Source organism: Triticum aestivum, chromosome 4A (genome assembly GCF_018294505.1).
Source record: "Triticum aestivum cultivar Chinese Spring chromosome 4A, IWGSC CS RefSeq v2.1, whole genome shotgun sequence".
In the NCBI taxonomy this organism is placed as follows: Eukaryota; Viridiplantae; Streptophyta; class Magnoliopsida; order Poales; family Poaceae; genus Triticum; species Triticum aestivum.
In genome coordinates, this window is record NC_057803.1 from 621,757,179 (window position 1) to 621,901,357 (window position 144,179).

General features: G+C 45.3%; 28 non-coding genes across 28 annotated transcripts; all 28 read left to right on the forward strand.

The window, feature by feature from the left end:
* The first annotated feature begins 54,208 nt into the window (after positions 1-54,208).
* On the forward strand, positions 54,209-54,311 carry LOC123088772 (U6 spliceosomal RNA). Its single transcript, XR_006442080.1, has one exon. It is a non-coding gene; the product is annotated as a U6 spliceosomal RNA (small nuclear RNA).
* A 6,360-nt stretch (positions 54,312-60,671) lies between these two features.
* On the forward strand, positions 60,672-60,774 carry LOC123088765 (U6 spliceosomal RNA). Its single transcript, XR_006442074.1, has one exon. It is a non-coding gene; the product is annotated as a U6 spliceosomal RNA (small nuclear RNA).
* A 2,189-nt stretch (positions 60,775-62,963) lies between these two features.
* LOC123088802 (U6 spliceosomal RNA) lies at positions 62,964-63,066 on the forward strand. The gene has a single exon (XR_006442109.1). It is a non-coding gene; the product is annotated as a U6 spliceosomal RNA (small nuclear RNA).
* A 1,032-nt stretch (positions 63,067-64,098) lies between these two features.
* Positions 64,099-64,201, forward strand: LOC123088746 (U6 spliceosomal RNA). The gene has a single exon (XR_006442056.1). It is a non-coding gene; the product is annotated as a U6 spliceosomal RNA (small nuclear RNA).
* Positions 64,202-65,246: 1,045 nt separating this feature from the next.
* Positions 65,247-65,349, forward strand: LOC123088798 (U6 spliceosomal RNA). The gene has a single exon (XR_006442105.1). It is a non-coding gene; the product is annotated as a U6 spliceosomal RNA (small nuclear RNA).
* A 1,044-nt stretch (positions 65,350-66,393) lies between these two features.
* Positions 66,394-66,496, forward strand: LOC123088742 (U6 spliceosomal RNA). The gene has a single exon (XR_006442052.1). It is a non-coding gene; the product is annotated as a U6 spliceosomal RNA (small nuclear RNA).
* A 1,063-nt stretch (positions 66,497-67,559) lies between these two features.
* LOC123088763 (U6 spliceosomal RNA) lies at positions 67,560-67,662 on the forward strand. Its single transcript, XR_006442072.1, has one exon. It is a non-coding gene; the product is annotated as a U6 spliceosomal RNA (small nuclear RNA).
* Positions 67,663-68,920: 1,258 nt separating this feature from the next.
* On the forward strand, positions 68,921-69,023 carry LOC123088782 (U6 spliceosomal RNA). Its single transcript, XR_006442089.1, has one exon. It is a non-coding gene; the product is annotated as a U6 spliceosomal RNA (small nuclear RNA).
* Positions 69,024-70,068: 1,045 nt separating this feature from the next.
* Positions 70,069-70,171, forward strand: LOC123088793 (U6 spliceosomal RNA). The gene has a single exon (XR_006442100.1). It is a non-coding gene; the product is annotated as a U6 spliceosomal RNA (small nuclear RNA).
* Positions 70,172-71,215: 1,044 nt separating this feature from the next.
* On the forward strand, positions 71,216-71,318 carry LOC123088738 (U6 spliceosomal RNA). Its single transcript, XR_006442048.1, has one exon. It is a non-coding gene; the product is annotated as a U6 spliceosomal RNA (small nuclear RNA).
* A 1,060-nt stretch (positions 71,319-72,378) lies between these two features.
* LOC123088795 (U6 spliceosomal RNA) lies at positions 72,379-72,481 on the forward strand. The gene has a single exon (XR_006442102.1). It is a non-coding gene; the product is annotated as a U6 spliceosomal RNA (small nuclear RNA).
* Positions 72,482-73,739: 1,258 nt separating this feature from the next.
* On the forward strand, positions 73,740-73,841 carry LOC123088803 (U6 spliceosomal RNA). The gene has a single exon (XR_006442110.1). It is a non-coding gene; the product is annotated as a U6 spliceosomal RNA (small nuclear RNA).
* Positions 73,842-74,897: 1,056 nt separating this feature from the next.
* Positions 74,898-75,000, forward strand: LOC123088759 (U6 spliceosomal RNA). The gene has a single exon (XR_006442068.1). It is a non-coding gene; the product is annotated as a U6 spliceosomal RNA (small nuclear RNA).
* Positions 75,001-76,270: 1,270 nt separating this feature from the next.
* On the forward strand, positions 76,271-76,373 carry LOC123088799 (U6 spliceosomal RNA). Its single transcript, XR_006442106.1, has one exon. It is a non-coding gene; the product is annotated as a U6 spliceosomal RNA (small nuclear RNA).
* A 1,055-nt stretch (positions 76,374-77,428) lies between these two features.
* Positions 77,429-77,531, forward strand: LOC123088768 (U6 spliceosomal RNA). Its single transcript, XR_006442077.1, has one exon. It is a non-coding gene; the product is annotated as a U6 spliceosomal RNA (small nuclear RNA).
* Positions 77,532-78,789: 1,258 nt separating this feature from the next.
* Positions 78,790-78,892, forward strand: LOC123088789 (U6 spliceosomal RNA). Its single transcript, XR_006442097.1, has one exon. It is a non-coding gene; the product is annotated as a U6 spliceosomal RNA (small nuclear RNA).
* Positions 78,893-79,947: 1,055 nt separating this feature from the next.
* LOC123088773 (U6 spliceosomal RNA) lies at positions 79,948-80,050 on the forward strand. Its single transcript, XR_006442081.1, has one exon. It is a non-coding gene; the product is annotated as a U6 spliceosomal RNA (small nuclear RNA).
* Positions 80,051-81,308: 1,258 nt separating this feature from the next.
* LOC123088800 (U6 spliceosomal RNA) lies at positions 81,309-81,411 on the forward strand. The gene has a single exon (XR_006442107.1). It is a non-coding gene; the product is annotated as a U6 spliceosomal RNA (small nuclear RNA).
* Positions 81,412-82,467: 1,056 nt separating this feature from the next.
* LOC123088790 (U6 spliceosomal RNA) lies at positions 82,468-82,570 on the forward strand. Its single transcript, XR_006442098.1, has one exon. It is a non-coding gene; the product is annotated as a U6 spliceosomal RNA (small nuclear RNA).
* Positions 82,571-83,827: 1,257 nt separating this feature from the next.
* Positions 83,828-83,930, forward strand: LOC123088781 (U6 spliceosomal RNA). The gene has a single exon (XR_006442088.1). It is a non-coding gene; the product is annotated as a U6 spliceosomal RNA (small nuclear RNA).
* A 1,618-nt stretch (positions 83,931-85,548) lies between these two features.
* Positions 85,549-85,651, forward strand: LOC123088807 (U6 spliceosomal RNA). The gene has a single exon (XR_006442114.1). It is a non-coding gene; the product is annotated as a U6 spliceosomal RNA (small nuclear RNA).
* Positions 85,652-123,846: 38,195 nt separating this feature from the next.
* LOC123088770 (U6 spliceosomal RNA) lies at positions 123,847-123,948 on the forward strand. Its single transcript, XR_006442078.1, has one exon. It is a non-coding gene; the product is annotated as a U6 spliceosomal RNA (small nuclear RNA).
* Positions 123,949-124,836: 888 nt separating this feature from the next.
* On the forward strand, positions 124,837-124,939 carry LOC123088771 (U6 spliceosomal RNA). Its single transcript, XR_006442079.1, has one exon. It is a non-coding gene; the product is annotated as a U6 spliceosomal RNA (small nuclear RNA).
* A 1,054-nt stretch (positions 124,940-125,993) lies between these two features.
* LOC123088794 (U6 spliceosomal RNA) lies at positions 125,994-126,096 on the forward strand. The gene has a single exon (XR_006442101.1). It is a non-coding gene; the product is annotated as a U6 spliceosomal RNA (small nuclear RNA).
* Positions 126,097-127,141: 1,045 nt separating this feature from the next.
* LOC123088750 (U6 spliceosomal RNA) lies at positions 127,142-127,244 on the forward strand. Its single transcript, XR_006442059.1, has one exon. It is a non-coding gene; the product is annotated as a U6 spliceosomal RNA (small nuclear RNA).
* Positions 127,245-128,299: 1,055 nt separating this feature from the next.
* On the forward strand, positions 128,300-128,402 carry LOC123088766 (U6 spliceosomal RNA). The gene has a single exon (XR_006442075.1). It is a non-coding gene; the product is annotated as a U6 spliceosomal RNA (small nuclear RNA).
* Positions 128,403-142,898: 14,496 nt separating this feature from the next.
* On the forward strand, positions 142,899-143,001 carry LOC123088716 (U6 spliceosomal RNA). The gene has a single exon (XR_006442027.1). It is a non-coding gene; the product is annotated as a U6 spliceosomal RNA (small nuclear RNA).
* Positions 143,002-143,373: 372 nt separating this feature from the next.
* Positions 143,374-143,477, forward strand: LOC123088850 (U6 spliceosomal RNA). The gene has a single exon (XR_006442128.1). It is a non-coding gene; the product is annotated as a U6 spliceosomal RNA (small nuclear RNA).
* Positions 143,478-144,179: the final 702 nt, after the last annotated feature.

Sequence of the window (144,179 nt, forward strand, 5' to 3'; positions counted from 1 at the left end):
TCACGTTGCGGAATACGTCAGCAGATTAGATTTGTGTTAATATTATTCTCTCTATGGCAATACGTGGAAGCTTATTTTGCAGAGCCGGACACTACTCTTGGTGTTTACAAACTTTTATGAAGAATTTGGAGGAGGAACCCGCCTTGCAATGCCGAAGACAATCTGCGCACCGGACTCGTCGTCATTGAAGCCTGGTTCAGGGGCTACTGAGGGAGTCCTGGATTAGGGGGTGTTCGGGTAGCCGGACTATACGTTCAGCCGAACTCCAGGACTATGAAGATACAAGATTGAAGACTCCGTCACGTGTCCGGATGGGACTTTCCTTGGCGTGGAAGGCAAGCTTGGCGATGCGGATATTCAAGATCTCCTACCATTGTAACCGACTTTGTGTAACCCTAACCCTCTCCGGTGTCTATATAAACCGGAGGGTTTTAGTCCGTAGGACAACTTCATCATACAACAATCATACCATAGGCTAGCTTCTAGGGTTTAGTCTCCTTGATCTCGTGGTAGATCTACTCTTGTACTACCCATGTCATCAATATTAATCAAGCAGGACGTAGGGTTTTACCTCCATCAAGAGGGCCCGAACCTGGGTAAAACATTATGTCCCTTGTCTCCTGTTACCATCCGGCCTAGACGCACAGTTCGGGACGCCCTACCTGAGATCCGCCGGTTTTGACACCGACAGTGATATTAGAGTCATTATAGTTGAGTAGTTGTGAGTTTGAGAAATACTTGTGTTGAAGTTTGTGATTCCCGTAGCATGCACGTATGGTGAACCGTTATGTGATGAAGTCAGAGCATGATTTATTTATTGATTTCCTTCCTTATGAGTGGCGGCCGGGGACGAGCGATGGTCTTTTCCTACCAATCTATCCCCCTACGAGCATGCGCGTAGTACTTTGTTTCGATAACTAATAATTTTTTTCAATAAGTATGTGAGTTCTTTATGACTAATGTTGAGTCCATGGATTATACGCACCCTCACCTTTCCACATTTGCTAGCCTCTCTAGTACCACACAACTTTCGCCGGTACCATAAACCCACCATATACCTTCCTCAAAACAGCCACCATACCTACCTATTATGGTATTTCCATAGCCATTCTGACATATACTGCCATGCAACTTTCCACCGTTCCATTTGCTATGACACGCTTCATCATTGTCATATTGCCATGCATGATCATGTAGTTGACATCGTATTTGTGGCAAAGCCACCGTTCATAATTTTTCATACATGTCACTCTTGATTCATTGCATATCCCGGTACACCGCCGAAGGCATTCACATAGAGTCATATTTTGTTCTAAGTATTGAGTTGTAATTCTTGAGTTGTAAGTAAAAAAGAAGTGTGATGATCATCATTATTAGAGCATAGTCCCAGTGAGGAAAGGATGATGGAGACTATGATTCCCCACAAGTTGGGATGAGACTCCGGACGAAAAAAGGGGCCAAAAGAAAAAAAAGAAGGCCCAAATAAAAAATGAGAGAAAAGAGAGAAGGGACAATGTTACTATCCTTTTTCCACACTTGTGCTTCAAAGTAGCACCATGATCTTCATGATAGAGAGTCTCCTATGTTCTCACTTTCATAAACTAGTGGGAATTTTACATTATAGAACTTGGCTTGTATATTCCAATGATGGGCTCCACCAAATTGCCCTACGTCTTCGTGAGCAAGCAAGTTGGATGCACACCCACTTAGTTTCTTTTGTTGAGATTTCATACACTTAATTATAGATCTAGTGCATCCGTTGCATGGCAATCCCTACTGTCGGTGTCAAAACCGGCGGATCTCGGGTAGGAGGTCCCGAACTGTCCGTCTAGGCCGGATGGTAATAGGAGACAAGGACACAATGTTTTACCTAGGTTCGGGCCCTCTTGATGGAGGTAGAACCCTACGTCCTGCTTGATTAATATTGATGATATGGGTAGTACAAGAGTAGATCTACCACGATATCAAGGAGGCTAAACCCTAAAAGCTAGCCTATGGTATGATTGTTGTATGATGAAGTTGTTCTATGGAGTAAAACCCTCCGGTTTATATAGACACCGGAGAGGGTTAGGGTTACACAAAGTCGGTTAGAATGGTAGGAGATCTTGAATATCCGCACCGCCAAGCTTGCCTTCCACGCCAAGGAAAGTCCCCTCCGGACACGGGACAAAGTCTTCAATCATGTATCTTCATAGTCCTGGAGTTCGACTGAAGGTATAGTCTGTCTACTCGAACACCCCCTAATCCAGTTATCCCTCTGTGGCCCCTGAACCAGGCTTCAAGGACGATGAGTCCGACACGCAGATTGTCTTCGGCATTGCAAGGTGGGTTCCTCCTCCAAATTCTTCATAAATTTTTTGTAAACACCAAGAGTAGTGTCCGGCTCTGCAAAATAAGCTTCCACGTATTGCCATAGAGAGAATAATATTAACACCAATCTAATCTGCTGACGTATTCCGCAGCGTGACATCACACTGCGGCCAAGCCCTTATTCGAATCGTTTTTACTTCTCCACCTCAGCGTGTTTTGTGAGGCGGTTTCCTTGGCACATCTTGTCAAACAGAGATCGTGTCCCCTTTGTTTACAGGATCCTCGTTAATACGGACGTGGGTAACCCAATCGTGCCCGTTAGCATGTTTTCTCGATTAGAGGCGAGTCCCAAACGGTTAAGGGGAGGGCTCCTAGTATTCAACCTCTTATAAAGAGACCAAGGGCTTACTCCTTTTCTCCAATCTCAAAACAAGTTCGCCTGTCGTCTCGAGTTCCAACACCCTAGGCTCCAGATTCCAGGTGCTTCGGACCTTCGACAATGTCCGGTTCCGACCATCGAGGCCGATGGATGCCCTCCTCCGTCACGGAGGAGGACGTGCTAAGGTTGAGAGAGGCTAAGTTTTTGATCGCCGAAATTTCGCATAGGTTGCCTGCTCAAAGGTAGGCTATTCCCAGTCCCAGCCTGGTGAGAGCGTAGTGTTCATGTCTCACTTCCTTCGGGGTTTAGGCTTCCCAATAGATCCCTTCATGAGGGGGGTGATGTTCTATTATGGGCTGGAATTTCGCGACCTAGCTCCGGAGTCCATCCTCCACATTTCCTCATTCATCGTTGTGTGCGAAGCATTCCTCCGTGTTACTCCTCACTTCGGATTATGGCTCAAGACTTTTGGAGTGGAGCCGAAGATGATCGAGGGATGGCACGCAGAGTGAAGAGGTGCTGTCATAAGTAAGAATGCCGATGCTCCATGGCCCGAGGGCTCCTTTCAAGAGGAGCTCGGCTTGTGGCAACGAGAGTGGTTCTATATCACCGCTCTCAGCAGCGCCAAGTGGGTTGCGCCTCCTGCCTTTCACACGGGTCCCCCACCACGGCTAGCGTCATTGGGTCAACAAAGGATTAGATTGGGGGTTATCCAAAGACGTGCCCTTGTTGCAGGGCCGCATTAGGGATCTCTTAGAAAGAGACCTCAACCTGGTCAAGGTGACGCAGGTCATGCTGATTCGCCGAAGATTGCCCGGCAAACGTCGCTCCCTTCGTCTGTGGGAGTTTAATCCGGAGGGACCACGAGCTCTCCAGCATTTTATGGGCGCAACGCCCGTGGAGACTTATAAAATGTTCTTCGGATCACAAGCAATGTGTCCGGATCTGACCAAGGACGCAGGTTTAAGCTGCAATCGCCCGGATACTCAAGTAAGTAACCTTGTGCCCGGACACGCTATCCGTAAAATTGTCATAAACTCGCCCCTAAAAGAGTTGTCCTGTTAAATAGGAGTGGGCAGCGAAGGCGAAGCTGATCAGGTGTCCGGCTCCCCTTCCTGAGACCAGGCCAGATCCCGTGCTAGTTAGGATGTTGAAGATCGTGCCTTTGGAGGGAAGTGAGGGGGAGGACAAGGAAACTATGGCCTCCTCGAAGGAGGCTGCTCTGAAGGGAGGAACCGACAATTCCTCTCCTAGGGGGAAAAAGAGGGCCGCCTCTGATGACCCGAAGACCATGGCTTCAAAGTGGGGGAAGAAGTCCTCGTCAGAGTGTCCGGCGCCGGGGAGATTCTTGGCCGAACTATGCCCCCAAAGGGATCAGCCCTCCAGCGAGCCGTAAGTAGAGAAAGATTTTCCTTTAGAGGGATGAGAGAAATCCTTACTTTTTATCTGAGAAGATTAACCGAAATTTTACCTTGCAGCTCGGACCTCAGCCCTTGTCAGCAGAGCTCATCTTCGGGGGATCTTCTTCCGGAGATGATGGAGAGTGGAATGCCTCCCCCTGCCGTACCGCCTAGCAAGGCGGGCGACCCTGAGGTGTCGTCGCGGAGGGTTTCTCCGAATCCGGCAGGGGTGGAAGGTAGCCATATGGCCCCCCAAGGTTCTCTGCGTCCTGCCTTCGATGGAGGTCATAGGACGAGTCCGGCACCATCTGGTGCGCGGTCGGAGGAGCTGATGATTCTGCTGGGTCGAGCTTCTATCTCAGAGGAGCACCGTGCATTGATGGGTACGGTGATTGGAAGGATTTCGTCCGCGGAAAGTAGATTGCACGAGGCCGTCAGAAGTTGTCTGACGGGTTTTGAGGTACGTTTGATAATGTACTTCTTTGTCAGTTGCGCATAAACAAGACGCGCCCTGTGTAGATAGTAGCCCCTGAGACTCTGTGCGTTGTCAAAATTGACGGCGCGAAGAGGATCATAATCACAGGTCTAATTTTCGCCTTTGTATATAGGTGGCGAAGTGTCCGAAATCGAGCCAAACTTATGATTTTGCCGAGATAAAGCGGCAACTTGACGTGGCAGATGCCGACATCGCGCTCGTCAACGAGCGACTTGATGATGCTCAAGGTATGCAATTCCTCGGGCGGCATCTGGTAAGAGGAGCTTTTATGCTAGTATCTTACAATGTGTGTGCTTGACGCAAATGGTGCGTCCGCCATGGAGAGTCTCCGGGCGGAACTTGCCCGAGCTAAGGAACAAGCTAGGACAAGTGATGCGGCTGCCGAGAAGGCACTTGAAGAGCTGAGAGCCAAACAGGCTACTCACTGCCGAAGCAAGAAGGAGATGACCGAGATGTCCATGAAGTTAAAAAGCGATGTTGACCATTGCAAGTCTCTTGAGAAAGAAGACCGGGTGAGACAAACGGACTTAGAGAAGGCCGTTGTTGATGCCAATGATGCTCACTCTGCGATGAGAGCTGCGAAGGAGGAGCTGCGTCAGGCCGGACAGATTGCAGCTGGAAAGGCCTTTATGCTGCGGAGGAAGTTTGGCGATCCGAAGTTTGCTCTGCTGGACCGGATGTGGAGTGCGAAGGACACCTATCTGGATTTGGCAGCGAGTGCTCTGATGCGACCGAACACTTTCGAGATCAAGAAGATCACGAAGTGGAAAGGCTTTTCTGGTCACGGTACCACAATCCAGAGCGTCCACTGGCAGTGGACGATCGTCTGGCTCAATGGGCCGAACTGAATAGATTGTCTGGACTCCCCATGAAGTACGTCATGGGTCATCTGTGGCTGGGGAGATCGGAGCCGAAGATTTATTTCGGCTTGGTGTAGCAATTCCTTGGCGCGGTGCCACGTATCGATGCGATGAAGAGGTCAGCATGCATAGAGGGCGCACGGATGGCTCTTGCCCGTGTCAAGACATACTGGGCAGGGATGGAGACCATCGTTGTTGCATCCCGAGATTCGGACCAAAGCCGAGTACCCTCCGAGCACTATTTTCAGGAAGTCCTTGAAGGCGCTCATGTAATAGAGACGCAGTGCTCGAAGGATGCTATGTTCTGATAGCATATGTAATTATGAAGCAATATTTTGATGAATTGTAGTAGACTTTTATACTTGTGCCTGCAAGTATGTGGAACACCTCCTGTGCGGCTGTTTTAAGATATACATACAAAATCTGAAAGATGGCAGTTGTTGGCTTCAGCCCCCACGCACATAGTGCGGGGGTGCTCGTAGAAGGCGCATTTTCACACTTAATCCAACGTCTTGGTCCTGCAAAGGAGGTGATAGCGCAGCGAGCTAGGCAACCGAACTATAATGCTATAACACTTTCACTTAGCCATAGGAGCTTGACAATGGGACTATTTAGGTAGCCCCTGGTGGCGACTGCGCTCGCCCAAATTCGGGGCGCGTATGTGCCTGGCCAGGAAACGGCCCTTCGTTAATGCGGGGGAATCCTATAGGTTCCGGAGAGTCATCGAGTGGTTGACCAGTCTCACGCCATATCATGACAGTCGGTTTTCGGCTTTCTCTACTGAGGTGCTCGCCTGGCCGAACCAGGGCACAATCGCAGTAGTTCTCCTGGTGCCGCCTTAGCCGATAGAGCGGAACGTAAGGCGTCCGAACACAGGAGCCAGGCAACCCAACATTTGACCAAAATCATGACTCGGAGCTGATGCATATAAGGCCAAACTCGCGACGCTGAACACTCCCTAAGGTATTCGGTCTTTATGAGAGCGGGCTAAGTAACTCTCTAAGGTATAAGCCCCTAGTGTCCAGGTACACGCAAGAATTCTGACGTGGCCACATGCCAAGATGCCAGCCTCCTCCTTGGTCATAGAACCAGGGGATGTGTATCAAAAAAAGACAGTAAAAAAAGGTTTATGCAGGGTCTTAATCTGAAAAGAATCCTTGGAACGGGTCCCTACTGCACGTCTGCGCCTGTGTCTCCGTTGTGCGGTATCCTAGACGGGCGCAGCACGACGTTCATCTGTAAAAAAGAGAGCAACTAAGTTCAAAAAGGGGCGTGCCGAAAAGTTATATGAAATAAACAAAGTGTAAAGCAAAATATGGAAAATTGAGCTTTATTGTCTCTTATTTTATACGTGTGAAGCCCCTAGTGCAGGGGTATATGGCCACTAAGCCTTTATCAATGATACTTTTGTGCCGGACTCGTCTATCCGTGTCCGTGGTCTTAATGGCCTGTTCCGATGTTCTGGCTGGTGAAGCCATTGTATTGTGGGGCTGTTAAAGCAGCGCACGATCCTCCGCTTGGGGGAGGCGCCCTTACTGCTTCCCCGTTAAGGAGATGATGCCGCATGGACCGGGCATCTTAAGCGTAAGAGATGCATAATGCGGTATTGCATTAAAGCGGGCAAAAGCTTCGCGTTCGAGCAGTGCTTGATAGCGACTTGAGAATGGGGCGATGTGGAAATTCAGCTTTTCACGACAGAAGTTATCGGCAGAGCCAAAAATAACCTCGAGCCGGAGAAAACGCATGCAATGGGTGTCCGGGCCTGGCGTTACTCCTTGAAAGGAGGTTTTGCTGTGCCAAATTCTTTTTGGGTCGATCCCCATGTGGCAGATTGGGTCCTGATATATATCAGGTTGAGTCCGCTGCCATCGTCCATCAGGACATTTGAAAACTGGAGTCTGCCAATTATTGGATCGAGTACCAGGGTAGTCTAGCCTGGGTTCCTGATACTTCTAGAATAATCCAGATGATCGAAGATGATTGGTTTTGACAACCAGTGGCGGGATTCCTTTGGGTTAGACCGTGGGGCGCGTACCTTTATGGGCGCCGCACGTTTTGTTATGTGGAGTAAGTTTACTATTTTTACTTCTTGTGGGAAATTCTTTTGTTTCCCGGTACTCTGCTTTTGGGGTTCGTCCTCGTCTTCGCTTGGTGTGTCGAGCCCCTTGTGTTCGGCGTTGAGTCTGCCGGATTGTTTGAAAACCCAACAATCTCTGTGGGTATGGTTAGCAGGCTTTCCGGGAGTACTGTGTATTTGACATATCCTATCCAGGATTTTGTTTAGGTTGGATAGGTCGTCCCTATTATCTTGGAGGGGTGGCTTTTTCTGATTCGGTCGTGAGCTTGTGAATCCGGCATTGACTGCCGTGCTCTTCGGACTTTTTTCCATAGTCCAGTGATGGTCCTTATTGCGTCGTGGTTTTCCGATTCCATCCCTAGTTTCGGATGTACTTGGGTCGCTGGTCGTCCCTATTATCTTGATGCTTGTTAGTGCGGCCATTGTTCTTGGCTTTTCTTGGCCGAGGTGTCTGGCGAGCCATTCGTCTCGGACATTATGCCTGAAAGCTGCTAAGGCTTCAGCGTCTGGACCGTCGACTATATGATTCTTTTTAGTAAGAAATCTATTCCAGAATTGCCGAGCTAACTCTCCGGGCTGTTGAGTTATGTGACTAAGATCGTCTGCATCCGAAGGGCAGACATAGGTCCCTTGAAAATTTGCTCAGAAAGCATCCTCGAGCTCTTCCCAACTTCCGATTGTGTTTTCAGGAAGGCTTTTAAGCCAATGCTGGGCTGGCCCTTTAAGCTTGAGGGGTAAGTATTTTATGGCGTGGAGGTCATCTCCTCGAGCCATATGTATGTGGAGGATATAATCCTCGATCCAGACTCCAGGGTCTGTTGTTCCATCATATGCCTCTATGTTTACGGGTTTGAATCCCGCTGGAAATTCATAATCGAGGACCTCATCGGTGAAACATAGGGGGTGTGCGTCACCCCTGTATTTGGGTGTGCCGGATTCTGATAATGGCTTTATTGCATTGCTTACGAGAGCTTGCTTTCTTGGCCCGTAAATGGACCTGGCTGGGCCGTGATACGAATCCTTAAGTGGGTCGCATGCCGGCTTAAGTGCGGCACTGCTTGCCGCTTTATGCTGGCCCTGGGGTCGTCTATCCGACCGTGTGGCTTTCTTACTTTTTGAATGCGAGGGCTCTAAGGCCTCCTCGTCAAATTCAGGCAGTAGTTTTCTCCTTGGATAGCCTTTAGTGCGGCGACTGCCGCCGTATTTGTCTCTGGTATTGATTACTTTACTCCATCTGATCCTGAGTGCATCTTCCGGAGTCTTTAGCTTCCGCTTCTGCTTTTTCAGGCTGCGTGTGGTTGCAACGGGCCGTTTGTGGAGGTTCTTCTGCTTCGTGGGCTTGTCCGGCGTAGGGTCGTCCGGAATGCCATTTTCGCCGGGGGAGGAATGTTCGGTTTCTCTATCCGGGTTGTCTTGTTGGGACGGTTGCTCTGAGGCATGCTCGTCGTCTACCGGCTCATCCTGCTCTATGGCTGGGTCTTTATCGAGGTGGGGCTTAGGTTGGCGTTTACCCCGACGCTTTGATTGTTTTTCGAGAGATCGATCCCCTTCCCCGTTTTCCTCATTGTTGCTTCTTTTAGGGGTATCCACCATATACACATCGTGAGATGAGGTGGCTGTCCAATTCCCTATAGGCGTTGGTTCTTGGTTGTCTCGTGCATCGTCGTCCATACCGTCGATGTCTTCGGAGTCGAAGTCGAGCATGTCAGTTAAGTCATCGAAAGTGGCTACAAAGTGGGTGGTGGGTGGGTATTGAATTTCTTCACCGTCCATATCCCAACCTTGCTGACCGTAGTCCAGCCAGGGCTCTCTTGATAAAGAGAGAGACTTTAGAGAATTCAGGATGTCGCCGAAGGGCGAGTGCTGAAAGATGTCTGTGGCGGTGAACTCCATTATCGGCGCCCAATCGGATTCGATCGGCGGGGGCGCGGGGGGCACGGAGTTCAGAGAGGAATCCGGCACCTCGAAGTCACGGGCCATGCGGAGTGCGGGGCTGGAGTTCGGCTCGATCGCCTCTGAGATCGCAGCCCCTGAGGCAGCGTCCAACCGCTGATCCTCGATTGGCGCAGTGGGCTCCGAATCAATGGTCGGAACCGATGTGTGCGTGGCCTCCAAGGCACTGTTCGGTGGCAGAGCTATATCATGCCCATCGAGACAGTGCGGCACGCTTGGCTGTGGCTCGAATCCGTCGAAGATCAAGTCCCCGCGGATGTTAGCCATGTAGTTTAGGCTTCCAAACCTGACCTGATGGCCAGGGGCGTAACTTTCGATCTGCTCATGGTGACCAAGCGAGTTGGCCCGCAGTGCGAAGCCGCCGAAGATAAAGATCTATTCGGGGAAAAAAGTCTCATCCTGGACTGCATCATGGTTGATGATCGAAAAAGCCATCGGGCCTAAAAGCGACGACACAAAGGAACTCTCAATGAAAGCACCAATGTCTGTGTCAAAACCGGTGGATCTCGGGTAGGGGGTCCCGAACTGTGCGTCTAGGCCGGATGGTAACAGGAGACAAGGGACACAATGTTTTACCTAGGTTCGGGCCCTCTTGATGGAGATTAAACCCTACGTCCTGCTTGATTAATATTGATGATATGGGTAGTACAAGAGTAGATCTACCACGAGATCAAGGAGGCTAAACCCTAAAATCTAGCCTATGGTATGATTGTTGTATGATGAAGTTGTTCTATGGACTAAAACCCTTCGGTTTATATAGACACCGGAGAGGGGTAGGGTTACACAAAGTCGGTTACAATGGTAGGAGATCTTGAATATCCGCACCGCCAAGCTTGCCTTCCACGCTAAAGAAAGTCCCCTCCGGACACGGGACGAAGTCTTCAATTTTGTATCTGCATAGTCCTAGAGTTCGGCTGAAGGTATAGTCCGGCTACCCGAACACCCCCTAATCCAGGACTCCATCACCTACTCACTCACATTGATATCTGATGGGCATCTCCATAGCCCATTGATACGCCTAGTTGATGTGATACTATCTTCTCCTTTTTGTCTTCTCCACAACCACCATTCTATTCCACCATAGTGCTATATCCATGGCTCACGCTCATATATTTCTTGAAGATTGAAAAAGTTTGAGAACATCAAAAGTATGAAACAATTGCTTGCTTGCATCGTGTTGTGCATGATTTAATATTTTGTGTGATGAAGATAGAGCATAGCCAGACTATATGATTTTGTAGGGATAACTTTCTTTGGCCATGTTATTTTGAGAAGACATGATTGCTTAGTTAGTATGCTTGAAGTATTATTATTTCTATGTCAATATTAAACTTTTATCTTGAATCCTTCGGATCTGAACATTCATGCCACAATAAAAAAATTACATTGAAAAACATGTTAGGAAGCATTCCACATCAATAATTATGTTTTTATCATTTACCTACTCGAGGACGAGCATGAATTATACTTGGGGATGATTGATACGTCTCCAACGTATCTATAATTTTTGATTGCTCCATGCTATTATATTATCTATTTGGATGTTAATAGGCTTATTTTTACACTTTTATATTATTTTTGGGACTAACCTATTAACCGGAGGCCCAGCTCAAATTGCTGTTTTTTGACTATTTTAGAGTTTCACCGAAAAGGAATATCAAACGGAGTCCAAACGGAATGAAACCTCCGGGAGCGTTATTTTTGGAACAAAAATGATCCAGGAGACTTGGAGTGGATGTCAAGAAACAATCGAGGAGGCCATGAGGCAGGGGGCGCGCCCACCCCCCTAGGCGCGCCCTCCACCCTCGTGGGCCCCTCGTTGCTCCACCAACCTACTTCTTCCTCCTATTTATATCCATATACCCCGCAAACATCCAGGAGCACCACGAAACCCTATTTCCACCGCTGCAACCTTTTGTACCCAAGAGATCCCATCTTGGGGCCTTTTCCGGAGCTCCGCCGGAGGGGGCATTGATCACGGAGGGCCTCTACATCAACTCCATGGCCCCTCCGATGATGTGTGAGTAGTTTACCTTAGACCTTCGGGTCCATAGCTAGTAGCTAGATGGCTTGTTCTCTCTCTTTGAATCTCAATACAAAGTTCTCCTTGATTCTCTTGGAGATCTATTCGATGTAATCTTCTTTCGCGCTGTGTTTGTCGAGATCCGATGAATTGTGGGTTTATGATCAAGTTTATCTATGAACAATATCTGAATCTTCACTGAATTCTTTTATGTATGATTGGTTTATCTTTGCAAGTCTCTTCGAATTATCAGTTTGGTTTGGCCTACTAGATTGATCTTTCTTGCAATGGGCGAAGTTCTTAGCTTTGGGTTCAATCTTGCGGTGCTCGATCCCAGTGACAAAAAGGGAGACGACATGTACTGTATTGTTGCCATCGAGGATAAAAAGATGGGATTTATATCATATTGCATTAGTTTATCCCTCTACATCATGTCATCTTGCTTAAGGCGTTACTCTGTTCTTATGAACTTAATACTCTACATGCATGTTGGATAGCGGTCGATGTGTGTAGTAATAGAAGTAGATGCGGAATAGTTTCGGTCTGCTTATCTCGGACGTGATGCCTATATACATGATCATGCCTAGATATTCTCATAATTATTCGCTTTTCTATCGATTGCTTGACTGTAATTTGTTCACCCACCGTAATACTTATGCTATCTTGAGAGAAGGCACTAGTGAAACCTATGGCCCCTGTGTCTATTCTCCATCATACAAGTTTCCAATCTATTTTATTTTGCAATCTTTACTTTCAGTCTATATCATAAAAATACCAAAAATATTTATCTTATTATTATCATCTCTATCAGATCTCACTCTTGCAAGTGGCCATGAAGGGATTGACAACCCCTTTATCGCGTTGGTTGCGAGGTTTTTATTTGTGACCGTAGGTACGAGGTGACTCGCGCGTTGTCTCCTACTGGATTGATACCTTGGTTCTCAAAAACTAAGGGAAATAATTACGCTGCTTTACCGCATCACCCTTTCCTCTTCAAGGGGAAACCAACGCAGTGCTCAAGAGGTAGCAGGCGCGAGACCCTAAGTTTGCATGTGTTCAAATGCCGATGGTTCGATCCGCGGGGGGGGGGGGGGGGGGGGGGGTAAAACATACGCCTTCCATTGGTTTGTTCGAAGTTAAACCATCAACCGTCTATGCCGGAGCCGATATCTTCATTGAGGCTACCCAAGCTACACAAGTATATTATCTGCCTTACCCATGCCAGAAAGAGTACCTAAAGGGTTGGGAAGTTGTGCTCAAGGTGTCGCCACATGGTAAGCTACCGGACCCGAATGAAGACGACTACTACAACATTAACCCCATGACATACGAGGGAGTGTTCTATCAAGAGCAACTTGATGATGATGATGTGGTTAGAAACATTGACGCTAGACCATTGTCAGGACCCTGATTCCACGTCACATCGATCTAGCCGGTAACACCTCATATCACCTTGCGGCCTCACGCACGGTATTCCCACGGGTGTCGCCTTACCATGGCCCGGGACCGTTTGCGCCTTTTGGCTCACGGATATGATAGTGTCGCTAGCATCCATATGACGGAGAACCCGGGCCGACATGGTTAGTCGTGAACCCAAAGCGGCACCAACCTATGGGAACAGGCATACATGAATCACATCGAGCATGTCGATCAGCAGCGTGTGAATCCGGGCTGTAGCACTAGGGTAACAGGACTCCGGGAACCCGGGCTGGCAGGCTAGGCAGGACTCCGGATGTCACGGCGTGACATTTCCCCGAAGGGACAAACACAGGAACGAGGTGAAACCCATGCCGGCCAGTCAAGTGTCCTGAGCAGTAGTGCTGGGCTAGCAGGACTCTGGTGAACCGGGCTGTAGCGGACTACTATCGCTCATGGAAGCACTAGACTACATTTTCCCATAAGAGAGGCTGCCAAGGATAAACAAGTAGATTGTCGGATCCCACACATACCAAGCATTTCAATCATACACACAATATGCTCGATATGTGTAGATACAACATGGCATCACAACATAACTCTACGACTCAAGTATTTATTCATTAGGCTCCAAGGAGAGAGATATTACAAACATGGGTCTCATGACCCAACAATCATACTATACAAATCAAGCACATGCGGAAGCTTAACATGTCTGAGTACAGACGTCTACAAATGGAAAAGGTTAAGAAACCTGACTATCTACCAGATCCTGCCGAGGGCACAAGATCGTAGCTGAGGTATCAAGTTAAACATCGAAGTCCACGCGAAACTAATAGCGAGACTGAAGTCTCTCTGCAAAACATAAATTAAGCAAATGTGAGTACAAAAGTACTCAGCAAGACTAACATCAGAACTAGCTACATATGCATCGGTATCAACAAAGAGGGGTGGAGGAGTTTAACTATAGCAAGCCAGCTTTGACTTAGTGGCTAACCTGAACTACGACTGCAAGCAACTCTTTTGAGGTGGCGCACACGAGTCCACATATTCACCATTCAATACACCACTATGGATCCTCTCCCGTCTCCCCACGAGAAGGCCATCCATAGCACTCACACTTATCTTGCGAGTTTTAGAGTATCCACTTTCACTTGTCTATGAACTATGCAAGGGGTCCAAGTTTCCATATCCGAGGAATCCGGCTATTCGAATAGATAATGATAACCCTACAGGGGTGTACTTCTTCACACACGCTCCCACCACTTACCGTCGTTTACACGACATGTACTCGGCAACCTTCAAGCGGAAGCCCAACATGGGTGTCGGCCACGGCCTACCTAAACACTCAAGTCTCTAGCTAGGTTTATGGCCTATCCAGGTTCCATCCGCAGGGAGTCCGGCCGAGATTTCCGCATACGGCCCCGAACGATGTGAACAGGGTTCCCGAGACACCAAACGGGCGCCCGGTACACCGTGCCATGGTGTATCTACCGCATCATAGCCCACCCCTAGGGTCAGCGCTACGCACGGCCGCCAACACATAACCTACAAACACCAGAAACTAGTTGCAACTCCTGGACAGAGTACTAGGGTGATTAAGAAGCCGAGAGGGTAAATTAAGGATCCCAATGAGTGGTAGTAGCTGTTCATGGATCACAGACACAGAACTCAGTTCCTGAGGACGGCTACAATGAGACAACCCACCATGTACTCCTACATGGTCTCTCACCACTACCTTTACAAAATTGTGTTCACACACTTAGCTCTCAACAGTAGGACATGTTCACCACATTCCAATTCATCCCCGATGAATCAGACCTGACTTAACTCTAAGCAGTAGCAGGCATGACAAACAAACATGAATGAGTAGGCACATCAGGGCTCAAACAACTCCTACTCATGCTAGTGGGTTTCATCTATTTACTGTGGCAATGGAAGGTCATGCAGAGGAAAGGGGTTCAGCTACCGTAGCATGTAACAGTTGTAACGTTGTTGTCCTAATGCAGTAAAAGAGCGCAGGAGCGAGAGAGTAGGATTGTATCGGAATGAACAAGGGGTTTTTGCTTGCCTGGCACTTCTGAAGATGATATAGCTCTTCATCGGTGTCATTGAACTCATCGTCGGAACGGACGTCTACCGAGAGGGAACAACCACTAGCAAACACAAAATGAACAGCAATCAATGCAATGCACATACATATGAATGATATGTCATCTTAAGGTACTGAATTGACCTACTGCAACAGTTAGTCATATTCATTGAAGTGGAATTCAAACCTATAGCAAATGCCAACTCCAAAACCAATTACCATTTATTCCATAATCATGAATTGTCCTATTCAGTGAGGTTAACTTGTTCAAACATGCATGAAAATGGTACAGATGGATTCCTTGAATTTTTCTGATAATTTTTCATATATAAATTATTTCATTTGGAGTTACGGTTGATTTGGAGTTATGGATTCCTTGAGTTATGGATTCCTTGAGGCTAATAGGGGTTTACCCCGCAGTTAACTAGGGGGGTGGGGCCGGTCTGTCAGTGGCACAAGGCGAGATTATCGCGCTAATTAGCCTCAAGCTAATGACGGCCACATCAGCTGCTGGCGTTTAGCCACCGGTGACCAAATCCGCGGCGGAGGAAGTCGAGATTTCACTGCAGAGCCCTATTTGGCGTGCGGGGAGCATCTACAGGAAGCTGGGGGGCTGCCGCGTTGAGTGGTGGCGGTGTTTGGGCTCGGGATGGTCGGAATAGACGCCGGCGACGATGTTGGCCGCTGCCGGAGCTCGGGCGAGATAGGGATCGTCGCTAGGAGGCACGACAGGACGTGCGGAACGGTGCTGCGGGCTCCTGGGTACGCGGCGAGTGCGGTGAAGCGCTCGGTTGCGAGCTTGCGCAGCTGTGGCCACGGCCACGCCATGGCCGGCAGCGAGATGCTTCGATCACGGTTGGGGATCGGGGCTAGAGAACGTGCAGAGGTGAGGGGACAGGGGAAAAAGAAAGACGAGCTCACGACGGATCCGTAGGGATGGTTAGCGGGCTCGGGGATGCACCGGACCGAGCGCAGCGGTGAGGGGGATCTCCGGCGGCCGGCGACGAAGATGATGAAGATGACGACGATGCAGGGCTTCCGGCGAGGCGCGGCTCGGTGGGGAGGAATACGGAGTCGAGGCGAAGCTCGTGGGCACATCGAAGAAGCGAGGGGAAGGCGGTGGCTGCGGCAGCAGCAAGCAGCGGCGGCGGGCGCGCTCGGCAAATGGGAGAGGGAGCACCAGGGGAGAGGAGAGAGCTCGAGGGAAAGTGAGAGAGGGTCCAGGGTCGCGTGGCGTCGAGGAGGGGCTTCGAGGCGTCCGGTGAGGCAGGCGAAAAGGGAGGAGGCGTGGCGCCTCGCGCGTGCGTGCGCTGTCTCCCTCCTCTGCCTACTGGCAGAGGTAGGTGATGACTGGCACGGCCAGATGGGCCGGCCCAGTCCAGGTAAGTGGCCTCTGGCCATTCTCTCTCTCCCTCTTCTATTTTGTTTCTGTTTTCTATTCCTTTTGCTCTGTTTTGATTTAGTAATAAAACTAAACCTTTTTTGTTGCTTCTGAAACTATTTTTGGATGCAATATGGACTAGCCCAAAGCCCCACAAAAAGTTTCAGAATTATGGAGCAATAAAAATATTTATAGGATTTATTTTCTCCAACTCAAATACATTAGTGGATTAATTCAAAGCCCAAATAATTCCCTAAAAATGTTCACTATTTTTGGCTTGGGTCAAACCCCTTGCCAATATTATCAACATTAATTAAGGCATTTTTGGGTTCATTGAAAAATATTCTTTTGGTTGATCCTAGTTTTCAAAGGAGTGCTAGGGTTTGTTAATCCACATTTCAGGTTTAAGGAAAGATTTCCATGAATGCATGGATGCAAATGCAACTATTGCACACAATTAATCTAGGGCTGTGACAACCATTGGGTGATGATGATGTGGATCCAAACGACGATGATGCACAGAATGATGGTGACACCATTGTCAATGAAAATGACATACTTATGCTAGAAAAGTTAAACGAAGACGCTGACGACGAGGAAGAGCCTCCAGCTCCGTCAGACAATGAAGATGATATGATTGATAGTGATGATGAGACGGAACGAGAAAGCGGTTACAACAGTGATGATTCGTATGGGTTCTAGCAGATGTTCGTTTCAAGGCTTTTATATAGTTCAGGAATATGCCTTTTTATGCGTTTTTATTAATGTGTTTATTATTCATTATTATCATGCCTTTTCCTTCATTTCATTAATTTACTAATTTCTTATTCTCCTTTCAATGCAGGTTCGTGGAACATGGGCAAGGGGAAGGCCGACGGCATGGGTTTCCTACGCAAGGTCGTCAGCCTGCCTAGTCGGAGTGGTCGAGCACGTAATCCTCCCCCCCCCCGGCTACTTGACGATGACTCCTCACAGGGAGGTCGAGGGAGAGGTGCCCCTAAAGGAGGAGGGGGTGGGGGAGAGCCCCAAGAGTGCGAGGTGGTGGGGGGAGAGCCACTACAAGGGGTCGTGGCCAGAAAGAGCGCACCCTCACCGACTTAGGGGTGTTGTCTTCGAGGCCCTCCTCTAGTGAGGTACCCTCTGGCGAGGAGGAGGAGGAGGAGGACGAGGACGAGGACGAGGAGGAGGTTCGGGATGGGACCAAGGAGGAGGTGGAGGAGGAGGCAGGCGAGGAGGAGGACGACGAGGAGGAGGAGGTTGGGGAGGGGGACGCATGCGAGGAGGAGGGTGGTGGCGGGAAGGGGGTTGACAACAAGGGATGGCTGCGTGGTAACGTAAAGCTACCAAAGCAGGTTCCTGCTACTGAGGAGCAGAAGTGGCTCATTGAGCCCACGGGGAAAGAGTAAGTGCCACTTTATAATAATTTCATTATTTTGCTTGTCACATACTCATTCTGGTTGTTATTTATTTTGCTTGTCACATGCTAATAGTTCATTCTTTTGCAGCAACTGGATATATTATGAAGGGGTCCGTATTTCCAACGGCCTCATCACCGTCTTGCTGAAGTTATACTGGCCGGGGTTGTACTGTCCGGATCCAGTCAGGCACCCGAACCGTCGGGTTTTGGCCATGAGCTGGGACCAGTGGGAAGCGGCCCTCCACGCGAACCATGAGACCCGTGCCAAGGCCGTGATCACTACTTTCTGGGTGAGTTCACTTCAGAAGCACAAGTCCATTCTAGTTTCGTGAATGATTTAACTCATTGCTTCTTCCATTCTTGTTTCATGCATGATTGTAGAAATTCTATCGAGTTCTTCTGGAGCACAAGGCCAGAGCCGACCAGATCGTGTTGTGCCAATGCATGAAGAAGGCCCGCCAGATGCTGTATGAGGTGCGCTATGTGGCCATCTCGACATACTATCACGACGCTCTTGGTGTGAAGATGACCAAGGAAGAAGCGCGGAGGATGGGCATTACCTTGGAGAGGCACGAGTACTTGGCGGTATGTATAAAAGATTTTTCATTCCGATGTTTGTGGTACATTTCACCGTTTCGTGTTGACATGCCATTATGCTTTCATTATGTAGGTGTGTCCAAATTGGTGTTATGGAAAAGACAAGTCTTGGGCGGCATTGGTGGATGTTTGGTGTGATACGGATGGAGCCTGGGCGGCTACGAGCATAAAAAACAAGGCTAACCGAGGGAAGGAGGGAGTACATGCTCAGGGAAACCGAAACCACTTTCTCCACAAGACACTTAATGTATGACTAACCCCATTAAACATTCTTCTTCTTCTATTTACCGTCACTTTCTTATGTATGACTAACCTCTGTTTGGTGGTACAGGAGGAGCAACTGAAGCGGCTGCTCTCACACATGGAGGCGTGGGAGATCGCCCATACGCGGAAGGACTCCAAGCCAGGCGAGCCCAAGTACTACGACAAGAAGACCACGCAGAGGAGGAAGACCTACTCCAATGGGTATCTGAGGTTACATCCTGACACACCTGACACCATTGCGGCGGATCTGGACGGGAGGGTGGTGGTGGGCATGGGGCCTAAGGAGCACGGTCGGGATGCGGTTCTTGATGTTGTGATCACTCCTAGTATCTCCTACACATAGCTCTGTCGGATCGACCCGAGTCTGAGCCAGCGACGAGCACGCCCATGACCAGTGTATAGTCAAAATCCCTCTTTCAGGAGCAGCAATCTGTAAGTATTTTCCCTCTAATCTTCATTGCTCACATTATTTTCCGCATTACTAGTTTTATGAGTTCCATCATGTCATACCGTAGGCCTACATAGAGTACACATGCCAGGAGACCATGGCGTAGCACGAAAGCCTTTATGCATACCATGAGCATAGGGATCGCCAGATGCAGCACGCCTTTCAGGAAATGGCGGCCGGCAGGTTTCCTCAATTGTAACCAGCACAATGTCCTCCACCACAACCAAGGTTGCTTACCTTTGAGGAGTTTGTGGCACAGAACGCTGGCCCCTCGCCCGTTAGTTCATCCCAATCTATTCACCCAAAGCATATCATGCCTTCAACATAGTCATATATCCCGTTAATATGTCTTTTCAACATGCAGGGAACCGGTGGATAAACAGTTGGCGGTGGTCTTCGCAGCACTCCCGAATCACGGAGCCCGACCACTCCGATCCACGGAGGCGGAGGCGGAGGCGGTCTTGGCGGTAGCATTACCACTAGCAGTGACTACCTGGGCTTCGGCGGTCTTGGAGGTGACGACCTCCGCGGTGCTCGACGTCCTAGCGCTTAAGCCTTTAGGTTACTTGTGTGCTTATGCTTATGTTTCTTTAGATGACTTGTGTGTGGTGATGATGATGATAAACTTGTGGTCTTTGATGGTCCTTTAGATCACTTGTGTGCTTCTTTATATACTTATGCTTATGTTTATGTTGATTGTGATGATGCTTATGCATATATTGTTGTGACGGTGTCAGATGATACTTAGATGTGTTCTATATGTCTATTTCCATCATATATATTTGCTGTATATTTGAATTGAATGGATTTGAAAACAAACAGAAAAAAGAAAAAAATCAAATACAATAGCCGTCGGCATAGTGCTGACGTGAGCACCCAGTTGCTGACACGTGGCAGTTATGCCGACGGCCTAGCTGTCGGCATAGTTTGAAGCTAAGCCGACAGCTAGGCCGTTGGCATAACTGCCACATGTCAGCAACTGGGCACTCCTGGGGCAGGCTATGACGACGGCCTAGCCGTCGGCGTTGATTCAAACTTTGCCGACGGCTAGGCCGTCGGCATAGCTCTGCCCCAGGAGTGCCCAGTTGCTGACACGTGGCAGGGCTATGCCGACGGTCTGGCCGTCGGCTTAGCTTCAAACTACGCCGACGGCCAGGCCGTCGGCATAGCCCTGCCCCAGGAGTGACGACTGCTCGCCACGTGGCACATCTATGCCGACGGGCTAGCCGTCGACTTAGTTTGATTCTATGCCGACGGTTAGGCCGTCGGCATAGATGTGCCATGTGGCGAGCAGCCGTTGGTTAGCACTTGACGGCGGCCGTCGTTAGGCGGGAACGTTGTCGATGGCCCAGGCCATCGGCATAGATGTACAGACACCGTCGGGATAGGACCTATGCCGAAGGCCCCCTGGGCTACGCCGACGGATATGTTGCCGACGGCCCTATGCCGACGGGGACCGTCGGCATAGGCCTGTCCCGACAGGAATCAAGGCTATGCCAACGGCCGTCGGCATAGGGTACGATTCTGGTACTTACTGCTGCCGCTCGCCGATGCGAAGTCCGAAAGTGGATGCCACCTCATCGGCATCGACGTGGGCAGTAGCAGTGAGCCGCGAGTCCTGCCGCCCCGACGCTTACCTGAGATTCCGTGCCTCCATCTTTCAGCCATCGCGTTCTCTTGGTTCCCAAAGTAGGAAGAAACTGCTGTCCAGCTAGAGGATCATAGCATCGTTGGTTCCCAAGATATATGACATTTCACTGGAATCAGTACATAATGAATATCCTATATATTGGCAGTTAATGCAAAATCAAAATTATATGTGATCCGTCATACCACTAGTATTTATGCAATCATTCTGCATACCATACAGTTCCATGATTTAACTTAATTACCTTGTTTTCCCCATTACATACATGAAGCATAAAAATGATTGAATCCACGGACGCTAGCCCTTCCACGACTCGGAAGAGACCACACACTGCTAAACCCCCATGCACAAAACCTTAGTGATGCAAGACGCATCAGCTAATCATCAAGCATCGGGGACATTCCTAGCACACCTCACTAGTGCGCCAACGGCAACATTTAAACCGTCAGCAACCCATATCCAAACAAGGAAGGTGGCACGTTTCGCCACAACAAGCTTAACAATCGTGTCCTCATCAGTTGACGCATCATGTTGGTCGTGCTTCAGTTTATACAATATCAGTCGGAATTGAGAACTCATGGTCTATGACTAAGTGGAAGCTTCAATTTATACAATACTTAATGTTTACAACTAAATGTTGAAGCCCCTTGATATGCATAGGTAAATCTACCGACATGCAGGGGCCAGGGAGCGTCGGGCAAGTCTTGTTTGTCCTTCTCTCGGGATTAGAGCAACACATGTCTGCCTCCCTTTGGATATGTCTTTCTCTCTTGCAGTGTAATTGTTGTTGCAGTGAAGTTGGATTCACCGGGCCGCGACTGCGATTGGTGATGTACGATGACACAGCCCTAGGGCGGCGTTGTGCCCTGCTCTGTCATGTTTAGTTTTTCCGGCATCTTTATATGTCTTGTGGTGTTGTTGAACTGTATAGCTAGGTGTTGTTGCCTTTGTACAGGTTTTCACCCGATTTTTCTCTAATAAACCGAGCAGTTCTCACCGATGACGTTCGTCTTCTGAATGGAACCTTAGAGCATCTTCAATAGATGGTGTAAAATACATCATCAAAAAAGTGCTAGATGTAAAATTTACATCACCAAAAAGTGATTTTTACATCATAAAAAAACTCAACTCCAACAGATCATGTAAAAACAGCAACCGCGTGATGCCACTTCAACAGGTGTGTAAAAATAGACCAGCCGCACAAATTTGTTCTTCGCAATTGCATATGTATTGAACAAAACTTGAACGCTGCTGCTGCCACTCTAAGAAAAACCTGACCCAGCCACTCCTCGCCTCCTCTGCGGATGCCACCAGCCACTCCTCATCGATGCAGCCCGCTCCTTCATGTCGCGCCGCTACGCTGCCTGCCTGCTCGCACGCCTCGGCGGCGACATTACAAACCTAAACCACAAGAGCGATTGAGTCCACAAACGCTATAGCTTCTCCAGTTCAGAAGAGGCAACAATGCCGCTAAAACCCCATGTGCAAACCCCTCCGTGGAGTAACATGCATCAGCTAAGTAGTCGATCCCTAGCACACCTCCTAGTGGGCCATCAATAAGAAGTTCCTCACACTTCATGTGCTTGAATTGGAAAACCATCAGTAACCCATATCCAAAGTCCAAACAAGGAGGTGGCACATCTTGCTGCAACAACGTTAACAATCGTTTCACCATCAATTGGCACATCATCTTGGCGGTGCTTAAGTTTATACAATATCAGTCGGCATGGAGAATTCACAGTCAATGACTAAGTGACCTAACAAGTAACACATATATTGCCTTGCAAAAAAAAATGCATCATATTGAATATTTCCAGCTAAATGTGGAAGCCACTTGTCATTCTTAGGCAAGTCTACTGATAGATCACATTCTCCTTCCACTGCTACATTAAAATGGATGTTATAAAATATAGGTTACTTCCAAAGAAAAATTGGACCAATGAATGCAACTAATATTTTTCCAAACAAGATCCTGTTATGATTTTTTTTCATCAAACATTGAGCCCATTGTACCTGTTTCTTGGGTGGAGACAACCGATGAGTGCGGCCAAAAGTCGCGCTGTAAGTGTGGCCATTGGGTGATGCTTCAGGTTGTGACAAGTTTGTTCTACTCCTGAGGTGCTCATGATTGATTGATTGATAGATAGATAGATAGATAGATAGATAGATAAATATGGTAGTTTTAAATGCCACGTGAAGCAACATGAAGTAAAAGAAACTAATACAGTACACTGACTTAGCGTTGAAAGCAACTATGAACAGACCAGGGGACATAAAAAGGAGACAAAAACCAACTAAAACTTCGGAAATCCCACTTTTCAAGTTTCAAAAAATTCTGAAAAACATCCACACGTACAAGCATATTCATGGTGGAAACGATTAAAGATGTGAGCTACACAAGACACAAATTCTGAAGAAAAAATCATTTTGGAGCTCGGGATGCATTCTACATGTGTATAAATATTCATTATGAAAATGATTTAAGATGTCAGCTACACAAGACACAAATTCTTGGGGTTTTGCACACACACACACACACACACACACAGTTCAATTCTTAGATTACTAGCGGCATACACATACATGAGTAGTTATTAGTTAAAAGGTTATACTCGAAGCCATGCGGTTAAAGAAGGAACATATTAATGGGAACCACGCCACTATATTCAGCGGATAGAATCACTATCAACCAAAACCAAAACCAACATAGATCAACACAAGACAAGAACGAACATATAGGAGAGCTACAAGTTTTCATTCAATCCAACATATACAATGACACCTTTCGCAAAACAAATGCATTTACAATGACACCAAGAATACATGTTGAAACCGAAAAGGGATTTGCACAAAAAACAGTAAGCTAAAACCCCATTCCTAGACCACGCGCGACCTTCATCTCCTGGATTTCAAAGGCACCATCATCCTCCGCTCATTGTGCTGGAGCTGCTCATCTTCATCACTGCCTGAGCGACGCATATCGGCGGATGTTTCTTGGGATGGCACCGGGAGAAGCGGGCCTTGTGTTGGGAGCTGAACTCCGTTATTCAACTGGATCAGATCACCTGGTGCTCGACCCAGTATTCCCGGCCAAGGAGGGGAGCAGCTCTCGGACACAACTGGATGGATAGCCCATAGCCGAATACAAAAGGGACGATGATAAAAGGCCACCTTGGCTTGCGCACAAGCACAAGGAATGGGAGAAGAATCCAAAATACTACTGCCAAGAAGCCACCTCGAGAAGATGAGGATGAAGTGAAGGACATCAAGACTAAAAAAATTGACATGCAGTCACAGTGATGGATTTTCTGACTATGGCTCAAGGAGATTATATTGTGGACGTAGTCAAAATCAAGGCAAATCAGGAAAGGCCAATCAGCTAGTCATTTTTAGCATGTCAAATGGAAGGAGAAACAAGAGAAAGCCAAGAGATGAGACCCAAGTGAAAGAAATCCAACAGGTGGAGAGATAAGCGAACCAATCCACCAAAGATCATGGATCACCCCCACTCGTCCTCCTAGTCCACAATAGACTCGTAGAACACGAATAATCATACATACCCATCCCACCTAGTACCATTTAAAGTGCACCATTGGTCTTTTCTCAAGGACCCTTAGGCAATAATACCCCCACCAATGGGTAAATACTCCCATTCACTATTACCGGGGCGGATCCAGCCCAGTGGGCCCCCTTTGTATATTGTAGCAATTGCTACAGTATTGTGCTACAATATAAAAGGAGTTGGCCCTCATGCCCCGGGCCCGGGCCCCATGGCCTGGGGCCTAGATCCACAACTGACTCTTACATCAACTCAAGTGAAGATGCATAATCTATCCAAGGGAGCTTTTCCTGGACGGCAGCTCGGTGTAGGGCAACAAAGTTTTCGAGAAACCCGACGTTCCACAACAACGGGCTAGGATTTGGCTTATGGTAGCGAAGATGGGGTCTGCACATGCGGCGACCGATGCCTCATCATCTACGTCGGAGGTTGAGAGGATGATGGCAGAGTTGGGCCTGTGTGAAGATGACATGGATGATGTGGTGGTCGATGAGGGATATATTCTCCAAGACGTAGCCAGATGGATGGCGGCAGCTAGGGTTCATATCGATAAACCCTATAGCCAAGGATGGTTTTTTAGAAACATGCGAGCAGCCTGGGATCTGGCTCAGGTGGTGAATTTCAAGCCTATGGAGGCGAATCTCTACACGTTGCAATTCTGATGCCTAGGCAATTGGGAAAGAGTCATGCAGGAGGGCCCGTGGAACTTCCGAGGACATGCTGTGATCATTGCTCCGTATGATGGGGTGACTCAACCAACTCAAGTTAAGCTGGACACGTTGGACATATGGATCCAGATACATGATGTTCCTAGTCTGTATGCACATCTGGTGCCGACGCTGGCGTCAAAGGTTGGAGAAGTTCTGTTCGCTGAGCCTTCCTTGCATGATTTTTCCGGCAATTTTTATCTTATTTGGGTGAAGATCAACGTATACAAGCCCCTGAAGAATGCGGTGTCTCTAGTGAGGGATTCCAAGCGGCATATTTACAAGGTCAAGTATGAGCGGCTGCCGGATTGGTGTGCGGTATGTGGTCATCTGGGCCATACGTTTAGGGAACACGGTGACGGGATTCACCCCAAGGATCTTCGCGCCTCTTGGTCTATGAGGCGGGCGGAGGACCTGGAGGGGAAAGGGGACGATGTGGAGGTCGTCGAGGCGGACAAGGTAGATGAAACAAAGGGCCACAAAGAGACGATGAGGAAGAATTTTGGGGAGATGATGATCATGAGGGAGGGCTGCAACCAAGTATGGATAATATGTCCGTCGATGACCCAAGCAGAAAGAGGGTTGTAAGGGAGGAATCAGGAAAAAGCATCAAGGTGAAGGAAAAGCAGAAGGGAGAACCAAGTGCGTCGGCACTTGCCATTGTCCCTGTGGGTGCTGGCATGGTGAGCCCACCTTTGATCAGAGACCCGAAACGCTCGAGGACGGAAGAGGAGGAAAGGGAAAGCTCAAGCATCCCAGTGAAGAATTTGGCGGGCTCCTTCGAGGAGCGCCGCCCGGCCCAATGAGTGCTTTCTGTTAAAACTGTTGTGCTGCGGGTAACGCCGCGACAGTCCAAGAACTTCATGATTTCGCGAGGAAGCTTGCCCCTACCCTTTTATGTATTGTTGAAACTTAGATAGAAGGATCTAGGGTAGAGAATTTAGCTGGCACATTGGGATATGACAATGCGTATGCAGTTGATAGTGAAGGTAGAAGTGGTGGAATTGGCCTCTTTTGGAATAATGAAATAAATATTGATATTTTAGGATACTCCCGTTATCATCTAGATGTGTCTGTAGAGGAAGAAGGTCAAGATGCTTGAAGAATTACGTGTGTATATGGTGAGGCTCAAACACACCTGAGATATCATACGTGGGATGTTTTAAAAAATATAACCACCTCTAGCTCACTACCATGGTTGTGTATAGGGGATTTCAATGAGGTTTTGCGTTCATGCGAACATGCTGGAATTGGGATGAGAAGTAATACCCAAATACAAGCTTTCAGAGACACAGTGGATATCTGTATGCTTCTTGACATTGGATATAAAGGCAGGTCGTGGACGTTTTTAAAAGACGGTGGTTGGAGGAACATACACCAGATGCAGACTAGACCGCGCGTTGGCAAATAAACCATGGATGGCTCGTTTTGCTACTGCTAGTCTTGAGCACCTAACGGCAGCAACGTCAGATCACAGTCCGCTCCTTCTGGACCTTGGTCGAGGACAGAGACAACTACATGAACACACTTTCCGTTATGAAGCATTGTGGGAAAAACATGAAGAGCTGAAAGGTTTTGTTCAGGCAGAGTGGGCTGCGCAAGGCACATGCAATAACGTTCAGGAGCTGCATCATAATCTACAGCGGGTTTCGGCGGGACTGACAAAGTGGAGTAAGCAGTCATTTGGGAGCGTGCAGAAGGAGACCAAAGATCTGAAGAAGAGGCTGGATGAACTCCAGGGCGATCCGCTTAGAATTGCGCCCACACATGTTGAACTAAAGACTAATGAAAGACTTATTGAACTGTATCATCGCGAGGAGATCATGTGGAGACAGAGAGCATGAATTAAATGGCTGGCCTCGGGCAACAAAAATACCAAGTTTTTTCATCTGAGAGCGAGCTTAAGGAGAAAGAAAAATATGATCAAAGCTTTGGAAAATTCATTGGTTGTTTTGGTAGATGACCCGATTGAGTTGAGGGCAATGGCGAAAACTTTTTACCAGAGTCTGTATATGTCAGAAGGAGTGCAAGGAATACGGCAGGTCATTGATCATGTGCCTAGAAAGGTGACGAATGCTATGAATGCAGACATGTGTGCACCTTACACTAATGAGGAGGTAAAGACAACGCTTTTCCAAATGTTTCCCACTAAAGCACCTGGCCTAGATGGTTTCCCGGCATTGTTTTATCAGAAGCATTGGGATGTGTGTGGTGAGGATGTGACGAATACAATTATCAGAATAGTTAAAGGAGAGGAAAGTCTGGAGGCTATCAATGATACAGTGTTAGTACTGATCCCCAAGGTGACTAATCCCAACCTCCTCTCACAGTTCTGACCGATCAGTTTATGCAATGTGCTATATAAGATTGCTTCGAAGGTAGTTGCCAATAGACTGAAGCTTGTATTACCAGATATTATTTCAGTGGAGCAATCTGTGTTTGTACCAGGTACGATGATCACAGACTATATAATATGTGCTTGTGAATGCTTACATTTTATTGAAGAAAAGAAGGTCAGGAAATAATAGCTACCGTGCTCTGAAGCTAGATATGATGAAAACCTATGTTAGGCTGAAGTGGGCTTATTTGAGGGACATGATGGAGAAGTTGGGGTTTGCAGCAAGTTGGATTGACACAGTTATGGCGATGGTTTCTTCAGTCTCATTTTAAGTTTTCTTCAATGGAGAAAGACTCGAGCGTTTTTACCAATCAAGAGGAGTTCGGCAGGGAGATACTATCTCACCTTACCTATTTTTAATTGTAGCAGAGGGCCTTTCGTGCCTCCTGAAATCCAGTTCACAGTCATCTTCACTCACAGGTATTAGAGTGGCACCAACACTACTAGGAAAAGGCCTACTAATGGCGCACCAGTTTTGCCTACTAATGGCGCACTACTGGTGCGCCATTAGTATCACGCCACTAGTATTTCTTCCTAATGGTGCACCACCGGTGCGCCATTAGTATCTGGTATACTAATGGCGCACCAAGCAGTGCGCCATTAGTATAGAACACCATGCGCCATTAGTATGCCTCCCAGGGGGCCATATTTAACCATGTGCTTTGGCATACTAATGGCGCACTGTTGGGTGATGCGCCATTAGTGTGATTATCACGGTGCGCCATTAGTGTCTTGTGTGGTGCGCCACTAGTATGAATATTAGGTATTTTATTTCATTTCTGATATTTTCATAGGTTAAAAAATATTAGAGATAATATACAACACAGATCTGCTTAGCTTACATACAGGGGCCATATGTAACGATGTTACCTACGTCCACCAGATCATATCCAACACACAAGTTTCATCATATATACATACATAGCCAACACATAGTTCCATCGTTACATATTACAAAAGTTTCACAATGTTCATTCAACACCGTTATCCATCAATTCACAAAAGTTTCACATTGATACAAAATAAAAACACAAATGGAAAAGAAGCACTCCATCCATGCAAGCTTCCGTGAATTAGATCAAATCTGCAAAATGATAAACAAGAAGTTAGAAGAAGAAGAAGAAGCAGAAGAAGAAGAAGAAGAAGAGAAGAAGAAGAAGAAGACTAGAAGAAGAATAAGAAGAAGAATAAGAAGAAGACTATAAGCTTATTATGTAAACTTGATCATTTTGTGCTAACATAAGTAATTTTGGAGCTAACCTATAGGTAACTAAGCATATAAGCTCTAAGTTAGCATACTAGAGCCAACTTAGGTAAAATGAAGCTAACCTATGTCATTTTGGATAAGAAGAAGAATAAGAAGAAGACTATAAGCTTATTATGTAAACTTGATCATTTTGTGCTAACATAAGTAATTTTGGAGCTAACCTATAGGAAACTAAGCATATAAGCTCTAAGTAAGCATATTAGAGCCAACTTAGGTAAAATGAAGCTAACCTATGTCATTTTGGATAAGAAGAAGAATAAGAAGAAGACTATAAGCTTATTATGTAAACTTGATCATTTTGTGCTAACATAAGTAATTTTGGAGCTAACCTATAGGAAAAACTAAGCATATAAGCTCTAAGTTAGCATATTAGAGCCAACTTAGGTAAAATGAAGCTAACCTATGTCATTTTGGATAAGAAGAAGAATAAGGAGAAGACTATAAGCTTATTATGTAAACTTGATCATTTTGTGCTAACATAAGTAATTTTGGAGCTAACCTATAGGAAACTAAGCATATAAGCTCTAAGTTAGCATATTAGAGCCAACTTAGGTAAAATGAAGCTAACATATGTCATTTTGCATAAGAAGAAGAATAAGAAGAAGACTATAAGCTTATTATGTAAACTTGATCATTTTGTGCTAACATAAGTAATTTTGGAGCTAACCTATAGGAAACTAAGCATATAAGAGATAAATAGGTAACTAAGTATATATATATATATATCATTTTGGAGATCTGACATACCTGACATAGTTCAGTTCTCATTGTTCTTCTCCTTCTCCTTCCTCAGCCTGATGCGCCAAGAGCGGCGAGGCGGCGGAGGCAGCTGTGGGATGTAGTCTTCTACCACAATTGGCGTGGTCATGTCGCCCAGCTGTGGGATCGCCGGCGCCACCGTACCGGTGCGTGGTAATTGTCAGGCACCACCACCATCGCGAGGCCACCCTCAGCCACCACCATCTCTTGCCCATGGTCAGCCACCACCATCTCTTGCCCATGGTCAGCCACCACCATCTCTTGCACCTGGTCAGCCACCACCATCTCTTGCCCTTGGTCAGCCACCACCAGCGCTAGGTCATCCTCAGCCTGATGCCCATCGTCATCCTGCAGCTCCTCATCCCCACTCTGCTCCTCCTCTCCCCCACTCCAGTCCGGATCATCCTTCTTGTTGTCTTCGCTGCTGCCAGAATCGCTGCTGCTTTCGCTAAGGCCAGAATCATTGTTGCTTTTGCTACAGCCATAATCGCTGCTGCTTTGGCTGTAGCCAGTGTCGCTGCTGCTGCTCCCATTGCCTGTCCAAATGCAACAATAACCATTAACAATCCATGTGAGACAGAACGCACTGGCATCTTTGTCTTCAGTGTACCGCATGCGACATATAGTCGTGTTGAAAACCTTCACGATGAGCATTGTGGCGTCATCGTCGTACCTCAAGAGAAGAAAGTACCCGGTCCGCAGGTCGTAGGCACTGTAGAACTTCTCCCAGCCACGGCACAGGTACATGTGGCCCTCCTCGATCACCAACTCCACGTCCCACAGCCTGCGAACCCCGCTGCCGGCCTGTCGGAGCTTCACATTATCTGGCGGATCTTCACCCAACATCTTCATAAAAGCGTCAGGCAGCCTCTGCAATTTGGGACAAGGAGTGATGTAGCAAACAACAGAGTTATCATAATGAGATGGGTGAAGGGGAGGTCTCTCGTTTTATATACCTGCCTTGTGGATGATACAGAAGAAGAAAGTACGATAGTGAAGAACTCGAAAGCATCCAACTCGTACTCCGGTGAGGCAGAGCGGCGGTGGCTGCTTCCCCCCATCTCTGATAAGCAGCAGAAAAGACCAATTAGTACCCTTACAACATTATAGCAGCATAAATTTTGAGCAGAAGATAATCAACATTAGTCGCAAGCACCCCATATGTCCTATTTTTAGCAAAGTCATGCTAAAATTCATGGAAAATTTCAGCATGACCTTTGCTAAAAATAGGACATATGGAGTACCCGAATTTTCTGGAACGGAAGTTAATCGACATTCCGGCAAACTCAAGGGCCTCTCGGGGTACCTGCAAATTCATCACGACACAACGGTCTAGCAAGTTTGTACAAACATAGAAAGAATAGAAAATTATAGTCTATGCATCATGAAAATTATAGTGTATGGATCATGGCATTTTTTATTCTACATTTTTATTCTATGGATCATGCCAGGAAATTATAGTCTATGCATTTTTTAATCTCTGGATCATGATCCAACAAAATTGCCATCTCCCATGGCAAATATAGCCTATGCATCATGGAATTTATACTGTATGGATCATGGCATTTTTTTGTCTATGGATCATGATCTATAGAACATTTTAGTCCATATCATTTTCTGAAACATATTTTTGCCATGTCAATTTTGAATCAATAGACATACTTCTCAAAAGAGGCATGATCAAATTCTGGTGCCATTGACTTACTAGTATCTATCTCTATAAATGCAGAACTAATCTAACCACTATAAATGACCCAGAAGACAAACTGAAAATAGTTGTTGTTGCTGAACTAATCTGACCACTATAACCTGTTCATCATTCATCCATAGTTGTTGTTGCTGCTACAAGTTCAGCAAGCAACATGCCTAAATCCAGTGCTTGTTTGACTTTACTGAATTACCAACACATGGCACACAACACATTTATATTTTATCAGGTCACACAACACATGCCTGAGGAGGAAGATTGAATTTTCTACAGAAGCATCATCAGGTACACTTCAACATGTGCTAGCAGCAACAAATGGTCAATATTCATTCTTATTTATGGTCAATATTTATAACCTATCAACAAATGGCAAGAATATTGAGTAATCTACTGTAGTTTGATCTACTGCAAATAATCTGTTGCAATTTGATCTATTACATAAACATGGTTGATCTTCATTTCGCATAAACCTAGTTGAGTATTACAAAGCAATTGACAGCAAATTTGACCTGGTTGGAATTCATACAGCAACAGTAACAGTTAACTGAGCTTCTTTTGCATGCATTTATCACTCCAGAAAACTATCAGTAACAAGTGAGAAGCATCTGCATTTTCTTAGTGAACTTTTGAGTGCATTTATCACTTGTTGGAGTATGCTACAACTTCTGCAAATCATAAACTCCTTTAGTTTACATCTCAGTTTTAGCAAACACTATAGTTTCAGTGAAGGAGTCATAACTGAACAACAGGCACTATAGTTTCTCTACAGCTTGACAACCAGTGTAAACTACTGTACTGAGACCAACAAATTCAAACTCACAGCAACAAATTGAACAGTGAGTAAGCCTGAAGATTCTTCTCTTGCAAACCCCCAACCCTAGCTACTTAATTCTCCAACCCCCTTTCCTTGTCCAAAATTCTCCAACCCCCAACCCTAGAACACATCAGAAGGAAATCAAGAGGGGGAAGACGGGGAAGCGGCTCGGCTGCTCACTAGGGAGGTCGAGGGCGACTCGGGGTAGCCGGAGCTAGTCGAGGCGGCGCGAATTCGGCGTCGAGCGGTGGCGATGGTGGCCGAGGTGAAGGAAATCGGCGGGCGTCAAAGGGATGGCTCGAGGGCGTCCGAGCTCGTCCGGGTCCTCGTAGTAGAAGAGGAAGACGGCGGCGGTCCTCCCGGGTAGGCCGCGCGGTGTTATACGGCGAGCACGAGGTTGACGCAGGCGGGGCCGCGGGGGGAGGGGGCGCTTGGGCGGGAGGACGTCGAGGGCGCGGGCACGGGCAGAGGGGGGACGGCGAGGGAGGCGGCGCTCGGCTCGGGAAGGGGGCGTTGGGGGCGGTGGTGGTCAGGTGCGGCGGGGGAAGCAAGCACGGCCGGGGATGGCGAGCACGGGGGCGGTGGTGGTCGGTGGTAGTCGGGCGCGGGTGAGATGAGGCAGGGGAGGGATTGGGGATTTTAGTGTGGGGGAGGCTTAGCAATGGCGCAGCACCTAGCGGTGCGCCATTAGTATGTTTCTTTTTTAGATAGCAATGGCGCACCCCCGAGCGATGCGTCATTAGTAATTTTTTTTATTATTTTTTGTTATTATTTTTTGTTGCATCTAATAATTTTTTAGAAAATGAATATGAATATGAAACAGTAATAATTTTTTATAAAAACATTAATAATTGTTGTTTAACAACAATTGTAGTCTACACTCTTTTATTTTTTTTAAAAATGAATATGAATATGAAACGGGGGGTGCTCGTCGGCGGCGGTGGAGCGGGGTGGGGGTGCGGGGGGTGCTCGTCGGCAGCGGTGGAGCGGGGGAGGGTGCGGTGGGTCGTCGGCGGCGGTGGAGATAGCGGGGGAGGGTGCGGGTGGGATCGAGATCGAGATGGAGGGGGATAGCGATCGAGATGAAGGGGCGTCGAGATCGAGATGGAGCGCGAATCGAGATCGAGATGGAGGGGGATCGAGATCGAGTGTCCTCAGCAATAAGGTAGCCATGTCCCTGGGCGACGTATAGTCTGGCGAGATGGCGACAACCGTGTTCTCCAATGACGTGCGGGCTAAAACCATCGGGCGGTGGTATGACTAGTCGTGTCCCTGGCATATGAAATGTCTACGCCAACTGGTCTACTTCCGCTGCACTCCCGGAGTCTGTAACGATCGTTGATCACAACCCGTTATGCATTTTCATATTGTTCCCGGGTCATTGATGACCACATGCTCGGTGCGGGGTGGCCCCTAAATTTTTTTTTCGCTTTTTTCTGTTTTTCTTTTTTAAAATAATTGATGATTTAAAAAAAGTTCCAAATTTCTAAATATTTGCGAATTTTGGAAAATGCATTCAGGAAATCATAAAATACTCATTTATTCCAAAAAAATGTTCACGTTTTCTTTTGAGAAATCATATAATGTTTGGGCATTTAAAAACTATTTGTGATTTTGAAATAATGTTCGTATATTAAAAAATGTTCACGATTTTGAACAATGTTCGCATATACAAACATTGTTCATGAATTTGATTTTTCTCCACGAATTCAACAATGTTCATGATTTTTATAAAATGTTCATTACTAGTTTAAAAAATGTTCATTATTAGTATAAATTTTTATACTATAGCGCACCGTGGTACAGTGCGCCATTACTAGTTTAAACTAGTAATGGCGCACTATGCAACGGTGCGCCATTAGTAGTTTTGCAAAAAAGTAAAAAAAATTACAGTAGTGGCGCACTCTATGGCTGGTGCGCCATTAGTAGTTCTAACTACAAATGGCGCACTTTGTCTGGATGCACCATTAGTATGTTTGAAAAAATGAAAAAAAAACATTTTGTTACTAGTGGCGCACCTCGTGCCTGGTGCGCCATTAGTGTCTTCCACACTAACGGCGCATCTCCACATGGTGCGCCATTAGTATATAGTAGTGGCGCACCACTTCTCTGGTGCGCCATTAGTGTCAATTTCATCTTTAGCCCTTTTCCTAGTAGTGCAACGGCCCCAGCCGTGAACCACCTTCTATTTGCAGATGACAGCCTGTAGCTTTTCAAGTCTAGTGTTGAGGATGCGGAAAGAGTTTCAAACCTACTGAACATATATTGCAATGCTTCGGGTTAGAGAATAAATACTGGAAAATCATCAAAAAAATTCAGTAAGGGATGCCCACAAGAACACAGAGATGGAGTGAAAAATATTTTGAACGTTCATAATGAGTCCGTCAATGAACGATACCTTGGAATGCCGACAGATGTGGGTGAGTCAAAGAATGGCACGTTTAAATACTTGTGTGATAGGGTTTGGTAGAAAGTGAAGGGCTGGATGCAGAAGTTGTTATCGGCGGCAGGGAAGGAAATCCTCATTAAGTCAGTAGCGCAAGCTATACCAGTCTTTTCAATGGCGTGTTTCAGGTTGCCAAGGGGACTCTGTGACAATATCACATCCATTATTCGTCAGTTTTGGTGGGGAAGCGGTAGGGGGAAATACAAACCAGCTTGGGTAGTGTGGGACATAATGACCAAACCAAAGCATATGGGAGGATTGCGGTTTAGGGACATGGAGCTGTTCAACTTAGCTTTGCTCTCGAGACAGGCTTGGAAGTTACCGAATGAAACCGAATCACTGAGTGCAAGGTTGCTAAAGGTTGTTTATTATCCGGATGTATCACTGCTTCAGGCCGAGTTGGGGTCGCACCCGTCTCAGATTTGGAGAGCGGTCTTAGATGGAAGAGATGTGATGGCTCAAGGTATGGTTAGAAGAATTGGAGATGGAGCCTCTACCAGGATATGGGACCATAACTGGATCCCACGAGCAAGTTACAAGAGATCGATTGCATTATTGGTTACAGCGCCACCGCCACCACTAATGGTGTCTGATCTTATTGAGACGACCACGGCTTCATGGAGAGAGGATCTGATCAATATTGAAGATACCTCTCTGTACACGACGGATTGGTGACTTCTGGTCCTGGGGCGAAGAACCTCGTGGAAACTTTTCTGTTCATTCTGCATACCGCATGTTGGTTCGGACTAAGTACGATAGAGAGGGCTGGCTTGAGGAATGAGAGGCACCATCTTCTAGCGAGGGGGAAAGCAGCGAATGGAGGGCCATCTGGAAGGTTGAAGTTCCTAGCAAAATAAAGGTGTTTCTGTGGCGACTCGCTCGACACTCGATACCATCGGGTGATGTCTTACACAGGAGGAATATGGCGATGACAGGGGCATGCAGGTTGTGCGAGTCACCCGATTCTTGGAGACATGCGCTGCTGAATTGTCCTATGGCACGCTGCATTTGGGCGCTTTCTTCGGAGGCCATTTTGGATGACTTGAGCTCTCAACAACAAGATTGCCCAAAGACGTGGTTATTTGCAATGATGAAAGCGCTAAAACCTGAAGATTTTGTTAGGTTTTCAGTCTCACTTTGGGCCATGTGGGGAGCAAGGAAGAAAGCATTATATAAAGGCCTTTTCAAGTCACCCCAGACGACGCACTGTTTCATAAACTCCTATATTTCCGATTTCTAGGTCTTAGCCCCTACGAGAGAAGGATCAGGGGGTGGAGCCATGCAACACCCAGCTTGGATCGCTCCTCCTGATGGCTTTAGAAAGCTGGATGTAGATGCATCTGTGGGTCGTGGGAGCCGTTGTGGAGCTGTGGCGGCGATATGCAAAGACCGAGAAGGCAATTTCCTGCTCTAGAAGCTTTTGCAGTAAGAGAGGGCCTTGATCTTGGAGCACATATGAACATCACAAAGCTACATGTGGGTACAGATTGCAAGGTTGTGGCAAGTGAGATTGGCAGGAGGAGCACTGCGGCTTACGGGTCGGTGATTAGAGAGATTGAGTTGCAAGCATCTTCTTTCATTTCTTGTAACGTAGTTCATCAGTCTAGGAGTTCAAATTATGATGCTCATAACTTAGCAAAGCATGCTTTAACTCTGAACGTTGACCGCCATGTTTGGTTAGGCCAATGCGAAGGCATTTTATTCGTCCCTATAAACATTGTGACGACGTAATAAAGCTTTGCGAGGTTGCCTCAAAAAAATAAATCCAAGAGAGCTTTGTAAGGCTTGGGGCTGGGTAACGAGATTTGAGGGAGGTAGTGGACAACGGCTGGAATGACTATAGTAAAATTTACGAACTGAAAAACAAAAGCCCAATCGAATCTAAACCAAGCGAAATGGTAGCGGGCGTACAAGTCTTGGCATACGTGTCACGGTACATGGCCTCGACGTCCCTCTCCTCCGGGAGGTGGAGCCACAACCGCCATCGGGAGAGGCAGGATTAGGCATGAGGTCCTCCGAACATCTCTGAACCCTTAACTTTGTTACTGTGCTCTCAAGAAACCAAGTCCATCGAGTTTCTCATCACGAGAGACGATAGAACTTTTTCTAGATATCGATGGAGCCAAGAGCGATGGAGAGGTTCCCCGGAAAAGAAAAGGAAAAAAGAGCGATGGCGAGGTAGTGTGGTTGGCGAGGCTGTAAGTGATGTTGCCCGAGGTTGATGAAGCCAATTATGTCGATATAGCACCAGTTGAAAAAATTGCTGTGAAAATAGGGACGTGATCATAACAGGACATCTTGAGGATGCAACGTCTTGCAGCATGTGATGCCAGAGGATGAGTTGAATATGACCACACCAATTTATTCAGAACCCGTGGGAGCACATCAGTCACACACACACATACTTGAGCATGCACGCATCACACGGGGTAATTCAAGTGCTCGCAGCACGCGACAGTTCGTGTTTTCTGTTTCATATATATACTAGCAATGAGCCCGTGCGTTGCAACAGATTCAAAGTAGAATAATACATGTGTTGGAAATATGAGCAATTTACCGAATGATTTTATTAACAGAAATACTAGATAAAGCATGACTAATATAGTAGAGATAAAATAAGTCATGCGTTCGGACAGAGAGAAGGTAAAGAGCATCTGCATATATAAATTTGAACTAAACACATCTAGAACAGACACTAGATGAAGTTGCATATATGAAGTAGAACCTAACACATGTAGGACGGAAAGTAGAGCAAAGAACTGTGTCATGACATCTAACAGAAAGTGCAAGAACACGTATGGGACAAACAGCAGTAGAAGTGCTGGACTTGGGGTCGGTGTCCTCGCCTGCCATGTCGTCGAGGACGTCGTGGACGTCGGGGAAGAAGTCGTCGTTGGGGAAGTAGTCGTCGGCGACCGGATCGTCCGTGATGAAGCAGCCAGTAGTCGCGCTGAACGCTCCCCAAAAACCTTATCACCCTTCTCCCGTACAGAACTCAAAAGGTGCGGCTTCGGAGGCCTACTGTCCCGACCTGCGGTGCACGCCGCAAGCCGGGATGGGGAAGATCGTAGCAGCAGCGCAGTGCTTAGGAACTTGTGGCGAGAGGAGGATGAGCTTCTGGTGCGTCTCTCTGGGAGGAGCGACCTCTCTTTTATATGCGCAAGAGAAGGAGGCGAGAGGGCAACGACGGGAGGCGAAATGAAGAGACAGAGACGAAGCGAACAGCCAGCAGCCGAAGGGCTGCACGGTTCGCATTCGAACTCCACTTTCGCAAAAATCTTTTCAGTTTCCGTGTGACCTTTCGTATACACGTAGTGCGTGGCAAAAATTTAGATATTGGCTCGGCTCATTCCCGCAACCCGCGGCGCGTCGTGGCGAGGCGGGCAGCGGAGGAGGACCAGGCGTGGATATCCCTCTTGTTCTCACGCTCGTACAAGTGGGAAAAGAACCTCCCTTATAAGGAGGTCCAACTCCCACTAAACTAGCAATGTGGGACTAAACTTTAGTAGTATCCCTTGCCTTGCACAAATGGGCTAAGTGGGCCTCTAGGATTTATTAGGAATTTCTGAAATAGTTATTGGGCTGCCCAAAATAGACTAAATTCTAGCAATCCCCCACCAGATCCCAGAGGCATACAGAAATTTGTCTTTGGTTCCAAAACACTGTTTTATATACCGGTACTGCAGTGGAGACTGTTAAGTTGAACTTCCACCTAGAACTCTATGCTACACTAGTAAGCAACTTGAACAGTGGACTGGGCCTTGAACTGCAAGTTTTCTGCGAATCTAGCTTCACATAAAGCCTTGACCGATACGTGGCTACCGTGGGTCTTCCCCGCGGGTGGAGCTTATGCGTCATACTCCGTAACCTTTCATGAGTTTACTAGAGAGAACCCTACTCTCATAGATTGCGACGTTTGACAATCAGACTCATATAGGCGTGTTCTTCAAAAGATGTTCTGCAGGATAACATCTCTACTTAAATAAGCCACCTAGAACACATTAAGATATACATCAACCTGTCATGCAGATTAGGAGAGTATTGCATCTTCATGGAGTGGTATTGTGAATAGTAAGCATACTCTCCTCTCAGTTGACCAACAACTTGTCTTCCACATCTAATTCACGGGATCTCTGATCACAAAGAATAGGTTACCACTGTGAACAACTCATATTGTGGGTCTCATACGCATCTCCCTCGACGCATTATCTATCACATTACGTGATAGACCCTTGGTAAAAGGATCTGCCAGATTTTTAGACGTTTGGATGTAATCCAACGCAATAACTCTAGAGTTCTTCATTTTCCTGACAGACTTTAACCTTCTCTGAACGTGTCTTGATGACTTCATGTTATCCTTTGAGCTTCTCACTTTCGTGATCACGGTTTGATTGTCGCAGTTCTTAAGGACACCCGGTACAGGTTTCTCAACAACCGGCAAGTCATTCAACCGTAGCTGTATCTAGTGCTTGTTGGAAATATGCCCTAGAGGCAATAATAAAAGGATTATTAATATATTTCCTTGTTCATGATAATTGTCTTTTATTCATGCTATGATTGTGTTATCCGGAAATCGTAATACATGTGTGAATACATAGACACCAACATGTCCCTAGTAAGCCTCTATTTGACTAGCTCGTTGATCAACAGATAGTCATGGTTTCCTGGCTATGGACATTGGATGTCATTGATGACGAGATCACATCATTAGGAGAATGATGTGATGGACAAGACCCAATCTTAAACATAGCACAAGATCGTATAGTTCGTTTGCTAGAGTTTTTCCAATGTCAAGTATCTTTTCCTTAGACCATGGGATCGTGTAACTCCCGGATACCGTAGGAGTGCTTTGGGTGTACCAAACGTCTCAACGAAACTGGGTGACTATAAAGGTATACTACGGGTATCCCGAAAGTGTCTGTTGGGTTGACACGGATCAAGACTGGGATTTGTCACTCCGTATGACGGAGAGGTATCTCTGGGCCCACTCGGTAATGCATCATCATAATGAGCTCAAAGTGACCAAGTGTCTGGTCACGGGATCATGCATTACGGTACGAGTAAAGTGACTTGCCGGTAACGAGATTGAACGAGGTATTGGGATACCGACGATCGAATCTCGGGCAAGTAACGTACTGATTGACAAAGGGAATTGTATACGGGGTTGCTTGAATCCTCGACATCATGGTTCATCCGATGAGATCATCGAGGAGCATGTGGGAGCCAACATGGGTATCCAGATCCCGCTGTTGGTTATTGACCGGAGAGCCATCTCGGTCATGTCTACATGTCTCCCGAACCCGTAGGGTCTACACACTTAAGGTTCGGTGACGCTAGGGTTGTAGAGATATGTATATGCAGTAACCCGAAAGTTGTTCGGAGTCCCGGATGAGATCCCGGACGTCACGAGGAGTTCCGGAATGGTCCGGAGGTAAAGAATTATATATAGGAAGTGCTATTTCGGCCATCGGGACAAGTTTCGGGGTCACCGGTATTGTACCGGGACCACCGGAAGGGTCCCGGGGGTCCACCGGGTGGGGCCACCTATCCCGGAGGGCCCCATGGGCTGAAGTGGGAGGGGAACCAGCCCCTAGTGGGCTGGTGCGCCCCCCTTGGGCCTTCCCCCTGCGCCTAGGGTTGGGAACCCTAGGGTGGGGGCGCCCCACTTGCCTTGGGGGGCACTCCACCCCCCTTGGCCGCCGCCCCCTTGGGAGATTGGATCTCCAGGGCCGGTGCCCCCCCCGGGGACCCTATATACAGAGGGGGGGACGGAGGGCAGCCGCACCCATGCCCCTGGCGCCTCCCTCTCCCCTCCAACACCTCCTTCTCCTCCTCCATAGAGAACGGCGAAGCCCTGCTGCGGTGACTGCTGCATCCACCACCACGCCATCGTGCTGCTGGATCTTCATCAACCTCTCCTCCCCCCTTGCTGGATCAAGAAGGAGGAGACGTCACGCTGACCATACGTGTGTTGAACACGGACGTGCCGTCCGTTCGGCGCTAGGATCTCCGGTGATTTGGATCACGTCGAGTACGACTTCCTCATCCCCGTTCTTTGAACGCTTCCGCGCGTGATCTACAAAGGTATGTAGGTGCAATCCGATCACTCATTGCTAGATGAACTCCTAGATGGATCTTGGTGAAACCGTAGGAAAATTTTTGTTTTTTGCAACGTTCCCCAACAGTGGCATCATGAGCTAGGTCTATGCGTAGTTCTTTTTGCACGAGTAGAACATAATTTGTTGTGGGCGTAGATGTTGTCAACTTTCTTGCCGCTACTAGTCTTATTTTGCTTCAACGGTATTGTAGGACGAAGCGGCCCAGACCAACCTTACACGTACGCTTACGTGAGACCGGTTCCACCGACTAACATGCACTAGTTGCATAAGGTGGCTGGCGGGTGTATGTCTCTCCCACTTTAGTTGGAGAGGATTCGATGAAAAAGGTCCTTATGAAGGGTAAATAGAAGTTGACAAATCACGTTGTGGCTTTCACGTAGGTAAGAAAACGTTCTTGCTAGAACCCCATTGCATCCACGTAAAACTTGCAAACAACAATTAGAGGACGTCTAACTTGTTTTTGCAGCAAGTGTTTTGTGATGTGATATGGCCAAAGTTGTGATGAATGATGATATATATGTGATGTATGAGATGTTCATGCTATTGTAATAGGAATCACGACTTGCATGTCGATGAGTATGACAACCGGCAGGAGCCATAGGAGTTGTCTTTATTTTTTGTATGACCTGCGTGTCATTGAGAAATGCCATGTAAATTACTTTACTTTATTGCTAAACGTGTTAGCCATAGTAGTAGAAGTAATAGTTGGCGAGCAACTTCATGGAGACACGATGATGGAGATCATGATGATGGAGATCATGGTGTCATGTCGGTGACAAGATGATCATGGAGCCCCAAGATGGAGATCAAAGGAGCTATGTGATATTGGCCATATCATGTCACTATTATTATTTGATTGCATGTGATGTTTATCATGTTTTTGCATCTTGTTTACTTAGAACAACGGTAGTAAATCAGATGATCCCTCATAATAATTTCAAGAAAGTGTTCCCCCTAACTGTGCACCATTGCGACAGTTCGTTGTTTCGAAGCACCACGTGATGATAGGGTGTGATAGATTCCAACGTTCACATACAACGGGTGTAAGACAAATTTACACATGCAAACACTTAGGTTGACTTGACGAGCCTAGCATGTACAGACATGGCCTCGGAACAGAGAAGACCGAAAGGTCGAGCATGAGTCGTATAGAAGATACGATCAACATGAAGATGTTCACCGATGTTGACTAGTCCGTCTCACGTGATGATCGGACACGGCCTAGTTAACTCGGATCATGTTATACTTAGATGACTGGAGGGATGTCTATCTGAGTGGGAGTTCATTGAATAATTTGATTAGATCAACTTAATTATCATGAACTTAGTCTAAAATATTTACAATATGTCTTGTAGATCAAATGGCCAACGTTGTCCTCAACTTCAACGCGTTCCTAGAGAAAACCAAGCTGAAAGACGATGGCAGCAACTATACGGACTGGGTCCGGAACCTGAGGATCATCCTCATAACTGCCAAGAAAGATTATGTCCTACAAGCACCGCTAGGTGAAGCACCTGTTCTCCCTGCAGAGCAAGATGTTATGAACGCTTGGCAGGCATGTACCGATGACTACTCCCTCGTTCAGTGCGGCATGCTTTACAGCTTAGAGCCGGGGCTCCAAAAGCGTTTTGAGAGGCACGGAGCATATGAGATGTTCGAAGAGCTGAAAATGGGTTTTCAAGCTCATGCCCGGGTCGAGAGATATGAAGTCTCCGACAAGTTCTTCAGCTGTAAGACGGAGGAAAACAGTTCTGTCAGTGAGCACATACTCACTATGTCTGGGTTACATAACCGCTTGACTCAGCTGGGAGTTAATCTCCCGGATGACACGGTCATTGACAGAATCCTTGTCGCTTCCACCGAGCTACAAGAGCTTTGTGATGAACTTCAATATGCAGTGGATGGAAAAGACCATTCCTGAAGTATTTGCAATGCTGAAATCAGCAAAGGTAGAAGTCAAAAAGGAACATCAAGTGTTGATGGTGAATAAAACCACTAAGTTCAAGAAAGGCAAGGGTAAGAAAACCTTCAAGAAGGACGGCAAGGGAGTTGCCGCGCCCGGCAAGCAAGCTGCCGGGAAGAAGCCAAAGAATGGACCCAAGCCCGAGATTGAGTGCTTTTATTGTAAGGAAAGTGGTCACTAGAAGCGGAACTGCCCCAAATACTTAGCGGACAAGAAGGCCGGCAAAACAAAAGGTATATGTGATATACATGTAATTGATGTGTACCTTACCAGTACTCGTAGTAGCTCCTGGGTATTTGATACCAGTGCAGTTGCTCACATTTGTAACTCAAAGCAGGAGCTGCGGAATAAGCAGAGACTGGCGAAGAACGAGGTGATGATGCGTGTCGGGAATGGTTCCAAGGTCGATGTGATCACCGTCGGCACGCTACCTCTACATTTACCTACGGGATTGGTTTTAATCCTCAATAATTGTTATTTAGTGCCAGCTTTGAGCATGAACATTGTATCAGGATCTCGTTTAATACAAGATGGCTACTCATTTAAATCCGAGAATAATGGTTGTTCTATTTATATGAGAGATATGTTTTATGGTCATGCTCCGATGGTGAATGGTTTATTCTTAATGAATCTCGAGCGTAATGCTACACATATTCATAGTGTGAGTACCAAAAGATGTAAGGTTGATAATGATAGTCCCACATAATTGTGGCACTGCCGCCTTGGTCACATAGGTGTCAAACTCATGAAGAAGCTCCATGCAGATGGACTTTTAGAGTCTCTTGATTACGAATCATTTGAGACGTGCGAACCATGCCTCATGGGTAAAATGACCAAGACTCCGTTCTCAGGAACAATGGAGCGAGCAACCAACTTATTGGAAATCTTACATACTGATGTGTGCGGTCCAATGAGTGTTGAGGCTCGCGGTGGCTATCATTATGTTCTCACCCTCGCTGATGACTTGAGTAGATATGGATATATCTACTTAGTGAAGCACAAGTTTGAGACCTTTGACAAGTTCAAGGAATTTCAGAGTGAGGTTGAGAATCAACATGACAGGAAAATCAAGTTCCTGCGATCAGATCGTGCAGGAGAATACTTGAGTCACGAATTTGGCACACACTTAAAAAAATGTGGAATAGTTTCACAACTCACGCCACCTGGAACACCTTAGCGTAATGGTGTGTCCGACCGTCGTAATCGCACTCTATTAGATATGGTGCGATCTATGATGTCTCTTACCGATTTACCGCTTTCTTTTTGCGGCTATGCTTTAGAGACTGCCGCATTCACTTTAAATAGGGCTCAGTCGAAATCCGTTGAGACGACACCGTATGAATTATGGTTTGGGAGGAAACCTAAGCTGTCGTTTCTAAAAGTTTGGGGATGTGATGCTTATGTCAAGAAACTTCACCCTGAAAAGCTCGAACCCAAGTCGGAAAAATGCGTCTTCATAGGATACCCTAGAGATACTATTGGGTATACCTTCTACCTCAGATCCGAAGGAAAAATCTTTGTTGCCAAGAATGGATCCTTTCTAGAGAAGGATTTTCTCTCGAAAGAAGTAAGTGGGAGGAAAGTAGAACTTGATGAAGTATTACCTCTTGAACCGGAAAATGGCGCAACTCAAGAAAATGTTCCTGAGGTGCCTGCACCGACTAGAGAGGAAGTTAATGATGATGATCATGAAACTTCAGATCAAGTTGCTACTGAACTTCGTAGGTCCACAAGGACACGTTCCGCACCAGAGTGGTACGGCAACCCTGTCTTGGAAATCATGTTGTTAGACAACGGTGAACCTTCGAACTATGAAGAAGCGATGGCGGGCCCGGATTCCGACAAATGGCAGGAAGCCATGAAATCCGAGATAGGATCCATGTATGAAAACGAAGTATGGACTTTGACTGACTTGCCCGTTGAGCGGCGAGCCATAGAAAATAAATGGATCTTTAAGAAGAAGACAGACGCGGATGGTAATGTTACCATCTATAAAGCTCAGCTTGTCGCTAAGGGTTATCGACAAGTTCAAGGGGTTCACTACGATGAGACTTTCTCACCGGTAGCGAAGCTGAAGTCCGTCTGAATCATGTTAGATATTGCCGCATTCTATGATTATGAGATATGGCAAATGGACATCAAAACGGCATTCCTTAATGGTTTCCTTAAGGAAGAATTGTATATGATGCAGCCGGAAGGTTTTGTCGATCCTAAGAATGCTGACAAGGTGTGCAAGCTCCAACGCTCGATTTATGGGCTCGTGCAAGCATCTCGGAGTTGGAACATTCGCTTTGATGAGATGATCAAAGCGTTTGGGTTTATGCAGACTTATGGAGAAGCCTGCGTTTACAAGAAAGTGAGTGGGAGCTCTGTAGCATTTCTCATATTATATGTAGATGACATACTTTTGATGGGAAATGATATAGAGCTTTGGGACAGCATTAAGGCCTACTTGAATAAGAGTTTTTCAATGAAGGACCTTGGAGAAGCTGCTTATATATTAGGCATCAAGATCTATAGAGATATATCAAGACGCCTCATAGGTCTTTCACAAAGCACATACCTTGATAAGATATTGAAGAAGTTCAATATGGATCAGTCTAAGAAGGGGTTCTTGCCTGTGTTGCAAGGTGTGAAATTGAGCTCAGCTCAATGTCCGACCACGGCAGAAGATATAGAAGAGATGAGGGTCATCCCCTATGCCTCTGCCATAGGTTCTATTATGTATGCCATGATGTGTACCAGACCCGATGTAAACCTTGCCGTAAGTTTGGTAGGTAGGTACCAAAGTAATCCCGGCAAGGAACACTGGATAGCGGTCAAGAATATCCTGAAGTACCTGCAAAGGACTAAGGAAATGTTTCTCGTTTATGGAGGTGACGAAGAGCTCGTCGTAAAGGGTTACGTCGACGCTAGCTTCGACACAGATCTGGATGACTCTAAGTCACAAACCGGATACGTGTATATTTTGAATGGTGGGGCAGTAAGCTGGTGCAGTTGCAAGCAGAGCGTCGTGGCGGGATCTACATGTGAAGCGGAGTACATGGCAGCCTTGGAGGTAGCGCATGAAGCAATTTGGGTGAAGGAGTTCATCGCCGACCTAGGAGTCATACCCAATGCGTCGGGGCCGATCAAACTCTTCTGTGACAACACTGGAGCTATTGCACTTGCCAAGGAGCCCAGGTTTCACAAGAAGACCAGGCACATCAAGCGTCGCTTCAACTCCATTCATGAAAATGTTCAAGATGGAGACATAGATATTTGTAAAGTACATACGGACCTGAATGTAGCAGATCCATTGACTAAACCTCTCCCTAGATCAAAACATGATCAACACCAGAATTCCATGGGTGTTCGATTCATCACAATGTAACTAGATTATTGACTCTAGTGCAAGTGGGAGACTGTTAGAAATATGCCCTAGAGGCAATAATAAAAGGATTATTATTATATTTCCTTGTTCATGATAATTGTCTTTTATTCATGCTATGATTGTGTTATACGGAAATCGTGATACATGTGTGAATACATAGACACCAACATGTCCCTAGTAAGCCTCTAATTGACTAGCTCGTTGATCAACAGATAGTCATGGTTTCCTGGCTATGGACATTGGATGTCATTGATGACGAGATCACATCATTAGAAGAATGATGTGATGGACAAGACCCAATCTTAAACATAGCACAAGATCGTATAGTTCGTTTGCTAGAGTTTTTCCAATGTCAAGTATCTTTTCCTTAGACCATGAGATCGTGTAACTCCCGGATACCGTAGGAGTGCTTTGGGTGTACCAAACGTCACAACATAACTGGGTGACTATAAAGGTATACTACGGGTATCTCCGAAAGTGTCTGTTGGGTTGACACGGATCAAGACTGGGATTTGTCACTCCGTATGACAGAGAGGTATCTCTGGGCCCACTCGGTAATGCATCATCATAATGAGCTCAAAGTGACCAAGTGTCTGGTCACGGGATCATGCATTACGGTACGAGTAAAGTGACTTGCCGGTAACGAGATTGAACGAGGTATTGGGATACCGACGATCGAATCTCGGGCAAGTAACATACCGATTGACAAAGGGAATTGTATACGGGGTTGCTTGAATCCTCGACATCGTGGTTCATCCGATGAGATCATCGAGGAGCATGTCGGAGCCAACATGGGTATCCAGATCCCGCTGTTGGTTATTGACCGAAGAGCCATCTCGGTCATGTCTACATATCTCCCGAACCCGTAGGGTATACACACTTAAGGTTCGGTGACACTAGGGTTGTAGAGATATGTATATGCAGTAACCCGAAAGTTGTTCGGAGTCCCGGATGAGATCCCGGACGTCACGAGGAGTTACAGAATGGTTCGGAGGTAAAGTATTATATATAGGAAGTGCTATTTCGGCCATCGGGACAAGTTTCGGGGTCACCGGTATTGTACCGGGACCACCGGAAGGGTCCCGAGGGTCCACCAGGTGGGGCCACCTATCCCGGAGGGCCCCATGGGCTGAAGTGGGAGGGGAACCAGCCCCTAGTGGGCTGGTGTGCCCCCCTTGGGCCTTCCCCCTGCGCCTAGGGTTGGGAACCCTAGGGTGGGGGCGCCCCACTTGCCTTGGGGGGCACTCCACCCCCCTTGGCCGCCGCCCCCTTGGGAGATTGGATCTCCAGGGCCGGCACCCCCCCTGGGGACCCTATATACAGAGGGGGGACGGAGGGCAGCCGCACCCATGCCCCTGGCGCCTCCCTCTCCCCTCCAACACCTCCTTCTCCTCCTCCGTAGAGAACGGCGAAGCCCTGCTGCGGTGACTACTGCATCCACCACCACGCCGTCGTGCTGCTGGATCTTCATCAACCTCTCCCCCCCCTTGCTGGATCAAGAAGGAGGAGACGTCACGCTGACCGTACGTGTGTTTAACACGGAGGTGCCGTCCGCTCGGCGCTAGGATCTTCGGTGATTTGGATCACGTCGAGTATGACTTCCTCATCCCCGTTCTTTGAACGCTTCCGCTCGTGATCTACAAAGGTATGTAGATGCAGTCCGATCACTCGTTGCTAGATGAACTCCTAGATGGATCTTGGTGAAACCGTAGGAATTTTTTTGTTTTCTGCAACGTTCCCTAATAGTGCTGTGAGTTCTGCTTCCATTGTTGACCTTGTTAAGATGGTCTGCTTGTAAGACTTCCAAGAAACAACGCCACCTCCATGAGTGAATACATAACCGCTCGTGGCCTTTATCTCTTCAGCATCTGAGATCCAGTTTGAGTCACTATACCCTTCAAGCACCTTTGGATGCCCGGTGTAGTGAATTCCATAATTTGCAGTGCCTTTCAAATAACGCAAAACTCTCTCTAGAGCTTTCCAATGCACATCTCCTGGTTTTGAGACAAACCGACTCAGTTTGCTAACAACAAAAGAGATGTCAGGTCTTGTAGCACTTGCTAAGTACATAAGCGACCCAATAATGTGAGAATATTTCAATTGATCTCTAGCAATTCTTCGATTCTTTCGAAGTAACACACTCACATCATATGGTGTTGGAGAGGGCTTGCAGTAACTATAGCCAAATCCACTCAAGATCTTTTTCACATAGTGAGATTGAAGCAATGTAATCCCACCATCATCGTCTCTCAGCAACTTGATGTTCAGAATGACATCAGCCACTCCTAAATCCTTCATCTCAAAACAACGAGATAGGAAATCCTTGACCTCCTTAATAACTTTCAGATTTGTTCCGAAAATTAGTATGTCATCAACATACAAGCACAGGATAAATCCCTCGCCCCCACCATGGCGATAATACACACATTTGTCAGATTCGTTCACAACAAAGCCTGCAGCTGTTAAAGTTCTTTCAAACTTCTCATGCCACTGTTTGGGTGCTTGCTTAAGTCCGTACAAAGACTTCAGCAACTTGCACACTTTCCCTTCCTGACCATCTAGTACAAACCCATCTGGTTGTTCCATATAAATTTCCTCGTCCAACTCTCCATTTAGGAAAGCAGTCTTAACATCCATTTGATGAATGAAAAGACCATGCGAGGCAACTAGTGAAAGTAGAACTCGAATAGTGGTCAGTCGAGCCACAGGTGAGTAAGTATCAAAGAAGTCTTCCCCTTCCTTTTGGGTATAACCCTTAGCCACAAGCCGAGCCTTGTTCTTTTCAATAGTACCATCAGGCCTAAGCTTCTTCTTGAATACTCATTTACATCCTATAGGTTTGCACCCATAAGGACGATCAGTTATCTCCCAAGTTTCATTCCTAAGATGGAATCCATCTCGCTACGAACCGCTTCCTTCCAGTAGTCAGCATCTTCAGATGCATAAGCCTCTGAAATAGAACTGGGAGTGTCATCTATGAGATACACAAGAAAATCATCACCAAAGGACTTTGCAGTCCTCTGTCTCTTGCTCCTAGTAAGAACTTCATTGTTTTCCTCCACAGGACTTTCAAAGTTTTCCATCGAAATGGCAGGTTTGGTAATTGTAACTGGTTCCTGATTCGATGAACTAGGCATCTCCTGATTAGATGAGGCAGCCATATCCTTCATGGGAAAGATATCTTCAAAGAAAGTCGCATCATTCGACTCCATGATCGTACCGACATGCATGTCAGGTACCTCAGATTTTACAACCAAGAATCTATAGCCAATGCTATGAAAAGCATATCCCAGGAAAACACAATCCACAGTCTTTGGTCCAAGCTTCCGCTTCTTTGGAATTGGAACATTGACTTTCGCCAAACAACCCCATGTTCGTAGATAAGAGAGTTTTAACCTTTTCTTCTCCCATTCCTCGAATGGAGTTATCTCTTTGTTCTTTGTGGGAACTCATTTAGGACATGACATGCCATCAATATCGCCTCCCCCCACCATGCCTTGGAGAGACCCGATGTGTCTAACATGGCATTAACCAAATCAGTTAGAGTATGGTTCTTTCTTTCGGCCACCCCATTTAACTGAGGTGAATAGGGAGGCGTCCTCTCATGAATTATACCATGTTCCGCACAAAAAGCATTAAATTCATTGGAAAAATACTCTCCACCATGGTCGGACCTAAGCCTCTTGATTTTTCAATCAAGTTGGTTTTCCACTTCAGCTTTATAGATCTTGAATAAGTTCAAAGCCTCATCCTTAGATTTCAGAAGATACACAAGACAGTATCTCGTGAAGTCATCAATTAACATCATGAAATATTTCTTTCCACCTTTTGTCAACACACCATTCATTTCACATAGATCTGAATGTATGAGCTCTAGTGGTGCAAGATTTCTTATTTCCGTAGTCGTGTGAGACTTACGAGGTTTCTTAGCTTGCACACACACTTGACACTTAGATCCCTTGAGGGGGTGAAACTAGGGATTAAGTTCAACTTCGCTAGTCGCGACATGCAACCAAAGTTAACATGACAAAGACGTGAATGCCACACATTGGATTCACTATTGTTGCAAATATGATTAACAATTTTATTGCAAACGTCTGATATGGATAAACGAAACAAGCCCATGACTCATGGACTTTACCAACAAAGGTTCCATACTTGGATATTACAAATTTATTTGACTCAAAGACAAGCTTGAAGCCATCTCTACACAGAAGAGATCCGCTAACAAGATTTTTATTGACGGAAGGGACATAATGCACGTTCTTCAGCCGCACGATCTTCCCCGAAGTAAACTTTAGATCGACCGTGCCAACACCACGAACAGAAGCACTTGAACCGTTGCCCATCAGCACAGTTGAAGTCCCTACGGTCTGATAAGACAAAAACATGGAAATATCACCGCATACATGCACATTAGCACCCGTGTCAATCAACCAATCAGGAGAATGACATACTGAAAGAATAGTGGGAAATATACCATACCCAACATCCTTCATGTCAGTGTCTCCAATGACAACATTAGCGGTCTTGCCGCCTTTCCCAGGATGACGCTTGTCATAGCGATTCGGGCAACTAGGAGCCCAATGATCAGGATCCCCACACACATGACAAGCACCTTTCTTCTTGCCATTCTTCTTCTTGAAGTTCATGTGTTGCACATCCTTATTCTTCCCATCAAACTTGCTTTTCCATCAAACTTTCCCTTGTTCTTGAGCTTGTGGGGCTGGAAGTTCTGCTTCTGTACCACATTGGCACTAGATCCTCCCTCAATACCTCGAGCACGTGTGTCCTTTGCTCTCGCCTTTTCTTCCACATCAAGAGTGCCAATGAGATCCGGGACGGAAAACTCCTGCCTCTTATGCTTCAACAAGGTAGCAAAGTTCCTCCATGAAGGAGGAAGCTTAGTGATGATACCTCCGGCAACAAACTTGTCTGGTAGCATACAACTGAAGTGCTCAAGTTCTCTAGCAAATGACTGTATCTCATGATCTTGCTCAACCACAGAGCGCTCTTCAGTCATCCTGTAATCATAGAATTGCTCCATGATGTACAGCTCAGTGCCAGCATCCGAGACCCCAAACTTTGCCTCGAGTGCATCCCACATATCTTTTCCATTATCAATTGACGCATAAGCATCAACTATGTTCTCACCAAGAACACTCAAGAGAGCAGCCTTAAACAGAGTATTCATTTTCTGAAAAGCTTGTGCCCGTTGAGCATCAAGATCTCTTTCAGGTTTGCCGAGAGTGGCGTCATAGCAACTCATGGTTTCAAACCATAAGACTGCTCTCACGCGCCACCTCTTATAGTGGATACCCTCAAACATAGGAGGTCTCATGGAAGCAGCAAAACCACTCGGGGTAAATTGCCTATGAGAAGGTTTTTGGATTGTTGGAAATATGAGCAATTTACCGAATGATTTTATTAACAGAAATACTAGATAAAGCATGACTAATATAGTAGAGATAAAATAAGTCATGCATTCGGACAGAGAGAAGGTAAAGAGCATCTGCATATATGAACTTGAACTAAACACATCTAGAACAGACACTAGATGAAGTTGCATATATGAAGTAGAACCTAACACATGTAGGACGTAAAGTAGAGCAAAAAACTGTGTCATGACATCTAACAGAAAGAGCAAGAACACGTACGGGACAGCATCAGTAGAAGTGCTGGACTTGGGGTCGGTGTCCTCGCCTGCCATGTCGTCGAGGAGGTCGTGGACGTCGGGGAAGAAGTCGTCGTCGGGGAAGTAGTCGTCGGCGACCGGATCATCCGTGATGAAGCAGCCAGTAGTCGCGCTGAGCGCTCCCCAAAAACTTTATCACCCTTCTCCCGTACAGGACTCAAAAGGTGCGGCTTCAGAGGCCTACTGTCCCGACCTGCGGTGCAAGCCGCAAACCGGGATGGGGAAGATCGTAGCAGCAGCGCAGTGCTCAGGAACTTGTGGCGAGAGGAGGAAGAGCTTCTGGTGCGTCTCTCTAGAAGGAGCGACCTCCCTTTTATAGGCGCAAGAGAAGGAGGCGAGAGGGCAACGACGGGAGGCGAAATGAAGAGACAAGGACGAAGCGAACAGCCAGCATCCGAAGGGCTGCACCGTTCTCATAAGAATTCCACTTTCGCAAAAATCTTTTTAGCTTCCGTGTGACCTTTCGTATACCCGCAGTGCGTGGCAAACATTTATATATCGGTTCGGCTCATTCCTGCAACCCGCGGCGAGGCGGACGGCGGCGCGGCGAGGCGGGCGGTGGAGGAGGAGCGCGCGTGGATATCCCTCTTGTTCTCATGCTCGTACAAGTGGGGAAATAACCTCCCTTATAAGGAGGTCCAACTCCCACTAAACTAGCAATGTGGGACTAAACTTTAGTAGTATCCCTTGCCTTGCACAAATGGACTAAGTGGGCCTTTAAAATTTATTAGGAATTTCTGAAATAGGACTGCCCAAAATAAACTAAATTCCAGCAACATGTTCACAAACTTAAAAGAAAAACACTCTAGTAAGGAATGACGTGAGGAAGGAATGTGGTTGGTTTCATCTTATCTTATATTTACTAATTGGAGGCACACGTTAATCCTAGAAAAACTAACTAACTAATTAACTAATTAACAGAGTCCCGAACGACCACGTCTCAGTTTTGTAGAAAAAAATAGCATTCCTTTTACCATAGAAAAAAAAATTAACATACCTTTTTCCCTACGTATAAAAAGTGTCCCCAACTTAAAGAGAAAGAGTGTCCAACTCCAACGCTCCCACGTCTAAGTTTTATGAAAGAAAGAAGAATATGCCAAACAAGGACATGTACAAATACGAAGACATCAGGCACGTAAAAAAAACTCCTCTAGCCTCACGTCAAAAGAGTTCACAAAGGGACCTCAAGCCTCATGGTTAAAAAAGAAATTCTAGGCCTGATTTTTAAAGGAAAGGGTAGATCTATTAGAAGATGTTATCTGAATAAAATAAAACTACACATACTATAGAAAGACACTGAGCGTTTCTGAAAAAAAACATGCCTTCTTCCGACACGTAGGAAAATGAGTCCCCCAGCTAAAAATAAAAAAAAAAGTCTCCAACACGCACGTCTAAGTTCTATGAAAATAAAAACAATGTGCCAAACAAATACGCGAACAAATATGAAGATCTCAGGCACATGAATAAAGAGTCGCCAGGCCTCTCATTAAAAAGAGTCGACATCTCAATCCCCAGAAAACTCATACACATACAAAAAAGATGGATCCCAAGCGTCATGGTCAAAAGAGAGAGTTTACGCCTGATTTTGAAAAAAAGGTAGCTGTCGGATATGTTGGGGGCACCATAGATACTCAGGGATCATATGCTAGCCAGTCTGTGGCGCAACTGACATTGACGACAAAGTTTGTTTCCTTGGGCAGTAACTTGCATGTCTTCGACAGTTGATTCCCTAATCTCTACTTCCTCTTGGTCCCTCTACTCCTCTCTTTGACATCAATTTTCCTCCAATCTCTACTTGATAAAGTGGGAATAGCTTTTAGGTCAATGGAACGAAATTAATTGATTTTACGTGCCTCAGATTTATGGATCTTTGAAAATCGATGCTTCTTTGGTGATCCGATATGTATTTACCTGTTTCCACAAGGTTTCCAATACCTTAAGCATGTCAGCCAATAAATCAATGTGTCTTTGGTAACATTTTTCATGAATAATTTTTATGCTAAGAAAACAAACATTTGCATGTTTTCAATACTAATATTAGAGATTATAATTCCCTGCAATTTAAACAATTAAAAAAATTGGCATTGGTACTTCTATTGTTGCGTGTCTCCCTAATTAACTAGCCCATGCTGCAGCACGAGTTGATGACTTGTGATACTAATGGGTATTCTGAAAATTGAAGCACGAAAGTGAGGCCTTAGTGCAAAAATGCCACAGCTTACCTCACAATCGTTAGATGCAAATCTGATGATTAGAAATGACGAATTACACACACACCATCATCATCAACTGAGTCTTTTATAGGAGTAGAGATAGATCATTTTCTTTTCATTGTGAGAGGTACAGCTCATACATGCTTGAACTTTGAACAGTACACGCATTATATATAAGGACGGCCGGAAACACCAGGCATCGTTTGTTCTTTATTTTAAACACGAGGGCCCGTTATGCTCTTTCATTAATTTGGGCCACATCAAGACAGATCCGGCTTGCAACTGGTGGCCTGCGGCGCGCCCGATGGCGTCTAGATTTGGCTAGACAGCGTCGTGGGCAAAACAAACGCTTGTTTGTTTAGTCCCACATCATCCATCCTGGGACAGTCGGACTGGTTTATAAGGCAGAGCGCGGCAGCTAGCATCGTCCCTCCGGGAACATCCGATTAAATTGGAACGATACAGAGAAGATTAGCATGGCCCCTGCGCAAGGATGACACGCACAAATTGAGAAATGGTCCAATTTTTTTGAGATTTTTCGCGCAAGTCCCTGGAGCCTTCTTTCTTGCACTTGCATGTCACCCAGGGCATAAAAACCGAAGACCGAAGACCAAAACCGAAAAGACCGAGACCGAACCCGAAAAGACCAAAACCGAAAAGACCGAATAAAAAACGGTCTGCAGAATGCTAAGACCGAACTAAATATGGTTTGTTCGGTCGTGATGTATTGAGGACCGAACAGCCCGTATAAACCAAATAGCCCAACCGTGCAAGATATTTGTTAACCTAAAGCCCATCTAGCTCCCGTCTTCACCTCACCTCTCAGAGACAGAGGCACAGAGACGCATGCCGCTTCACTCGCCTCCTCTTTTCTCCCCCTCGACGAACCCTAGCCGCCACCCACCGGCCGCCGCTCTGGCCTGATGCCCCGTGAGCTGTGAGACGTGACGACCGCCGCCACGAGGCGCACATCGCCTGCGCCTCCCCGACTGATGAAGAACGACACCCTGAGCCACGACCCGGGTAGGGACAGGTGACGACCGGTGCCCCGTGCGTGCCGCCGTGCCCTGTGCTGCCGTGCGGCGGGCCGCCAACCCCGACCCTCCTGCTCGTTCTCCGTGGCACTTCCATCCACCGCCAGTGTAGCAGCTGGCTGCTGCCATTCGTCACCACCACACCACTCGTCCTCTTCCATGCCGGTCGCCAGCTCGCCGTCTTCTGTCCTCTTCTGGTGCTCAACCTCACAACTGAAGGTGAGCAAGCTACTACTTCTCCTTGTGTGCATCTGTGATGTACATATTGTTGTTCATTTAAGTTCATCAATATATTGTTCATGTTCTATGATGTTCAGCTTTTGTGATGTATAAATTCAAGTAGATGTAGTTGTTGTTGGAATGCTCAATACCTTTAAAATGTTCTGATTTGGAGGACTTGATTATATGCACTTTATGTTCTGATTTGCTCATGTCAATGTTGTTTGACAGACCAATCTCCTCTTTTTTTTGTAGATGTTTTCTATATCGGAATCTGAACATGATGAGTTGAACGAGAAAGATGACACATTTATGAGTATAGAGGCAGAGGCGGATGCAGAAGCAGCCGCTGCAGTAGCATGTGATGAGTCTGTCTTACGTAGTATCATTGAAGATGAAGATGCCGAACCAAATATTGTCGAAGGTGCCAATCTAGAAGCTACTCAAGATGACAAGCCAAAAGGACGGAAGCAAATGGCGTCAAGATCAGAAATCTGGGAGCATTTCACCAAAGTTTTTGATGATAAGGGGTTAGTGAAGGAAGGAATGTGCAAGTATTGTGACCGACCAATTCAAGCTGCTACAACATGCAATGGGACAACAGCAATGTGCATGCACTTTGGTATATGCAAGCGCAATCCGGATAGGAAATTGGATCCAAATCAGACCACTTTGCAAGCAACTCCGGGAGATGCCATTAGCACTCGGAGATATGATGCAGATGCAGTTAGGAAGGCATTTCCTGTAATGGTCATAGAGGATGAGCTACCTTTTGCATTTGGTGAAAAATCTGGATTCAGAAAATTCATTTTAGTTGCTTTCCCCCACTTTAGTCCACCATCAAGAAGAACTTGTACCAGGGACACTGTGAAAATTTATCTAGATGAGAAGTCCAAGTTGAAAAAGTTTTTCAAAGAGAATTGTGGAAGTGTGTGTGTAACCACGAATTGTTGGACTTCTCAGCAGCAAGATGGCTATATGGTAGTGACTTCACACTTTATTGAAGAACACTGGAAATATCATAAGAAGATTACAAATTTCATCATGGTGAAGGGCCACAAGGGGAAGGATCTTGGGAAGAACTTGCAGAGATGTTTGATGGAATGGGGGTTAGAGAGAGTTATGACAGTCACCGTCGATAATGCGAGCAATAATGATGGCTGCATTGTTCACTTGAGAAAGTGTTTGGTTGAGGCTAAAACTAGCATAGCTGATGGAAAGTTTCTGCATATGAGATGCGCGACACATATTGTCAACCTTATTGTACAAGATGCCCTAAAAGAAGTTGAACTTTCAATCAAACGTGTCCGAGCTGCTGTCCGATACATCAAGAATGGGACTTCTCGGTTGGTAAAGTTCAAGGAGCTAGCATTGAAAGAGAAGGTTCAGAGCAAGGCATTCTTGAACCTAGATGTATGCACTCGTTGGAACTCAACTTACATAATGTTGAAGGCTTCCGTCATCTATGCAAAGGTGTTCACAAGGTATTGTGAAGATGACCCATTGTATGGGTTAGACTTGTCTCAAGATAGAGGAGGATTTGGGTATCCAGATGATATGGATTGGGAAAATGCTAGGAAAATGGCTGCCTTTCTTGGGCATTTTTATAATCTTACCATTCGTGTGTTGGCCTCACTTCATGTCACTTCCAACAACTTTCTTTTCGAGGTTGGCAATGTACACATCTTGGTTCAAAATTGGATGAGCAGTACAGATCCTTTGCAAAAAGCTATGGCAGAGAGGATGAAAGAAAAGTTTGATAAAAATATTGGGGGTCTTAGCATGAGAATGAATAAGTGAAGGAGCAGGGTCCTATTGTGAATGAAAGAGGGAAAGGGAAGAAGAAGGAGAAGGATAAGGATAAGGAGAAGGAAAATCTCAACTTGCTAATTTTTGTTGCTGCAGCTCTTGATCCAAGATATAAGCTATCTGATTTTAATATATAGGCTGACTACTTTGGAATTTTTTGGTGCTGAGTGTGGAGAGAAGGTGTGATTTTCTGTTAACAAATGTGTTCGTGATTTGTTTGAAGAATACCGAGTAAGATTAACTACACCGGAACCAATAACACCAGCCTATAGCCAAGTACCACTAGAAGGAGGAGGAGCAAGTATGATGAAGCAACTAATTGCAAGCAGGTTGATGCAAAATAATAGTGGAGGAAGTGCAAGTAGTAAATCTGAGCTTGAAAAATACCTTGCCGAAGACTCTGAAGACCCTGACAAAAAATGACATCCTAGGATGGTGGAAAGAGAATTCATCTAGGTTCCCAATCTTGGCAAATATGGATCGTGATATTCTTGCTATCCCCATTACAACGGTGGCTTCCGAGTCAGCCTTTAGCACAAGTGGATGCATACTTGATGACTTTAGGACATCTCTAACTCTATTTATGGTACATGCTTTAGTTTGTACGCAAGGCTGAGAAGGTCAACAAATCCTGTCGACATCAAGGAGAACTTGGAAGAATTAGAAGTGCTAGAAAAAGTTAAATCAATTAGCCAACTTGTCCATACATGATAGCAGATTACTTGTACCAAACCAATCACATACTAGCAGATTACTTATATACACGACATACTAATATATATGCATGACTTGTCAACTTTAGTAGATTGAAGATTACTTACCAACACTAAGATTATGAATTTGATTAAATCTACTTGTTGCAGAGTTGATTGAAGAATTTGGTGACAAGGTGAAGCGAAAGCGCAAGGTCAATGGTGATGTTGTTGCTTCTTCCATGGCCAAGTCGACCAACAAAGTGAGATCCACATCCACTCATGGTTGAACTAAAATCATGTGGAATGTGTTCTATGTTCGTTATCTTGTGCTTGTAATTTGTGACCAAACTTGAGAATTGAGAACTGAGAGTGAGAGTACTTTGTTGACGTCAAGTACTATGTGGTTTGCTGCTTATGCCAAGTATTGAACTTATGTGGAATCTTATGTTCGCTGGTTGCTGTCGCATTGAAATCATGTACTGAACTTGATTTGTATGATGCCAAGTACTATGTTGTCAAGTACTATGTGGTGGTGTTACTTGCCTGTTTGTTGCTGCTTGTTATCTTCTTACTTCCTGTCAAATATAAATGATTATGCATGCATGAATCTTGTTGCTGCACCATGAATCATGTCTTCTTACTTTGTGTCGTATGAATGTTTTTTACTTGCTGTCAAATATAAAGAAGTTATGGTACTTTGTTACTTGCTGTTGGTACTTTGTTACTTGCTGTCAAATGTAAATTACTGCCAAATGTAAACATGTATTGGTACAGCCATACAGGAAGTAATAGGAATGTAGTGGTGCAGGAAGTAACACTGATATTAGTTGTAGCAAATTAATTTGGTCTGTTTGGTCGGGACCAAAAACCGAATAGTAAAGACCGAAGACCGAATAGTGAAGAATCGAAAAGACCGAAATTATTTCGGTCTTTAATTCTGGAAGACCGAATTCTTGGAAGACCGAAAAGACCGAACCAAACAAACCGAAAAGACCGAACGCCCGGGGCTTTGCATGTGTTGCTATTCCTACAAAAAGGCCCTTTAGTTTCCTTTCTCTATCAGAGAGGTCCACAATACTGCCTTTTTAAATTTAGATCCACATGCTTTCTCTTCTTTCTTATTGCATATACAACCTTTATGTAGTAACTTTTTAGCTTGTTAATCTATTATCACACGTTTCTGGATTAGTCTTCCGTTTCAGTCCTCCTACATGTAGTGTATTCCTTCAATTTTTTATTGTCTTTATTCCTTCTTATCTTATATTTACTAATTGGTGGTACCATACGAGCCTTCATGTTAATCCTAGAAAAACTAACTAATTAACCATTGGATCTGTAATTCAAAAAATCTTTAGCCATTGGATGTACGTAATACACAGACAGAGTCCCGAACGACCACGTCTCAGTTTTGTAGAAAAAAATAGCATTCCTTTTACCATAGAAAAAAATAGCGTACCTTTTCCCTATGTATAAAAAGTGTCCCCAACTTAAAGAGAAAGAGTGTCCAACTCCAACGCTCCCACGTCTAAGTTTTATGAAAGTAAGAAGAATATGCCAAACAAGGACATGTACAAATATGAAGACATCAGGCTCGTAAAAAAAACTCCTCTAGCCTCACGTTAAAAGAGTTCACAGAGGGACCTGAAGCCTTATGGTTAAAAAAGAAAGTCTAGGACTGATTTTTAAAGGAAAGGGTAGATCTATTAGAAGATGTTATGTGAATAAAAGAAATCACATACTACAGAAAGACAATGAGCATTTCTCAAAAAAACATGCCTTCTTCCCACACGTAGGAAAATGAGTCCCCTAGCTAAAAAAATAGTCTCCAACACGCACGTCTAAGTTCTATGAAAATAAAAACAATGTGCCAAACAAATACGCGTACAAATATGAAGATCTCACGCACATCAATAAGGAGTCGCCAGGCCTCTCATTAAAAAGAGTCGACATCTCAATCCCCAAAAAATTCATGCACGCACAAAAAAGATAGATCCCAAGCGTGATGGTCAAAAGAGAGAGTTTACGCGTGATTTTGAAAAAAAGATAGCTGTCGGATATGTTGGTGGCACCATTGAAGTATACTTAGAGCCATACTCAGGGATCATATGCTAGCCAGTCTGTGGCACAACTGACATTGAGGACAAAGTTTGTGTCCTTGGGCAGTAACTTGCATGTCTTCGACAGTTGATCCCCTAATCTCTCTACTTCCTCTTGGTCCCTCTGCTCCTCTCTTTGACATCAGTTTTCCTCCAATCTCTACTTGATAAAAGTGGGGAATAGCTTTCAGGTCAATGGAACGAAATTAATTGATTTTACGTGCCTCCGATTTATCGATCTTTGAATATCGATGCTTCTTTGGTGATCCAATAAGTATTTACATGTTTCCACAAGGTTTCCAATACCTTAAGCATGGCACCCAATAAATCTGGTAACATTTCTCACGAATAATTTTAATGCTAAGAAAACAAACATTTCCATATTTTCAATACTAATATTAGAGATTATAATTCCCTGTAATTTAAAAAATTAAAATAATAATAATTGGCATTGGTACTTCTATTGTTGCGTGTCTCCCTAATTAACTAGCCCGTGCTGCAGCACGGGTTGATGACTTGTGATACTAATGGGTTTTCTGAAAATTGAAGCAGGGAAGTGAGGCCTTATTGCAAAAATGCCACAGCTTACCTCACAATCGTTAGATGCAAATCTGATGATTAGAAATGACGAATTACATACACACCATCATCATCAACTGAGTCTTTTATAGGATTGGAGATAGATCGTTTTCTTTTCATTGTGAGAGGTACAGTTCATACATGCTTGAACTTTGAACAGTACACGCATTATCAGGACGGCCGGAAACACCATGCATCGTTTGTTCTTTTTTTAGTGTCCAAGCATCGTTCGTTATTCCCTAACGAAAAAACACGAGGGCCCGTTATGCTCTTTCATTAATTTGGGCCACATCAAGACAGATCCGACTTGCAACTGGTGGCCCTCCGCGCGCCTGATGGCGTCTAGATTTGGCTAGACAGCGCCGTGGGCAAAACAAATGCTCGTTTTTTTAGTCCCACATCGTCCATCCTGGGAGAGTCGGACTGGTTTATATGGCAAAGCGCGGCAGCTAGCATCGTCCCTTCGGGAACATCCGATTAAATTGGAACGATACAGAGAAGATTAGCATGGCCCCTGCGCAAGGATGACACGCACAAATTGAGAAATAGTCCAATTTTTTAATATTTTCCACGCAAGTCCCTGTAGCCTTCTTTCTTGCCCTTGCATGTGCTGCTATTCCTTCAAATAGACACTTTAGTTTCCTTTCTCTATCAGAGAGGTCCTCAATACTGCCTTTTTAAATTTAGATCCACACTCTTTATCTTCTTTGTTATTGCATATACAACCTTTATGTAGTAACTTCTTAGCATGTTAATCTATTATCACACGTTTTTGGATTAGTCTTTGGTTTCAGTCCTCCTACATGTAGCGTATTGCTTCAATTTTTTATTGTCTTTGTTCCTTCTTATCTTATATCTTATATTTACTAATTGGAGACACCATACGAGCCTTCACGTTAATCCTAGAAAAACTAACTAATTAACCGTTGGATCTGTAATTTAAAAATCTTAAGCCATTGGATATACGTAATACACAAACAGAGTCCCGAACGACCACGTCTCAGTTTTGTAGAAAAAAATAGCATTCCTTTTACCATAGAAAAAAATTGCGTACCTTTTCCCGACGTATAAAAGGTGTCCCCAACTTAAAGAGAAAGAGTGTCCAACTCCCACGCTCCCACGTCTCTGTTTTATGAAAGTAAGAAGAATATGCCAAACAAGGACATGTACAAATATGAAGACATCAAGCTCGTAAAAAAAAACTCTTGTATCCTCACGCAAAAAGAGTTCATAGAGGGACCTCAAGCCTTATGTTTAAAAAGAAAGTCTAGGCCTGATTTTTAAAGGAAAGGGGTACATATATTAGAAGATGTTATCTGAATAAAAAATTCACATACTACAGAAAGAGAATGAGCGTTTCTCAATAAAAAACATTCCTTCTTCCCCCACATAGGAAAATGAGTCCCCCAGCTAAAAATAAAAAAATAGTCTCCAACACGCACGTCTAAGTTCTATGAAAATAAAAACAATGTGCCAAACAAATACGCGCACAAATATGAAGATCTCAGGCACATGAATAAAGAGTCGCCAGGCCTCTCATTAAAAAGAGTCGACATCTCAATACCCAGAAAATTCATGCACGTACAAAAAAGATGGATCCCAAGCGTCATGGTCAAAAGAGAGAGTTTACGCGTGATTTTGAAAAAAAAGGTAGCTGTTGGATATGTTGGTGGCACCATAGAAGTATACTTAGAGCCATACTCAGGGATCATATGCTAGCCAGTCTATGGCGCAACTGACATTGACGACAAAGTTTGTGTCCTTGGGCACTAACTTGCATGTCTTCGACAGTTGATCCCCTTATCTCTCTACTTCCTCTTGGTCCCTCTGCTCCTCTCTTTGACATCAGTTTTCCTCCAATCTCTAATTAATAAAAGTGGGGAATAGCTTTCAGGTCAATGGAACGAAATTAATTAATTTTACGTGCCTCAGATTTATGGATCTTTGAAAATCGATGCTTCTTTGGTGATCCAATATGTATTTACCTGTTTCCACAAGGTTTCCAATACCTTAAGCATGTCACCCAATAAATTAATGTTTCTTTTGGTAACATTTCTCATGAATAATTTTTATGCTAAGAAACCAAACATTTGCATGTTTTCAATACTAATATTAGAGATTATAATTCCCTGTAATGTAAAAAATTAAAATAATAATAATTGGCATTGGTAGTTCTATTGTTGCGTGTCTCCCTAATTAACTAGCCCGTGCTGCAGCACGGGTTGTTGACTTGTGATACTAAAGGGTTTTTTGAAAATTGAAGCAGGGAAGTGAGGCCTTATTGCAAAAATACCACAGCTTACCTCACAATCGTTAGATGGAAATCTGATGATTAGAAATGACGAATTACACACACACCATCATCATCAACTGAGTCTTTTATAGGAGTAGAGATAGATCGTTTTCTTTTCATTGTGAGAGGTACAGCTCATAATGCTTGAACTTTGAACAGTACATGCATTATCAGGACGGCCGGAAACACCAGGCATCGTTTGTTCTTTTTTTAGTGTCCAAGCATCGTTCGTTATTCCCTAACGGAAAAACACGAGGGCCCGTTATGCTCTTTCATTAATTTGGGCCACATCAAGACAGATCCGGCTGGCAACTGGTGGCCCACCGAGCGCCTGATGGCGTATAGATTTGGCTAGACAACATCGTGGGCAAAACAAACGCTCGTTTGTTTAGTCCCATATCGTCCATCCTGGGAGAGTCGGACTGGTTTATAAGGCAGAGCGCGGCAGCTAGGATCGTCCCTTCGGGAACATCCGATTAAATTGGAACGATATAGAGAAGATTAGCATGGCCCGTGCGCAAGGATGACACGCACAAATTGAGAAATGGTCCAAGTTTTTTGAGATTTTCTGCACAAGTCCCTGGAGCCTTCTTTCTTGCACTTGCATGTGTTGCTATTCCTAAAAAAGGCCCTTTAGTTTCCTTTCTCTATCAGAGAGGTCCTCAATACTGCCTTTTTAAATTTAGATCCACACGCTTTCTCTTCTTTGTTATTGCATATACAACCTTTATATAGTAACTTTTTATCTTTTTAATCTATTACCACACATTTCTAGATTAGTCTTCCGGTTCAGTCCTCCTACATGTAGTGTATTCCTTCATTTTTTATTGTCTTTGTTCCTTACCCTTAAATGTGATTCGGTCATAACGCAAAAAACATGTTTCATTAGTCTAATTTGATTATGTTACCACCTAACAAGCTCATCTAAGACTTGTGAGAAAACTCTCTGGACACTAGTGCTGGATTCTGGTACACCCGAAAGAATCTCTTCTTCAAACCTTTCTATCTTTAATGTACAATAACTTCTGGTCGATGGGTCACAACTGGTGAAATCTCAATCTTCATTAGAAAAGTATATATGTTGCATACCATTTTATATATCTAGTCACACCAAAGACACGATAAGCTAGCTTAGTATGAACCTTTTGGCACTATGGTCTATGCATTATGTACTTGTGGCAACAACATGATCGACTAATCTCCTTCTTGCACAAGTTTGCTTTTCAAAAAGGTTTGCCGATTTGGATAATCAACCTTTCATGAATTGTGAACAATTAAAAGGATTTTTTGATTCCTGCTTTCCTAAACGTGCATGTGCCCTCCCCCCACGTGCGGCAACAACTATAGTTTTCTTTTTAGTGTCCAAGCATCGTTCGTTATTCCCTAAATAAAAATCACGAGGGCCCGTTATGCTCTTCCATTAAATTGGGCCATATCCGGCTTGCAACTGGCGGCCCGCCGCGTGCCCTATGGTGTCTAGGTTTGGCTGGACAACATCGTGGGCAAAACAAACACTTGTTTGTTTAGTCCCACATCGGCCAGTCGGGGAGTGTCGGACTGGGTAACAAGGTAGAGAGCGGCAGCTAGCATTGTCCCTTCAGGGACATCCGTTAAAATTGGAACGATACAGAGAAGATTAGCATGGCCCCTGCGCAAGGATGACACGCACAAATCGAGAAATGGTCCAATTTTTTTTGAGATTTTCCGCACAAATCCCTGGAGCCTTCTTTCTTTCACTTGCCTGTGCTGCTATTCCTACAGAAAGGCCCTTTAGTTTCCTTTCTCTACCAGAGAGGTACTCAATACTGCCTTTTTAAATTTAGATCCACACGCTTTTTCTTCTTTGTTATTGCTGATACAACCTTTATGTAGTAACTTTTTAGCTTTTTAATTTATTATCACACGTTTCTGGATTAGTCTTCCGTTTCAGTCCTCCTACATGTAGTGTATTCCTTCAGTTTTTTATTGTCTTTGTTGCTTACCATTAACTGTGATTCGGTCATAACGCAAAAAACATGTTTCATTAGTCTAATTAGATTATGTTACCACCTAACAAGCTCATCTAAGACTTGTGAGAAAACTCTCTCGGGCACTAGTGCTGGATTCTTGTACACCCGAAAGAATCTCTTCATCAAATCTTTCAATCTTTAATGTACAATAACTAGTGGTCGATGGGTCACAACTGGTGAAATCTCAATCTTCATGTAGAAAAGTATATATGTTGCATACCATTTTATATATCTAGTAATACCAAAGACACGGTAAGCTAGCTTAGCATGAACCTTTTGGCACTATGGCCTATGCATTATGTACTTGTGGCAACAACTTGATCGTCTATTCTCCTTCTTGCACAAGTTTGCTTTTTAAAAAGGTTTGCCGATTTGCATAATCAACCTTTCATTAATTGTGAACAATCAAAAGGATTTGTTGATGCCTGCTTTTCGAAACGTGCATGTGCCCTCCTCCACGTGCGACAACAACTATAGTTTTCTTTTTCGTGTCCAAGCATCGTTTGTTATTCCCTAAAGAAAAAACACGAGGGCCTGTTATGCTCTTCCATTAAGTAGGGCCACATCAAGAGAGATCCGACTTGCAACTGGCGGCCCGCCGCGTGCCCGATGGCGTCTAGGTTTGGATGGACAGCGCCGTGGGCAAAAAAACGCTCGTTTGTTTAGTCCCACATCGGCCAGTCGGGGAGAGTCGGACTGGGTTATAAGGCAGAGCATGGTAGTTAGCATCGTCCCTTCAGGGACATCGGTTAAAATTGGAACGACGCAGAGAAGATTAGCATGGCCCCTGTGCAAGGATGACACGCACAAATCGAGAAATGATCCAATTTTTTTTCAGATTTTCCACGCAAGTCGTTGGAGCCTTCTTTCTTCCACTTGTGTGTCCTGCTATTCCTACAGAAAGGCCCTTTAGTTTCCCTTCTCTATAAGGGAGTTCCTCAATACTACCTTTTTAAATTTAGATCCAGACAATTTCTCTTCGTTGTTATTCCATACACTACCTTTCTGTAGTAACTTTTTAGCTTTCTAATCTATTATCACACGTTTCTGGATTAGTCTTCCGTTTCAGTCCTCCTACATGTAGTTTATTCCTTTAGTTTTTTATTGTCTTTGTTCCTTACCCTTAACTGTGACTCGGTCATAATGCAAAAAAACATGTTTCATTAGTCTAATTTGATTATGTTACCACCTAAAAAGCTCATCTAAGACTTGTGAGAAAACTCTCTCGGACACTAGTGCTGGATTCTGGTACACGGAAAAGAATCTCTTCTTCAAACATTTCTATCTTTAGTGTACAATAACTAGTGGTCTATGGGTCACAAATGGTGAAATCTCAATCTTCATGTAGAAAAGTATATATGTTGGATACCATTTTATATATCAAGTCACACCAAAGACACGGTAAGCTAGCTTAGCATGAACCTTTTGGCACTATGGTCTTTGCATTATGTACTTGTGGCAACAACTTGATCATACAATCTCCTTCTTCCACAAGTTTGCTATTAAAAACGGTTTGTCGATTTGCATAATCAACCTTTCATAAATTGTGAACAATCAAAAAGATTTGTTGATTCCTGCTTTCCTAAACGTGCATGTGCCCTACCCCCACGTGCGACAACAACTATAGTATTTTTGTGTCCAAGCATCATTCGTTATTCCCTAACGAGAAAACACGTGGGCTTGTTATGCTCTTCCATTAATTTGGGACACATCAAGAGAGATCCGGCTTGCAACTAGCGGCCCGCTGCGCACCCGATGGCATGCAGGTTTGGCTGGACAGCGCCGTGGACAAAACAAACGCTCATTTGTTTAGTCCCACATCGGCCAGACGGGGAGAGTCGGACTGGTTTATAAGGCAGAGCGCGGCAGCCAGCATTGTCCCTTCGGGGACATCTGATAAAATTGGAACGATACAGAGAAGATTAGCATGGCCCCTGCGCAAGGATGACATGCACAAATCGAGAAAGGGTCCAATTTTTTGTGAGATTTTCCACGCAAGTCCGTGGAGCCTTGTTTATTGAACTTGTGTGTGCTGCTATTCCTACAGAAAGGTCCTTTAGTTTCCCTTCTCTATCAGAGAGGTCCTCAATACTGCCTTTTTAAATTTAGATCCACATGCTTTCTCTTCTTTGTTATTGCAATACAACCTTTATGTAGTAGCTTTTTAGCTTTTTAATCTATTATCACATGTTTCTGGATTAGTCTTCCGTTTCAGTCCTCCTACATGTAGTATGGTAGTGTATTCCTTCAATTTTTTATTGTCTTTGTTTCTTACCCTTAACTGTGATTCGGTCATAACGCAAAAAAACATGTTTCACTCAGACAATTTGATTATGTTACCACCTAAGAAGCTCATCTAAGACTTGTGAGAAAACTTTCTCGGACACTAGTGCTGGACTCTAGTACACCCGAAAGAATCTCTTCTTCAAACCTTTCTATCTTTAGTGTACAATAACTAGTGGTCGACGAATTACGTAGGTCACAACTAGTGAAATCTCAATCTTCATGTAGAAAAGTATTTATGTTGCATACCATTTTATATATGTAGTCACACCAAAGGTACGGTAAGCTAGCTTAGCATGAACCTTTTGGCACTATGGTCTTTGCAATATGTACTTGTGGCAACAACTTGATCGTCTAACCTCCTTATCGCACAAGTTTGCTTTTTAAAAAGGTTTGTTGATTTGCATAATCCACCTGTCATAAATTGTGAACAACCAAAAGGATTTGTTGATCCTCCTTTCTGAAACGTGCATGTACCCTCCCCCCACGTGCGGCAACAACTATAGTTTTATTTTTAGTGTCCAAGCATCGTTCGTTATTCCCTAACGAAAAAACATGAGTGCCCATTATGCTCTTCCATTAATTTGGGCCACATCAAGAGAGATCCTCCTTCCAACTGGCGGTCCACCGCGCGCCCGATGGCGTCTAGGTTTGGCTGGACAGCGCCGTGGGAAAAACAAACGCTCATTTGTTTAGTCCCACATAGGCTAGTCGGGGAGAGTCGGACTGGGTTATAAGGCAGAGCTCGGCAGCTAGCATCGTCCCTTCGGGGATATCCGATAAAATTGGAACGATACAGAGAAGATTAGCATGGCCCCTGCGCTAGGATGACACACACAAATCGAGAAATGGTCCAAATTTTTTTGAGGTTTTCCGTGCAAGACCGTGGAGCCTTCTTTCTTGCACTTGCGTGTGCTGCTATTCCTACAGAAAGGCCCTTTAGTTTCCTTTCTCTATCAGAGAGGTCCTCAATACTGCATTTTTAAATATAGATCCACATGCTTTCTCTTCTTTGTTATTGCAATACAACCTTTATATAGTAAGTTTTTAGCTTTTTAATCTATTATCACACGTTTCTGAATTAGTCTTCCGTTTTAGTCCTCCTACATGTAGTGCATTGTTCAAAATATCTTCTAATATTCCGATAAATCGGTTGATTTATTGCTTACCGTAGTCTGACCGATAAGATAAATCGGCCGATAAATCAGCCGATATGGCGATAAATCGGCTGATATGCCAATAAACTGGCCGATTTACCCCTTATCATGAGTTGACCGAGAAGTTCCCGATAAGCGATATCCCCAACATTGATGTAGTTTATTCCTTCAATTTTTATTGCCTTTGTTCCTTACCCTTAACTGTGATGCGGTCATAACGCAAAAAAACATGTTTCACTCGGACAATTTCATTATGTCACCAGCTAACAAGCTCATCTAAGACTTGTGAGAATACTCTCTCGGACACTAGTGCCAGATTCCGGTACACCCGAAAGAATCTCTTCTTCAAACATTTCTATCTTTAGTGTACAATAACTAGTGATCGATGAATTACGTAGGTCACAACTAGTGAAATCTCAATCTTCATGTAGAAAAGTATTTATGTTGCATACCAGTTTATTTATCTAGTCACACCAAAGACACGGTAAGCTAGCTTAGCATGAACCTTTTGGCACTATGGTCTTTGCAATATGTACTTGTGCCAACAAATTGATCGTCTAATCTCCTTGTCGCACAAGTTTCCTGTTTAAAAAGGTTTGTCGATTTTCATAATCCACCTTTGATAAATTGTGAACAACCAAAAGGATTTGTTGATCCCTCCTTTCCTAAACGTGCATGTGCCCTCCCCCCACGTGATGCAACTACTACCGTATTCTTTTTAGTGTCCAAGCATCGTTCGTTATTCCCTAACGAAAAAACATGAGGGCCCGTTATGCTCTTCCATTAATTTGGGCCATATCAAGAGAGATCTGGCTTGCAACGGGCAGCCCGCCGCGTGCCCGATGGAATCTAGGTTTGGCTGGATGGCGTTGTGGGCAAAACAAACGCTCGTTTGTTTAGTCCCACATCGTCCATCCGGGGAGATTCGGACTGGTTTATAAGGCAGAGCACGGCAGCTAGCCTCGTCCCTTCGGGGAGATCCGATAAAATTGGAACGATACAGAGAAGATTAGCATGGCCCCTGCGCAAGGATGACACGCACAAATTGATAAATGGTCCAATTTTTTTTTCAGATTTCCATGCAAGTCCATGGAGCCTTCTTTCTTGCACCTGCGTGTGCAGCTATTCGTATAGAAAGGCCCTTTAGTTTCCTTTCTCTATCAGAAGGGTCCTCAATATTGCCTTTTTAAATTTAGATCCACACGCTTTCTCTATATTGTTGTAGCACATACAACCTTTATGTAGTAACTTTTTAGCTTTTTAATCTATTATCACACGTTTCGGGATTAGTCTTCCGTTTCAGTCCTCCTACATGTAGTGTATTCCTTCAGTTTTTTAATGTCTTTGTTGCTTACCCTTAACTGTGATTCGGTCATAACGCAAAAAACATGTTTCATTAGTCTAATTAGATTATGTTACCAGCTAACAAGCTCATCTAAGACTTGTGAGAAAACTCTCTCGGACACTAGTGCTGGATTCTTGTACGCCCGAAAGAATCTCTTCATCAAATCTTTCTATCTTTAATGTACAATAACTAGTGGTCGATGGGTCACAACTGGTGAAATCTCAATCTTCATGTAGAAAAGTATATATGTTGCATAACATTTTATATATCTAGTCATACCAAAGACACGGTAAGCTAGCTTAGCATGAACCTTTTGGCACTATGGTCTATGTATTATGTACTTGTGGCAACAAGTTGATCGTCTAATCTCCTTCTTGCACAAGTTTGCTTTTTAAAAAGGTTTGCCGATTTGCATAATCAACCTTTCATTAATTATGAACAATCAAAAGGATTTGTTGATGCCTGCTTTCCTAAACGTGCATGTGCCCTCCTCCACGTGCGACAACAACTATAGTTTTCTTTTTCGTGTCCAAGCATCGTTTGTTATTCCCTAAAGAAAAAACACGAGGGCCTGTTATGCTCTTCCATTAAGTTGGGCCACATCAAGAGAGATCCGGCTTGCAACTAGCGGCCCGCCGTGTGCCCGATGGCGTCTAGGTTTGGATGGACAGCGCCGTGGGCAAAAAAACGCTCATTTGTTTAGTCCCACATCGGCCAGTCGGGGAGAGTCGGACTGGGTTATAAGGCAGAGCATGGTAGTTAGCATCGTCCCTTCAAGGACATCGGTTAAAATTGGAACGATGCAGAGAAGATTAGCATGGCCCCTGCGCAAGGATGACACGCACAAATCGAGAAATGATCCAATTTTTTTTCAGATTTTCCGTGCAAGTCGTTGGAGCCTTCTTTCTTCCACTTGTGTGTCCTGCTATTCCTACAGAAAGGCCCTTTAGTTTCCCTTCTCTATCAGGGAGGTCCTCAATACTAACTTTTTAAATTTAGATCCAGACAATTTCTCTTCGTTGTTATTCCAGATACTACCTTTATGTAGTAACTTTTTAGCTTTTTAATCTATTATCACACATTTCTGGATTAGTCCTCCGTTTCAGTCCTCCTACATGTAGCTTATTCCTTTAGTTTTTTATTGTCTTTGTTCCTTACCCTTAACTGTGACTCGGTCATAATGCAAAAAAACATGTTTCATTAGTCTAATTTGATTATGTTACCACCTAAAAAGCTCATCTAAGACTTGCGAGAAAACTCTCTCGGACACTAGTGCTGGATTCTGGTACACCCAAAAGAATCTCTTCTTCAAACATTTCTATCTTTAGTGTACAATAACTAGTGCTCGATGGGTCACAAATGGTGAAATCTCAATCTTCATGTAGAAAAGTATATATGTTGGATACCATTTTATATATCAAGTCACACCAAAGACACGGTAAGCTAGCTTAGCATGAACCTTTTGGCACTATGGTCTTTGCATTATGTACTTGTGGCAACAACTTGATCATACAATCTCCTTCTTCCACAAGTTTGCTATTAAAAAAGGTTTGTCGATTTGCATAATCAACCTTTCATAAATTGTGAACAATCAAAAAGATTTGTTGATTCCTGCTTTCCTAAACGTGCATGTGCCCTCCCCCCACGCGCGACACCAACTATAGTATTTTTGTGTCCAAGCATCATTCGTTATTCCCTAACGAAAAAACACGTGGGCCTGTTATGCTCTTCCATTAATTTGGGACACATCAAGAGAGATCCGGCTTGCAACTAGCGGCCGTCCGCGCACCCGATGGCATCTAGGTTTGGCTGGACAGCGCCGTGGACAAAACAAACACTCATTTTTTTAGTCCCACATCGGCCAGACGGGGAGAGTCGGACTGGTTTATAAGGCAGAGCGCGGCAGCCAGCATTGTCCCTTCGGGGACATCTGATAAATTTGGAACGATACAGAGAAGATTAGCATGGCCCCTGCGCAAGGATGACACGCACAAATCGAGAAAGGGTCCAATTTTTTTAGATTTTCCACGCAAGTCCGTGGAGCCTTCTTTATTGAACTTGCGTGTGTTGCTATTCCTACAGAAAGGTCCTTTAGTTTCCTTTCTCTATCAGAGAGGTCCTCAATACTGCCTTTTTAAATTTAGATCCACATGCTTTCTCTTCTTTGTTATTGCAATTCAACCTTTATGTAGTAGCTTTTTAGCTTTTTAAACTATTATCACGCGTTTCTGGATTAGTCTTCCGTTTCAGTCCGCCTACATGTAGTATGGTAGTGTATTCCTTCAATTTTTTATTGTCTTTGTTTCTTACCCTTAACTGTGATTCGGTCATACCGCAAAAAACATGTTTCACTCAGACAATTTGATTATGTTACCACCTAACAAGCTCATCTAAGACTTGTGAGAAAACTTTCTCGGACACTAGTGCTGGACTCTAGTACACCCGAAAGAATCTCGTCTTCAAACCTTTCTATCTTTAGTGTACAATAACTAGTGGTCGACGCATTACGTAGGTCACAACTGGTGAAATCTCAATCTTCATGTAGAAAAGTATTTATGTTGGATACCATTTTATATATGTAGTCACACCAAAGGTACGGTAAGCTAGCTTAGCATGAACCTTTTGGCACTATGGTCTTTGCAATATGTACTTGTGGCAACAACTTGATCGTCTAACCTCCTTATTGCACAAGTTTGCTTTTTAAAAAGGTTTGTCGATTTGCATAATCCACCTGTCATAAATTGTGAACAACCAAAAGGATTTGTTGACCCTCCTTTCTGAAATGTGCATGTGCCCTCCCCCCACGTGCGGCAACAACTTTAGTTTTATTTTTAGTGTCCAAGCATCGTTCGTTATTCCCTAACGAAAAAACATGAGTGCCCGTTATGCTCTTCCATTAATTTGGGCCACATCAAGAGAGATCCTCCTTCCAACTGGCGGTCCACCGCGCGCCCGATGGCGTCTAGGTTTGGCTGGACAGCGCCGTGGGCAAAACAAACGCTCATTTGTTTAGTCCCACATAGGCTAGTCGGGGAGAGTCGGACTGGGTTATAAGGCAGAGCGCGGCAGCTAGCATCGTCTCTTCGGGGATATCCGATAAAATTGGAACGATACAAAGAAGATTAGCATGGCCCCTGCGCTAGGATGACACGCACAAATCAAGAAATGGTCCAATTTTTTTTGAGGTTTTCCGCGCAAGTCCGTGGAGCCTTCTTTCTTGCACTTGCGTGTGCTGCTATTCCTACAGAAAGGCCCTTTAGTTTCCTTTCTCTATTAGAGAGGTCCTCAATACTGCCTTTTTAAATATAGACCCACATGCTTTCTCTTCTTTGTTATTGCAATACAACCTTTATATTGTAACTTTTTAGCTTTTTAATCTATTATCACACATTTCTGAATTGGTCTTCCGTTTCAGTCCTCCTACATGTAGTGCATTGTTCAAAATATCTTCTAATATTACGATAAATCGGTTGATTTATTGCTTACCGTAGTCTGACAGATAAGATAAATCGGCCGATAAATCAGCCGATATGGCGATAAATCGGCTGATATGCCAATAAACTGGCCGATTTACCCCTTATCTTGAGTTGACCGAGAAGTTCCCGATAAGCGATATCCCCAACATTGATGTAGTTTATTCCTTCAATTTGTATTGCCTTTGTTCCTTAACCTTAATTGTGATTCGGTCATAACACAAAAAAACATGTTTCACTCGGACAATTTCATTATGTCACCACCTAACAAGCTCATCTAAGACTTGTGAGAAAACTCTCTCGGACACTAGTGCCAGATTGCGGTACACCCGAAATAATCTCTTCTTCAAACATTTCTATCTTTAGTGTACAATAACTAGAGATCGATGAATTACGTAGGTCACAACTAGTGAAATCTCAATCTTCATGTAGAAAAGTATTTATGTTGCATACCAGTTTATTTATCTAGTCACACTAAAGACACGGTAAACTAGCTTAGCATGAACCTTTTGGCACTATGGTCTTTACAATATGTACTTGTGCCAACAAATTGATCGTCTAATCTCCTTGTAGCACAAGTTTGCTGTTTAAAAAGGTTTGTCGATTTGCATAATCAACCTCTCATAAATTGTGAACAACCAAAAGGATTTGTTGATCCCTCCTTTCCTAAACGTGCATGTGCCCTCCCCCCACGTGATGCAACTACTACCGTATTCTTTTTAGTGTCCAAGCATCGTTCGTTATTCCCTAACGAAAAAACATGAGGGCCCGTTATGCTCTTCCATTAATTTGGGCCACATCAAGAGAGATCCGGCTTGCAACGGGCGGCCCGCCGCGTGCACGATGGAATCTAGGTTTGGCTGGACGACGTTGTGGGCAAAACAAACGCTCGTTTGTTTAGTCCCACATCATCCAGCCGGGGAGAGTCGGACTGGTTTATAAGGCAGAGCACGACAGCTAGCATCGTCCCTTCGGGGAGATCCGATAAAATTGGAACGATGTAGAGAAGATTAGCATGGCCCCTGCGCAAGGATGACACTCACAATCGATAAATGGTCCAATTTTTTTTCTGATTTCCATGCAAGTCCCTGGAGCCTTCTTTCTAGCACTTGCGTGTGCAGCTATTCATATAGAAAGGCCCTTTAGTTTCCTTTTCTCTATCAGAAGGGTCCTCAATATTGCCTTTTTAAGTTTAGATCCACACACTTTCTCTTCATTGTTATAGCACATATAACCTTTCTATAGTAACTTTTTAACTTTTTAATTTATTATCACATGTTTCCGGATTAGTCTCCAGTTTCAGTCCTCCTACATGTAGTGTATTCCTTCAATTTTTTATTGTCTTTGTTCCTTACCCTTAACTGTGATTAGGTCATAACGCAAAAAAACATGTTTCATTAGTCTAATTTGATTATCCTACCACCTAACAAACTCATCTAAGACTTGTGAGAAAACTCTCTCGGACACTAGTGCTGGATTCTGGTACACTCGGAAGAATCTCTTCTTCAAACCTTTCTATCGTTAGTGTACAATAACTAGTGGTCGATGAATTACATAGGTCACAACTGGTGAACTCTCAATCTTCGTGTAGAAAAGTATATATGTTGCATACCATTTTATATATCTAGGCACACCAAATACATGGTAAGCTAGCTTAGCATGAACCTTTTGGCACTATGTTCCTTGCAATGTGTAATTGTGGCAACAACTTGATTGTCTAATCTCTTTCTCCCACAAGTTTGCCTTTCAAAAAGGTTTCTCGTTTTGCATAATCCAGCTTTCATAAATTGTGAACAACCAAAAGGATTTGTTGATCCTCCTTTCTGAAACGTGCATGTGCCCTCCCCCCACGTGCGGCAACAACTATAGTTTTATTTTTAGTGTCCAAGCATCGTTCGTTATTCCCTAACGAAAAAACATGAGTGCCCGTTATGCTCTTCCATTAATTTGGGCCACATCAAGAGAGATCCTCCTTCCAACTGGCGGTCCGCCGCGCGCCCGATGGCGTCTAGGTTTGGCTGGACAGCGCCGTGGGCAAAACAAACGCGCATTTGTTTAGTCCCACATAGGCTAGTCGGGGAGAGTCGGACTGGGTTATAAGGCAGAGCGCGGCAGCTAGCATCGTCCCTTCGGGGATATCCGATAAAATTGGAACGATACAGAGAAGATTAGCATGGCCCCTGCGCTAGGATGACACGCACAAATCGAGAAATGGTCCAAATTTTTTTGAGGTTTTCCGCGCAAGTTCGTGGAGCCTTCTTTCTTGCACTTGCGTGTGCTGCTATCCCTACAGAAAGGCCCTTTAGTTTCCTTTCTTTATCAGAGAGGTCCTCAATACTGCCTTTTTAAATATAGATCCACATGCTTTCTCTTCTTTGTTATTGCAATACAACCTTTATATAGTAACTTTCTAGCTTTTTAATCTATTATCACACGTTTCTGAATTGGTCTTCCGTTTCAGTCCTCCTACATGTAGTGCATTGTTCAAAATATCTTCTAATATTTCGGTAAATCGGTTGATTTATTGCTTACCGTAGTCTGACCGATAAGATAAATCGGCCGATAAATCAGCCGATAAATCAGCCGATATGGCGATAAATCGGCTGATATGCCAATAAACTGGCCGATTTACCCCTTATCATGAGTTGACCGAGAAGTTCCCGATAAGCGATATCCCCAACATTGATGTAGTTTATTCCTGCAATTTTTATTGCCTTTGTTCCTTACCCTTAATTGTGATTCGGTCATAACACAAAAAAACATGTTTCACTCGGACAATTTCATTATGTCACCACCTAACAAGCTCATCTAAGACTTGTGAGAAAACTCTCTCGGACACTAGTGCCAGATTGCGGTACACCCGAAATAATCTCTTCTTCAAACATTTCTATCTTTAGTGTACAATAATTAGAGATCGATGAATTACGTAGGTCATAACTAGTGAAATCTCAATCTTCATGTAGAAAAGTATTTATGTTGCATACCAGTTTATTTATCTAGTCACACCAAAGACACGGTAAGCTAGCTTAGCATGAACCTTTTGGCACTATGGTCTTTGCAATATGTACTTGTGCCAACAAATTGATCGTCTAATCTCCTTGTAGCACAAGTTTGTTGTTTAAAAAGGTTTGTCGATTTGCATAATCCACCTTTCATAAATTGTGAACAACCAAAAGGATTTGTTGATCCCTCCTTTCCTAAACGTGCATGTGCCCTCCCCCCATGTGATGCAACTACTACCGTATTCTTTTTAGTGTCCAAGCATCGTTCGTTATTCCCTGACGAAAAAACATGAGGGCCCGTTATGCTCTTCCATTAATTTGGGCCACATCAAGAGAGATCCGGCTTGCAACGGGCGGCCCGCCGCGTGCACGATGGAATCTAGGTTTGGCTGGACGACGTTGTGGGCAAAACAAACGCTCGTTTGTTTAGTCCCACATCATCCAGCCGGGGAGAGTTGGACTGGTTTATAAGGCAGAGCACGACAGCTAGCATCGTTCCTTCGGGGATATCCGATAAAATTGGAACGATGCAGAGAAGATTAGCATGGCCCCTGCGCAAGGATGACACGCACAAATCGATAAATGGTCCAAATTTTTTTCAAATTTCCATGGAAGTCCCTGGAGCCTTCTTTCTAGCACTTGCGTGTGCAGCTATTCATATAGAAAGGCCCTTTAGTTTCCTTTTCTCTATCAGAAGGGTCCTCAATATTGCCTTTTTAAATTTAGATCCACACGCCTTCTCTTCATTGTTATAGCACATATAACCTTTCTATAGTAACTTTTTAACTTTTTAATCTATTATCACATGTTTCCGGATTAGTCTCCAGTTTCAGTCCTCCTACATGTAGTGTATTCCTTCAATTTTTTATTGTCTTTGTTCCTTACCCTTAACTGTGATTAGGTCATAACGCAAAAAACAGGTTTCATTAGTCTAATTTGATTATCTTACCACCTAACAAACTCATCTAAGACATGTGAGAAAACTCTCTCGGACATTAGTGCTGGATTCTGGTACACTCGAAAGAATCTCTTCTTCAAACCTTTCTATCGTTAGTGTACAATAACTAGTGGTCGATGAATTACATAGGTCACAACTGGTGAACTCTCAATCTTCGTGTAGAAAAGTATATATGTTGCATACCATTTTATATATCTAGGCACACCAAATACATGGTAAGCTAGCTTAGCATGAACCTTTTGGCACTATGTTCTTTGCAATGTGTACTTGTGGCAACAACTTGATCGTCTAATCTCCTTCTCGCACAAGTTTGCCTTTCAAAAAGGTTTCTCGTTTTGCATAATCCACCTTTCATAAATTGTGAACAACCAAAAGGATTTGTTGATCCTCCTTTCTGAAACGTGCATGTGCCCTCCCCCCACGTGCGGCAACAACTATAGTTTTATTTTTAGTGTCCAAGCATCGTTCGTTATTCCCTAACGAAAAAACATGAGTGCCCGTTATGCTCTTCCATTAATTTGGGCCACATCAAGAGAGATCCTCCTTCAAACTGGCGGTCCGCCGCACGCCCGATGGCGTCTAGGTTTGGCTGGACAGCGCCGTGGGAAAAACAAACACTCATTTGTTTAGTCCCACATAGGCTAGTCGGGGAGAGTCGGACTGGGTTATAAGGCAGAGCGCGGCAGCTAGCATCGTCCCTTCGGGGATATCCGATAAAATTGGAACGATACAGAGAAGATTAGCATGGCCCCTGCGCTAGGATGACACGCACAAATCGAGAAATGGTCCAAATATTTTTGACGTTTTCCGGGCAAGTCCGTGGAGCCTTCTTTCTTGCACTTGCGTGTGCTGCTATTCCTACAGAAAGGCCCGTTAGTTTCCTTTCTCTATCAGAGAGGTCCTCAATACTGCCTTTTTAAATATAGATCCACATGCTTTCTCTTCTTTGTTATTGCAATACAACCTTTATATAGTAACTTTTTAGCTTTTTAATCTATTATCACACGTTTCTGAATTTGTCTTCCATTTCAGTCCTCCTACATGTAGTGCATTGTTCAAAATATCTTCTAATATTCTGATAAATCGGTTGATTTATTGCTTACCGTAGTCTGACCGATAAGATAAATCGGCCGATAAATCAGCCGATATGGCGATAAATCGGCTGATATGCCAATAAACTGGCCGATTTACGCCTTATCATGAGTTGACCGAGAAGTTCCCGATAAGCGATATCCCCAACATTGATGTAGTTTATTCCTTCAATTTTTATTGCCTTTGTTCCTTACCCTTAATTGTGATTCGGTCATAACACAAAAAAACATGTTTCACTCGGACAATTTCATTATGTCACCACCTAACAAGCTCATCTAAGACTTGTGAGAAAACTCTCTCGGACACTAGTGCCAGATTGCGGTACACCCGAAATAATCTCTTCTTCAAACATTTCTATCTTTAGTGTACAATAATTAGAGATCGATGAATTACGTAGGTCACAACTAGTGAAATCTCAATCTTCATGTAGAAAAGTATTTATGTTGCATACCAGTTTATTTATCTAGTCACACCAAAGACACGGTAAGCTAGCTTAGCATGAACCTTTTGGCACTATGGTCTTTGCAATATGTACTTGTGCCAACAAATTGATCGTCGAATCTCCTTGTAGCACAAGTTTGTTGTTTAAAAAGGTTTGTCGATTTGCATAATCCACCTTTCATAAATTGTGAACAACCAAAAGGATTTGTTGATCCCTCCTTTCCTAAACGTGCATGTGCCCTCCCCCCACGTGATGCAACTACTACCGTATTCTTTTTAGTGTCCAAGCATCGTTCGTTATTCCCTGACGAAAAAACATGAGGGCCCGTTATGCTCTTCCATTAATTTGGGCCACATCAAGAGAGATCCGGCTTGCAACGGGCGGCCCGCCGCGTGCACGATGGAATCTAGGTTTGGCTGGACGACGTTGTGGGCAAAACAAACGCTCGTTTGTTTAGTCCCACATCATCCAGCCGGGGAGAGTTGGACTGGTTTATAAGGCAGAGCACGACAGCTAGCATCGTCCCTTCGGGGATATCCGATAAAATTGGAACGATGCAGAGAAGATTAGCATGGCCCCTGCGCAAGGATGACACGCACAAATCGATAAATGGTCCAATTTTTTTTCAAATTTCCATGGAAGTCCCTAGAGCCTTCTTTCTAGGACTTGCGTGTGCAGCTATTCATATAGAAAGGCCCTTTAGTTTCCTTTTCTCTATCAGAAGGGTCCTCAATATTGCCTTTTTAAATTTAGATCCACACGCTTTCTCTTCATTGTTATAGCACATATAACCTTTCTATAGTAACTTTTTAACTTTTTAATCTATTATCACATGTTTCTGGATTAGTCTCCAGTTTCAGTCCTCCTACATGTAGTGTATTCCTTCAATTTTTTATTGTCTTTGTTCCTTACCCTTAACTGTGATTAGGTCATAACGCAAAAAACAGGTTTCATTAGTCTAATTTGATTATCTTACCACCTAACAAACTCATCTAAGACATGTGAGAAAACTCTCTCGGACATTAGTGCTGGATTCTGGTACACTCGAAAGAATCTCTTCTTCAAACCTTTCTATCGTTAGTGTACAATAACTAGTGGTCGATGAATTACATAGGTCACAACTGGTGAACTCTCAATCTTCGTGTAGAAAAGTATATATGTTGCATACCATTTTATATATCTAGGCACACCAAATACATGGTAAGCTAGCTTAGCATGAACCTTTTGGCACTATGTTCTTTGCAATGTGTACTTGTGGCAACAACTTGATCGTCTAATCTCCTTCTCGCACAAGTTTGCCTTTCAAAAAGGTTTCTCGTTTTGCATAATCCACCTTTCATAAATTGTGAACAACCAAAAGGATTTGTTGATCCTCCTTTCTGAAACGTGCATGTGCCCTCCCCCCACGTGCGGCAACAACTATAGTTTTATTTTTAGTGTCCAAGCATCGTTTGTTATTCCCTAACGAAAAAACATGAGTGCCCGTTATGCTCTTCCATTAATTTGGGCCACATCAAGAGAGATCCTCCTTCAAACTGGCGGTCCGCCGCACGCACGATGGCGTCTAGGTTTGGCTGGACAACGCCGTGGGAAAAACAAACACTCATTTGTTTAGTCCCACATAGGCTAGTCGGGGAGAGTCGGACTGGGTTATAAGGCAGAGCGCGGCAGCTAGCATCGTCCCTTCGGGGATATCCGATAAAATTGGAACGATACAGAGAAGATTAGCATGGCCCCTGCGCTAGGATGACACGCACAAATCGAGAAATGGTCAAAATATTTTTGAGGTTTTCCGCGCAAGTCCGTGGAGCCTTCTTTCTTGCACTTGCGTGTGCTGCTATTCCTACATAAAGGCCCGTTAGTTTCCTTTCTCTATCAGAGAGGTCCTCAATACTGCCTTTTTAAATACAGATCCACATGCTTTCTCTTCTTTGTTATTGCAATACAACCTTTATATAGTAACTTTTTAGCTTTTTAATCTATTATCACACGTTTCTGAATTGGTCTTCCGTTTCAGTCCTCCTACATGTAGTGCATTGTTCAAAATATCTTCTAATATTCCGATAAATCGGTTGATTTATTGCTTACCGTAGTCTGACCGATAAGATAAATCGGCCGATAAATCAGCCGATATGGCGATAAATCGGCTGATATGCCAATAAACTGGCTGATTTACGCCTTATCATGAGTTGACCGAGAAGTTCCCGATAAGCGATATCCCCAACATTGATGTAGTTTATTCCTTCAATTTTTATTGCCTTTGTTCCTTACCCTTAATTGTGATTCGGTCATAACACAAAAAAACATGTTTCACTCGGACAATTTCATTATGTCACCACCTAACAAGCTCATCTAAGACTTGTGAGAAAACTCTCTCGGACACTAGTGCCAGATTGCGGTACACCCGAAATAATCTCTTCTTCAAACATTTCTATCTTTAGTGTACAATAACTAGAGATCGATGAATTACGTAGGTCACAACTAGTGAAATATCAATCTTCATGTAGAAAAGTATTTATGTTGCATACCAGTTTATTTATCTAGTCACACCAAAGACACGGTAAGCTAGCTTAGCATGAACCTTTAGGCACTATGGTCTTTGCAATATGTACTTGTGCCAACAAATTGATCGTCTAATCTCCTTGTAGCACAAGTTTGCTGTTTAAAAAGGTCTGTCGATTTGCATAATCCACCTTTCATAAATTGTGAACAACCAAAAGGATTTGTTGATCCCTCCTTTCCAAAACGTGCATGTGCCCTCCCCCCACGTGATGCAACTCCTACCGTATTCTTTTTAGTGTCCAAGCATTGTTCGTTATTCCCTAACGAAAAAACATGAGGGCCCGTTATGCTCTTCAATTAATTTGGGCCACATCAAGAGAGATCCGGCTTGCAACGGGCGGCTCGCCGCATGCACGATGGAATCTAGGTTTGGCTGGACGACGTTGTGGGCAAAACAAACGCTCGTTTGTTTAGTCCCACATCGTCCAGCCGGGGAGAGTCGGACTGGTTTATAAGGCAGAGCACGACAGCTAGCATCGTCCCTTCGGGGAGATCCGATAAAATTGGAACGATGCAGAGAAGATTAGCATGGCCCCTGCGCAAGGATGACACGCACAAATCGATAAATGGTCCAATTTTTTTTCAAATTTCCATGCAAGTCCCTGGAGCCTTCTTTGTAGCACTTGCGTGTGCAGCTATTCATATAGAAAGGCCCTTTAGTTTCCTTTTCTCTATCAGAAGGGTCCTCAATATTGCCTTTTTAAATTTAGATCCACACGCTTTCTCTTCATTGTTATAGCACATATAACCTTTCTATAGTAACTTTTTAACTTTTTAATCTATTATCACATGTTTCCGGATTAGTCTCCAGTTTCAGTCCTCCTACATGTAGTGTATTCCTTCAATTTTTTATTGTCTTTGTTCCTTACCCTTAACTGTGATTAGGTCATAACGCAAAAAAACAGGTTTCATTAGTGTAATTTGATTATCTTACCACCTAACAAACTCATCTAAGACTTGTGAGAAAACTCTCTCGGACATTAGTGCTGGATTCTGGTACACTCGAAAGAATCTCTTCTTCAAACCTTTCTATCGTTAGTGTACAATAACTAGTGGTCGATGAATTACATAGGTCACAACTGGTGAACTCTCAATCTTCGTGTAGAAAAGTATATATGTTGCATACCATTTTATATATCTAGGCACACCAAATACATGGTAAGCTAGCTTAGCATGAACCTTTTGGCACTATGTTATTTGCAATGTTTACTTGTGGCAACAACTTGATCGTCTAATCTCCTTCTCGCACAAGATTGCCTTTCAAAAAGGTTTCTCCTTTTGCATAATTCACCTTTCATAAATTGTGAACAACCAAAAGGATTTGTTGATCCTCCTTTCTGAAACGTGCATGTGCCCTCCCCCCACGTGCGGCAACAGCTATAGTTTTATTTTTAGTGTCCAAGCATCGTTCGTTATTCCCTAACGAAAAAACATGAGTGCCCGTTATGCTCTTCCATTAATTTGGGCCACATCAAGAGAGATCCTCCTTCCAACTGGCGGTCTGCCGCACGCCCGATGGCGTCTAGGTTTGGCTGGACAACGCAGTGTGAAAAACAAACACTCATTTGTTTAGTCCCACATAGGCTAGTCGGGGAGAGTCGGACTGGGTTATAAGGCAGAGCGCGGCAGCTAGCATCGTCCCTTCGGGGATATCCGATAAAATTGGAACGATACAGAGAAGATTAGCATGGCCCCTACGCTAGGATGACACGCACAAATCGAGAAATGGTCCAAATATTTTTGAGGTTTTCCGCGCAAGTCCGTGGAGCCTTCTTTCTTGCACTTGCGTGTGCTGCTATTCCTACAGAAAGGCCCGTTAGTTTCCTTTCTCTATCAGAGAGGTCCTCAATACTGCCTTTTTAAATATAGATCCACATGCTTTCTCTTCTTTGTTATTGCAATGCAACCTTTATATAGTAACTTTTTAGCTTTTTAATCTATTATCAAACATTTCTGAATTAGTCTTCCGTTTCAGTCCTCCTACATGTAGTGCATTATTCAAAATATCTTCTAATATTTCGATAAATCGGTTGATTTATTGCTTACCGTAGTCTGACCGATAAGATAAATCGGCCGATAAATCAGCCGATATGGCGATAAATCGGCTAATATGCCAATAAACTGGCTGATTTACCCCTTATCATGAGTTGACCGAGAAGTTCCCGATAAGCGATATCCCCAACATTGATGTAGTTTATTCCTTCAATTTTTATTGCCTTTGTTCCTTACCCTTAACTGTGATTTGGTCATAACGCAAAAAACATGTTTCACTCGGATAATTTCATTATGTCACCAGCTAACAAGCTCATCTAAGACTTGTGAGAAAACTCTCTTGGACACTAGTGCCAGATTCCGGTACACCCGAAAGAATCTCTTCTTCCAACATTTCTATCTTTAGTGTACAATAACTAGTGATCGATGAATTACGTAGGTCACAACTAGTGAAATCTCAATCTTCATGTAGAAAAGTATTTATGTTGCATACCAGTTTATTTATCTAGTCACACCAAAGACACGGTAAGCTAGCTTAGCATGAACCTTTTGGCACTATGGTCTTTGCAATATGTACTTGTGCCAACAAATTGATCGTCTAATCTCCTTGTCGCACAAGTTTGCTGTTTAAAAAGGTTTGTTGATTTGCATAATCCACCTTTCATAAATTGTGAACAACCAAAAGGATTTGTTGATCCCTCCTTTCCTAAACGTGCATGTGCCCTCCCCCCACGTGATGAAACTACTACCGTATTCTTTCTAGTGTCCAAGCATCGTTCGTTATTCCCTAACGATAAAACATGAGGTCCCGTTATGCTCTTCCATTAATTTGGGCCACATCAAGAGAGATCCGGCTTGCAACCGGCAGCCCGCCGCGTGCCCGATGGAATCTAGGTTTGGCTGGACGGCGTTGTGGGCAAAACAAACGCTCGTTTGTTTAGTCCCACATCGTCCAGCCGGGGAGAGTCGGACTGGTTTATAAGGCAGAGCACGTGAGGTAGCCTCGTCCCTTCGGGGAGATCCGATAAAATTGGAACGATACAGAGAAGATTAGCATGGCCCCTGCGCAAGGATGACACGCACAAATCGATAAATGGTCCAATTTTTTTTCAGATTTCCATGAAAGTCCATGGAGCCTTCTTTCTTGCACTTGCGTGTGCAGCTATTCGTATAGAAAGGCCCTTTAGTTTCCTTTCTCTATCAGAAGGGTCCTCAATATTGCCTTTTTAAATTTAGATCCACACGCTTTCTCTTCATTGTTGTAGCAGATATAACGTTTCTATAGTAACTTTTTAACTATTTAATCTATTATCACATGTTTCTGGATTAGTCTCCAGTTTCAGTCCTCCTACATGTAGTGTATTCCTTCAATTTTTTATTGTCTTTGTTCCTTACCCTTAACTGTGATTAGGTCATAACGCAAAAAAACATGTTTCATTAGTCTAATTTGATTATCTTACAACCTAACAAACTCATCTAAGACTTGTGAGAAAACTCTCTCGGACACTAGTGCTGGATTCTTGTACACCCGAAAGAAACTCTTCTTCAAACCTTTCTATCTTTAATGTACAATAACTAGTGGTCGATGGGTCACAACCGGTGAAATCTCAATCTTCATGCAGAAAAGTATATATGTTGCATACCATTTTATATATCTAGTCACACCAAAGACACGGTAAGCTAGCTTTGCATGAACCTTTTGGCACTATGGTCTATGCATTATGTACTTGTGGCAACAACTTGATCGTCTAATCTCCTTGCAAAGTTTGCTTTTTAAAAAGGTTTGCCGATTTGCATAATCAACCTTTCATTAACTGTGAACAATGAAAAGGATTTGTTGATGCCTGCTTTCCTAAACGTGGATGTGCCCTCCCCCCATGTGCGACAACAACTATGGTTTTCTTTTTAGTGTCCAAGCATCGTTCGTTATTCCATAAAGAAAAAACACGAGGGCCTATTATGCTCTTCCATTAAGTTGGGCCACATCAAGAGAGATCCGGCTTACAACTGGCGGCCCGCCGCGTGCCCGATGGCATCTAGGTTTGGCTGGACAGCGCCATGGGCAAAATAAACGCTTGTTTGTCTAGTCCCACAAAAGAATCTCTTCTTCAAACCTTTCTATCTTTAGTGTACAATAACTAGTGGTCGATGAATTACATAGGTCACAACTGGTGAAATCTCAATCTTCATGTAGAAAAGTATTTATGTTGCATACCATTTTATATATGTAGTCACACCAAAGATACGGTAAGATAGCCTAGCATGAACCTTTTGGCACTATGGTATTTGCAATATGTACTTGTGGCAACAACTTGATCGTCTAACCTCCTTCTCGCACAAGTTTTCTTTTTAAATAGGTTTGACGATTTGCATAATCCACCTTTCATAAATTGTGAAAAACCAAAAGGATTTGTTGATCCTCCTTTCCGAAACATGCATGTGCCCTCCCCCCACGTGCGGCAACAACTATAGTTTTATTTTTAGTGTCCAAGCATCGTTTGTTATTCCCTAACGAAAAAACATGAGTAACCATTATGCTCTTCCATTAATTTGGGCCACATCAAGAGAGATCCTCCTTGCAACTAGCGGTCCGCCGCGCGCCCGATGGCGTCTAGGTTTGGCTGGATAGCACCGTGGGCATAACAAACGCTCGTTTGTTTAGTCCCACATCGGCTAGTCGGGGAGAGTCAGACTGGGTTATAAGGCAGAGCACAGCAGCTAGCATCGTCCCTTCGAGGATATCCGATAAAATAGGAACAATAAAGAGAAGATTAGCTTGGCCCCTGCGCAAGGATGACACGCACAAAGCGAGAAATGGTCTAATTTTTTTTGAAGTTTTCCACGCCAGTCCGTGGAGCCTTCTTTCTTTTACTTGTGTGTGCTGCTATTCCTACAGAAAGGCCCTTATTTTCCTTTCTCCATCAGAGAGGTCCTCAATACTGCCATTTTAAATATAGATCCACATGCTTTCTCTTCTTTGTTATTGCAATACAACCTTTATGTAGTAACTTTTTAGCTTTTTAATCTATTATCACACGTTTCTGAATTAGTCTTCCATTTCAGTCCTCATACATGTAGTGGATTGTTCAAAATATCTTCTAATATTCCGATAAATTGGTCGATTTATTGCTTACCGTAGTTTGACCGATAAGTTAAACCGGCCGATAAATCAGCCGATATGGCGATAAATCGGCTAATATGCCGATAAACTGGTCGATTTACCCCATATCATGAGTTGATCGATAAGTTCCCGATAAGCGATATCCCCAACATTGATGTAGTTTATTCGTTCAATTTTTTATTGCCTTTGTTCCTTACCCTTAACTATGATTCAGTCATAACGCAAAAAAACATGTTCCACTCGGACAATTTCATTATGTTACCACCTAACAAGCTCATCTAAGACTTGTGAGAAAACTCCCTCACACACTAGTGCTAGATTCCGGTACACCCGACAGAATCTCTTCTTCAAACCTTTCTATCTTTATTGTACAATAACTAGTGATCGATGAATTTCGTAGGTCACAAATGGTGAAATCTCAATCTTCATGTAGAAAAGTATTTATGTTGCATACCAGTTTATATATCTAGTCACACCAAAGACACGGTAAGCTAGCTTAGCATGAACCTTTTGGCACTATGGTCTTTACAATATGTACTTGTGCCAACAACTTGATCGTCTAACCTCCTTGTCGCACAAGTTTGCTGTTTAAAAAGGTTTTTCGATTTGCATAATCCACCTTTCATAAATTGTGAACAACCAAAAGGATCTGTTGATCCCTCCTTTCCTAAACGTGCATGTGCACTCCCCCCACGTGATGCAACTACTATCGTATTCTTTTTATTGTCCAAGCATCGTTTGTTATTCCCTAACGAAAAAACATGAGGGCCCGTTATGCTCTTCCATTAATTTGGGCCACATCAAGAGAGATCCGGCTTGCAACTGGTGGCCCGCCGCACGCCCGATGGAATCTAGGTTCGGCTGGACGGCGTCGTGGGCAAAACAAACGCTCGTTTGTTTAGTCCCACACACTACAAAAAAAAGACACATCTGTGACATTTTGGCCGAACGAATTTTTTTTCTGTTATACATATGACACTTCTATGACGATAATTATGACAAAACACGGTATCATCATAGATGTGGTGGGCTCGTACTTCTATGACAAAAAATCATGACAGAAAATGGGCTTTTCGTCCTGAGCGGGCCGGAGACACGGCTGCATGACATTCTTTGGGCCGTCCATCACAAAAAAAACCATGGTAGAAGCGAGGGGGAGGAAAATTTCGGGGAGTTCCCGGTTACGGTGGGAGGTCGGGGGCCGAGCGATGCGCGCTTCTCTCGTACACGTACGCGCGTGTGTGCGACGCGTTGGCTCTAACTGAACCCGAGCGAGGCATTGGGCTCTAACTGAACCCGAGCGATTGCACTGCAGGCTACGCGTTACTAAACCCGAGCGATCGATCCATGGCTGTTAACTGAACCCGATCAAACGATTCCTTCACTACTGCTGCTAACTGAAGCCGATCGATGCTGCCTCTGGATAAATAGTGAGCGTTGCGCGGGGGGGGGGGGGGTTGGATGAACAGTTCCCGGTGGGGGTGGATGAACAGGACCCCGTGGTGTTGCCTCTGGATGAACAGGACCCCGATTGATCGAGCCGGTTGGGGATATGGATGAACAGGACCCCGTGGAGGGCTAGATGAACAGGACCACCCCATGGAGGGCAGGATGAACAGTAGACGGTGGAGGGCAGGATGAACAGTATCCCGTGGAGGGGTGGTTGAATAGGAGCCCGTGGAGAGGGCTGGTTGAACAGTAGCCGGTGGAGTAGCGCGCGGTGGAGGCTGGATGAACAGTCGCAGGTGGAGGCTGGAGGAGGTTGACAGTGGATGAACAATAGCTCGTGGAGGCTAGAGGGGGAAGACGGTGGAGATGAACAGTATCCCGTGGAGTCCCGTTTTGCGGTACGCCACACCCCTCCTGATGAACAGGATCCCGTTTTGAACGTGGCCGGTCGAACAAAAGGCTGTTTCCTCCGTTCTACGGTATGCCAGACCTCGTTTCCATCGCCTGTTCCGTCCAAGCCCTCCCGATGAACACGACGCATTTTGTTGCCTCCCCATGAACATGACGCATTCCGTTGCCTCCCCATGAACACGACGACGATGCTGTTTCTCCGTTCCGACCCAGCCATGTACACGAGCCCTGGCCGTACGTATGCGCGAGTAGGCGTTCGAGACCCCACCCGTATGTACACATACGTGGCCGTATTTTCTTTCTTGCACCCTGACCGTCTCTACTACGACACGTGCGCGCCTCTACATCCAACAGTATATATGTACGGACACATTCGCGACCAGAATGACAACGCTATGTACCCTTCGACCAGGTGGGTCCCGACTGTCAGGCACTTCCTTGCGTGCGAAGATGTAGCTGGTGGGTCCCAGCAGTCAGGGGCAAATGTTTTTTTTGCGAAATATGGTGGCCCGTCCGGTGGGTCCCCGCTGTCAGGTGGAGGAATAATTATTTTGCGCGTAATAAGGAGGCACTTCCTTGCTGCGACCGTGGACCCAGCTGTCAGCGTCTCCACGCACAGTACTCTTCCGATGGAAGTCGGTCGTTGACCACATTGACCACGCCGTGCCGAGAGCACCACGGCGGTGGACGATGGCGAGGCCTATGATAACCCACAAGTATAGGGGATTGCAACAGATTTCAAGGGTAGATATTCAATCCAAAATTATTAATTCGACACAAGGGGAGCCAAAGAATATTCTCAAGTATTAGCAGTTAAGTTGTCAATTCAACCACACCTGGAAACTTAGTATCTGCAGCAAAGTGTTTAGTAGCAAAGTAATATGATAGTGGTGGAAGCGGCAACAAAAGTAAAGACAGCAAAAGTAATATTTTTGGTATTTTGTAGTGATTGTCACAGTAGCAACGGAAAAGTAAATAAGCATAAACCAGTATATGGAAAACTCGTAGGCACCGTATCAGTGATGGATAATTATGCCGGATGCGGTTCATCATGTAACAGTCATAACATAGGGTGACACAGAACTAGCTCCAGTTCGTCAATGTAATGTAGGCATGTATTCCGTATATAGTCATACGTGCTTATGGAAAAGAACTTGCATGACATCTTTTGTCCGACCCTCCCGTGGCAGCGGGGTCCTATTGGAAACTAAGGGATATTAAGGCCTCCTTTTAATAGAGAACCGGAACAAAGCATTATCACATAGTGAATACATGAACTCCTCAAACTACGGTCATCACCGGTAAGTATCCTGATTACTGTCACTTCGGGGTTAACGGATCATAACACATAATAGGTGACTATAGACTTGCAAGATAGGATCTAGAACTCTCATATATTCATGAAAACATAATAGGTTCAGATCTGAAATCATGGCACTCGGGCCCTAGTGACAAGCATTAAGCATATCAAAGTCATAGCAACATCAATCTCAGAACATAGTGGATACTAGGGATCAAACCCTAACAAAACTAACTCGATTACATGATAAATCTCATCCAACCCATCACCGTCCAGCAAGCCTACGATGGAATTAGTCACACACGGTGGTGAGCATCATGAAATTGGTGATGGAGGATCGTTGATGATGACGACGGCGACGAATCCCCCTCTCCGGAGCCCCGAACGGACTCCAGATCATCCCTCCGGAGAGGTTTTAGGGCTTGGCGGTGGCTCCGTATTGTTAAACGCGATGATTTCTTCTCTCTGATTTTCTCTCTCTAAAAGCAACTATATAGAGTTGGAGTTGGCGTCGGAGGGTCTCCAGGGGGCCCACGAGGTAGGGTCGCGCCCCCCACCCTCGTGAGAAGGGTGTGGGCTCCCTGGTCTTCATATTTGGCGAGGATTTTTTATTATTTTTTCTAAGACCTCCCGTGGAGTTTCTGGTCATTCCGAGAATATTTGTTTTCTGCACATAAAACAATATCATGGTAATTCTGCTGAAAACAGCGTCAGTCCGGGTTAGTTCCATTCAAATCATACAACATAGAGTCCAAAACAAGGGCAAAAGTGTTTGGAAAAGTAGATACGACGGAGACGTATCAACTCCCCCAAGCTTAAACCCTTACTTGTCCTCAAGCAATTCAGTTGACAAACTGAAAGAAAGAAAAACTTTTACAAACTCTGTCTGCTCTTTTTGTTGTAACTATGTCAAGCCAGCATTCAAGTTTTCAGCATAGATCATAACTAACTACATTTGCAATAATTCTCAGGTCTCACAATTACTTGTATCAATAGCATAATCAACTAGCAAGTCATAATAATAAATCTCGGATGACAACACTTTCTCAAAACCATCATAATATGATATAACAAGATGGTATCTCCCTAGCCCTTTCTGAGACCGCAAAACATAAATGCAGAGCACCTTTAAGGATCAAGGACTGACTAGACATTGTAATTCATGGTAAAAGAGATCCAATCATAGTCATACCCAATATAAATTAACAGTGATGAATGCAAATGACGGATGTGCTCTCCAGCTAGTGCTTTTTAATAAGAAGGTGATTACTCAACATAAAAGTAAATGGATAGGCCCTTTGTAGAGGGAAGCAGGGATTTGTAGAGGTGCTAGAGCTCGTTTTGAAATAGAGATAAATTGTATTTTGACCTATATACTTCCATTTTCAACGTAACAACTAAGAGATGGCGATATCTTCCATGCTAAACACATTACAGGCGGTTCCCAAACAGAATGGTAAAGTTTATACTCCCCCTCCACCAACAAGCATCAATCCATGGCTTGCTCGAAACAACGAGTGCCTCCAACATATATCAGGTCCCAGGGGGAGTTTTGTTTGCGATTAATTTTGATTTAATTTGCATAAAGCATGGGACTGGGCATCCCGGTGACCAGCCATTTTCTCGTGAGTGAGGAGCGGAGTCCACTCCTCTTGAGAATAACCCGCCTAACACGGAAGATAAGGACAACCTTTGTTGATACATGAGCTATTCGAGCATACAAAACAGAAGGTTTATTTGAAGGTTTAGAGTTTGGCACATATAAATTTACTTGGAACGGCAGGTAGATACCGCATATAGGAAGGTATGGTGGACTCATCTGGAATAACATTGGGGTTTAAGGGTTTGGATGCACAAGCAGTATTCCCGCTTAGTACAAGTGAAGGCTAGCAAAAGACTGGGAAGCGACCAACTAGAGAGCGACAACAACCATGTACATGCACTAAAATTAACAAACATTGGATGCAAGCATGAGTAGGATATAATACACCATGAACATAAATATCGTGAAGGCTATGTTGATTTTGTTTCAACTACATGCGTGAACATGTGCCAAGTCAAGTCACTTAAATCATTCAAAAGAGGATACCACCCCATCATACCACATCATAATCATCTCAATAGCATGTTGGCATACAAGGTAAACCATTATAACTCATAGCTAATCAAGCATGGCAAAAGCAACTATGATCTCTAATTGTCATTCCAAACATGTTTATTCGTAATAAGCTGAATCAAGAACGACGGGCTCATCATATTTACAAAAACAAAAGAGGTCGATTTCATACCAGCTTTTCTCATCTCAGTCAGTCCATCATATATCATCATAATTGCCTTTCACTTGCACGACCGAACGGTGTGAATAATAATAAGAGTGCACGTGCATTGGACTAAGCTGGAATCTGCGAGCATTCAATAAACAGGAGAAGACAAGGCAATATGGGCTCTGGGTTAAATCAACAATAATGCATATAATAGCCACTTCAACAATTTAATTATGGTCTTCTCCTGCTGACCCCCAAATAAAAGAAATAAAACTATTTACACGGGAAAGCTCCCAACAAGCAGAAGAAGAACGGGAAATATTTTTGGGTTTTCTTTTTAATTATTACTACTGCAGCAGAAAAATAAACTACTACTATTTTTTTTGGTTTTTCTTAAGGTTTACTAAACACACAAGAAGAAAGCAGGAAAAAGAAAATAAACTAGCATGGATATTACAGTGAAAAAGTATGAGCACCAGCATCTAGCAACAAGTGTGTGTGAACATAAATGTAATGTCGGTGAGAAATACGTACTCCCCCAAGCTTAGGCTTTTGGCCTAAGTTGGTCTATGGCCACGGCTGGCCTGGCGGATATCCATAATAATAGTTGTTGGGGTCATACTATGATGGGGAATGATAGTTGGGATCATACTGATGTGCAGCGGTTATCGCCTGCTGAGCTGCAGCATGGAGTCAAGCTGCCTCCGCTCTCCTCTCGTACTCTTCTGCCTACTCTCTGGTAATAATATATCTTCCTTTTGTCTGTGAATCAAAGAAGGCAGGAGCAGGGAGAGTAATATGGAAAACATGTCATTTATCAAAAATTAAGCGATATAAGAGAGGTGATTCAGGCCTCTCGACAAACTGGTGCGATGCCATAGAGTTATAATCTAAATATGCAGGAGGCAACTCCATATCACCCTCACGAATGTCTATTTCAAGAAAATGAGCTAAGCATGTTGTGTAAATTCCTCCAAATAAATCTCCATTATGTCTATTATGATGCAACCTATGAGCTACAATGGCTCCCATATGATAAGATTGGTCTCCTAGCACAGCACTCCTAAGAATGCTAAGATCAGGGACACACATGTGACATGCTTCATCCTTAGCATTTATGCATCTACCAATGAAAGGAGCAAAATAATGTATAGCAGGAAAGCGAATGCTCCCTATGGTAGCCTGCGTTATATCTCTAGATTCTCCCACAGTTATAGTAGCAAGAAAGTTTCTAAATTCAGATTTAGGGGGATCCCTAACACTACCCCATGATGGAAGTTCGCAAGCAGAAGTGAAATCCTCTAAGTCCATGGTATAAGATTTGTCATAAAGATCAAACATGACTGAAGGAGAATTACGCGAAGATGAATACTCAAACCTCCTCACAAATGAACTTGTGAGATCATGATACTGGGGGCATTTGTTAGCCTCAAAATCCTCAAGATCGGCATTGCGCAAATATGATTTGAATTCTTCTTTAATTCCCGCACGGTCCATAAAATTTTCCGACGGCCATTCACATGGCCGTACTGGAGCATCTCTTGGTGGATCCTCGTCAGCATCGTGCATAACAATCCTGGGTCCTTGCTTCTTAGAGGAACCACCTTGGAACATCTTCCTAAACATATTGTTTTTCTCTGAAAAATTCTGAAATTTTTAGTAACTTCAACATAAAAGTAAACCAAACTCAATAAAACTGATAGTAACTACTCCTACAAGTGCCTAGAGCCTATATCAAGCATTAGAACTACTTAGAACCATAAAAATTTGACATGCAAACTCAAGAACATAGTCACCTATGCAGCACAAATTTGCAAAGAATAAAGCACTAGAACAAAAACTAATTGGACCAACGGAGGAGTCACACACCAAGGAGCAATCTCCCCAATCAGTTTGCGAGAGGTGCTTTGACCAAGGAGATCGAAAATCATAGCAAAAGTGGCTGGAACTCGTGCTTTAGTTGGTTTTTCGGGTTTGTGTGAGATAGAGGAAGAAGATGGGTGCTGGGATAAGTGGAGGAGAGCCACTGTGGGCCCACGAGGCAGGGGGGAGCGCCCTATAGGGGGGGTGCCCACCACCCTCGTGGCCAGGTGGCAGCTCCTCCCGCGGTAAGTTTTGCACAGTAAATCCTCAAATATTCCCGAAAAAATCATATTAAATTGGCATGTCATTCTGAGGACTTTTATTTTCAGGATATTTTTATATTGCATAGATAAGTCAGGAAACAGACAGAAGAATACTATTTTTACTTTATTTAATATAAATAACAGAAAGTAAAAGTGGGGTACAGAAGTTTGTGCTTCTAGTTTCATCCATCTCATGCTCATCAAAAAGAATCCACTAACAAGGTTGATCAAGTCTTGTTAACAAACTCATTCCGATAATCATGAAACCGGAGAAATTTTGAATAACACTAAGTTACCTCAACGGGGATATGCACATCCTCAGTAATAAGAATATCATATTTCTTCTTGACAGTAGGAAGAGGAAATTCAAAACCTCCAAATATAATTGATGGAAATTTTCCAATAGAGTTGATACTATGAACTTGAGGTTGTTTCCTCAGAAAGTGTACCGTATGCTCATTACCATTAACATGAAAAGTGGCATTGCCTTTGTTGCAATCAATAACAGCCCCTGAAGTATTAATAAAAGGTCTTCCAAGAATAATAGACATACTATCATCCTCGGGAATATCAAGAATAACAAAGTCCGTTAAAATAGTAATGTTTGCAACCACAACAGGCACATCCTCACAAATACCGACAGGTATAGCAGTTGATTTATCAGCCATTTGCATAGATATTTCGGTAGGTGTCAGCTTATTCAAGTCAAGTCTACGATCTAAAGAGAGAGGCATAACACTAACACCGGCTCCAAGATCACATAAAGCAGTTTTAATATAATTTCTTTTAATGGAGCAAGGTATAGTAGGTACTCCGGGGTCTCCAAGTTTCTTTGGTATTCCACCCTTAAAAGTATAATTAGCAAGCATGGTGGACATCTCAGCTTCTGGTATCTTTCTTTTATTAGTAATGATATCTTTCATATATTTAGCATAAGGGTTTGTTTTGAGCACATCAGTTAATCTCATACGCAAAAAGATAGGCCTAATCATTTCAGCAAAGCGCTCAAAATCCTCATCATCCTTTTTCTTGGATGGTTTCGGAGGAAAAGGCATGGGTTTCTGAACCCAAGGTTCTCTTTCTTTACCATGTTTCCTAGCAACAAAGTCTCTTTTATCATAACGTTGATTCTTTGATTGTGGGTTATCAAGATCAGCATCAGGTTCAATTTCTACATCATTGTCATTAATAGGTTGAGCATCATCATGAACATTATGATTAATATTTTTACTAGGTTCATGTTCATTACCAGATTGTGTTTCAGCATCAGACATAGATATATCATTTGGATTATCAGGTGGTTCAGCAATAGGCTCACTAGAAGTTTGCACAGTTCTATCATTTTTCTTTTTCTTCTTTTTATAAGAACTAGGAACATCAATATTAATTCTCTGAGAATCTTGCTCGATTCTCTTAGGGTGGCCTTCAGGATACAAAGGTTCCTGAGTCATTCTACCAGTTCTAGTAGCCACTCTAACAGCATAATCATTTTTCTCACTATTCATTTCATTAAGCACTTCTTTTTGAGCCTTAAGTACTTGTTCTACTTGAGTGGTAACCACAGAAGCATGTTTGCTAATAAGTTTAAGTTCACCTTTAATATCAGCCATATAATCACCCAAGCGTCTAATCATATAAGCATATTCTTTTAATTGTCAACCTAAATAAGCATTGAAGTCATCTTGCTTAAACATAAAGTTATCAAACTCATCCGAGCACTGACTAGCAATTTTAGTAGGAGGGACTTCAGCTTTATCATATCTATAGAGAGAATTTACCTTTACTACCTGTGTCGGGATATCGGGATCAGGAGGTTCTTCAGTAAATAAATAATTGAGATCATATTTTTCTTCAACATGTGGTGAATTAAGACCATGTATTTCTTCAATAGGAGGTAAATTCTTAACGTCTTCAGCTTTAATACCTTTTTCTTTCATAGATTTCTTTGCCTCTTGCATATCTTCGGGACTGAGAAATAGAATACCTCTCTTCTTTTGTAGCGACCAGACCTCAAACGGTCCAATCTTTGTGCTCCGGTGTCATCACTAGATCAGTAATGCTGACACCACATAGTACTTTGAAGGATTTATAATAGAGTAGCAATCACACACTTATTACATCGAGTGTCTCAAAAGAGAACTTATTACAATAAATATGGCTTAAGGCCATCTAATAACGATAACAGCGGAAGGCTTGGAAGATAAGTGAGTCCATCAACTCCAACAGCATCACTGAGTATAGAACCACGACCTAAAACTCCTTAATCATAGTCTGAAAAGTCTGCAACATTAACGTTGCAGCCCGATAACGGGTCAGCACATGGAATATGCTGGCAATGTAACACATAGAGAGTAATGGAATGAAACAGCTATTCTATATGCATATTTGGCTGGTGGAAAGCTCTATGGTTACAGTTTTGCGAAAAGCCAACTTTTCCCTACTGCAAAGGAAATAAATTTATTTAACTATCATGGTGGTTGTTAAACATTGAGAATGGTTGACAGCATTCTCAATCCCAATTAAACATCATTAAACAAAACCCAACCAAATTAAATTAGGGTAACATGTTGAGATTCACATGATAATCCAGGTACGAGATACTCAAGATGTCCATAACCGGGGACACGGCTAACCATGATTAGTTCATACACTCTGCAGAGGTTTGCGCACTTTTCCCCACAAGACTCGATCGCCTCTGTTTGGTTTCTCGCACTACATGGTGTTTGAGAAGACGTATGACCGAGACATAGTCTTTCAGAAGCGCTAGCACCTTACGAACGGGTAGACCGTACCAACCTACATCCCCTACATCTGCTAGTCTACCACTGTAAGAGTTTGCACGACTTAGTCAACTACGCTAGAGCCCATAATAGCTTGTGGCTGCACACAGAAGTTTCTAGCATGAATAATCTCATGACCCCTTTGAGCCTGGGTGGCGGTCCAAAAGAAAACAGGCAATCCTGGAATACCCAGGTACCTCAATCCACCCAGATGTGTGTTTAAGTTGCCACCTTAGATAAACCATTAATTAACAATACTCACATCTGTCATGGATATCACTCACCCAATCCGCGTCTACTATTATAGCATAGCAATGAGCAAACGTAGAAGTAACTCCCAAAGGTTTGATAATAAACAGGTAATAGGTACTACCTCAACTACTTCCCATCCCACAGTTTAATTAGATCCTAATCATGCAATGTGAAAGGATTGATCTAATGCAATAAAACTGGGTAGTAGGAGGTATAATCAAAGTGTTACTTGCCTTGCTGATGAGCCGCGAAACCTAAAGATTCAAAGTAACAGGAGGCGCACTCCGGGTATTCTATCGCAGGCAAACAAACAAACATACAATAAGTACTCATCTAATGCACAGGTAAAAGTCAAATAAGAGAACTAACCAGAAAGTTCAACTTAAGAACTCCGGTTTGCAAAAAGAATCAAATCGAATGAAGCAACGAAAGTCAAACGGCGAAAGAAAACAACTTCGTTCTACTAATCTGGATCTAAGGCAATTTTTACAGTGGCAAAAACTTGTTTAAGTTGGTTAAACGGATAGAGGGTTTCAAGACGAAACTCCAGGCGCTTGAATCGTCTGATTCCGATAAACGAGCGAACAGTTATACTAAAACGAAAATTGGATCAGAAATCGCGATCAGAAAATAATCACGGAAAATCCGAGAAAAAGAAAAACGATGAACGGATTAACGAACGAACATTCGTTAACCGGATCTAAACGACGAATACGTTCGTTAAAACGAACAAATGGGCGAACGCTCGGTATTTAGACTAAATTGAAAATAAAACCGATCTAATAAAAACGGAACCTAAGAAAACCGACGGAAAACCGATCGGTTTTTTGAGAAAAACCGGGGTGCGGAAATCGAGGCGAACCTCAGGCGGCGTGCGGCGAGGCAGCGGCGTTGGCGGCGCGGTCCGGCGAGGTGGCGCGGGCGGCGGCAGCGCGGGGCGGCGGGGCTAGGGTTTGGCTCGGGTGGGCTGCCCCGGCTTATAAAGCCTGTCGGGCCACTGTCCCAGGCGGACACGGCCCGGTTAGGTCGGTGCGCGTTTTTTTTAAATAATTACGCACAGAAGAAAAATAAAAAGAAATACTAAACAGACTCCAAAAATCCAGAAATAAATTTTCCCTGACTTCTAAAATCAAGCCGGACAAAGTGAACATTTATTTGGGGCCTAAATGCAATTTTGAAGAATGCATATTTTTCCTAAACTCAAATAAAATATCGAAAAACTCCAAAATAAAATTTTATTTGATTTCTTTATTAAATCCTCAATATTTCTTTATTTTGGGAAAGTCATTTTATTCCCTCTCTCATAATTTTGTAATAGAAATAATTGATGATAAAATAAATAAAAATCAAATGATCCTATTCTCAATTTTGAGAAAACTCAAATATGAAAATAACGAAATCCCCAAATCTCTCCGTGGGTCCTTGAGTTGCTTAGGATTTCTTGGATGAAAACCAAAAGCAAAATAAAATATGATATGCATTGATGATCTAATGTATAACATTCCAAATTGAAAATTTGGGATGTTACATCTTCGGAGTTGGTTTAGGAATAGGCTCAGTAATTGGAGCAGGAGCTGGCTCAGGAGGTGCCCAATTATTTTCATTTGTCAACATACTATTCAATAGAATTTCAGCTTCATCCGGTGTTCTTTCCCTGAAAAGAGAACCAGCACAACTATCCAGGTAATCTCTGGAAGCATCGGTTAGTCCATTATAAAAGATATCAAGTATTTCAGGTTTCTTAAGAGGATGATCAGGCAAAGCATTAAGTAAGTTGAGAAGCCTCCCCCAAGCTTGTGGGAGACTCTCTTCTTTAATTTGCACAAAGTTGTATATTTCCCTCAAAGCGGCTTGTTTCTTATGAGCAGGGAAATATTTAGCAAAGAAGTAATATATCATATCCTGGGGACTACGCACACAACTAGGATCAAGAGAATTAAACCATATCTTAGCATCACCCTTTAATGAGAACAGAAATATTTTGAGTAAAAAGAGGTAACGTGATCTCTCATTATTAGTGAACATGGCAGCTATATCATTTAATTTAGTAAGATGTGCCACAACAGTTTCAGATTCATAGCCATAAAATGGATTAGATTCAACCAAAGTAATTATATCAGGATCAACAGAGAATTCATAATCTTTATCAGGAACACATATAGGTGAAGTAGCAAAAGAAGGATCGGGTTTCATTTTATCTCTAAGTGATTCTTTGTTCCATTTAATTAATAACCTCTTGAGCTCATATCTATCTCTGCAAGCTAAAATAGCTAAAGAAGCATCTTGATCAAATAAATAACCCTCAGGAATAACAGGCATATTTTCATCATCACGATCATCATCGTATTCAGATTCAATAATGTCTCTTTCTCTAGCCCTAGCAATTTGTTCATCAAGAAATTCACTAAGGGGCACAGTAGTATCAGGCATAGAAGCAGTTTCATCATAAGTATCATGCATAGCAGAAGTGGCATCATCAATAACATGCGACATATCAGAACGAATAGCAGAAGCAGGTGTAGGTGTCGCAAACTTATTCATAACAGAAGGTGAATCAAGTGCAAAGCTAGATGGCAGTTCCTTACCTCCCCTCGTAGTTGAGGGATAGATCTTGGTTTTTGGATCTCTCAAGTTCTTCATAGTGTCCAGCAGATATAAATCCCAAGTGACTCAAAGAATAGAGCTATGTTCCCCGGCAACGACGCAAGAAAAAAGGTCTTGATAACCCACAAGTATAGGGGATCGCAACAGCTTTCGAGGGTAGAGTATTCAACCCAAATTTATTGATTCGACACAAGGGGAGCCAAAGAATATTCTCAAGTATTAGCAGCTGAGTTGTCAGTTCAACCACACCTGGAAACTTAGTATCTGCAGCCAAGTGTTTAGTAGAAAAGTAATATGATAGTGGTGGTAGCGGCAACAAAAGTAAAGACAATAAAAGTAATATTTTTGGTATTTTGTAGTGATTGTAATAGTAGCAATGGAAAAGTAAATAAGCGTAAACCAGTATATGGAAAACTCGTAGGCACCGGATCAGTGATGGATAATTCTGCCGGATGCGGTTCATCATGTAACAGTCATAACATAGGGTGACACAGAACTAGCTCCAGTTCGTCAATGTAATGTAGGCATGTATTCCGTATATAGTCATACGTGCTTATGGAAAAGAACTTGCATGACATCTTTTGTCCTACCCTCCCGTGGCAGCGGGGTCCTATTGGAAACTAAGGGATATTAAGGCCTCCTTTTAATAGAGAACTGGAACAAAGAATTAGCACATAGTGAATACATGAACTCCTCAAACTATGGTCATCACTGGTAAGTATCCCGATTATTGTCACTTCGGGGTTAATGTATCATAACACATAATAGGTGACTATAGACTTGCAAGATAGGATCTAGAACTCTCATATATTCATGAAAACATAACAGGTTCAGATCTGAAATCATGGCACTCGGGCCCTAGTGACAAGCATTAAGCATAGCAAAGTCATAGCAACATCAATCTCAGAACATAGTGGATACTAGGGATCAAACCCTAAAAAAACTAACTCGATTACATGATAAATCTCATCCAACCCATCACCGTCCAGCAAGCCTACGGTGGAATTACTCACACACAGCGGTGAGCATCATGAAATTGGTGATGGAGGATGGTTGATGATGACGATGGCGACGAATCCCCCTCTCCGGAGCCCCGAACGGACTCCAGATCAGCCCTCCAGAGAGGTTTTAGGGCTTGGCGGCGGCTCCGTATCGTAAAACGCGATGATTTCTTCTCTCTGATTTTTTTCTCTCCGAAAGCAAATATATAGAGTTGGAGTTGGCGTCGGAGGATCTCCAGGGGGCCCACGAGGTAGGGGGGCGCCCCCTAGGGGGCGGGCGCGCCCCCACCCTCGTGAGAAGGGTGTGGGCCCCCTGGTCCTCATATTTGGCAAGGATTTATTATTATTTTTTCTAAGACCTCTCGTGGAGTTTTAGGTCATTCCGAGAATATTTGTTTTCTGCACATAAAACAACATCATGGTAATTCTGCTAAAAACAGCGTCAGTCAGGGTTAGTTCCATTCAAATCATACATGATAGAGTCCAAAACAAGGGAAAAATTGTTTGGAAAAGTAGATACGAGGGAGACGTATCAGCCTAGGAAGGGGACGACGCGGAGCCGGGGAAGACGCGGCAGTGGAAGCCCGTGCAGAGAGGAGTACGAGGGTTCATTGGTTCGGTTGTGGTGTGAGGCTATCGTCGCCGCACGGCCTGGCCAGCGGTGGGAATAGTAGGGGGCGGTGAGGCCTCCGCGGCAGCATAGCCGGCCACGGGAGGCAGGAGCATGCGGCATGACCGGCGTTGCTTTGGGCGGCTGGAGCAAGAAGACCGGAGGTTGAAGAAGCACCACGGCCGTTGGATGAACATCGTACGGTCACTGGAGCTAGAATCGTTCATATTGACTAAGTTGACAAAGCCCTTCGTCCCCGTCAACTTAGTAGGCCCACAAGTCGGCCTCCCACCAAGGTGGGTCCCAGCTAGCCGGGGGAGTATTCATTTTTTTGTGCGTAATAAGGAGGCACTTCCGGTGGTTCCGAGCTGACAGCGGGGGAACATTTTTTTCGCAAAATACGGTGGCCCGTCCGATGGATCCCAGCAGTCAGGGGGAAACGATTTTTTCGCAAAATACTAGTGGCCCGTCCGGTGGGTCCCCTCATGTCAGGTGGAGGATTAATTATTTTCCGCGTAATAAGGAGGCACTTCCTTGCGGGTGTCGTGGACCCAGCTGTCAGCCTCTCCACGTACAGTACTCTTCCGATGGAAGTCGGTCATTAACCACATTGACCACGCCGCGCCGAGAGCACCACGGCGGTGGACGACAGTGAGGCATAGGAAGGGGACGACGCGGAGCCGAGGAAGACACGGCAGTGGATGCCCACGCGGAGAGGAGTATGAGCGTTCACCGGTTCGGCTGCGGTGTGAGGCTGCCGTCGCCGCACAATAACAGGGGGTGTGGGTGAGTAGAGGGATGCCCTGGCCAGCGATGGGAGTATTAGGGGCCGCTGAGGCCTGCGTGGCAGCACAGCCGGCCACGGGAGGCGGGAGTAGGCGGTCCCGCCGGCGCTACTTCGACGGCTGGAGCAAGAAGATCAGAGATTGAAGAAACACGACGGCCGTTGGATTGACATCCAATGATTATGTCTGCTAGAATCGTTTGTTAACGTATATAATAACTAAAAAATCTTGCATACGCGTCAACTAAACAGGCCCACAAGTCAGGCCACTCCCTCTTTTTTTAATAATTTATATATAGCTCATGGAAACTTCTTATGCAATTTATTGCAGTCGTTTTTTTTGGTTGGCCAGGGCCAATTTCGCATATCTCTGTAGATTCGAAACTATTTTTAATACCGAAATATCCAGCCAGATTTAAAGTACTTTGAAGATATATTTAAATTAGGTTAATGCCCAGTGAAATAGGAATCTGAAAATGTAATAAAATTCAGAAATTATAAAGTAATTGCCAATTTTTCATCTGTTTTTATATTTACAACCCATTTCATATTACTTTCAAGATTTGCAGGCGTCTTGAAAGAGTTGCAGCCCATCAGGGCATAGAAAAATAAGTAGGCCTAGATTGGGTATTTTTCAGAAAAAATAAACTGGGCTCATTTTCACAAAGAAAAAAATAGCTGGGCCGGTCACATGGTGAACATAAAATATAAGCCTGGGCTAGACGGCCACAGCCCAGTTCAGACCCTGCTCCATCTCAACAATACCAAACAAAAAAATACTTCTCGAGTAGCTACGTCCCAGGTGTCAGCCGATCTTGTGTTGTTCTCTTTTCTATTGACTATATACGCTCACAATGTCGTGGGTCCCAGATGTTAGGAAAACACTAGGAGGAAGCATTTTATTTTTCCATATGCTGACGTGGTGGGCCCCTACTGTCATCCTCTCCACATACTTCTGCCGATTCCTGTTGTTTGTTGACCATGTTGACAACGCGAGAGGGCGGCGCCGCAGTGAGCGCACCAAAGCGCACGGAGGACATCGGCGTTAACGATTTAGGAGACGGTGGGGCGGCGACGCGTGCGCTGAGGCGCAGCTAGCCGTGGGAGGAGGAAGCAGGCGGCCCCGTCGGCGCTGGTTTGGTTTTGGCGGCTGGAGGAAGACAGGACTGAAGAAACACGACAGACTGTAAAAGCAGTAGGTGTACTTAACAACCTTAACTGAAACCAGCGGGGGCACTTAATAACCAAAGCTGAAAGCGGTATGAGTACTTATACAGGTTCAACCATACAAAGCACGCCTCGAACAGTGCTACTTTGCCTATAGTTAACCAAGGGTGAGGCCGCCAAGCCCCAGGACAAGGCCCAGGCGCCACCCCGCGCATCCACAACCTTCTCAAAGCGGCTTCATCTCGCAACGTGGTCAATAAACAGGATATTCGCTTTAGAGCCATGGAAAAGCATATACATAATCTTATGTCCTATTCTCCAAGATGGACGGGCATTCATTATTTGAGACCACCCATGAATAAGTATCTTTTCACCTCCAAGAGGAATTGAGTAGGTCAACATAAACATCATGTTGTGACCAAGTGCAAGTCTGACCCGACCATGGTCAGGCATCTGTATAGGAACAATAGAACTCGGCAGTTCCTGTTTCAAGAAGATCACAGCTGTGAAACTATGTATAAGCAATAGTTTATGAACAACATATATAACAGAAAACAGATCGTACCATAAGTTTCTCGACACAGTTGGACCTGTTCAACGAGTGCAGCAGTGGCACACATATCCCACGTGGCCTTCCACCATTGAAACGCCCCACAAGGACCTCAAGACGATCAATAAAGTTTAGGAACTTGTGGATGTTGATCCAGTCAACTTCAGTGCCATTAGTAACAGCCGAGTTATTACAGAGTAACAAACGAGCAGACTGCTTAACTCTGAAAAAACCTACATGTGCCACCAATTATAAGAAAATATTAGTTAGAACTAGCATCTTCGTGAGAGATTCGTTGCTACTTCTAAAGTTAAATTGTGATTAGTTAGACAGAATTGGTGGATTAAGAAGTAATCGAGGCAACAAGCAAGAACCAGGTACAAAACTAACATGGATGAACAATTGGAACGACGTCGGGGTGGAAGATCGCAGTGAAGATGAGACCAGGTTCTGCTATTTCCATCAACATTCATGTGCCAATTTTCAGTCCGTAACACTTGAGAAAGTTTATCCAAGTTCGACCATAAAAAAAGCAGTGATCTTCTTGGTTCATGAACCCAACTCAGAACTTATATCCATGGCTTGTCTTCACTGTGACCATTAAACTAGTGTATTCAGTAATGGCAAGGCCGAGCATCTTGATTACATGTGTTCTCACAGAGCAAATAATATACTACAGGAAAAATAATATGAGAACACATCATGTTCAAAAAAACCCCACCCTCCCGGATAGAAAAGAGGATTCTAGGAACATACTATGCGCATTTCAAAATGTTGTGTTAGGATGAGAAGGAACAAGTGTGGCGTCTCGCCAAGGGCGTAGAAACCTGTAGGGTACTCGCACTTCGGGCACTGCAAATGAAACACACTAGATTCAGTAGGAAGAAAAATGCATCAACGGCGACGGCTGCCATTCTAGGATTACCTGCGACCAAGGGACTTGGGTTTATCGGGGATGGATGAAGAATTCGTACCTGGTTCTCCATGAGAAAACCCTATGCAATCGCCGAGAGGGGGATTTCTCTGAACAAGCAGATGAGGGAGAAGGGGATTCAGGCCCAGTGAACTATTGTCGCTTCGTCCGTCCAGCTTACTACTAAAGCTGGAAAGGGGGGTTGTGATTTGACGGCTCATTAGGCATTACTGCGGCGCTATGACCGGGGTGTGTCTACCATGAAGTTGTGCACTCTAATTTGTGCATATGGCACGTGGACCCCGTTGCCGGTTGCCCCACATATCAGCGAAAGGAAGTAGAAAGACAGGAGTAACTAGTTACGCATAAATATATTTTTTGATAGAGAGATACTCCCTCTGTAAAGAAATATACAAATCTTTTATATCACAGGCTCACCTTGCCGAGAAATATACTCCCTCTGCAATGCACGGGCATTATGGGGGTTCAGCTGAGAATATAATACTCAGATTTTTTTGAGGGATAAAAGCTGCTTTATTGAAGAGTAACAGTCATAGGTATACAAATAATTTTGGGGGTTCCTGTGAGCCAAAGATGGCGTCCACAGGGCAAAGAAGTAGCAGCTTTTGTGAGCACATGCGCTTCAACATTACACTCGCGTTTTTCATGTATGATCTCCATGGTTTGGAACATATTCTTCTTCATCTTGATCTCGTCCATAATAACTTTGTTGGGACCCAAGTATGCCTCTCCGATATGCTTGACTGTTGCTGAACAATCGATGCTAATCTGAACTTGTTGCAGGTTTATGTCACTAGCCAGAGATAGCCCCTCGCAACATGACATTGCCTCTAGGATCTCTGGATCAGTAACACTTTTGCACACCAGTGCCGATGCTCCAAGGAAGAAGCTTGTATGATCCCGGCTCACAACTGCCAGGGCGTCCCTTTCACGATTGCGAGATAACGCAACATCAACATTCATCTTCACCCAACCCACAGCAGGAGGAGGACCCCACTTCTGCACTGAGCTAGTGCTTCTCGAAACCAGGTTCTGGACATTGGGCCGCAGGCCGACCCTGCATGTTTGGGGGCCCATGTGTTCTACCTCAGCGCTTTTCATATTGCAAGAAATCGGTACAGCACTGGTTTTAGATGCTATCGCAAGGCGAATACACAAAATTGAATAAAGCACGACAGCTATTGGAATGAAATCGAACGATAGTTCCTAACTAGCAATCAGAGTTGCAATTCTATCAACGATATACCATGTGATAAATAATACTATCATACTACTTATACACACAGGACACTTGTTTCACCATGCCAGATTATTACATTAAAATCTCTCGGAGGATAGATCAGTTAGGCAGTTGCGTGCTGCTGCTTAAGAATTTCAAAGTTGATTTGGACCAGCTCTCCTTGCCGAGAAAGTTCGATTTTGACATCATCCCCTACCGCAAGATATGATTTAGATTTGAACCTTGACCATACTTTAGCATCAATCATCATGCGACCATCCTTTGTACTTACGATATATTGAGCAGGTTCATTCACACCAAGGCTGCGCATGGTAAGAGAAACTTGGCCGTGGTCGCCCGGATTGTTGAACGACTCCCTCGTTGCTCTAGGAATTCTCTGTTTGCAAACAAGAAGACATACCCAAATAGTTAGATCAACACAGTGAATCATGTGAAACAACATGGAAAGAAAAAAGAACGAAGCACTTGGGCGGCCAATGCTTACCAAGAAGGTGGACATGTCGGTTTTTGTAAGGACTTTGGTATATGAAGTGCGAACTGCAGCCCAGTCTGTTGCCGGTGCAACTGCACGGGCCGGAGTAGATGCAGGTGCAAGTGTTGGTGCAGGTGCCGAAGCCACTGCTGCTGCCGGAGATGGTGCTCCTTGTAGATCTGGTGCCGGTGTCGGAGCAGGTGCCGGTGTCGATGCCCGATCATCCAGTAGATCAGACTGATCCGCTGACGCGGTCGGTGCCCAATTCTCAGCTAGATTAGACTGAGCTGCTGCCGCTGTTAGTGCTAGAGCAACTGTGGGTGCTCGATCTGTGCGAGACAGCGGCGATCGTGTCTGGTCTGCTATGATCAGCTTTCTAACTTGACTAGGATCCGTGACCGTGATCCACTTTTTTTCTCCATTTCTTTTAAACGCGAGAAGGACTAATTGTGGCGTTTTTGTTTAACCAAACTGCAGTTCATCATGGGGATTCAGCATGTACTCAGATAATAGACTGATCCAATTTTTTCCAGTAATATAAGTGATGGATAGTGCCTTCCTTGCTGACACGACATAAGAAGTGAAACCTGCAAAAATATCCATCGTAGAGAAAACCAAACGGTTTATTCTGTGATGAATGTCACATGGCAAAACCTGCATTGTAAAATTGCAGGAAAAGAAAGAAAACATGATATTAAATCAATAAGATTTAGACAGTAAATCAATAAGATTTACTTGATGTGACACGAGTGAATCCTTACCAGGAAATCACTATGTTGAAGTACTAAACAGAAGATTGATCGTCCAACTACGCGTGGCATGCAGGGGCCCCGCCTACTCCCACAAGCAGGACAGTCCAAAGGTCGTGACAAATCGTATGGATCGAACATCCATGGGGCTGGAAATCCTGGTGGGTGCGATAAACCCTACAATGCATACAGATATTGGAGTGTAACCATAATTGATAGACCGTCCTCACAAAAAATATGATATGGATACATCAAAATATACAGACTGAGTTGAGTGGACAAACATTAACATAGACCGTTTTCAAGACTGACCACACACCAAAAGCGGCAGTAGTAATAAACAATACATGGTTCACAAATACAAATCAAGTACTGAACAATAGTACTTACTACAGACAAGCAAAGTTGCACTAATTAAACTCTGCAGACTATTTTTTGCCACCGACCTACGAGATGAACCGCGCATAATTGACTAGGCCATGGACTTCGTGTGAGATGTCTACATGCACCATCACCATCTTGTCAACCTTGGAGAACCTAACAGAGTGGTATTTCCACTCATAAACATGATGATGAAGACAAGCCGCATCAGATTTGTTGGGAAGCTTTACAAGAACCACACCATTCGTAATCGAAGGTACAGCCAGGAAATTGTTGTGGTCAAGTACAACCTCGAGAACACGCCTGACAACAATGCTACAGGAAAACACTAGTTCAGGACACATGGCGACAAGGACACAGCAGCTGGATAGTTCAGCAGTAAAACTCATCATCAGGTCTTCCAGTTCACACGGCATGACTTTGAGAACTTCATCTCCACCGCGGACCTAGTTCTAATTCAAACAGAAACCATATTTTATTACTACCTTCGTTCAGAAATATAATATGATTTTCAATATTATACTCCATATATGACTACATATACACACAGAAATGAGTGAACAAAGACACTAGAACATGTCTTCAAAGGCATAAGAGCAGAGGGATTACATGCAATATCCATAACACAAGTTACTGAGGAAAATATACCCTCTTAAAAGGTAGCATTGATTTTCATAAAGTACTCCCTCCGTCCCAAAATTCTTGTCTTAGATTTGTCTAGATACGGATGTATAAAGTCACATTTTAGTATTAGATACATCCGTATCTTGACAAATCTAAGACAAGAAATTTGGGACAGAGGGAGTAGTTTAAAGTAATCTATAAGAGATCAGTGTCAACCTCTCGCATGTTTTGGTCAAAAGAGGAATTTAGAACCGTCATTTGGCACACAAAAATCACATGCAAGATCACCCAGAAAGTTGTACTACTAGTACTAGTACTGCGTGTTAGATGAAAAAACACGATCAAGATCAAAGAAAAAGATCGTCAAGAAGAGATATTACCTGGACTTGCTTAATGAGGTATCCCGGAGTGGGGTGCTGGGACAGGGCGATGGCTTTGAGCTTGTCTGTGGTAGTCTCGGCGGGGTGCTTGCCCTTCTTCGTACCATGAGCCTCGACGGTTTTGGCCGGAGCCATAGACATCACTTCGGTCGGCGCTCCAGCGTCCATCAAGAAACTGTCAAATAGAAATAAAAGAAAAGAAACCATAATCACAAACCCAAAAGAAGAAAAGAGAGGGAGTTATAGGATTAGTCTCGGGGTTGCAAGACCGGGCCTTGGCCAGAATCAACACCATTGATGCGCTCACCTTTCCTTCTTTGGGAGAGAAGAACAATGGCAGAAGAAGATCGGGGTTTTCTTGAAGAAATGAGGAACAAGATGAGGCAGAAACGAGGGTTGGGTAGAGAGGAAGCTGAGAGAGAAGAGTGAAATGATGGTTGCTTCGTCCGTCCAACTTACTGCTGGAAAGGAGGGAGTTTTGTGATTTGACGGCTCATTGGGCATTACTGCGGCGGTTCGATCGAGGTAGTCTACCGTCACTCTACTACGGAGTAATTTAGTGCATGGCTGGTGGACCCCAATGCTGGCTGTCCCACACGTCGGCGAAAGTGAGTAATTTAGTGCATGGCTGGAGGAGGATCTGCACGGTAGAGCGTGTCAACTGTTTTTCAGAACAAAAAAATGATTAAAGCAAGCATTTCCACTCTTACGACGGTGTGAAACACGGCAGCCACTTGAACATACACAGTGCTCCTACTACTAAGCATGTGTAGTGGTTCATACGCCAGTACTACACAATCTTGTTGCTAGTGTAGTAAGATATGACGATAACAAATGATGTTGTGCGCATGTCAACTACTCCTATATGTAACATAGTACCGCTTTTTCGACTGTCCGGTCGAGAATGGATGGTGAGATCAATGTTAACAGAACTAGGTCCACAACGCACGGAGAGTACGGTGCTACAGTACTCCACGAAACATGAACCATATGAAGCACGAATAGTGTTAGGCAGGGTGTATGAAGGGTGCACGGGATGGGAGCAAAAGTTTCCTTCTCGACCCACTTTTGGGTGTTTGGCAGAGTGCATGAAGGGTGCATGAGTCCACACTAGTAGGTTGACAAAAATACACGAAGAGGAAACAACTATATTGAGATGAGAATGCAACCAAACACACCCACACACTTTGTGCTACAGTGACTGATCTGCGCCGTCTAAGTTTGATCCAACGGTCATGTTGCACCGAGACATGGACATGCCCATGCAGAGGGAGCCTAAACACCACCGAAGTCCCTCTGCTTCTCGAGGTGCACGACGTTGGTGATGCAGGGTGCAACCGCCCGCAGAGCCCGCTCCCGATCAACGGGAGCCAGCTCGTCAAAGACGGCGTCCAATGGCACGAATGGATTCCGGTGACGGAGCACTGAAAGGATTCGCCCGGCAACGGCGACGGCAGCCCGCAACCCTTCCTTGTCCAGCTCAGCCCCCACCATCGCACGGAGACGGCCCAGCTCCTCGGAGATATAGGTGAAGAAGGAGACCAGGTCAGGAAGCCGCAGCTCATTGAAGTTGACCGAGTGGTCGAACGGGTTTAGCCCGACGGCCGGCATCGTCGCGCTGGCACGACGGTAGGCATTGCACAGCCACAACACGTGCATGGCAACTTGGTTCACCAAGTGGCTGAGGCAATCCTGGACCTCGTCATGATCGGCCCGCTCACGCTCCAGTCGGCTCCCCTGACAGCCTATCGTATCTCCCGCTTTCTGCAGAAACGCCGCCGACGCCTCGAGCATCTTTGTGGTGGATGCCTGCTGCTTTTGAAGCTCCGTGAACTCCCGCACATAACGGAGGATCATGGCACTCCTCTCCTCCTTGAGCCCACGGAGCTCCACGTCCTTGACCCTGAGCTCTGCATCCTTGGCATGGAGCTCCGTGTCAGGAGCGTCACCTCGGACTCCGTGATCTGCTGCGCCGCCATGGCACCAGGTAGAAGCAATGGGGAGAGGAAGCAAAGGGGGCGAAACGGCTGAAAGGCAATGCAATCTACGGGAAGGCGGAGGGAGCGGGAAATCTTTTGGTTTTCACCACGGTAAAACACCAGTCGACGACTTCTCACATCAGGGAGCAGTGGGTACAGGTGGAGTCATCGTGACTAATTGCTGCCGTGCCTGCTCCCGTCAATCAAAAAATTAAAAATCCAGCCGCGCCTTCTCCCATCAATCAAAAAATTAAAAATCATGCCGCACCCAAACACCAAAGCAACACCGCGGTGGATATTTAAATTTACCTCCCGGCAAGTAGATAAAAAAGGGGTGAAAAAACAAATGTGGCGGCGGCCTAGCTAATCGGTCGAACAAGCCCAACTAGCTAGCCACCGTGCTTCACTGATGTACTCGGCGGGAAAGGCGGTCTTTCATGATTTGACGACTCATTTACTTGCTTCGGTGCTACGACCGAGGAGGACCCAGAAAATGTGCGGTAGGGTGTCCCACGTCAGGAAGAATATATGCGTGCACCACCCAGGAGTACCCCGAAACCGCGCGGTAGGGTGTGCCATGTCTCGGCACGGAGAAAAAACGTGCGTGTAAAATATACTATATCAGATGTAGTACCTATGGTTTGACCTCGGGACCCAGCTAGTCGGTTGAAAACAACCCACTGGCCACACAGCTTCATCATGCAAACGTGGCATGGAGGATAGATGTGGTTAGCTCCGTCTCGACCAGCCGCAACGTCTCTTGTTCTAGGCGATTATTCTATTTTCCAAGTTTTTTAGTTGTAATAACACCACAGCAAGCTAACGCTGCTCTTCGCGTGTGCTCGTGCAAAGGTTAGACGATGGAGAGAAGAGAGATTGAGATCGCAGACCTGGGACCCACCAGTAAGTGAGATAACGGTCAAGCACGTGTTAACGAGGCACTCCATCTACTCTACTCAATGCAAGTACTGTATAAATCAAGTTATGGGACAAAGAAAACAACCGTTCGTTTTTTCAGGCTATCGACTTACGCTTTGTAGTCCAGGTTGCCAGTTCGAATCTCGTCCTTCAGATTTGTTAGTTTTAGGTCCAAATTTGATTAATGACAAGTGGGACCCCCGTGTGTTGTTCCGATATTTCAGTGTAGGATGGTTTTTTTGAACAAACACTTTGCGCGGTTAGACAAGTAATGACACGAATAACACGTTTTTTTCAAGTTTACGAACAAAAATGATAGCGGCATAGAATATCACATCCACCCCGCAGCTTAGATACTATGCTGATACGAGTTTTTACACCGTTGGGAGTGAGATCCAATGGCTTGGGAGTAGTCTTTGTAATTATGCGCAATTTCCAAACTCTCCAAAGGTTTTTTTGCAAGTAAAACATTCAGGCCTCGTGTGTGCCGCTGCATCTTCAATCCAACGGCTCCCCGGTGCTCATATTAGGTGCTCCCCGTAGCTTAATTACCCGCTACGGTGATTGGAGTAGTTGTGGGTCGAATGCTATGAAAATATAATCTAAACCGACTAGAATAAATGCCTACACAAATTAATCCAAGGTTGGAGTGCCCCTCGCAATGTGAATAGCTCCGGCTTTGCGAGGGATGGAGAGGTAGTAGCTTCAACACGTGGAAGATACGGTGTGAGAAAGCGAGGTAAATCGAGAGACATATAGATAGAGAGACAAAGTTAGTGTGGTCCGACATTCATTGAACAAATATATGTGCTCTGGAGAGATATTGTCCGATTGAGCTTTTTGGCAAGGGTGAGGGCTGTAAGATAGAGCTTGAGAGATGATCCAGTCAGAGATGTGTAGATATATTTTGTGCGTGGGAGGAAGCAAGGTCAACCGATCACATAGGGTCGTCGTGCGATCGAAAGAGTGAGACGGGTTGGAGAGAGTGACCTAGATAGACAATGTGCGTGAGAGAGTATACAATGTGAATAGGTCGAATTGGGCTCAAACATGGTGATATATCGTTTTTGTCCGATAAAGAGCGAGGTCAATCGAGACATACAGAGAGAGAGAGAGAGATAGAGAGAGAGATTGAGTGAGTGTGGCCCACCATGAGGTCGAAAGAATGGTGGAGGCTTGGATTGACTGGCCTAGGTAGACAATCTGCATGAGAGAGTATAGAGTGTGTCGATCGAGGCCCGAATAGGGAGATATATCATTTATGTGTGAAAGAAAACGAAGTTAAACGAGACTCAGATAAAGAGAGCGAGATTGAGCGAGTGTGGCCCGCCGTGCGGAAGAAAGAGTGAGACAATCTCGAGGGAGTGACCTAGATATACAATGTGCATGCGTGCGTATGCACGAGAGGTTGGGGGGCTAGATAGGCAATGCATGTAGCGCGAGAGGGTTAGATGGAGAGGGGGGCGAGAGAGACCTCGGCATGGGGTGCAATGGCGGGTGTGTGAGGTAAATACATTTGGTAACAGAGTGGAAAAAGCGGTTGTGTAGTAGAGAGACTTAGAGATCGAAACATGGAGAGAAAGAACGAACGTGTGTTGGAAACCGATAACTTCCTAAGGTGGTTAGGAGAGGAAGATTGACCGATACAGGAAGTATGTAGCATTTGTGCGGGGGGGGGGGGCTAAAAACAACATTTGAATGTACATAGTACGAGACTTAATATAGATGTTTCAATTCGGTGTACATTGTAAGATTTGAATCGAGGACCAGGCATACGGGTAATTATTTTGAATTTGTGCCATACTAAGTTTCGAAAAGTTGACATTGACTCAGGTTGTTCTGCTATTTTGTAGGTCATATGTTTGAATCCATCCAAAAGTTTTCTCACTGCCATGGTGTTCATCATATACATATGAATTTGTATTAAAAAGTAGCGTGGATATAGTGAAATGCGAAATCCACGTTAGAATTGGAGATCGCTACATGACACACACTCTAATTCAAATAACTAACTACGTGTCACACAATCTAATTCAAATAACTAATTATGTGACACACACTCTAATCCACGTTGGCGTGGGTACCATTTCGATTTTTTTCAAATAACTCCTCATTAATTAATTTATAGTACTCCCTCTGTTCACTTTTATAAGACCTTGAAGACATTTCAGACAATGTGTAAAACAGTTCATTTTAAGTTGTCTGAAACGACTTACAAAAGTGAATGGATGGAGTATCTCGTTTCGAATGACTAATTATTGCAAGGAAAACACGGGCATGGTAATACATACAGATTTGTTTGCAATTGAAAGAAGATTCGTTTGCATTCTCAAATGTAGGTGCACCAGGAAAACCAGGGTCATGTCTGGGTGGACACTGCTTTGGTGCCTTAAAGGCAACTGCCTTTGGGTCACTAACATGTGGGCCAGCCACCTGTTGGGCCCATATGACATGGACACAAAGGCAGGTGCCTTAAGGCACCGAAGCATAGTCCTGTCGGGGTGGTCGCGTGTGTCGTACGGACGCGTAGCACCCAGCCACCCACCCCCTCCCCCCCAAAGGACGACGACAATATAAGTTCGCGCTTCCACGTTTCAGATTGAAATATCTGGCGGCCCCAATTCCAGCCCTGCAAAATCTCTCTTCTCTACCGTCCCCTTTCGCGCCCAGATTGCTCAAATCCCTAATTCGCCGCCAACCCTCGAATCGCCCCTCGTCTCGTCTCTTTCCCCATCGTTCCCCACCTCTGTGCCGGACAACGACGATGAAGACGACGGTCGCGCTTCACCACCGCACCGGAGCTACCTCATATATGCCCTCGTCCACCGCACTGGGTGGTCCACCGACAACGTTGGCCGCCGCAACCGACGTGCCTCACAGACACCGAGTTCCACCGCATCAGGTGCGCTTCACCAACGCCGTCTCCCAGCGCACCGGGGCTACTTCACCAAGCACATCATCGCACCTCCGCCTCCCGAGGCCATTGGGGCTTCACCAACGGTCTCATCCACCGCATCGTAACGCTCCTCTGCCACTCAAGATCTGCATCCGTGCGCGGCCAGCCAACGCCAGCACATCACCCTTAACGGCTCTGAAGTGACCCGCACTCTAGCTAGGCGAGCATGCCCAAACGCCGGCCCGAACTAGGTATCCACACATCACTCCCTTGTGCCCTGTTCCGACGATGTTTGGATATCCTTTCACTGCTCTCTTAGCTTACACGCCTATGCAACTCTGACCTTAACTCTTATTTCTTCTGGAGATATCATCTGAAATAAGCAAATCCATATTTTAGCGAAGCATGACGGCACTACGGGATCTGGTACACATCCTGCACACCCGTATAACCTTGTAAGTATATGTCGTCCGGTACAACATCAAGGTTGATTCCTCTTATTTGATCAACCATTCGTCGTGTCAACAATGCAGAGGGGGATGCAAGGAGCACAAGGCCTGCACATCCAAGCAAGTGGTAACATGGACTTGTACATGGAACATCCCAAGCGCAAGCAGAGCTGCAGTGAGCCTGTACAACAAGCTAGCGTAAGTCCCTGCATTTCATTTAATTCATACTGGCATTCGTGTATGATTTGTGTGAAGTGGCTGATCCACGAATTCAAGTTACCAGGGGCGAACATTTAACTTAAAAAATACGAAGGCACATGCACTCCGAAAATCATCATAACTTGAGAAATGTGAAGCTACACGCACTTTGAAAACTAGTTAATGATCCAAAGTAGTTCAGATTGTAAACACTAAATGATGCAAGCACCAAAAAATACAAAATGCAACATGGTGTACAAGGACTACAAACATGGTTTGTACCTGCTTGAATTATTTGTTCTCTGGCTGAAAATATCAAAGTGTAAATGCACGTATAACCAGTGCGCAAACTGCATATCAATATATCTATCCTGCACAAGTATGCCAATAGTTTCAAACAACAGATTAGAAAAGTATTTATGCTATGTTGTCATGATACGGGGACTTTCTGGTAGATGGCCTCGACGTTTCCTCAAGCTATGAAAATGCACTATAGTTTGCTTGTCATCAATGCCTGCAAATCTCTGTCTCTCTCAACATAGTAGATCATCATTAGACACTAAATCCTTCAATGAGCTTGCAAAATGCTTGCATTAGATCCCTCATTAGACACTATATGTTCATCACCAGGAGCATGTAAAATGTTTGCATAAAATCCTTCATTAGCAGTCTTTTCATTAGACACTTCAGGCTCAAGAACAACATGAGCTTGTATGTTTGCACCAGAAACTTGATTAGATACATCAGATTCAGTCAGTTCAGTATTGATTGGGGGAGTTATAAAATAAGTAGAAATTGGTTTCATTTTCTCATAGATTCCCTACATACAAGCAGTTTTACAACACCGTCAGGTTTAACTATTACTAAAAATTGAAGAGTTGAATTAGATATAATCAGGGATGTGATGTACCTGCTCGTTGCGCATGCTACTCTTGCAAGCTGTGACTGTCCATTTGCGCAAGCTCGATGCCATGCCCGTGCTGCCACCGCTGCCTCCCACGCAAGCTACACCCAGGGTTGGATCTTCATCTTCTTGTCCTTCCGTTCGCTTGAAGCCCGGCGACCGCCCTCCAACGAGGGCGCGAGGAAGTGCTGTGTCGGTCTGTCCAGCGGCGGCTAGGTTAGGAGCGAACCAGACTAGAGGCTGGGGCGAATAAATTAGGATTTTTCCCGGTGTGGATCGATACGGGAGGCGCTCGTTTGGGTCGCGAGCCTGCTATAGGGCCTGCCTTGCACTTATGTTATTGGCCCATCCAAATTGAAACATTTTTCTTCATTTTTTACATTGCCTGCTCGTGCGTTGGGACGAACAAAACTAGCGTGGGCTAACCTAGACGACTCAAACTAGGTGCACACTTTCCAGCCACCTGAGGCGGCCGCCCATACCAGCCCCTATGGTGGCGTCGCCCCCTTTTTGCATGTATGATTGGATAGTGAAAGATATTCCAGTGGCGCTTTTGATTTACCCATAGAATGGTTGAATTGCTTGTTTCTATGAACCGAGTTCGCCAATAATGTGAAGGATGCCAGTCTTTTCATCCTATTGTAGATTGCTTAGATCTCAATATGCCAAAAGTAATCGCATGAAATATACAGTAAAAGCCAGTGTGATGTGTTTGGCTACAACTAGTCTGACTACACGTCCTCATATAACATATCAAGGACGCACCATCTTACCAGATTAACCATTCGACTTACCCATGCAGTGTGGGAAGAAAGAAGTATTGGGACTGCGTATCCAAGCAATTGATGCCATGGAATCCTTCGTACAACCTTGTAAACGAAAAAGAAGTTGCAGTGTGCCTGTACAAAGAACTAGCGTAAGTTCAGTTACCTGCTTCTCGGAATTTTAGTTAGCCACTTATTGCAAAATTGTTCAATTACGTTGCTTGGCTTAATTTAGTTTGCTACTGATTACATACTGGCACAGTCTGTTAATCATATTGTAGACTGCGCCTATCTATGTGTTTGATACTTACTGTTAAGAATTACCTGTTTGCCTTAACTTAAATATCTACTTGTTTGTTTAACTACTTTGTTGCTGCAACAGTGGGTTACAATGATGTTAATAACTACTTTTCAGCATCCAATTGAAACTCTTTAATTCCTTGTTTGTTTAACTGGTTTGCTGTTATAACTCCCAGTTGAGATGTTTTGCTTTTCAACTTTTTTGAATCCAATCGAAACTTTAATGGCAAAACAGGTTAGCCCAAGATCAAAGAGCGAGGTCCCCATGGACGTTGCATCATCCCACAATAGTGGCACCAGCCCAATCGTGCATTATGAATTGCCAAGTGCTAATGCTCTAGAGGCTAAACTAGTGGTAGAAAGAGATTCTGCTTCTGCACTTAGAGATGAAGTTGACATGTTGAGGAAGCAAACAACACAATCACAAGCAGTACTCAAGACAACCATTAAATATTTGGTGGATTTCAAAACGAAGCAAGCTGAGACTGACCAGATTGTTAAGGTGCTAAAGGAAAAAAGCAAATTAAATTCCTACTTGGTAAATCATAGGTGAAATGTTCTTTCCATAGTTGAATAACCTTTGTGTTGTCCGTTCATGTAATCAATCAAACCATTTGTTTTAGAGATCATGTAATAATTGTTTTTTTTTGTTTTTTTGTTTGTAATTTTATTTGAGCACAAGTTTGTATTAATTGATAAGACACGCAGACATTTCATTTGGGTTGCTGTGCCAGACCTACAAATATGCCAATCGGGCTGAATGTGCATTCAGCAATAGTAGTATAGATGGACCGTAAGTGGCACGCATCGGAAAGGGCCAAGTTGCTGGCTAAAAAAAGGATGCTGTTGTAGCCAAAAAAAAGTACAGCGGCCTGGCTTATGTATGTTAGTTGATATTATTGATCCATATACTCTATAAGTGTTTATATGTCTGTTAGTTCCGCACATTCTTGGTTGATTGACTCGGTATTTGAATCTTGATACATCGCTTGTGTACATATCTAAATGGGAGTACACATTATGCTGCGTGTGACATTTGAGTTGGACATGAAGTGTTCCAAATATTCGAATTCTCCTTAGACTGGATTCTAGTTTCTGAATTTGAGTATCAGCATTTGTAAACCATATTCATATATGACAGTGGAATACATCTTTGTCATCCTCTTGAAGATATATAAAAACACATAGAATGATTTATAAAGATTCATATAGGAATACAAAATGGATTCGAATTTAGTTGCCAGGGTAAATATGGATGCTTATTGTCCCAAAATTCGAAAGAAATAGCAAAATGCCCACTCCCACATCGGCTGCCCCAAGCCAAGTGTTTGGGAGATAGAAATTACTGTCTACCCATTACACGGACAATCCATCGGCCCAATTTCCACTGCTCTAAATAGGGGTAGGTTAGTAACTTCAATTAGACATGACACGACCGCCTCTGAGCCCATTCCGACACGGTGGGCGTCAAACATGGGCGGCAAAACTCATTTGATTCAAGCTCGTCCGAAAGACCTCTGTTTCTCCCTCCATTCCCCATTCATACACGGTGGGAGGCAAAACACCCTCTCCTCGTCCGAAATAGATGTAGGCTAATATTTTAAATAGGGGCAGATGTGTAACTTCCATCAGACGTGACACAACCGCCCTACCTGTCAGCCCTGTTCATACACCGTGGGCGCCAACCGTAGGCGTAAAAACACCCTCTCCTCGCCCGAAATAGTTACCGGCAAATATTTGGGAGATGCGAGATTACCGTCCTATCCCCAACCGACGAGACGTCCAAATTTGAAACGGGGGATAAGTTCTTAACTTTCCCATATTTCAGACAGGCACGTCCCAAAAACATGGTTCCCCGTACCTCTCCCTCCATTTTCCCATTCATACACCGTCCGCGCTAGAACACCCCATTCCCACACCAGCCTCCGTCCGCCACCCCATCCATCGCCGCCGTCCTCCACTACATCCATCGCCACTGTCCTCCACCATGCCGGAGCACCGACCAAGCCCGCGTTGTCCACTGCTAGAGATGGACATTTCTCATCCACGACGACAGACCAATAGCCTTGCATCGCGTCCTCTCGCTTCATCGGCGCTGTCGTCCTCTTTGCCGGGGCCGCTCACACGACCTTCTCTTCCACCGCAACGGGACTTATACCCCGATGCACCCATCTACCGTCACAAATCTGCTTCAATGCCACCGACAGCCATCGCACCCCGATGCCTACACGGCGCCGCAAGAGAGGTGGTACTTCATATCTCCTCAACTTTTTGATCTCAACCAGAAAATAGATCTTAACTTGGTTACTCTACTTTCTTTTCAGCTCTTAGAATTTAGTTCTTAGTTCGAAGCAAAAAATGGATGCTAAATATCAATTCTCCGGTTTGCAGCTTCAAATCTGCCATGGCACAGCCATAATACAGTTTAATTGGTCATGCTTAGGGTTTAATTGATCATGTTGGTTCTGTGGTGGTTTCTTTAATAGAAATCAGAGGGGAAACCCTCTTTTGCTAAAAAATATATGCTTAGAGTTTCCCCTTTTATGATCACTATACGATCACAATACATTCTTCGTGTCATAATAACACTACTCCACCCATCAAGCTAAACAAGCTTAGTTGTTCAAATACGAATCTGATATTATTAAAACGGAGTTGTTTAATTGGTCAGCTAAATGATCCTAAATTAGTTTCGAAAATGCATGTTCGCCGCTCGGGTGTGTATCTCTATGTGTGGTCTGGTCAACACGGTTGGGGAGGTGAACTTTGCATATGCAGGGGTTTATAGGGAGACACTCTCCGAGTTGAAATCGCAATGCATTCCATAGATAATCTGACTACTTTTTATGTTTTCATGAATCTCAGATTCTGAACAACATCATAATGATTATGAGCTTGCGCGCATGAAAAGAATAAAGCAGAACAATGTCATGGCTGTCAAACTTGGCATTAAGGGACTGAAATCAAGTCTGGATGCAATGCAATGCAAACACTCTCCACCTACAGATTCATGCTCAAAATATGATCCTAATAGTGATTCTGAGCTAGAGGGAGACCTAAGTCAATGTAGCTCCCTAGTGGAGGAGTCAGAGGAAGATGCCCTATCTTATTCACCCATCAAGGTACTTTCTCTAACTTTCCAAGGTTACATTGCTCGCACATATCTTGCAACTGATGCTTTGCATTGCTTCTACATTGTTGAACTGCCATTAGCTTAGTTTACACATCGTGTATGTGAATACGCCCTACCTATCCACTTTCAGTACATATTACATCTGTCATCATACCATATTTATCCATTCAAATGTTGTTCTTGTGTATCAGACATTCAAAAGGAAGAGGGCGATTGCTGATCATGGAGGAGCACAAGCAAAGTATTTGGAAAATGTAGTGGCACCTAATAAATCAAATAGCCCATTAGGTGTAGTTGCAATATCACCTGACCCACAAAATACCCCAACTCTAGCAGACTCTAGCCCTACTACACTGGTCATTTCTGATGCCCCAACTCAGCAGACCCCAACTGCAGCAAACAGTATGATTATGCCAGTTGACATAGTACCAGCTGCACGATGCAAAACCCCCATTCCAACAAAGAGTACACCAAATCCAGTTGCCAAATCCCTTTTCGAACTAGAGAGAGCCCCAATTGCAGCAAATAGGACCCCTGTTCCATTTCTTCCCAGTTTAGAAGATGAAGCTTATGTTGTTGTCAAGAGCTTTGTGCGCATCTTTCCTTCAGGGAAAGATTATACCACAGACACAGAACAATTTCCAGTCTTCCTCCGCAACTTACACGTAAGTAATGTACTAATGTTATTCATGGTCATTACTGCATATGTTTCTGCTGATAGAAGACACAAAATTTCATTCTTTTAAATAGGCGAGGCGCAAACTGGATTGTGATGATGAGCAAGGGTTGGTTACGCTTTTCAAGCACTTGTTGATGAAGTATCGTTCCTACCTGAGGCAAGCGCACTTCAATGGCAAGCCTCTGAACGAAATTTTTGTAAAGTCTCCGGTTCTACATTTATCCGACGGTGACTGGAATAATCTTGTTACACATTGGTCTCGGCTGCAGCGTAAGGTACTGTCTATGATATCACATCACAATTTGAACTACGTTTGTGCATTGTCCTTAATGTCTCACTTGTACGAAAACTGTTAGCAGAAGAACATTCATTCTCAAGGGACCACATAATCTCGCAACTATACTGCACACTGCATTGCTCTTGTGAGTACCTCTTGCCCTGTATGACCATACTTACTTCATAGTTGTTTGATTATGTAGCATCGCTACACATGTTAGCCTCATAATCGTCCATTTGGTGGACATAATAAGATCCGTATGGACTCTTACATAAATTTAGAATCAACCCAATGCTTTTGAAGAGGTTTAGCTCTGCAGTCCTCTTGTAAGGACTGAACGTGGTCTATCACTGTACTTACATTAACAGCTACTCCCTCCGTCCCATAATATGAGAACGTTTTGTATAGTACACCAATGTTCAAAACACTCTTGTATTATGGGAAGAGGGATTGGTTCATTTTGTACCATTCTGCATCTTATCTCCCTCGCCCACCATTTACTAAAAAAGATCAGATCTATATTTAATCTTACCAAGAAGTAGAATACACAGACAATGCCAGTGCAGAAGTGTAGCCCATTGCTCTTGTCAGTACATTTTGTCCTGTAACGCTTGTACTTCCAGGGATTGGTAGTTGATTATGTAGCATCAATCTGCATCTTATCTTCATTATCCTCTATCCCTTCCAGTATTATCATATCTATAATTACTCTCTACAAAATGTAGAGTACAGGCAATGCTTATGAAGAAGATTCTGTGCTGAAATTCTTGAGTTATCCTTCCCTTGCCACGGAGAAGGGCATTATAAAGCCGGTGTTAACTGTTAATGTAAGTCAGTCCTTCTAAAGCCTTTATCCTCAACTGCTGTTTAATTTGCTCATACTCCCTATCGTTTATTGCTGTTTAGTTTGCTGTTTCTACCAAAATGCATGTTCGTAAGAAACGTAAGTTCTAAGTTTTACTTGTAAAACCAAATTCCTTATTCATACCATGCACATGACTTAATACTCCCTATATGTATGCTTGTTTTTGTAGATCTATAATCCAGTGTGTGGTGAAGCAGCCCACATTTGCACCTTGTCATCTCCTGTTTTATCTTACTGATGTGGCTGATGATATGAACAACATGCCATGCACATTATCCAAAATAGATACAATGATTTTCTTTGCCCTTCATCTATGCTTGTTATGTTGACATGGTAATCCAGTAGTGTGGTGAAGCTCCCCGCATTATGAACAATGCCAAATTATGCTATTGATATTTTGAACATACTCTTTATTTTCTAATTTGAAATTGGATAGAATTGACAGAACAGTTATCATCTTTGTTTATACACGTGCAAAACCTGTAATCTCTCTGCTTTGTTTCAGGGTGATATGCCTGATGGCATGCACAAGTCTGCTGAAGGCTGTGGGACAAACCCAACATATATTGCGGCAAAGCAGGCAAAACATCATGAAGATAGCGAGACACCCCAAAGTCTTGTCTTGATGCAGTGTTCAAGTTACTTGAGACTAACAGTCAGACAAGCTCACCGAATTCGTTGTCTGAATCAGTTCGACTTCTTCAGTCCCAAGTTATAGCAGAAAGGCATTCTGCAACTCAACTTTGACTTGAAGTCCTATCTCTAAGAAAGATTGCGGAGAACACCAATGAGAACCTCATCGATAAACAGCTACACCTGGAAGCTATGACCGACATGCTAGGCCGGTCTCACAGCCTTGCTCAGCAGCTTGCGCAGCAGTTCCCCCGCAAGGCTAACCTTTCTTGAACTGTCTTGGAAGTGGTCTTGGTTCAATATTATTTTGTAACGCTGCAATGGTGCCCTGTTTTTGTAATCTGCTTCTTCGTTGCGCTCTATGATCACTGGTGGCGAACTTTGATGCCCAGTGGATGTAATATACCTTAAATCCTTTATTGTGTAGTGTAGGTTTATTCTTAGTTACTATGCCGTAATTTCTTTATTGTATAGAGTAGGTTTGTTCTTAATTCCTACTAGTTACGCAGTAGCCCGAAATGAACGGCGGCCCATGATTGTGCGAATCAAATCACGGGCTTTTAACATGCCAAAATTGTCTTGGTCCTTGTTTGGCCCAATCACATATCGGCTGCGAGCAGGCCGGATGCAAACTGAACCATAGTTAGGCCCAACTATATGACGGGCTTTTAACAGGCCGAAATTAATATAGGGACGAAATGTTAAACGGGCCCTTAACAGGCCAAAACTAATATCAGGCCGAATTACTAAGTGGGCCTTTAGCAAGTGGGCCCAAAAGCATAGTGTCTAGTTGACGGGCTGAATCTGATATGGGCCATAATTGAGCCCAAAGCCTCTTAAAGGGCCGGACCTGATCTGGGCCATAATTTGGCCCAGAACGTGGTAGGCTTTTAACGGGTCGGATCTCATATGGGCCACTATTAGGGCCGGAGCGTGGCAGACCATTAATGGACCGGATCAAATATGGGCCGGCATTTGGCCCAAAACATGGCAGCCAGTTAATGGGCCGGATTACTAGGGTCCTCAAAATCATGTGGGCCTATAGCTGGGCCGGCCCATTAATGTCAGTGAAATCTCGTGGGCCTTTAGCTGGGCTGGCCCATTATGACCCGCAAGAATCTTGTGGGCCTTTACCTGGGCTGGCCCATTATGGCACACAAAAATCTTGTGGGCCTTTACCTGGGCCGGCCCATTATGGCCCGCAAAATCTTGTGGGCCTTTAGCTGAGCCAGCCCATTATGGTCCGCAAAATCTCATGGGCCTTTAGCTGGGCCGGCCCATTATGGTCCACAAAATCTTGTGGGCCTTTAGTTGGGTCGTCCCGTTTAAACTAGTTGGGCCGTGCCACGTGTCGACGTATCATAGGCGCCTTCTATCCAATGAGTGGATGACATCTGTCCCGACGATGAGCCGACACATGTTTCCTCTAGCCAATGATGATTTTACACATGGAAAATCCCCATTGGTCGGGGCTGTTAATGGGTTATCGGATCCAAAACCCGACCCGATAGCTTAACGGCATTCCATTACGGTGGATGCCATGTGTCGGTCACCCTTGACGAAAGCACTTCTGTGGCGCGTGATTTATTGTCATGGAAGTGGACACTTCCGTGATGATAATTTTGGTAATTTCATGGAACACTTCTACGATAGCACAGGTATGACTATCTTGATTCTGTCAAAAATTTGTCATGGATGTACATGCATGACAAAAAAGCGACCTACTGTGACAAAAACGTATCATCGCGGAAGTGTATATTTTTTGTAGTGACATCGGCCAGCCGGGGAGAGTCAGACTGGTTTATAAGGCAGAGCACGGCAGCTAGCATCGTCCCTTCGGGGACATCTGATAAATTGGAAAGATACAGAGAAGATTAGCATGGCCCCTGCGCAAGGATGACACACACAAATCGAGAAATGGTCCAATTTTTTGAGATTTTCAACGCAAGTCCCTAGAGCCTACTTTCTTGCACTTGCGTGTGTAGCTATTCGTACAGAAAGGCCCTCAATATTGCCTTTTCAAATTTAGATCCACACGCTTTCTCTTCTTTGTTATAGAAGATATAACCTTTCTGTAGTAACTTTTTAGCTTTTTAATCTATTATCACATGTTTCTGGATTACTCTTCAGTTTCAGTCCTCCTACATGTAGTGTATTCCATCAATTTTTTATTGTCTTTGTTCCTTACCCGTAACTATGATTCGGTCAAAACGCAAAAAAAACATGTTTCATTAGTCTAATTTGATTATCTTACCACCAAACAAACTCATCTAAGACTTGTGAGAAAACTCTCTCGGACACTAGTGATGGTTTCTGGTAAACTCAAAAGAATCTCTTCTTCAAACCTTTCTATCTAGTGTACAATAACTTGTGGTCGATGAATTACGTAGGTCACAACTGGTGGCAATAACTTGATCGTCTAAGCTCCTTCACGCACAAGTTTCCGTTTTAAACAGTTTTGGTTTGCATAATCCACCATTCATAAATTGTGAACAAACCAAAAGGATTTGTTGATCCCTCCTTTCCTAAACGTGCATGTACCCTCCCCCCACGTGCAGCAACAACTATAGTATTTTTTGTGTTCAAGCATCGATCGTTATCCCCTAACGAAAAACATGAGGGCCCGTTATGCTCTTCCATTAATTTGGGCCACATCAAGAGAGATCCAATTTGCAATTGATGGCCCGCCGCGCACCCGATGGCGTCTTGATTTGATAGGACAACGCCAAGGGAAAAACAAAATCTTGTTTGTTTAGTCCCACATCATCCAGCCGGGGAGAGTCGGACTGGTTTATAAGGTAGAGTGCCACAGCTAGCATCGTCCCTTCGCGGACATCCGATAAAATTGGAATGATACAGAGAAGATTAGCATGGCCCCTGCGCAAGGATGACACCCACAAATCGAGAAATGGTCCAATTTTTTTAAGAATTCTGCGCAAGTCCCTGGAGCCTTCTTTCTTGCACTTGCGTGTGCAACTATTCGTACAGAAATGCCCTTTAGTTTCCTTTCTCCATCAGAAGGGTCCTCAATATTGCCTGTTTAAATTTAGATCCACACGCTTTCTCTTCTTTTTTATAGCAGATATAACCTTTCTGTAGTAAATTTTTAGCTTTTTAATCTATTTTCAGATGTTTCTGGATTAGTCTTCAGTTTCAGTCCTCCTACAGGTAGTGTATTCCTTCAATTTTTTATTGTCTTTGTTCCTTACCTTTAACTGTGATTCGGTCATAACGCAAAAAAACATGTTTCATTAGTCTAATTTGATTATCTTACCACATAACAAACTCATCTAAGAATTGTGAGAAAACTCTCTCCAACACTAGTGCTGGATTCTGGTACACTCGAAAGAATCTCTTCTTCAAACCTTTCTATCCTTAGTGTACAATAACTAGTGGTCGATGAATTACGTAGGTCACAACTGGTGAACTCTAAATCTTCGTGTAGAAAAGTATATATGTTGCATACCATTTTATATATCTAGTCACACCAAATACACGGTAAGCTAACTAAGCATGAACCTTTTGGCACTATGTTCTTTGCAATGTTTACTTGTGGCAACAACTTGATCGTCTAATCTCCTTCTCGCACAAGATTGCCTTTCAAAAAGGTTTGTCATTTTGCGTAATCCACCTTTCATAAATTGTGAGCAAACAAAAGGATTTGTTTGTCCATCCTTTCATAAACGTGCATGTGCCCTCCCCCCACGTGCATCAACAACTATAGTTTTCCTTTAATGTCCAAGCATCGCTCGTTATTCCCTCACGAAAAAACATGAGGGCCTATTATGCTCTGCCATTAATTTGGGCCACATGAAGAGAGATCAGGTTTGCAACTGGAAGCCTGCCATGCGCCCGATGGAATCTAGGTATGGCTGGACACCGCCGTGGACAACACAAACTTTCGTTTGTTTAGTCCCACATCAGCCAGCTGGGGAGAGTCGGACTGGTTTATAAGGCAGAGCGCGGCAGCTAGCATCGTCCCGTTGGGGGCATCTGATAAAATTGGAACGATACAGAGAAGATTAGCATGGCCCCTTCGCAAGGATGACATGCACAAATCGAGAAATGGTCCAATTTTTTTGAGATTTACCGCGCAAGTCACTGGAGCCTTCTTTCTTGCACTTGCATGTGCAGCTATACGTACCCAAAGGCCCTTTAGTTTCCTTTCTCTATCAGAGAGTTCCTCAATACTGCATTTTTTAATTTCAATCCACACGCTTTCTCTTCTTTGTTATTGCAGATATAACCTTTCTGTAGTAACCTTTAGATTTTTAATCTATTGTCACACGTTTATGGATTAGTCTTCCATTTCAGTCCTCCCACGTGTAGTGTATTCCTTTAATTTTTTATTGTCTTTGTTCCTTACCATCAAATGTGATTCGGTCATAACGCAAAAAACATGTTTAATTAGTCTAATTTGTTTTTGTTACCACCTAACAAACTCATCTAAGACTTGTGAGAAAACTCTCTCGGACACTAGGCTGTATTCTGGTACACCTGAAAGAATCTCTTCTTCAAACCTTTCTGTCTTTAGTGTACAATAACCAGTGGTCGATGAATTACATAGGTAACAACTGGTGAAATATTAATCTTCATGTAGAAAATTATATATGTTGCATACCATTTTATATATCTAGTCACACCAAAGACATGGTAAGCTAGCTTAGCATGAACCTTTTGGCACTATGGTCTTTGCAATATGTACTTGTCGCAATAACTTGATCGTCTAAGCCCCTTCACGCACAAGTTTGCTTTTTAAAAAGTTTTGATTTGCATAATCCAGCATTCATATATTGTGAACAACCAAAAGGATTTGTTGATCCCTCCTTTCCTAAACGTGCATGTGCCCTCCCTCCACGTGCGGCAACAACTATAGTATTTTTTGTGTCCAAGCATCATTCGTTATTCCCTAACAAAAACACGAGGGCTCGTTATGCTCTTCCATTAATTTGGGCAACACCAAGAGAGATCCGGTTTGCAACTGGCGGCCCGCCGCGCGCCCGATGACGTCTTGATTTGGCAGGACAACGCCATGGGCAAAACAAACGCTCATTTGTTTAGTCCCACATCGTCCAACCAGGGAGAGTCGGACTGGTTTATAAGGAAGAGCGCCGCATCTAGCATCGTCCCTTCGAGGACATTCGATAAAATTGAAACGATACAGAGAAGATTAGCATGGCCCCTGCGCAAGGATGACACGCACAAATCGAGAAATGGTCCAAATTTTTTGGAGATTTCCGCGCAAGTCCCTGGAGCCTTCTTTCTTGCACTTGCGTGTGCAGCTATTCATACAGAAAGGCCCTTTAGTTTGATTTCTATATCAGAAGGGTCCTCAATATTGCCTTTTTAAATTTAGATCCACACGCTTTCTCTTCTTTGTTATAGCAGATATAACCTTTCTGTAGTAACTTTTGAGCTTTTTAATCTATTATCACATGTTTCTGGAGTAGTCTTCAGTTTCAGTCCTCCTACATCTAGTGTATTCCTTCAATTTTTTATTGTCTTTGTTCCTTACCGTTAACTGTGATTCGGTCATAACGCAAAAAAACATGTTTCATTAGTCTAATTTGATTATCTTACCACCTAACAAACTCATCTAAGACTTGTGAGAAAACTCTCTCGGACACTAGTGCTGGATTCTGGTACACTTGAAAGAATCTCTTCTTCAAACCTTTCTATCTTTAGTGTACAATAACTAGTGGTCGATGAATTGCGTAGGTCACAACTGGTGAACTCTCAATCTTCCTGTAGAAAAGTATATATGTTGCATACCATTTTATATATCTAGTCACACCAAATACACGGTAAGCTAGCTTAGCATGAACCTTTTGGCACTATGTTGTTCGCAATGTGTACTTGTGGCAACAACTTGATCGTCTAATCTCCTTCCCGCACAAGTTTTCCTTTCAAAAAGGTTTGTCGTTTTGCATAATCCACCTTTCATAAATTGTGAACAACCAAAAGGATTTGTTTATCCATCCTTTCCTAAACGTGCATGTGCCCTCCCCCCACATGCGGCAACAACTATAGTTTTCTTTTAGTGTCCAAGCATCGCTCGTTATTCCCTCATGAGAAAACACGCTGGCCCGTTATGCTCTTCCATTAATTTGGGCCACATCAGGAGAGATCAGGCTTGCAACTGGCGGCCTGCCACACGCCCGATGGAATCTAGGTATGGCTGGACACCGCAGTGGGCAACACAAACGCTCGTTTATTTAGTCCCACATCGTTCAGCCGGGGAGAGTCGGATTGGTTTATAAGGCAAAGCACGGCAGCTAGCATCGTCCCTTCGGGGGCATCCGATAAAATTGGAACGATACAGAGAAGATTAGCATGGCCCCTGCGCAAGGTTGACACACACAAATCGAGAAATGGTCCAATTTTTTTGAGATTTTCCGCGCAAGTCACTGGAGCCTTCTTTTTTTGCACTTGCGTGTGCAGCTATTCGTACCGAAAGGCCCTTTAGTTTCCTTTCTCTATCAGAGAGGTCCTCAATACTGCCTTTTTAAATTTCGATCCACACACTTTCTCTTCTTTGTTATTGCAGATATAACCTTTCTGGAGTAACTTTTAGCTTTTTAATTTATTATCACATGTTTATGGATTAGTCTTCCGTTTTAGTCCTCCCACATGTAGTGTATTCCTTCAATTTTTTATTGTCTTTGTTTGTCGGTGTACTAGAGTAGGGGTACCCTAGTATCCCGAACTTGTGCACGGGCAGTCGCAGCATCCCGTGACAAGGCTTGTCGGGTCACCGCCAAAGTCCTCCGTGGTTCCTTTGGAGCCATTCAAGAACAAAGGATCCAAACCAAGACACCACAAGACCCCGGCAAGAGGAGCTTGCCGGGAAGGCCAACCAAGGCAAGGCGCTTAAGGAGACAAGACCCCGGCAAGAGGAGCTTGCCGGGAAGGCCACCCAAGGCATCTCAAGGAACTTGCCGCGACGCGCCTAGCGTCCCGGCAAGGCCCGGTGAGCGACAAGCTCCCGGACGCGACAAGACAACAACCGCGGCAAGGCGCTTGCCGCGGCAAGCCACCACTCTGTGCCCGCGCTCCAGTACATCCACCAACGTGTCGCTCTAGGACCCTTCCAGGCGTGCGTGGCGGGAGGCTGTGCAGCCAGCGGTGCGCAGTGGCGAGCGGCGCTGACAAGATTGCCATCGTGGCGAGCGGTGGCGTCCCTGACGGTCCCTTTTGCACTGTTTAGGTGACACAGACGGGCATTTAATGCCCTTGTCCCCTGCCGTCAGGGTTAGGTATGATACACTGTAGCAGGTAGCTGTACCTACCGCAGCACCTTTCCATTTTTACCCTTTGTCTCTGTTGCCACCTGTCGGTGACCCCTTGAGCATATAAAAGGAGGCCCAAGTGCAACGTAGGGGGGGTTCAGAAAAAAGAGAACACTCAGGCTCGGTCTCGTTAGCCGCTGGTGTGAACTGTAGCACTCCGCGCTCCCGAGCAAGAACTCAATACAAACCACAAAGCAGGAGTAGGGGTTTTACGCATCCGTGCGGCCCGAACCTGGGTAAACTGCTCGTGCGCTTCGCCTCGATCCGCTCTTCATGCGACCTCCGCCCCCGCTGAACCGAAAGGGACTCGGTCCGCCGGTCCCATAGGTGTTCGTGGATTAGTCCCCCGACATCTTTGGCGCGCCAGGTAGGGGGCGTCGAGCTTGTGTGAACCAGATCCGGCGTTCACGCGAGCTAGATCTTCGTCACCTTCATTAACATGCCACCGAAGAAGAAGGCTTCGGAGGCGGCTGCTCCATCCGCGCCTTACCCACCACCACCGGAGCAAATGGCTGATGGGGCAGACGCCGGCGGAAGAACGGGCATCGACGAGGGAGCTCATGGTGCTGCCAGGTCCAAGGACAAGGCTGCGCTGCCCATCGGCGGCATAGCCGGCTCCCACAACGACCGGGCGCACTCCAAGACCTCGGCGTCCGTACATGCACCGCGCCCATCTCAGGAGGCGCGGGACCGGCAGCGTCATGGTACTCACGGTACCATGCGTTTGCTGGACCAAGATCGAGCTGGTGGACCTCGGAGTGCTCAAGACCAACATGCACGCCAACATGCTGGCACAAGCGAGGCACGGTCGCCTGGACGGGACACTGCTCCTTCTAACATGGTTAGAAGTCCGAGCATGTCCCGCTCCTCGCACCGTTCGCCACCACCACCCGCCACTGCAGCAGAAGCTTTGGCACGAGCTCAACTGCTCCTGGACTACCCTCCAACGGCGGACAAGATCGACGACTGGAGGGCCACCATTCAGAGTCTCATGGGCTTCGCCAACGGCGACACTCAACAGTAGCCGAGCACGTCGCAGCCGCGGCAAGCCAGCCAGGCACGAGCCGGTGGCGACAAGACCGGTGGGGGTGCAACCACTGTGCACTCTCCGCCCCGAAGGCCAAGATTGCCGACTCGCTGGATCCACCTCGACAGTGACTCCAACGCGTCATCAGATCCACGAGCTCGTCAGGATCAGGGCCAAGTTCTTCATGAATGACAGCAAGAAGACGCTCATACACGTATCGAGCGCCGAAGAGAACCGCGACGTCAGTCGGACCAGTGCGCTGGGCCCTCTGTTGACATGCATGCGCCAGGGGAACCAGGCGACTTGCCGTATGCGGTAGGTTGCCTTGCGTTTACTCGTGAGCTGCGGCAAGTCCAGTGGCCCAGCATGAAGAATTTCAAGACAGATGTACCGGAGAAGTACGACGGCAAGTCGCATCCGTTGGAGTTCCTCAGCATCTACACCATCGCGGTGCATGCTGCCGGGGGACGGGACGACAAGATCCTTGCCAACTACTTCCCGCTGGTGCTCAAGCCCAACGTTAGGTCCTGGCTCATGCACTTGCCGGACAACTCCATATCCTCCTGGGCAGACCTATGCCATCAGTTTGTCGGCGCCTTTACAGGCGGCCACAAACCTCATGGCCAAGAGAGTGACCTTCATCTGCTCGCCCGGAAGGAAGGAGAGCCCCTGCGCAAGTACATTCAGAGGTTCAGCCGTGTACAGCACAACATCCCAGATGTCCACCCTGCCGCGGTCATCAGCGCGTTCCATCAGAACGTGCGTAACCGCAGGATGCGGGAGGAGATGGCGATGTGCAAGATCAGAGACGTCAGCAAGCTCTATGCCCTGGCCGACAAGTGTGCACGTGCTGAGGAAGGGAGGAAACTCACTGGAGAGAATACAGGAGCAGGAGGATCTGACAGCGACGATGCTGCCCCGGCAAAGAAAAACCCGCGGCGGAACAGGAAAAAGAAAGGCAAAGATGTGCTAGTCGTTGAGCAGTACGGCAACGAAGGTGGTGCCAAGAAAGCCAAAGTTGGTAGCTCCGGCAAGGAGATTGCCACATGCACCAACTGCCAGGCTGTGGCAGTCACCGACAAGCAGGACGGCACCGACAAGCAGTATTGCAAGATCCACCGCACCAAGGGCCATGACCTTCAGAGCTGCAAGAAGGTCGAGCAGCTTGTCCAGCAACAAAAGGCTGAGTACGAGCGATGCGACAAGGAGAGGGCCCAAGGTGGCGATGGAGAATCCGGCAAGAAGCGCGCCGGCCGGGGAGGACGCCGCGGCAAGGCCAAGCAGCGGCAAGGAGACAGACCTCCCCACGGCTGCGACAAGGATGAAGATGATGACGACGACGATGAAGACATGGAGGATGTCGAGACCAGTGAGCAGGAGTTCCAGAAAGCCACAGAGGTCTTGTGCGTTGATGGCGGCGCTTCTCTGCATACTTCGCACCGCCAACTCAAGCAGTGGGTGCGGGAAGTCAATGCGGCGGAACCACCTGTCGAGTCACGCAAGCTTCTGAAATGGTCCAGCACGCCTATCATCTTTGATATTGAGGACCACCCTGATCGCACAACTGCGGTCGGGTGCTTGCTGATGTTGGTTTCACCAACTATCCGCAACCTCAAGGTCACTAAGATGTTAGTTGATGGCGGGGCCGGCTTGAACCTGATCTCCTCCGCGGTACTCTAGAAACTCCAGATCCCTGACAGCGAGCTCGAAGAGACCGGCACATTCCAAGGAATCAACCCGGGAAGGAGCAAGCCTAAGGGGAAGGTCACGTTGCCTGTAACATTTGGCAGCGAGCTGAACTTCAGGACTGAGAGGGTCACTTTTGACATTGCCGATATTCCATTGCCTTACAATGGGATACTTGGCTGTCCAGCACTCACCAAGTTCATGGCAGCCTCTCACTATGCATACAACATGCTGAAGATGCCAGGCCCGATAAGCGTCATCTCTGTCCCCGGCGACAAGAAGGATGCTCTTATCTACGCCGACAAGATCTACAGGGAAGCGGCAGCCGCAACAGATCGCAAGTCACTTGCCGTTGAAGCTCCCGGGGGGAAGAAGAAGACCAAGTCCGGCAAGAGTTTTGATGCCCACTCCGGCAAGCGCACCTCTTCGGAGTGCTGCGCTGCCGTCGAGGACGCACCATCGAGCTCCACCGGCAAGTGTAAGAAGACAATGGCAGCTCCGCCAGAGACGAAGAAGGTGTCCGCCAAGGAGGACGGCACTGGTGGTACCTTCACCATCAGTGCCACTCTCGACCCTAAATAGGAAAGCGCGCTCATTGCTTTCCTGCGGGCAAATGTCCACGTGTTTGCGTGGCAACCGTCTGACATCCCCGGTGTTCCCAGGAAAGTAATTAAGCACCACCTTGCCGTTTGTCCTCATGCGCGGCCCGTCAAGCAGAAGGTCAGGAAGCAAGCAGTGGAGCGCCAAGAATTCATTGCAGAGGAGATCAAGAAGTTGGAAGCAGCAGGCCTTGTCAGAGGGGTGCTCCATCCTACGTGGCTGGCCAATCCTGTAGTCGTGCGCAAGGCGAACGGCAAATGGAGACTTTGTATCGACTTTACCGATGTTAACAAAGCTTGTCCCAAAGACCCATTTCCTTTGTCGTGCATTGACCAGATTGTTGACTCCACGACCGGATGTGACTTGCTTTCATTTCTTGACGCATACTCAGGATACCATCAAATCTTCATGGCAGAAGAGGATGAGGAGAAGACCGCATTCATTACTCCATGTCGCACGTATTGTTTCATACGGATGCCTTTCGGATTAAAAAATATTGGTTCAACGTTCGCAAGAGTAGTCCATGTCGCTCTTGAGACACAAATACACAGAAATGTGGAAGCTTATATGGATGACATAGTGGTCAAGAGCAAGGACAAAGCAACTCTGATCCAAGATTTAGACGAGACCTTTGCAAATCTGCGCAAGATCAGCCTCAAGCTCAACCCAGAGAAGTGTGTGTTTGGAGTCCCCTCCGGCAAGCTTCTCGGGTTCTTCGTGTCTCAGCGGGGAATCGAAGCCAATCCCGACAAGATCAAGGCCATTGAGCAGATTGAAGCACCAAAGCGCGTCAAGGATGTACAAAGACTTACCGGTTGCGTGGCTGCTCTCAGCAGGTTTATCTCTAGATCTGCTGAGCGCGCCCTATCGTTTTTCAAATTATTGAAAAAGGCAGGTCCAGTGAAATGGACTCCGGAAGCGGAGGCTGCGCTGCAAGACTTGAAGAGATACCTGTCCTCCCCTCCAATACTTGTCGCACCTAAGCCACAAGAGAAGTTGCTGCTGTATATAGCAGCAACCAATCAAGTGGTTAGTGATGCGTTAGTGGCAGAGAGGGAGGCAGATGATGAGCCAGCAACCACGGCAGGCGCATCCAGCGACAAGTAGGGGGCTTCCCCGGCAAGCTCTGGTCCCGACAAAGATGGATCTGCGCAGATGCGCGAGGAGATACAGAAGAAAATGGTGCAGCGCCCAGTTTACTTTGTCAGTTCCCTTCTGCAGGGGGCTAGGTCAAGGTACTCTGGCGTGCAGAAATTGCTTTTCGGCCTTCTCATGGCCTCGAGAAAGCTGTGCCATTACTTCCAAGCACATGAGATCACAGTCGTCACTCGCTCTCCGCTGAAGAGGATACTACAGAATCCAGAAGCGACAGGCAGGATTGTTGAGTGGGCACTGGAACTATCAAGCTTTGGCCTCAAGTTTGAGAGTACTTCAACTATCCAAAGCAGAGCATTGGCAGAATTTATAGCAGAATGGACACCAACACCAGATGAAGAAATTCCAGAAACGAGCATCCCCGTCGACGAAGCAAGCAAAGAGTGGCTGATGTACTTTGATGGTGCTTTTTTGCTGCAAGGCGCCGGCGCTGGCGTGCTGCTTATCGCACCCACCGGAGAGCACCTCAAGTACATAGTCCAGATGCACTTTCCCAAGGAGCAAGCAACAAACAATACTGCAGAGTATGAAGGCTTGCTTGCCGGTCTTAGGATCACGGCAGACCTTGGGATCAAGAAGCTCATTGTCCGGGGTGACTCGCAGCTTGTCGTCCGCCAAGTGAACAAGAGTTATCAGAGTCCGTTGATGGAAGCTTACGTCGACGAAGTGAGAAAGCTAGAAGAGCACTTTGACGGCCTACAGATGGAGCATGTTCCAAGAGCTCAGAACGCCATTGCCGATGGCCTGTCAAAGTGCGCTGCACTTAAGTTACCTGTGGAACCAGGGATCTTTGTGCTCAAGCTGACTCAACCGTCTGTAATGCCATCAACTGGACAGAGCAAGAAGAGGAAGTTGATTTCTGGTGACTATTTTCTGGCAGAGCTTCCCGAAGTCGCCGCCAAGAAGGTCCCCAAGATCAACGCCAAGAGCGCTGAGGAGCAATCTGCTCCGGCAAGCCCTAGGGTTTGTTCCGTTGAAGCAGAAGCTCCCGGCAAGTTTTGCTCCGGCAAGCTTGGCGGGGAACGTCAAGCTCCGGCAGAGCCGCACGTTCTCGCCGTAGAAGCGGACGTTCCCGCAGCAGCAGATTTGCCTTTGGCAAAGAAGTTCCCCGAGATCAACGCCAAGAGCGCTGAGGAGCAATCTGCTCTGGCAAGCCCTAGGGTTTGTTCCGTTGAAGCAGAAGCTCCCGACAAGTTTTGCTCCGGCAAGCTTGCCAGGGAACGTCAAGCTCCGGCAGAACCGCAGATTCTCGCCATAGAAGCGGATGTTCCCGCAGCCGCAGATTTGCCTTTAGTCGTTGTTGTCGAGCCACAAGCTCCTGCATGGGCACAGCAGATTGTCCGTTTCCTTCAGACAGGAGAACTTCCCGAAGAGCAAGAAGAAGCGGAAAGAGTAGCCCGGCAGTCAAGTATGTACCAGTTTGTCGACAAGACACTGTACAGAAGAAGACTCAACGGTGTGAAATTGAAGTGTATTCACCGGGAAGACGGACAAAAGCTGTTGGCAGAGATACATGGAGGCATATGTGGTCACCACATTGGCGCAAGAGCACTTGTCGGCAAAGCATTCCGGCAAGGTTTCTTTTGGCCGACAGCCCTCCAGGATGCAACTGCACAAGTAACCAAGTGTGAAGCGTGCATGTTCCATTCCAAGCAGATACACCAACCAGCTCAAGCTCTCCAGATGATCCCTTTATCCTGGCCATTTTCGGTCTGGGGGCTCGACATCCTCGGCCCCTTTCCCCGAGCAGTCGGGGGCTTTGAGTACTTGTACGTCGCAATCGACAAGTTCACAAAGTGGCTGGAAGTGGAACCAGTGAGGAAGGTGACAGCACTGTCAGCAGTCAAGTTCTTCAGGTCGATTGTTTGCCGCTTCGGGATCCCTAACAGGATAATCACCGACAACGGTACGCAATTCACGAGCCATACCTTCATGCAGTACGTCCAAGATCTTGGCGCCAAGGTCTGCTTCGCTTCTGTTGCTCACCCGAGAAGCAACGGTCAAGCGGAGAGGGCAAATGCTGAAGTGCTGCACGGGCTCAAGACCAGGACTTTCGACAGGCTGCACAAGTGCGGAAGAAACTGGATTGAGGAGCTGCCGGTGGCTCTTTGGTCGGTCAGAACGACGCCAAATCGAGCCACTGGACAGACACCTTTTGCTCTAGTCTATGGAGTAGAGGCAGTTATCCCCACGGAACTCATATACGGGTCACCTCGAGTGCTCGCTTATGATGAGCTCGAGCAAGAGCAGCTGCGACAAGATGACGCGCTGCTCCTTGAGGAAGACCGTCTTCAGGCTGCTGTGCGAGCCGCTCGCTACCAGCAAGCTTTGCGCCGCTACCATAGCCGCAAAGTTAACGCCAGAAGTCTCGAGGAAGGCGACCTTGTTCTTCAGCGTGTTCAGTCTGCCAAGAATTCCAACAAGTTGACGCCGAAGTGGGAAGGCCCTTACCGGGTGAAACAAGTCACTAGGCCTGGCGTTCTCCGCCTTGAGACCGAAGATGGCATTCCGGTGAGCAACTCCTGGAACATTGAGCATCTTCGTAAGTTTTACCCGTAAGGCGCGGTTGCCGGCAACCACCTTTTGTACAAGTCTTGCCGCTGTTGCATGTAATCATTTGTACAAAGCCGGGCGCAGACCCCGTGCATAAGTAAAGCTCATGTGCTCCGCACATTTTGTCAATTTCATGCTTTCTATTGTTTAGCATATATGATCTGACACTTTGTGCAGCACCTACTCCACGGTAATCAATAACGAGCCGTAAAGCTCCGTATCTTTATTTTCTCTTCTTTCTTTTTTCTCAAGGAAAGGAAGGTTCCCTCGCCCACAAGTTTGCCGGGGAGGAAAGGATAAGATAATGGTATGGACCAGGCGTCATTCAAGAAAATTTCGCCTTACCGGGAAGCAAACAACAGAAAAGCTAAGTTGCCAAAGTTTGAGCAATCAGATTTTTTAAATTTTAAGTTATCTCCCTTGAACGACCGCACTTTGTATGGAAAACCTGTGCGCGGAGGAACCAACCCGTAGCTAGTTGTGCCCTTACTTTATTTTGAGTCCGCTCAACAACTTAAGTGAGATGCAACTAGTTGCGACAAGGTTTCTTGTCGGTAGCGGCACCGCCAGCAGGCTGCTGACATCCCGCACTCAGCGCTCGCGGCTCAGGTACCTGCACCGGCAAGTTCCCTAAAAGCGTGGGGCAAAAACATACAAAGGGAGGAATCAAGTAAAGGGAATAACCTTGCAATCATTACCCAGAATAAAGTTATATTACAAAGATAGCTTGTCGCGGCTCTAACAGATTGTTTTCATAGCATGACAAACAGCGGCAAGAAAAGAAGAAATGGGCAGCCTAATCTACGCGATCGCCCTCGATCCTCTTGATCCCGCTCATCTTGTCCACAATGGGTGCGACAAGGGACTTGAGCGCCTCCAGATCAGCATCCGGCGGCAGGGTCTTGAGGACGTTGGTGAAGTTGAGGCCCGGATTGTGGAAGGCCACCTTCACCAACACTTTCTGAAGAGCTCCCGCGCAGATCTTGCGCGACTCGTCGGCCAGCTGCTTTGGGATCCTCTCCCGGAGTCGCTGGAGGGCCGCCGCCACGCCCTTGAAGAACAAGACGAGCTTGGCGCTGGGTTGGAGGTTCTCGTCGGAGGGATACCCGAGATCCCCCATCCCCAGCTGCGCCAACTCCTTGTCAATATCTGCGGCAGCGCTCACGAGGCTCTCCATCCAGTGCTCCACATTTTCCCTGAAGGCATTCTGGGTGGCGGCAACACTCTCCAGCAGCGCCTTGTCGGCCTTAATCTCTTCTTTCAAGGCCGCCTCCTACTTCTTGGCGCCGTTTTACGTCTTGGTCAAAGTGGTCAACTTCAACACAAGATCCGCATTGGAACCTTTGGCGGCGCTGAGCTCTTTGCCCTTCTCGGCAAGATCGGCCTCCAGCTGCACCACCTTCGTCTCCAGCTCCTTCTTGGCGGCCTCGGCAACTGCGGCAGCATCCTCTGCTTGCTTAAGGGCTCCGCCGAGTTTTTCCTCGCGCATGGCAAGCTCCTCCTCGTGGGCGTCAAGATTGACCTTCCGCTGCGCCAGCTCGCCCTCCTCCGCGGATAGCTTCACAGTGGCAAGTCGCTGTTGCTCTTCGACTTCAGCCTTCTCGAGGAGGAAGGCCTTCTGCGCTTCGGCGAGCTGCTCCCGCTCCTCCGCCAGGGACCAGAGGGCTTCCCGGTGGAAACCCCCGAGCTCTTCCGCGCGCTTCTTGATGTCTGCTCCCGCCTTCGCGACAAGTGCCTCGCGGGATTCCAGCTTGGCTTGCCGCGCGCGGTAGAGCGACCACAACTTCCGCAGCAGCCGCTCTTCCTCGGGCTCGTTGCTGCTACTGCTTGGTGCGTCAACCAGCGTCAGCCCAGCGGAGGCAAGCACCTCCCCATCGAAGATCTCTCCCTCGACCGGCGCCCTGGAGCTCGATGCCCAGGGAAGGTTGATGAAGACGTCGTCGCCGGCCTTCAAGTAGACGCCTGGCTGGGGCTCTATGGAGCCTGGCGCTGCGGCAGCGGCGGACGGGTCGACGGTCGGTGTAGCGCCTAGCGCTCCTGCGGCCTCAGGGCCGTCAGTGCGATCGCCAGACCCCTCGCCAGTTGCCGCGGCGGCAGCCTTGGCGACCTCTGCACCGGCGGGATCGTCAGCACCGGCCGTTTCTTCGGCAGCAACCTCAGTCTCCATCGGCTCCGTAGCAGATGGGCCTGACAGCCGGGAAATGGAGAAGAGTCAAGCAAAAACCCAAGAAGATCAAAAGAAGAAGAACCCAAGGAAAGTTTTGAAGCGAAAGGATTACCTGTGCTGGGTTCTGCAGTCGTGGTCTCCACCGTCGGGGGGCCACTGGTGCTGTCCCTTGCCGGAGAACCCTCCCTTACCGGAGATTTCTCCCTTACCGGAAATCCCTCCTTTGCCAGAGAGCTCTCCCTTGTCGGGGGATTCTCCCTTGCTCTTGGTGGGGCTGCTCTGCTCCTACACAAACCAGCAGTAAGATATCAGCAAAGACAGAGTATCCATGCGCATCTCACAGCGGAAAGCAAACCATATACTTACGCTGGGGGCTGCTCTGGAGAAAGGTTGCCGGGTCCGGCAAGGTTGTCTCGGGCGCACCCCCTGCTGTCGCAGTAGGTTCGTCCTTGATGACAATCACCGGGACTTTGGCTCTCTTTGCTGCTCTCTGGGCCAGAGTCCTAAAAAGGAACAAGTTCAGAGTCAAGCAAATGAGATACAAGACAAACAGCAAGGATTGAAGAACTACAAGTACACCAAGGGAGTCTTACTCTTCTTCTTCTTCCTCGTCGGAGCTGAACGCGGAGAAGTCGAAGTCTGGCTCACGTCCGGCGCGAGGAGGCGGAGGAGTAGCTTCCCTTGGCCGCTTGGCGGGAGCAGTGGCGGCGGTCTGAGACGACCCCGCTCCGGCTGTCGCCGCGGCGTGAGAAGCGGCAGAAGTAGAAGTAGTGGTCCGGGAGGGCCCCGCTCCAGTTGTCGTCGCAGCGTGAGGCGCTCCCGCGGTAACAGTGCTTGCCGCGGTGGAGCGTGTCACGCGGCGCGGCGACTGTTGCCTCGCCTGCCGCTCCGCTACGTCATCGACCTTGCGGAGATGCCTTCTTGGTGGGGATGGAGGCTCTTCTTGCGGCGAGCTGTCTGAAGATGAGGAGGAAGACGAGTTGATCTCCAGCCAGCCGCTCGTATCCTTGGCGGACTCGCTCGACTCGACGTTATGTCCGGCAAGCTCTTTCTCGCCGGAAGGCTCCCCTCACTCGGCACGGCTTGCCGCCTCTGCTGCCTCTGCCTCCTCCACGGTGAATCCAAATTCGCCCGCGGCTGCGGCTGCCACTGCCTCTTCTAGCCTAGTGGCGATGAGTGCCATCTCCGCATCGGTTGTGTCGCGGGTGAGGCTATCTTTCTCGTCGGAGCGGATCGACACTTCTACCAAGTCATCGAAGAATTGCTGCACGACGTCGTCTGCAGGCTCTTGCCAAGTTGGGACAATTCCATGCGAGTCGCACAACGGCATCATTGCCCGGATGCGGTCGAGCGCGGAGTTGTTACACAGCGGAACGACCCCCCCCCCCCGGCAACCTAAAAACTTCGGGGTGTTGAGGGTCGTACTTGAACAGCTCCTAGAGCATCGTGTTGAGCTCCAGAACTGTGAAGTTGAAGTTGAGGCCCGGCCGCAGCCTCATGATATCTGCCGCATTCTTGAACTCCCAAGTGAGTCTCCCCCATTCCTGCAGGAGGGCGATGCGGCGGCGAAGAAAATCCGCGCCAACAATGCCTACAGTGAGCCCAGCAAGCCTGAGGCGTAGGATCCGGGTGACAGCAATATTCAGCCTGTCGTCTTCCGGCGCCACATCACTCCAATCGCTGCCGTGTGCTACTGGGGTTTGGCGCCGGGTGGTCAATGGCTGCGGGTTCTCCTCGTCAATCCAGCACCAGTCTGCCCTCCACTCCTCCCACTTGCCGCGGAATTCTCCCTCCAGATAAGTTTCCTTCTTGCCGGCCCTTGAGATCCAGGCGATTCCGCCGGATAAAGGCTCTCCTCTCTCTACTCGGGGAATAAAGAAGTGGCGAAAGAGGGCTACATTGGGATGGACTCCGACAAAGTTTTCAGAGAGATGTGCGAAAACTGCCATGGTCAGAACGGCATTGGGGGTGAAGTCGAGGAGATGGAACCTGTAGGTGTTCATGATATCGCAGAAGAATTTAGAGAAAGGTGGGCAGAGCCCGCAGTAGAAGAACAAGGCGAAGAAAGGGTATCCGTTTGGGGCCTTCTTCCAAGAGGCAGCGGGAAGTACCTTCGTGCACGGATGCGCTCGTGTCTCCGCCGACCAGAAGAGGTGGTAGTTCTCCCTCAGCTCCCTCGCGGCGAGCTTGGGGGGGAAGACTGCCCGCTCCTTTCGCAGCGCCTCAAGCCGCTGTGCCTCGGTCGAATTCACGACCTTCCCCTTGTCGGCTTTTGGAGCCATGGCGGAAGTGGTGGAGGAGGTCGACAGCGTTGGTGGTGCTGGTGGCGATGGGGGGCAGAGCTCTGCTCTCTTTCGGCTTTGGGAAGACGAGGGAGCGGCGGAGATTTTTGAGATTGGAACAGCAACAGGCGAATGGACGAACTACCCCTGTTTCCCCTACTTATAAAGAGGGAGGGGGCGGACGTTCCGCATTTCCGAATAAAGAAACCACCCACGATCTCTCCCACGACGCCGCATTCAACGCGTGTCGTTCGGGGAGGGCGCGGTGGATACGGAGAGAGATACGGCGTAACCTAGGCCGCGCGTGCTCGTGCCCTGTTTTGGGCCTGGTCCAATAGCGCTCGGCACCGTGTATGGCCCAGGCCCGGGGGCTCCTGTCGGTGTACTAGAGTAGGGGTACCCTAGTATCCCACACTTGTGCACGGGCAGTCGCAGCATCCCGCGGCAAGGCTTGCCGGGTGACCGCCAAAGTCCTCCGTGGTTCCTTTGGAGCCATTCAAGAACAAAGGATCCAAACCAAGACACCACAAGACCCCGGCAAGAGGAGCTTGCCGGGAAGGCCAACCAAGGCAAGGCGCTTAAGGAGACAAGACCCCGGCAAGAGGAGCTTGCCAGGAAGGCCACCCAAGGCATCTCAAGGAACTTGCCGCGACGCGCCTCGCGTCCCGGCAAGGCCCGGTGAGCGACAAGCTCCCGGACGCGACAAGACAACGACCGCGGCAAGGCGCTTGCCGCGGCAAGCCACCACTCTGTGCCCGCGCTCCAGCACATCCACCAACGTGTCGCTCTGGGACCCTTCCAGGCGTGCATGGCGGGAGGCTGTGCAGCCAGCGGTGCGCAGTGGCGAGCGGCGCTGACAAGATTGCCATCGTGGCGAGCGGTGGCGTCCCTGACAGTCCCTGTTGCACTGTTTAGGCGACACAGACGGGCTTTCAATGCCCTTGTCCCCTGCCGTCAGGGTTAGGTATGATACACTGTAGCAGGTAGCTGTACCTACCACAGCACCTTTCCATTTTTACCCTTTGTCTCTGTTGCCACCTGTTGGTGACCCCTTGAGCATATAAAAGGAGGCCCATGTGCAACGTAGGGGGGGGGGTTCGGAAAAAAGAGAACACTCAGGCTCGGTCTCGTTAGCCCCTGGTGTGAACTGTAGCACTCCGCGCTCCCGAGCAAGAACTCAATACAAACCACAAAGCAGGAGTAGGGTTTTACGCATCCGTGCGGCCCGAACCTGGGTAAACTGCTCGTGTGCTTCGCCTCGATCCGCTCTTCATGCGACCTCCGCCCCCGCCGAACCGAAAGGGACTCGGTCCGCTGGTCCCATAGGTGTTCGTGGATTAGTCCCCCGACATTGTTCCTTACCATCAACTGTAATTCGGTCATAACGCAAAAAAATATGTTTGATTAGTCTAATTTGTTTATGTTACCACCTAACAAACTCATCTTAGACTTGTGAGAAAACTCTCTCGGACACTAGGCTGGATTGTGGTACACTCGAAAGAATCTCATCTTCAAACATTTTTGTCTTTAGTGTACAATAACAAGTGGTCGATGAATTACATAGGTCAACCGGTGAAATCTCAATCTTTAGGTAGAAAATTATATATGTTGCATACCATTTTATATATCTAGTCACACCAAAGACACGGTAAGCTAGCTTAGCATGAACCTTTTGGCACTATGGTCTTTGCAATATGTACTTGTGGCAATAACTTGATATCGTCTAAGCTCCTTCACGCACAAGTTTGCTTTTAAAAAAGTTTTGATTTGCATAATCCACCATTCATAAATTGTGAACAACCAAAAGGATTTCTTGATCCCTCCTTTCCTAAACGTGCATGTACCCTCCCCCCACGTGCGGCAACAACTATAGTATTTTTTTGTGTCCAAGCATCGTTCGTTATTCCCTAACAAAAAACACGAGGGCATGTTATGCTCTTTCATTAATTTGGGCCACATCAAGAGAGATATGGCTTGCAACTAGCGGCCTGCCACGCGCCCGATGGAATCTAGGAATGGCTAGACATTGCATGGGCAACACAAACGCTCGTTTGTTTAGTCCCACATCGGCCAGCCAGGGAGAGACGGTCTGGTTTATAAGGAAGAGTGCTGCAGCTAGCATCGTCCCTTCGGGGACATCTGATAAAATTGGAACGATACAGAGAAGATTAGCATGGCCCCTGCGCAAGGATGACACGCACAAATCGAGAAATGGTCCAAATTTTTTTGAGATTTCCGCGCAAGTCCCTGGAGCCTTTTTTCTTGCACTTGCATGTGCAGCTATTCATACAGAAAGGCCCTTTAGTTTCCTTTCTCTATCAAAAGAGCACAATGAGGTTATTCCTAAACGTGCATGTGCCCTCCCCCCACGCGCGGCAACAACTATAGTATTTTTGTGTGTCAAGCATCGTTTGTTATTCCCTAACAAAAAACACGAGGGCCCATTATGCTCTTCCATTAATTTGGGCCTCATCAAGAGAGATCCGACTTGCAACTAGCGGCCTGCCATGCGCCCTATGGAAAGGCCCTGGGCAAAACAAACGCTCGTTTGTTTAGTCCCACATCTGCCAGCCGGGGAGAGTCGGACTGGTTTATAAGGCAGAGCGCCGCAGCTAGCATCCTCCCTGGAACGATACAAAGAAGATTAGCATGGCCCCTGCGCAAGTATGACACGCACAAATCGAGAAATGGTCCAAATTTTATTTGAGATTTTCCGCGCAAATCACTGGAGCCTTCTTTTTTTGCACTTGTGTGTGCAGCTATTCGTACCGAAAGGCCCTTTAGTTTACTTTCTCTATCAGAGAGGTCCTCAATACTGCCTTTTTAAATTTTGATCCACACGCTTTCTCTTCTTTGTTATTGCAGATATAACCTTTCTGGAGTAACTTTTATCTTTTTAATCTATTATCACACGTTTATGGATTAGTCTTCCGTTTCAGTCCTCCCACATGTAGTGTGTTCCTTCAATTTTTTATTGTCTATGTTCCTTACCATCAACTGTGATTCGGTCATAACGCAAAAAAATATGTTTCATTAGTCTAATTTGTTTATGTTACCACCTAACAAACTCATCTAAGACTTGTGAGAAAACTCTCTCGGACACTAGGCTGGATTGTGGTACACTCGAAAGAATCTCATCTTCAAACCTTTTTGTCTTTAGTGTACAATAACCAGTGGTCGATGAATTACATAGGTCAACCGGTGAAATCTCAATATTTATGTAGAAAATTATATATGTTGCATACCATTTTATATATCTAGTCACACCAAAGACACGGTAAGGCAGCTTAGCATGAACCTTTTGGCACTATGGTCTTTGCAATATGTACTTGTGGCAATAACTTGATATCGTCTAAGCTCCTTCACGCACAAGTTTGCTTTTAAAAAAGTTTTGATTTGCATAA